The sequence below is a fragment of the Panthera uncia genome (assembly GCF_023721935.1).
Source record: "Panthera uncia isolate 11264 chromosome A1 unlocalized genomic scaffold, Puncia_PCG_1.0 HiC_scaffold_17, whole genome shotgun sequence".
NCBI lineage: Eukaryota > Metazoa > Chordata > Mammalia > Carnivora > Felidae > Panthera > Panthera uncia.
Window position 1 is genome coordinate 7,810,542 of NW_026057577.1, and position 114,739 is coordinate 7,925,280.

The 114,739-nt window shown below is 43.9% G+C and overlaps 6 protein-coding genes and 1 pseudogene across 6 annotated transcripts; 1 reads left to right on the top strand and 6 right to left on the bottom strand.

Moving 5' to 3' along the window:
- Nucleotides 1-798: 798 nt before the first annotated feature.
- ZNF879 (zinc finger protein 879) lies at nt 799-5,015 on the bottom strand. Its single transcript, XM_049649008.1, has one exon. The coding sequence runs from the start codon at nt 3,508-3,510 to the stop codon at nt 1,957-1,959; it is 1,554 nt and encodes a 517-aa protein (XP_049504965.1). The 5' UTR covers nt 3,511-5,015; the 3' UTR covers nt 799-1,956.
- A 51-nt stretch (nt 5,016-5,066) lies between these two features.
- Nucleotides 5,067-15,376, bottom strand: LOC125935370 (zinc finger protein 879-like). Its single transcript, XM_049649009.1, has 5 exons — nt 15,241-15,376; nt 14,022-14,089; nt 9,974-10,100; nt 9,462-9,557; nt 5,067-5,250 (listed from the first exon to the last, which is right to left on the bottom strand). The coding sequence occupies exons 2-5, from the start codon at nt 14,052-14,054 to the stop codon at nt 5,246-5,248; spliced, it is 261 nt and encodes an 86-aa protein (XP_049504966.1). The 5' UTR covers nt 14,055-14,089; nt 15,241-15,376; the 3' UTR covers nt 5,067-5,245.
- Nucleotides 15,196-17,299, bottom strand: LOC125935118 (transmembrane protein 243-like; annotated as a pseudogene).
- Nucleotides 17,300-31,304: 14,005 nt separating this feature from the next.
- On the top strand, nt 31,305-44,997 carry GRM6 (glutamate metabotropic receptor 6). Its single transcript, XM_049649010.1, has 10 exons — nt 31,305-31,811; nt 34,743-34,959; nt 35,155-35,290; nt 35,992-36,146; nt 37,273-37,413; nt 37,517-37,717; nt 40,306-40,451; nt 40,545-41,168; nt 43,675-43,986; nt 44,702-44,997. The coding sequence occupies exons 1-10, from the start codon at nt 31,305-31,307 to the stop codon at nt 44,897-44,899; spliced, it is 2,637 nt and encodes an 878-aa protein (XP_049504967.1). The 3' UTR covers nt 44,900-44,997.
- A 10,319-nt stretch (nt 44,998-55,316) lies between these two features.
- LOC125935373 (zinc finger protein 454-like) lies at nt 55,317-80,569 on the bottom strand. The gene is made up of 4 exons (XM_049649012.1): nt 79,538-80,569; nt 76,701-76,827; nt 76,194-76,283; nt 55,317-59,902 (listed from the first exon to the last, which is right to left on the bottom strand). Exons 1-4 carry the CDS (start codon nt 79,568-79,570, stop codon nt 58,587-58,589), a joined length of 1,566 nt encoding a protein of 521 aa, XP_049504969.1. The 5' UTR covers nt 79,571-80,569; the 3' UTR covers nt 55,317-58,586.
- Nucleotides 80,570-83,991: 3,422 nt separating this feature from the next.
- ZFP2 (ZFP2 zinc finger protein) lies at nt 83,992-88,429 on the bottom strand. Its single transcript, XM_049649013.1, has 2 exons — nt 85,475-88,429; nt 83,992-85,194 (listed from the first exon to the last, which is right to left on the bottom strand). The coding sequence occupies exons 1-2, from the start codon at nt 86,863-86,865 to the stop codon at nt 85,140-85,142; spliced, it is 1,446 nt and encodes a 481-aa protein (XP_049504970.1). The 5' UTR covers nt 86,866-88,429; the 3' UTR covers nt 83,992-85,139.
- A 5,384-nt stretch (nt 88,430-93,813) lies between these two features.
- LOC125935375 (KRAB domain-containing protein 4-like) lies at nt 93,814-108,454 on the bottom strand. The gene is made up of 5 exons (XM_049649015.1): nt 108,396-108,454; nt 105,847-105,943; nt 97,610-97,742; nt 97,262-97,357; nt 93,814-93,918 (listed from the first exon to the last, which is right to left on the bottom strand). Exons 2-5 carry the CDS (start codon nt 105,877-105,879, stop codon nt 93,875-93,877), a joined length of 306 nt encoding a protein of 101 aa, XP_049504972.1. The 5' UTR covers nt 105,880-105,943; nt 108,396-108,454; the 3' UTR covers nt 93,814-93,874.
- Nucleotides 108,455-114,739: the final 6,285 nt, after the last annotated feature.

Here is a 114,739-nt window from a genome sequence, read left to right on the forward strand (position 1 = left end):
CCAGGAGTATGAGGGGAAAATTAGAGAACTAAGTGATACACTAAAAAGAAATAATATATGCATAATTGCTATCCCACAGGAGGAAGAGAGAGGGAAAAGTGCTGAAGGGGTACTTGAAGAAACTATAGCTGAGAACTTCCCTCAACTGGGGAAGGAAAAAGGCATTGAAATCCAAGAGGCACAGAGAACTCCCTTCAGACGTAACTTGAATCGATCTTCTGCACGACATATCATAGTGAAACTGGCAAAATACAAGGATAAAGAGAAAATTGTGAAAGCAGCAAGGGATAAACGTGCCCTCACATATAAAGGGAGACCTATAAGACTCGTGACTGATCTCTCTTTTGAAACTTGGCAGGCCAGAAAGGATTGGCACGATATCTTCAGTGTGCTAAACAGAAAAAATATGCAGCCGAGAATCCTTTATCCAGCAAGTCTGTCATTTAGAATAGAAGGAGAGATAAAGGTCTTCCCAAACAAAAACTGAAGGAATTTGTCACCACGAAACCAGCCCTACAAGAGATCCTAAGGGGGATCCTGTGAGACAAAGTACCAGAGACATCACTACAAGCATAAAACATCCAGAAATTAGAGAATGTAAAAGAATAGTTGTAGGCAAAGGGGCACTGCAGTGAAGGATTAAATGACCCAGAAAAGTCTGCTCCTCCTAAGTCTGAAAAAATAAGACTGATTAGTCGGTCCCAGGAAGCACAAGTTGAATTCAAGGTTTGCTTTAGCTCAGTCTCCAGCCCCAATAGTACCTTTCCTGAGGTGTTATTTTTTTTTTTAAGTCTTTGACAAAGAGAAAGAAACTTATCCTTACTTGTCTCTTTTTTTTTCTTTCTTTCTTTTAAACAAAATAGGTGTTTCAGTCCTTAAGTGCTTGCCAACTCCTGATAACACCAGACAATGTTGCTAATTGGAATTATTAGTCACATTTTAGAAATGCTGAAACATGCTAACTTGTTGAAGGGCATTAATGGTCCATTTACTGAACTTAGAGCCTGAAATTTTGTCTAGTGGCCCTCGAAGTGTGGGAGGGAGTCAAAATTACCTGGTTCATTTTACCTCCAGGTGGGATGGACAGTGACAGGGCCTTCCTGGTGGGTGGTAACCAAGAGCTCTATGAAGCAGGCACAGCCTGGGAGCCCAGGGTCATGTTCCTATGGCTACATTTTCAGCTAACTGTTAACATTTATCAGTAGATTAACTTGCAAAAGCAGTAGTTGTTTGAATAACCTTTAATTCAGGTAATCACTTTCGGATAAAACCAAGTGAAATACCATGCATTTTGTGATTTAAAATAAAATGATTTTAGATCTGCTTCAGAGTTCGGAACAAATAGGGAGAAAACTCACAGGACTGTGTGCCCGCAGAGTTTACAGAGTGATTTTCTTTTCAGGTAAATGGCCTGGAAAGCAGAAAAGAAGCAACACAAAAGTTTCCACAACGACCAAGTACAGAATTTTCTTTGAAACTATTAAAAAACACATTTTAGCGACAATGAGGTAGTACAGGTCACCTGCTTACATTTCTTCTCCAAAACATTCTTCTGAGCATAACTGGCTTGCATAACACTTAAATGTTTCAAAAAAATAGATTCCTCCATAATCTAAAGTCTGGATTTTATGGCTGCACTTCAACATAAATCAACATGCTTCCCTGTGATGCTTGCGAAAGCTGGGGGGGCTCTCGTCACAATATCCCCAGGAAGAAGAGAAAAGAACCTTACAAACTCTCTACTTGAAAAGCTATGGGGGGGGGGGGATAACACTTTATAGAAGCTTTCCTAATATACCTAAGGTTACCTGCATCATGAAGTCTCATTTGAGGTGGTCTAAATTCTGAAGTTTAACTCACAATCAACTACCCTTCATCACTTTCTGCCCAGGATGAAGTTTTTGAAATTTAGTATGAAATGAACTTCAGTTGGAAGATTTTCCACATGCGTTTTATTTATAGTTTCTCTCCAGTGTGAGTCCTCTGGTGATTGGTAAGGGATGAGCTCTGACTAAAAGCCTTACCACATTCTTTACATTTATAAGGCTTCTCTCCTGTATGAATCCTCATGTGTGTCATGAGGGAGGAACTCTGTCTGAAGGCTTTCCCACATACTTTACAGTTAAATGGTTTCTCTCCAGTATGAATTCTCTGGTGCTGAATGAGAGCTGAGCTTTGGTTGAAGGCTTTTTCACAGTCATTACATTTATAAGGTTTCTCTCCAGTATGAATTTTTCGATGAGTGTTAACTGCTGAGTGGGAACTGAAGGCTTTTCCACATTCTTTACAATTGTACGGTTTCTCTCCGGTGTGGATTCTGTTGTGTATATTAAGCCTTGAAATCCAGGAGAAAGCCTTCCCACATTCGTTGCATTTGTAGGGTTTTTCTCCTGTATGAATTCTTTGATGCTGTATCAGAGCAGAGCTTTGGCTGAAGGCTTTCCCACATTCTTTACATGCATAAGGTTTCTCACCAGTGTGAATTCTCTGATGTATAATAAGAGCTGAGTGGTAACTGAATACTTTCCCACACTCGTTACAATTAAAGGGTTTCTCTCCAGTATGAATTCTATGGTGTCTACTTAGCCGCGATATTGAGGTAAAGGCTTTCCCACACTGACTACATTCATAAGGTTTCTCTCCAGTGTGAATCCTGTGATGTTGAATCAGAGAGGAGCACTGGCTAAAGGCTCTCCCACATTCATTACATTTATAGGGCTTTTCTCCAGTATGAATCCGTTGGTGATTATTCAGGGATGAACTTCCTTTAAATGTCTTGCCACACTCATTGCATTTATAGGGTCTCTCTCCAGTGTGCATTCTCTGATGTCCAATGAGAGAGGTGGTGAAACTGAAGGCTTTCCCACATTCACTGCATATGTAAGGTTTCTCTCCTGTGTGAACTCTAAGGTGCTGAGTGAGAGACGAGCTTTGGCTGAAAGCTTTACGACATTCCTTGCATTTATAGAGCTTCTCTCCAGTGTGGATTCTCTGGTGTTTACTCAGGGAAGAACTGTGGAGGAAGATTTTCCCACAGATGTTACATTTGTAACATTTGCGAACCGTGTTGACTCCCAGTTGTTTAAACAGAATGGAATACTGCTGTGAATGGGGTTTCCTTCCCCTGGAAACGAGTCTGGGTTTTCTAACAAGGGATGACTTTAGACTGAGATTTTTCCCTAGCTCAATACCCATAAAGCTCTTCTCCCTAAGGTACGTATTCTTGATGGTAACTAAAACTTTCCTGAAAGGTTTGTTCTTTTTGCCTTGCTGCTTCTCTAGCTTGTCCTCGTTTACGTAGGTTTTCCCCAACTTGAAGTCAAACGGACCATCACCTAGGAGTTTATTCATTACTTCCTGATTGTCTTCTTCAGAAACTGCAGTTTCAAACAAGCTCTCCCATCCTAAAATAAACAAAACGGGTAAGTCTCCCTTGCACGGAGGATAAAGAAAGGTGCTATCAAAATATACAAGGATAGGGGCACCTGGGTGGCTTGGTCGGTTGAGCATCCAACTTCAGCTCAGGTCATGATCTCATGGCTCATGGGTTCAAGCCCCGCGTTGGGCTCTGTGTTGACAGCTCGGAGCCTGGAGCCTGTTTTGGATCTGTGTCTCCTTCTCTCTCTCTGCTCCTCCCCCACCCACCCTCTGTCTCTCAAAAATAAACATTAAAAAAATTTTAAATACATATACAAGGATTGCTAACAAGTACGCCCTTGGATTCTTAGGAAAGGGTAGAGAGAAATAAAGGCAAGAGAAAGAAGCAGGGTGGGAGACATGCCTGAGTGCAGAGGGTCTGAGGACACCTGCATGTAGGTGAGCTGAAGAACTCAGAGAAGCCCCTCCAACAAAAGGAGCCAGGCTGCTTTAGTAACAAAGCTCAGGTTGGCAGGGCACAGGGCACTTGTGAGTGCAGCAGGTTGTGTTATTTATTCCTCAGCTTCCTCTCCCACAGCAGCCACCACCGCCCTTGAGGTAAGTCCACAAGAAAACTGCAGAGGGGCTAGAAGTAAAAACTAGAAGAGCCATTGGCCATAAAAAGCTCTTTGAAACACAGGGCCTCCATCAGTGCTGTTTTGGAACTCATCTGAGGGCTATTTATGGTGTTATGATGGACATGTACTCACTCAAGGAGTATTTACTTAGTGCCCACCATGCAAAGATCAAGATCGGGATTACGGGGTACATATCAGGCAAGAATTAAGTTTTCACAAGGTGTACATTCTAGCAGCGGGATATTGACAATGACCAACTGATCAAATAAACTAGGGATGATGAGAACTAAGAAAACAAACAAAAACAAGGTGATGTGCAGTAAGAGCAAACAAGCTGTATGACAAGAAGTAAAATTAAAGATGATATCTAGGGACGCCTGGGTGGCTCAGTCAGTTAAGAATCTGACTTGATTTCGGCTCAGGTTATGATCTCACAGTTCGTGAGATGAAGCCTCGTGTCAGGCTCTGTGCTGACAGCGTGGAGCCTGCTTGGGATTCTCTCTTTCCCTCTCTGTCCCTCCCCTGTTCACACTCTCTCTCAAAATAAATAAACATTGAAAAAAAGAGATCTAAATAATAAGAGCTGGCCATGTAAAAATGTGGGTATAAAGATGATTCTAGTCAGGAAGAACAGCTAGCCCAAAGCCCTAAGGCAAGAGTAAGCTCTGAATGTTGGAGGAGCCTAGACAAGTCCATTGTGGCCTAAGCAAAAGGGAACAAGAAGACAGTGTAACGAGGTGAGGAAAGAGGTAGGCAGGAGCCATACCACGTAGGTCTTGTAAGATATACGAACACATGTGAAATTTCTTCTGAGGATCACTGGGGGTTGGGGGATGTGGCAGTTTTGTTTAAAAAGGAATACAGGGTGCCTGAGTGGCTCAGTCGGTTAAGCGTCTGACTTTGGCTCAGGTCAGATCTCAAGGTTCCTGGGTTCGAGCCCCGAGTCAGGCTCTGTGCTGACAGCTCAGAGCCTGGAGCCCGCTTTGGATTCTGTACCTCCCTCTCTCTCTGCCACCATCCTGTTCATACTCTGTCTCTCTCAAAAATAAATAAACATTAAAATTTTTTTTTCTTTTTTTAAATGAAAAGGACCTCGATGGTTGTGTGACAAATGGATTGTAATTGGGGGTCAGGAGAAACAAGGGCAGATGAAGAGCAGTTCACTTAGGAGACTGGATGGATGTGCACTGGCACAGTGGGGGGAGGTGGGCACATTCGTGATGTTCTGAAGGCAGAGATGACAAGTGTCTTCAACCTATAAATAGGATGTACACAGTAAGTGAAAGAGAGGACTCAAGGATGACATCTTGCTCCTGGCATGGGCAGCTCAATGGAGACTGGTGCCATATAACGATATGGGGCATACTGGAAGAGGAGTACATGCTTGAGAATAATTTTCAGTCCACTTTTTGATCACTTAGGTATGATACAGTGGAATCATTGCTTCAAAAAGAATGAATTGTATTTTATGAAAGAGCTTTTATTTTCTTAACTAAAAAGAAGATACATAATCATTGTAAGAAAATTGAAGAAAACACAGAAAACTATAAATACAAAAATAGAGTTCACCCATAAACACAACATACAAATATAATCACTGCTAGATATGGAATTTTGCTCACCAGAATTTGGGGGGAAATGAGAAAACACTTTTACTTAAAAAATAAAAAATGGTTGAAACTACATTGCCTCCTACCCCCTCCTCACTTAAAAAAAAAATTTGTGGGGACACCTGGGTGGCTCAGTCAGTCAAGCAGCTGACTTCAGCCCAGGCCATGATCTCACAGTTCGTGGGTTCAAGCCCTGCATCGGCTCTGTGCTGACAGCTCAGAGCCTGGAGCCTGCTTCAGATTCTGTGTCTCCCTCTCTCTACCCCTCCCCCGCTCATGCTCTCTCAAAAATAAATAAACATTAAAAAAATTAAATAAAAAAAATGTGTGGGCTTCTCTCCATGTCAGCAAATGAAAGTTGATGCCATCATGTTTTCAAATTTTTTTAACTTAATTTTTTTTATTTTTTTTTAATTTTAATTTTAAATTTAAATCCCATTAAAGACTCCAGTGTCACTCAGAGCAGTAGGAAAACACTGGATATGTATTTCTTAATCTGGGGTAATATAATGAGGGGGGAAATGGTATCTCGTTGCTTTAGTTTGTATTTCATTGATTATAATAAAATTGAACAGTTTTTCAAAGAATCCTGGGTGAATTTTCAATTCACATTCCTTGCCCTTTTACCAGTAATACTCATGCCTTTGTGCTGTAATTATTTACCCTCTAGACAATTTCTCTGTTTCTCATATTAAACCTTGGAATTTTATAGCCATAAAAGCAATCTTCATAACAGAAAAAAAACCTAGAAACTAAAATTTCCAAAAGATTATTTAATAAAATATGGCTTACCAATACAACAGAGTTCTTTCAAACAGGTGGGCCCCTAATTAATGAGGGCTGAATAAGTGAAGGATATTCCCAATTTAAAACAGTTTGAGAATACACGTAATCTTTTTTTTTTTAATTTTTTTTTTAATGTTTATTTTTGAGAGAGAGACAGACAGAGACAGAGTGCAAGGCAGGGAGGGGCAGAGAGAGAGGGAGACACAGAATCTGAAGCAGGCTCCAGGCTCTGAGCTGTCAGCACAGAGCCAGACGCAGGACTCAAACCCACGAACTGTGAGATCATGACCCGAGCCAAAGTCATATGCTTAACTGACTGAGCCACCCAGGTGCCCCGAGAATATGTACAATCTGTTTCTTTCTTTTTCTCTGTGTCTCTCTCCCTCATGCACAAATACACTCAAACAAATATTCACAACCTGGAAGGATAAACAGTAAAACACCAACAAAAGTTTATCATGGTTGGCTGGCAAAATTTCAGGGCAAACACCTTTTTTTTTTTTCCTCCTCTTTTTTACATTACCATGTATACCTTGTATGAATTAAAAGTAGCTAATTTTTTTTTTAATTTTTTTTTCAACGTTTTTTACTTATTTTTGGGACAGAGAGAGGCAGAGCATGAACGGGGGAGGGGCAGAGAGAGAGGGAGACACAGAATCGGAAACAGGCTCCAGGCTCCGAGCCATCAGCCCAGAGCCTGACGCGGGGCTCGAACTCACAGACCGCGAGATGGTGACCTGGCTGAAGTCGGACGCTTAACCGACTGCGCCACCCAGGCGCCCCATAAGTAGCTAATTTTTTAATGTTTGCAAAAGACAAACACAGTCAATTTGATACTAGTGATTTCTTTACCAACCAGAAAGCTCAGAGACAAATTTGAAACTCACCCATGGCTACCATTCCCTGGCTACCATTCTTGTCCTGACCACAAACATATTTGTTTTCTAAGGTTCTGACTGAACTTCTATTTTATCATTATTCTTACAGTTAGCTTCCTTGAATTGTTGGTGAAAGGTGGCAGAATACATGTTAGTATGTAGTAGAAAAAAAAAAAAATCCCTGAAGTAGGGGGGTGGGGAGCGGGGTAGCCTTGGCTCTTCAAAGCTAAGGGCCCTGTGAAGCCAAATAACAATATTAAAACAAAACTCCTTCATACAACCTAATCAGTCTTATAAATTCCAAAAATAAGGAGACTATCCCATAATATTCTAGACAGAAGACCCCCAAAACAGGGAAAAAAACGGTTTTCTACACAGAATATTGGGGGAAAAGAATCAAACTAATGGAGGATTTTTATCAATAATACTCAATGCTCTACACTAGAGCAAAGTATGAAGGAAAAAACTGGTGCCAGAATTCCAGATCTATAATTCTCACAGGAGAGATAAGAGGATTTATTTTAGATATACACAAATATGGCACACACGAACCTTTCTAAAAACATTATTCAAGAAAATAGCCTAGTCAAACCAAAGGGGAAAATCTGAAGACCAGGCTCATGAATGCAAACATGAGACTGAGCTGACACAGGAGACCTGCATCCTGCCACTGAGAGAAATAAATCCTGAATAAATAGCAGAGCACAGGAGAGACCCACCCTCTGGTGCTAGAATCAAAGACAAAACAGAACAAAAGCAAACAAAGACCAAACAAAACAAAACAAAACAAAACAAAACAAAACACCATCTCATAACAACAACAATAACAAAAACAAAGACAAAGCAGAAAAGCAAGTAAGAGTTTACTGACCCAGCAGGAGTTTTAGAGACTGAGAGGCATATCCTAGCAACCAGGGCTGAAACATCGTATTTTGAATATTTTCCCACAAAAGATTTAGGAGAATGCCATAGTGAGTATCTGCAAACCTTCTGCCTATATTTGATTTATCGCCATTTTGCTACCCTGCTTTCTCTCTCTCATGTAGTATATAAATACACATACATCTGCTTTTCCTTTTTAGCTGAACCATATATAGTAAGTTGCAGACCAATAACATCAAACAAAAATGCAAGATAGAACAATGAGGGATGTATTGTAGCAATAGAAGGTTTGTTCAAACACAAAGAGAAGATAATATAAGAAAATAATCAGTCCAGGGGTGCCTGGGTGGCTCAGTCGGTTGAACGTCCAACTTCGGCTCACGTCATGATCTCACAGTTTGTGAGTTCAAGCCCCGCATCAGGCTCTGTGCTGACAGCTCAGAGCCTGGAGCCTGCTTCAGATTCTCTATCCCCCCTCTCTCTCTGCCCTTCCCCACTCACGCACACACGTTCTCTCTCTCAAAAAAAAAAAAAGAAAAGAAAAGAAAATCATCAGTCCAGGGGTGCCTGGGTGGTTCAGTCAGTTAAGAGTTCTACTTCAGTTCAGGTCATGATCTCCCAGTTTGTGGGTTCAAGCCCCGTGTCCAGCTCTGTGCTGACAGCTTGGAGCCTGCTTTGGATTGTGTCTCCCTCTCTCTCTGCCCCTTCCCTGCTTGTGTTCTTTCTCTCTCTCAAAAATAAGTAAATAAACATTAGAAAGAAAGAAAGAAAGAAAGAAAGAAAGAAAGAAAGACAGTAAGAGAAAGAAAGAAAGAAAGAAAGAAAGAAAGAAAGAAAGAAAGAAAGGAAAGAAAGAAAGAAAGGGAAAATAATCCAGTAAAAGCAAGAAAAACTGGGGAAGACATGACTCACAAACCTTTATGCAGGATATACTGTGTTGTCACATATTCTGCATTCAAATTACAAAGGACAGGGGTGCCTGGGTGGCTCAGCCCCTCCCCTGCTCGCACTCTGTTGGTCTCTCTCTCAAAAAAATGAATAAAATTAAAAAAAAATTTTTTTTAATTACAAATGACATCTGAGACAAGTGGGGCCCTCCTTGGGAGATTTCAGCTCTCCCTCCGAACCTCCAAATAAAGGACTCAACAAGGTAGAGAGACAGAGGACATGCCCTTCCCAGCATGTCCCACCTGGCCTGGCACACATAGGAGGGCCCTGGTCAGTGTCTCCTGAGCACAGGCTCCACCCTGATCAGCAGCACCCAGGCAGTGAGAAAGTGCTATGCCCATCTCCCAGTCACGGTCACTCACCTACACGTGGGTCTTGAGAAACTCCATTTTCCACCATCCAGGGGTCTTCCCCTTGCTGTAACTGGAAGATAACCTTTGGTTTGGAAAAGAGAATTCCTGTTCGTGAGCAAGGAGAAGAGAATGAGTCTGTAGTGCAGACATAAGCAGCCATCCTGGCACCCACATTCAGCTGCACGGGCTCCAGGGCAGAGAGACAGCTGTTCTGAGAGGGCCTTAAATTCCTGCCACAGAAGACGGCCGGGAGATGGTCTCAGGAAGAATAGCAGGGCGCCGGCCGTGCACTCTTCTACACTGGAACCTCCTGTGAGACCCAGGGGAACAGAGTCTGGGGCACAAGACTCGCAAAAGCATAAAAAGAATGCCCGAAACTTTACCAAACCAACACCTTTCTTGGCAGTGGGAGGGGACAGCAACTGCGGGCTGAACCTGGTCACACCCTCCAAGTGTCCTCCTTGGAGAGGGCACCAAGATGCTCCCCTGGAAGATTCTACATCACGAGGGCAAGTTCTTACCCAGCGAGACCAGGGTGCCGTAGTTCTCCAGCATCACCTCCCGGTACAGGGTTCTCTGTGCAGAGTCCAGGCGCAGCCACTCGTCCTGGCTGAAGAACACAGCAACGTCCCTGAACGTCACAGACTCCTGTAATGGCAAACCCACTCCTGCTCACCTGGGACCATCACCCCAATGGGATGACTGAGCAGCAAGATCACCATGCAGGGTTCTGAGCATCTTGAGCCGAATACTTCTCAACCACCTCTCAGTGACGAAGCACATGTCTATCACATACCTTCTGTGAAGGAAGCACTGTGCCCCCGGGAAGATGAGGCACAGTGGCCGAACAAGAGAAGCACTTGAAATCATTCTACAAAATCACAACAATAGAAACACAGAACTTGAGATGTGGAAATGCACAATCATAGATACATGAAAAGCCCATTTTACAGCTCAGACCTGAGAATCGGGCTTTAGAAGGAAGCTCCAGCAATTCACCCAGGGAGGAACAGGTGAGCCTGGATTCTGTCATCACCTCAGGCCTTCTCTGTGTCCTGGCACAGACATTCACAGGCACAGCTTTGCTAGGAGAGGACCCAGGATGGGGGACTACAGGACCTTGCAATAAGAGCCAGGTGAGAAGGTTGCGGGTGGGACACTCCCTCTCCGCCCCAGAAGCCTTTGTTCTACCTTTCTCTTGCTGACCTGTATCACAAGTCACCTCTCTTAAACCCCTTTCTTTTCCTATTAAAAAATCTTTTTGTGGGGGGTTCCTGGGTGGCTCAGTCGGTTAAGCTTCCGACTCTTGGTTCTGGCTCAGGTCATGATCTCACGGTTCAAGGGTTCGAGCTCCATGATGGGTTCTGGGCTGACAGCGTGGAGCCTACTTGGGATTGTCTCTCCCTCTCTCTCTGCCCCTCCCCCACTCACTCTCTCAAAATAAACTTTAAAAAAGTCTTTTCTTTTAAAAGTGAATTAGAAAACATCAATAAGTAAAAGGAAAAGAAATGTTCATCTAACTTTCTACTACCACACACAAGCTTTGCTAACTTCTCTCTGTATATATGTATATATGCCTCTCAGAACTTTCTACTTGCTAATATGGCTCTAGGTTTAAATAAAAATATTATAGATATAACTGTATCCCACTCAATATCTTTTTTTTTTTTATTTTTTAATGCTTTTATTTATTTTTGAGAGAGAGAGACAGAGTACTAGTGAGGGATGGAGAGAGGGAGACACAGAATCCGAAGAAGGCTCCAGGCTCCGAGCTGTCAGCACAGAGCCCGATGTGGGGCTCGAACTCACAAACTACGAGATCATGACCCGAGCTGAAGTCAGACGCTCAGCCAACTGAGCCACCCAGGCGCCCCGTACTCAATATCTTTTATTTGTATAGATGGACCGATTTACTTAACTAATCTCCTAGTGGTTACTTATGTTGTTTCCACTTTTGTAACTCTGAAAATGCTGGACTATGGATGGAGGCACTACTAAATGTCTTTTCAACAGCTCATGATCTCATGGTTCATGAGTTCAAGCCTGGTGTTGGGCACTCTCAGTCCAGAGCCTGCTTGGGACTCTCTCCCCCTCTCTGCCCCTCCCTCACTCACTCTCTCTCCTTCTCAAATAAATAAACTTTAATAAATAAGTCACTTGCCAGTCTCACAACTCAGGACTGCTTCCTCAAGGACCTGGTAGCTATCTCCTTGAATGTGCCGATCTCTCAGTCTCCTGGGAAGAGGCGGGTCTAACTTGTCACCTGATGAACTTCCAGACTGGGTTGTAGCCACTTAACTCTATGAATGAGCCTTCTGTCTTTGCAATCCCCTTGGTGGATTGTCTGTGATGAACATCACATTCTGGCTAAATGCTTATTCAATAATAAAAGTGTTTTCTTTCTCTTCTGCCTTTGTGAAGAGGTTGGGAGGTGATTATGTTTTTATAATTCTATTTCCCTAAGTGCCACAAAAGGGCAAAGAAGGGAAGAAAACACTGTGGAAGGAAGGCTCATTTCCCTGAATCTGTTCCCCAAGACCACTGTCTAGTTGTGCTTTCTTTTCCTTTTACTGTTTTTCTTTCCTTTTCCTCATCTATATGAGCCTAGTCCTGCTTGTAAGCCCCAAATCGCCCAATATAGTTGACCCTTGAACAACCTGGGTTTGAACTGTGCAGGTCCACGTATATATATATTTTTTTTTTTCAATACAGCATTGTAAATGTATTTTCTCTTCCTTATAAATGTGTTAATAACATTTATTAATGTTAACTAACTACTTTAGTAGTTCTCTAACTCACTTGATTATAAGACTACAGCATATAATATATACACCACACAAAATATGTGCTAATCAACCGTTATTGGTAAGGCTTCCAGCCAACAGTAGGCTATTAGTAGTTAAGGTTTGGGGAGGAGTCAAAAGTTGTATGTGGATTTCTCATTTGCAACAATGTGGATGGAACTAGAGTATATTATACTAAGGGAAATAAGTCAATCAGAGAAAGACAAATAACATGATTACACTCACATGTGGAATTTAAGAAACAAAACCGATGAACATAGGGGAAGGGAGAAAAAAGAGGGAGGAAAACCATAAGAGACTTTTAACTACAGAGAACAAACTGAGGGTTGATGGAGGAGGTGGGCAGAGGATGGGTTATATGGGTGATAGGCCATAGGTGATAGGAGGGAACTTGTGATGAACACTGGGTGTTATATGTAAGTGATGAATCACTAAATTCTACTCTATACTACACTATAGGTAGTACTACCAATATTACACTATAGGTTAACTAACTAGAATTTAAAGAAAAACTTAAATTAAAAGTTATATGTAGATTTTGGAGGGGGTGGGTAGTGGCAATGGGGGTGCAGGAAGGGTCAGAGACTGAGCCCTTATGTTAGAGTAGTCTGCTAGTTAGGTTCTAACAGATACCTGGAGGCCAGCAACAAGGAAGTCATTGCCAGCTATCAGGAAAGTCAGAGGCCTGTCCTGGCAGCACTCCACAAGAAGCCAGATCAAATCAGACAGGCCCAAGATGTGGATGGCCAAATTAGGAAGAAAATTAGGAAGAAAAAGCTTGAAACCCTGCATTCCTGGCCCAAGTAGAATATTCCTAGTTAACAACTATAAATAAAGATAGAAACCCAGGGGCGCCTGGGTAGCTCGGTAGGTTAAGTGACTGACTTCGCTCAGGTCATGATCTCACCGCTCATGGGTTCCAGCCCTGCGTCAGGCTCTGTGCTGACAGCTCAGAGCCTGGAGCCTGCTTCAGATTCTGTGTCTCCATCACTCTCTGCCCCTCCCCCACTCACGCTCTGTCTCTTAAAAATGAATAAATGATAAAAAAAAAAAAAAGATAGAAACCCAAACCCCAGGATGCAAAGCTCCCTCTTGAGCTCTCCTGCTCTTATCTTACGAATATACTTTTTGCTTTAATAAACTTTCCTGCTGTGTCACTCATGAACTGTGCTGTGTATCTGTCCTTGAATTCTTTCTTGAAACAAGACCAAGAAATTTCAGCGACCCTCCAGGACGGGCTGGGTCAAGGCAACACTTAAACCCCTGCATTGTTCAAGAGTCAACTGTACTAGAACATATCCCTGACCAACCTGCTGATTCAGAGGTCTTCTTCGTTGGCACTTCCTAGAAAATCACCTGGACCAAGGACTGCTGTAGTTGATTGGTCCTCAGTGCCTGGAGGGTAAAGCCCATGCATTTTCTCTTTGAATTCCTAATGTTATTGAAAAAATTATCTGACTTCCCCAAATTTCCACCCTTCATAGGGAAAACACATACCTAGATCCCTCACAAAGCTCTGTGTGGGTCATTGGCTTGGGACTGGGGGCACCATTCAATTCCTAATCAACAAGTACTTAATGATTAAGTGGGGAACTCACAATGAGACTGGTGCTGACACTAGAAAAACACCTTCCTTCCAAAGTTACCCTACCAGGCCCTCTGGTCCCTCCGTGGGCTTCACTGCCTTGTAAACCTCAACAATGGCGTAAGTGTGATCATGACCTCTGAACCAGGAAGGCAGTTCAAGAAAAAAGCCTCCACTCACCTGAACATGGGCTGGCAGCAACCTTGTGGCCATTTCTCCCTTCCTGCCGCCCCTCCTGGAGAAGGCACCTGAAATGGAGAAAGAAACAGTGAGGTCTCTCCATCCTGTCTATACTCCCACCCTCCTTACGCCTGACTAAATTAGAAATCTCCACACACCGAGCACCCTACAGAGAGAAGCCAGAGGGAACAAGTAAGCCCAAGCATTCCTGAGTTAGAGGGTCCGTGAGCCTGGCCACCAAAACCAGGAGAGGCAGCAAGCATACTTCCAGCACATGAACAGAGTAAAGGGCAGTCATGCCGGGCTCCCTGAGATGTTCATTTAATGAGAAATAACATAAATATTCCCCACATCTGCATTTAAATATTTTGGGGCTGTACTATAATAATGTAATCATAATAAATATATTGTATCTAATGTAACATACAACTATACATCATGCACAACAAAGTACAATAATATGATAATTATAATAATTCTTCACATAACATTTGAAGGAAATTGGAGTCCTTTTCAGGAAGAACCAAGCAAAAATTAGTCCTCTCTTCTCTTCCTTGGGAATTGTGCTTCCTTTATGAAGAGTTATCAAACCTCCTTAAATATAAATGAAAACATTACCCATCCACCTTCCTCTCCCGGCTCCAAAACACCACAAGGCTCAAAAGAAAGAGCATCACTAGCTACAAATGAATTTAAAATTTAGAGAAAAGGGAAGGAACTCAGCAAAAGGTCAAAATTAATCTAAACAACAACGAAAAACGGAACAGTCAAATCACCAGAGGATTCCCTCTGGGAAAAGTGCCAAACAAGCATAGATGGCAAAAACTGATAAACACAAAATAAAGTTTAAACTCGGGGTGAGATGGGGGCGGGGGAGACCGAGGCCAGCGCTACCAGCAAAACCAGCCCCAGGGTTCACGGACCCTGAAACAGAGCACAGCTTCCCGCAATCTCGGTTCTGGGGCCACTTCTCCAGGAGCCTTGCCCGAGGCTGCAGCTCAGGCAGTGACAGCTCCGATTTCCCGGGGTGGGAAGACACGCGAGTGGAGACCTCCCCGGGCAACGCCTCCTCTCCGGGCCGCGTTCACCTGCCGAGGCCGCCGCGGCTCAGACGCCCGGAGCCGGGACTCGTCTGGGACTCCCGCCACGGCCGGCCCTCAGCCCTGGCCCCGCCTCAAGAGCTGTACACCCCGGGCCAGCTCTCACCGGCAGCCACTACCTGAGCCCGCCGCGACGGGGACTCCAAGCGGCCGACCGCACTGGAGACAAGCAGAATACCTAGCCTGGGGACATTTTTCGCCGCCGCCGCCAGGCCGCCGGGCACAATCGCGCCTGCGCAGGAGAGAGCAAAGGGGTACCTCGCCTTAACCGCAGTGCTTTCCTTTCGAACTACATTTCCCAGACATCATCACAGCCTGCCGATCTACGGTGTCCGGAAAGGACCAATAGTCGTAAGGCTGAAGATAGTTTTTCTGGGAGCCTACGAAAGCTGAAGCCACATCTTTCTGCATCGCTAACCGCTTGTGTTCTCTGGCACCCTTTTGGGAAAAAGTGGGTATGTATTTTAAAAATGTGGAAAATTAGCCGCTCGCTGCTGCTTGTTCTTGGTTCCTGGAATGCAAAGATTTGGTTAGAGGCGAGGGTAGCTTTATTACCATACAGTTTGCAAACCCGGGAGTCTCAGTCTTGGTCTACAAACTGAAAGTACTCTCCAAGTTCTCTGCCCTTATCAAGGCTGGTCAGACCCAGGTCCCAAACTGCCACTTCAGGAGCAGAGTGACAAGCAGGATACAACTCGCTTTTCTGAGCAGCTTCAGGATGTGGCAGCCCGTTGAAGAACATGATAAGATGCGTGGCAGGGGTCTTTCCTGCGAATATTGCTGAATTTTGTACAGCCTTGTCACCTCAGGCTGTGCCCACTGGTTTTCTCTTCATCATTCGGCCTGATTAAAAGTCTAGTTTTTCCCCCAGAAAATGAGGGACCCCATCTTGTCTGTTAGCTGTCGCTGTGTAATTATTGGGGTCTGTTGTTCTTAACTGTGAAAATCCATTTTACAAACTTTTGAATTTTAAAAAAGTTATGTCTAAATTTCACAACCTAAAAAAGATTTTTTTTTCAGTTTTTTAAAATATTTATTTTTGAGAGAGAGAGACAGAATGTGAGCGGAGGAGGGGCAGGGAGAGAGAGACACAGAATTTAAAGCAGGCTCCAGGCTCTGAGCTGTCAGCACAGAGCCCGATGTGGGGCTCAAACCCACAAGCTGTGAAATCATTACCTGAGCCAAAGTCGGATGCTTAACCGACTGAGCCACCCAGGTGCCCTGGTTCTTGTCTTTTTCAAGGGAATGACACAGATACCAGGTAACTTCAGACATAAATGTTTTTAAATGTTTAAATATATGTGTTAAATATTTAATAGAGACTACCAGACAAATGGAAACATGATATATGACTTCCTAACTAGCCACAGAGTAATCTTAAACTATATTCGTTTAAGTCAATATTCTTTTTTAAATGTAAATTATTTGATTTATTTTTGTAATCAGATCCTCACAAAGTTGTCTTTTCACTGTCTTGTTAACATGAAATTGTACACAAAAGTTGATCACCTGGGGAACAATAATTGTATATTCAGTTTAACAGAAATATAGTTGGATAGTTGTCTTAAAATGCAAGATTTTGTCTGTTACATTGTCTTTCACCATGCAATCATATTATAAAATGCTTTAATTTCAAAATGAAAAATAACTTATGTTGTTGGAAAAAGCAAAGTGATCTACAGTATGTCTTCCCTGCAAGAGGGAATTTAGATTTACAATTAAGGGGAAAATATGTATCAGACTTCTGCAGGAGAGTCGTCAGCATACCTTATCCAGCCCTTACTCACAATCCTATTTTTAGCTTTGCAGAGACCTGGTAAGTATCTCTCCTGGGCAACCACACTTTCCACATCATGAAAGTACAGGTTCTCACATAATACATGATGATAGAAAATGAAATACAGTAAAGTAGATTTCTGAATTTCAGTTCTGAGTCTCCTTGTCAATACCAGTAGATAAGTGTGTGGGCAGTAACACTACTCCAAGAGATACAGCAAAAAATGTACTTGACGGTTTGGAAGTTAAGCAGCCAACAGCTAAAGTGGTGATTCTATCTTTGGCCAATGTCTCTCTGAACAGAGGTCTGTGGTCTGGGCCACTGGTGCCTTGGGTCCTGGCAGAAAAGCCCTCCTTTTGGTGGATGTTTTCACTCTCCCCAAGACACTCAACGCTGAGCCAGCATTATCTCCCAAGGTGTCAGGTCCCAGACTCCAAAAACCGAAAGTTCACTGGGCCCGAAGGTTTGGGCAGTGCTGGTGAGTGGGGCTCATACCCTGGGGAACAAAGTGGCTTCGTGCAAGCCCCGCTTTCCTCCCCACCTAGAGCATCCTGGCACCCTGGGTCTACATCTCCACTCAGAGAAGAGGCTGGTGCCGAGGCTTGGGACACAGGCTAGATGCGTGGGGAAGGAAGAAACTTCCTGAGCTGGCTGACAGAGAGCAGGGCTGTGGGTCCCATTCCGCTATCCTGACCGGGGCCTGCAGCCACACAACAATCTAATTAAGAATTTAAAAAACACCAGGGCGCCTGGGTGGCTCAGTAAGTTAAACGTCTGACTTCGGCTCAGGTCATGATCTTGCAGTTGGCGAGTTCGAGCCCCACATTGGGCTCTGTGCTGACAGTCAGAGCCTGGAGTCTTCTTCGGATTTTGTGCCTCCCTCTCTCTCTCTGCCCCTCCTCTGCTCACACTCTGTCTCTCTCCCTCAAAATAAATAAACATTTTTAAAAAAGAATTAAAAAACATTATTTCAAAAAAGTTAAGTGGAAAAACCTGTTGTCTAACATATGAATTGAAAATAACAAGAGTCACATTGTGGTTCTTCCCTGCCCTCCCCTCCCCCCAATTTTTTTTTCCTATCTCTATCTACTGCAAGGCCTAGAATAACAATCCAATGGCAATAAAATAAATTATGGACTCTAAATTAGCATTTAATGGGAAAGGGTTCCTTTAGAGAAACAGCTGATTACAAGGACAAGGCAGGGAATACCCAAGGGAAGTTTGGTGCCTGAAAGCAGGGAAGCTATCTGAGATGATTGGGTCATATCAGAAGGACACAAGAGCCAACCTTGCAGGGATTCTGCTGGACAAAGTGGAACAATTTGAAGATCAAAAAGGGTAAAAACTTCAGTGGATTGAAATGCATCCAGTGCTGTAAAAATCTGCACTTCTGCTTCTGGCTAAGACCCAGCAAAAAAGACTGGACTTACCCTTCTGCCTGAAAAAAAAAAAAAAAAAAACAGCAACAATAACAAACACAGGCAAAATATATGAAATAATATTTTCTAGACACAAGACAGGAGGCGACAAAGGACATTGGTACGATTGTCTAAGCTTACTGCTTTGACGGTTTTCAGGTCAAGGCACAAAAAAGGCATTTGCAAAATCCAATATCCATTCCTGATTTAAAACTCTTCGTCAAACTAAAAACACAATGGTGCTTTTTCATCTGTTGGCAGTAGGCTATTTAGTGGTAGGTTTTGCAGTTAATATCCTACTTGGTGGTAAAAGTGGAAATGTTTTTTCCTCTAAGTTCAGGAAAAATGCAGGGATGTTCGCTTCTATTCATTATTTTAGTGAAGATGCTAGTCTGTGCTATAAGGCAAGAAAAAGAAAGAAAAACACCTAGATTGGTAAGGAAGAAGTACAACTACCTTTATTTGCAACCAACACAATCTTCTATCTAGGGAAATCTTTTTCTTTAAGTGATTTTATTTTTAATCTCTACATCCAACATGGGGCTTAAATTTACAATTCCAAGATCGAGAGTCAGTAGCATGCTCTACTGGCTGAGCCACCCAGGCGCCCCTTGTGTGTTCCTTTAAACATAGTATACAAGAAAAGGCAAAACTGTAAGGGACAGAAGTCAAATCAGTTGCTCCCTCATGTAGGGAGTAGTAGGAGGAAAGGAATGACTGTAAAGAAGCACAAGAAAACTTTTTATGGTGATGTGAATGTTCTATAGCTTTTTTTTTAAGTTTATTTTGAGAGAGAGAGAGCATGAGTGGGGTGGGAGCAGAGAGAGAAAGAGAGTGAGAGAATTCCAAGCAGGCTCCACGCTATCAACACAGAGCTGATGCAGCACTCAAACTCATGAACCACGAGATCATCACCTGAGCTGAGACAGAGTTGGAGGCTTAACTGACTGAGCCACCCAGGCACCCCTATTTTTCTAATAGTGACGTGATTATGTATTTGCCAAAAAATCAACACACTGTATATCTAAAAAGGGTGTATTTTACTATAGGTAACTTGTGCTTCAAAAAACCTGAATTTCAGAAAAAGAACACCTGGGAAAAAACCAATTAATGTAATCGCCCATCTTAAAAGATCAAAGGGGAAAAAAAAATCACAAAGTCCTATACATAGATGCAAAAGTGTCATGGAATTCAACATTCATTCACAATAAAAATTTGCAGGGGCACCTCAGTCTGTTGAGTTTCCAACATTGGCTCAGGTCATGATCTCACAGTTCTTGAATTCAAGCCCCATGTTGGGCTCTGTGCTGACAGCTTGCTCAGAGCCTGGAGCCTGCTTCGGATTCTGTGTCTCCCTCTCTCTCTCTCTCTCTCTCTCTCTGCCCCTCCCCCACTTGCACTCTGTCTCTCTCTTTCTCAAAAATAAACATCAAAAAAATTAAAAAAAAAAAACATTAGACAAAGTCAGCCATTACCCCCACAACTATTTTTCTTGCTGAAAGATCTTATAAGAAATAAATTATTTGGTTAGTACACTCAGGTTCAATAAAAGTTTTGTATTTAATGTTGATAACCAAAAGACATACCTGTTTTGAATAAACCAACAAACTGAAACTAGCTTTAACACCAAATACTTTTCCCAGATCACATGAACCTGAAATTCCTGTGCATTAGTTTCTATTATATTTTTGAGAGTTTTTTATGACTAGTAAGTTTATGTCAGTGGTTATGTATTTAAATCATTAAAAGACAAGTCTAACACAAATTAACTTTAATAATATCATCTAGAGGTAGAAAATACCGCACATCTACAACACACATATAGAGACACACATAAACATGCAGACAGACGTAAACAGAGATTTTCAAGCTTCTGTTTTACTGGTTATAAAAGAAGTTGGATCTCAGTTGTTTTTCTGGCAGATGGAATAAGTCAAAGCCACCTGCTCAGATGGCTAAAGCTCTTTCAAATGAATTTCCCCCGTTTATTTTTCTTCCGATAAGAATTACCTTCCCAAAGTTTGTGCTTTGATCTTTACCTCTTAAGGGCACAGGGAAAGAATGCAAGTTACAAGCCTATTAAGATAAATAGGGGAGGCTTGGGGATGGGTACAAAAGGATAGGTGAGCTTTGAGCTGCCTCTGGAGCCACATCTCCAGATTTGCAAGGATCTGTGAGGTAAAAACAGTTGCTTTTGGGGCCCCTGGGTGGTTCAGTCGGTTAAGTGTCTGACAGCTCTCGGTTAGTGAGTTCAAGCCCCACGTTGGACTCTGTGCTGACAGTGCAGAGCCTGCTTGGGATTCTCTCTCTTCCTCTCTCTCCCTAAGCCTCCCCTATTCTCTCTCTCTCTCAAAATAATAAATAAACCTTTTTAAAAAACTAAAAGAAAAAACAGTTGCTCTCAACTCCCCCCAAGAATTACCTTGTAGCCTAAATGACGTCATAAGTTGACTCACCCACTCAATTGCATTATTTTCTATTTACTTAGGGGGAAAGTCCTAAAAAGATTTCTATCGGGCTTTGAGTGTCAGCTTCCAATGTGGCCAAATTTCTGATCATAGAGTTATTAAGCCCTTTTAAGTACCTTGTCAGGTTTCAGCTTGGACAAGCAGTAAATATTGCTGGCAGCCTTCAACAACCCCATGGACCCAGGAGGCATCCTCAAAGAGGGTGCAAAAGATATTATCTTCGCAAGATCCAGAGCCATTCACAAAGATCAATAACCAGTGCCCTGGATTTGGAAAGGTAAAGGACAATGTGAAATTTTATTTGTTTCTCCCTATTGGGTACTACAGACAGATCTAGGACAGCTGATTCTGGTACAAATCCTCACCCGTAGCTGGCTTCTGCCAGTTTTCTCAGGACCCCAACTGTTGGCTCTGAGTGGGGTTTTAAATAGAGGATGTGGGGCGTCTGGGTGGTTCAGTCGGTTAAGCCTCGGGCTCTTGATCTCAGCTCAGGTCATGATCTTGAAGGTCATGAGATCAAACCCAGTGACGGGCTCCATGATAACAGCATAGAACTGCTTGGGATTCTCTCTCTCCCTCTCTCTCTGCCCCTCCACACTTGCTTTCTGTCTTTCTCAAAACAAATAAAATTTAAAAAATAGTTTAAAAAAAAAGTAGAGGGGGCGCCTGGGTGGCGCAGTCGGTTAAGCGTCCGACTTCAGCCAGGTCACGATCTCACGGTCCGTGAGTTCGAGCCCCGCATCGGGCTCTGGGCTGATGGCTCGGAGCCTGGAGCCTGTTTCCGATTCTGTGTCTCCCTCTCTCTCTGTCCCTCCCCCGTTCATGCTCTGTCTCTCTCTGTCCCAAAAATAAAATAAACGTTGAAAAAAAAAAAAAAAAGTAGAGGATGTAACTCAGCAGAGTTTACCAGAATTGGGCAAAATATTTCATTGATTTTAATTTTATTTTTTCCTTGGATGTTTAAGGGAATAACATAGCAGTAGGCCAGAAAAATCCCTGAGTCCTATCAGCTCTGAGAGGGACCCATACAGGGGCCATCCTTTGGAGATGGATATGGGGATGTCCATAAGGCCACTAACTTGGTAGACTTTTGTTTATGGTCTTATAAAGACAATTCAGACTGAAGATTACTAGAATTGAGTACTCACATAAAGGAGGGTGAAGGTGAGCCGTAGGAGTCTTGTGGTTTAGGTCTTTTGTTTTAGGGATGTCTTATATCTTCAATGTTTCATTAGCCTTTGGCAAGAAATCTTTTAATGAAGCTACATAGGAATTTTGAAGCCCTTTGGAGCCTTCTGCTTGCCAATTAAAATAGCCATCCCATTCTGTTTGTTGATTCGGGAACCCTTGCTTTCAAGCACATTTCATTTATTTATTTATTTATTTATTTATTTATTTATTTATTTATTTTGAGAGAGAGAGAGAGAAGGCAGGGGAGGGGCAGAGGGACAGAGAGTTAGAGAATCCCAAGCAGGCTCTATGCCCAGTGCAGAGACTGACACAGGGCTTGATCTCACAACTGTGAGATCATGACCTGAGCCAAAATCCAACCTACTGAGCCACCCAGGCGCCCCTCAAGTGCATTTCTTAAAATGAACTTATCAGATTGAACATTCCTCATAAAGCCCATTGTCATTCTAGGTTGTAATTTTCCCTGAGGGCTGGCAGCAGTTTGGTGGGACCCTTAGCCACAAACTTAGTTCAACCCATGTTTCTGTCTAGTCATATTTTGGGATTCCCCACTTTGACAGCTACCAAGCCAGGTTCTTGGGACACAAAATTCTAGGTTTTCTTTAGTAAGATTTTTGGCCATTTTTATAGATATATAGAGCTTGTGGGACCTTAGTTCTTAAGCAGGTGTCCTGGAAGGTGGCATGCTTAACTCTTTAGAATTTTAAGGATCCCATTTCTTTGACTAAGCCTTTGGGTCTCTCAGAGCCAAACTGATACCTAAGAGGGAGGTGGCGTAGGGTAAAAGATTGTGTGGTAGTTATCAATGTACCTCATCACACGGAAATTTCTTGAGGTTGGTGGGTGACCTAGTCTTCCTCTAACCCATTCCAAGAAACAGTAATATTGCTACCATAGCCAGGATTTAAGCCCAGGAATCAAGGGGTAGAAACAGAGGCATCACTCACTAATACCCCTAGTGACCCACCAGCAAAATTTTTGCCTCCTGTTCCCACAACCACATGTTCTGCTGGCCCAGAGGTCTTAGTTCCAGAGAGTGGGAGGCTTCCACCTGGAGACATAGCAATAATTCCACTGAACTATGGCCACTTTGGAATCCTCATGCTCTGAATCAACAGAGAGTCACCATGCTGGCTGAGGTGATTGATCCTGAGTACCTCAGGGAAAATGGACAGCTGCTCCACAGTGGAGAAGAGGAGGACTACATTTGGAATACAGGTGACCCCTTAGGATGTCTTTAGTATTGCCATGCCCTGTGATTAAAGTCAATGGAAAACTACAACAACGCAGTTCAAACAGAACTGCTAATGGCTTTTAGTATTTATGTGACAGGATATTAAGGAGAAGCATAAACATCACTCAAAAACATTACCTCCTTGGGGCGCCTGGGTGGCTCAGCTGGTTGAGTCCCCAACATGGTCCCAGGGTCGTGGGATTGACTCCCAAGTTGGGCTCTGCACTGAGCATAGAGCCTGCTTGGAATTCTCTCTCTCCCTCTTACCCTCTGCTCCTTTCCTCTGCTCACACTTTTTCTCACTGTAAAACAACAAAATAAATAAACAAGTACACTGGGGCACCTGGATGGCTCAGTCAGTTAAGTGTCCAACTCTTCAATTTGGCTCAGGTCAGGATCTCACGGTTTGTGAAATGGAGCCCTGCGTCAGGCTCTGTACTGTCAACACAGAGCCTGCTTGGGATTCTCTGTCCCTGTCTCTCTCTCTCTCTCTCTGCCCCTCCTCCACTCATGCTCTCTCCCCCCTCTCTCAAAAATAAATAAATACGGGCACCTGGGTGGCTCAGCTGGTTAAGCATCTGACTTTGGCTCAGATCATGATCTTGTAGTTCATGAGTTCGAGCCCCGCATTGGGCTCTATGCTGACAGTGAAGAGCCTACTTGGGATTCTCTCTCTCTCTCTCTCTCTCTGCCCGTCCCCCACTTGTGCACTCTCTCAAAATAATAAATAAACCTTAAAAAAAATTACTACATCAACAAATAATATCACATGTGGCCCCTGTCATTGTCCCTAAAAAAAATTAAATAAATAAACAAACACTTTTTTTTTAAATAAAAAATAAAACTATTACCTCCTCTTCTGGGGAAGGAGTTAGGGAGTTTTTGCTTACATACAAGATAGTTGTATCATGTTAGGTGGAAGTATGACCTTGTTATTGCCTTTATATAGAGCTTAAGTATGGCTTAGGGTGATGCATATTGGTACCAAGTAGACAAGGGGTGATGTTGGTGATGTTTAATTTTGTATGTCAACTTAACTAGGCCACAGGATGCCCAGATATCTGCTCAAACATTATTCTGAGTATGTCTGTGAAAGTGTCTCCATATGAGATTCACATTTGAACTGGTAGACTGAGTAAAGCAGATTGCCCTCCATAATGTAGGTGGGCCTCATCCAATCAGTTGAAGGCCTGTAGAGAACAAAAAGTTTGACCCTCCCAGGAGGGAGCTTCTGACTTCCTTGAGCTGGGACGTTGGTCTTTTGCTGTTGGACTTGAATTGAAACATCAGCCCTTTTTGGATCTTAAGCCTCCTGGCCTTCTGTCTAGAACTCATGCCATGGGCGCTATAAGTTCTGAGACCTCAGACTACATATAATATATATATATATTTCTCTGCAGGACACCAAATAATACAGTAGTTAATCATATCTGCAAATGATGAGTGTATTTTTAATTCAGTCATGCTTGTTTTTTCTTGCACTGACTAATGCCCCTCAGAGGGAATGATAATTGGAATTACTGTCTTGTTCTGATTTTAAAAGAAATAAGTACCCAAAATGACTCATCACCAAGTACAATATTTTCTGTTGGCTTTTGGTAGCTAGCTTCTTCAGGCTAAAGAAAATCCCTAGATTACTAAGTTTTTAAAATCATGAATGAATATTGGATGTTATCAAATGCTCTCTCTGCATCCATTTAGATAATCCTGGTTTTTTTTTCTTTAATCTGTTAATGCAGTGAATTACATTAATAAATTTTAAGTCGTTAATCTGCTAACATGCCTTTTTGGGACAAACCAGACATGCTTATGATGTTTTTAAGTATTTCAGTTCACAAATGTTTTGACTAGGATTTTGGTGTCTATGCTCCTTAGTTTGGCTGAAAATTGTATTTCTTGTTTAGCTATGTTTTTTAGCCTCATAAAATGAAAAGCTTTTCTTTTTTCTGCTCTGACAATTTTTTGTGAAGAAATGCGTTCTGCTACAACACATGATTTTGTATTGCAGATCAACGCAGTGTTATTTTTTTTCCATGTTTACTTATTCATTTGGAGAGAGACAGCATGCACAAGAGCACAAGAGCACAAGAGCAGGGCAGGGGCAGAGAGAGAGGGAGAGAGAATCCCAAGAATTTGTCAGCACAGAGCCTGATATGGGGCTCGAACTCATGAACCATGAGATCATGACCTGAGCTGAAATCAAGAGTCAGACGCTTAACCGACTGAGCCACCCAGACTCCCTGTGGCCCACAGACTGGCTCACCCCCTATGGAAAGTTTCTTGGTTCATCTGAGATTTTCCCCCCAGAACATTAATATTTTATACTTCAGGTAAGAGGATCTGAATGCAGGTAAACCAACAGAGCTGAGAGCAGTCCACCTGGGAACAGGACTGATCCTGACACCACTGTCTCTCTCAGCTCAGTGTGACCACCTGCTCTCACTCTGAAATGCTTTTGTGTGGTCTTCATAACTCAGTGACATGAACCCTTCATCATATTCCCTTTATCCAAGTTTCTTGCCCCTTTTTATTTAATATTTATTTTTGGGAGAGCACAAGTGAGGGAGGGGCAGAGAGAGAGGGGACCGAGGATCTGAAGCAGGCTTCTCACTGACAGGCTGACAGCACAGAGCCTGATGTGGGACTTGAACCCATGAACCATGAGATCATGACCTTAGCCAAAGTTGAAACTTAACCGACTGAGCCACCCAGGCGCCCTGCACCTTTCTTTTTTTTTTTTTTTAATTTTTTCTGTATCTCCCTCTTTCTTCCCCTCCCCCACTCACACTCTGTCTCTCTCTCTCAAAAATGAATAAACATTAAAAATTTTTTTAATAAAAAAATAAAAGTGAAATATGAAATTATCATATGATCCAACAATTCTACTGTTAGGTATATGCCCAAGAAAACTGAAATATATTGTATTAGTCAGGGTTCTCCACAAAAACAGAACCAATTTGTGTGTGTGTGTGTGTGTGTGTGTGTGCGTGTGTGTGTTGTGTGGAGAGAGAGAGAGAGAGAGAGAGAGAGAGTTTAAGAAAGATTTACTTTAAGGAATGGCTCACACAGTTATGCAGACTGACAAGTCAAAAATCTATAGAATGGATCAGCATTCTGGAAACCCAGGAAGAGCCAATGTTGCATTTCAAGTGTGAAGGCCATCTGCTGGTCAGTCTTTTGTTCTGTTCAGGCTTTCAGTTGATTGCATGAGGGCCACCCACATTATGGAGGAGAATATGCTTTACTCAATGTCCACCAGTTTGAATCTCATCCAAAAAATACTCTCACAGAAACATCCAGAATAATGTTTGACCCACCCAAATTGACATATAAAATTACGCATCACAAATCCACCCCTTTGTCACCTTGGGACCCATTTGCATCTCTTTAAACCATACTTAATCTTCAAATAAAGATAATAACAAGATCATACTTCTATCCACCAAACGTGACACATCTATCCCTCAAACCAAAAATGTGCTAATCTCTCCCCCAGAAGAAGAGGTAACGTCCTTAAGTGATGAATATTCTTCTTCTTGGCATCTGTAACTAAAATACAATGATATAAAGGAAAAAATGCTTAAATACTATGGTATAAAGTCAACAAATCTTCTCTTACATTAAGGGAATAAGAAGGAAGAAAACAAAGCTTTATAAACAAACATGTTCATAACACAAAAAATGAACTCATGATAATTACAATCCTTGTTTGTATAACTGGTCACATGGTTGTAGCTGATATTTATAACTACCTTCTTCCACTATCCATTTTATATTCCCTTTTCCCTCAGCAAGCACATCAGCTGGTCATGGTTCTTAATCCAGTGACCCTGAAGGGTCTGGGTCATCCATTAGCAGTCTTATCTGGATTGAATTGTTTTCCTTTGGTGATAGTTACAGGTCATTCATAGCGCCGGGCAACCACCAGCTCTATATAGTTTCAAAACACCTGATTCATCTCCAAAGAAAACTCTTTTTTCAATTTTTTTTTTTTAGAGAGAGAGAGAGAGCACGCACAACGGGGGGAGAGGAGCAGAGGGAGAGAGAGGGAGAATCCTAAGCAGGCTTTATGCTCAGCATGGACCCTGATGTGGGGCTCAATCCCATGACCCTGGGATCATGACCTGAGCCAAAATCAAAAGTCAGATGCTCAACCGACTGAGCTACCCAGACGCCCCAAGAAAACTCTTTACCCATTAAGCAGTTACTCCCCCAATCCTTCCTCCCCCACCCAAACCCAGGGCTCAGCAACCACAAATGTGTGCTTTCTCTCTGCAAATTCACCTATTTTGGATATTTCACGTAAATGCAGTTATGTAGCCTGTCACCTTTTGTGGCTAGTTTCTTTCACTTAGAATAATGTCTTTGAAGTTTATCTACATGGTAGCATGTGTCAGTACGTCATTCCTTTTATGATGAATAATATTCCGTTGCCTGAATATATCATAATTTGTTTATTCAAGCACCCCTTGATGGACTTTTGGGTTGTTTCTAACAACAAAATGCTGCGATGAGCATTTGTGTATAAGGATTTGTGAGGGGGGCAGGTGGGGAGGCCAGGCCAGGTCTGGCTGCGGTGGAATGGGAGGCTTCTAAAGGCACACACACACCTCACATGTGTCCACACAGGACATTCAGGGAGGGCTCAGGGGGATATCCTTAGGTACAGATGACCATGCCTTTCAACATCCTTGAATCAGAGACCATGCCAGACATGTCGTTTCTCACACAAACCACGTCCCCCACTCTTTCAACAAAGGGGAAGGTGGAATATGTATAGCAACCCAAACCAGGGATCGGAAGCTTTGAAGCTAGCCATTAAATGAACCTGAGGACATATAGTTTTACATTTTTTAATGTTTATTTGTTAAAGATTTTTTAAATGTTTATTTATTTTTAAGGGGTGGGGGAGAGAGAGAGCAGGGAGGGGCAGAGAGAGAGGAAGGCACAGAATCTGAGCCAGGCTCCAGGGTCCAAGCTGTTGGCATAGAGCCCAAAGTGAGGCTCGAACTCATGGACTGTGAAATCATGACTGAAGCTGAAATCGGAAGCTTAACTGACTGAGCCACCCAGGCACCCCTAATGTTTATTTAATTTGAGATAGAGAGTGTGAGCGGGAGAGGGGAAGAGAAAGAGGGAGACACAGAATCTGAAGCAGGCTCCAGGCTCTCAGCTGTCAAGCACAGAGCCTGACTCAGGGCTCGAACTCACGAACCTTGAGATCGTGACCTGAACCTCAAGATTATGACCTGAGCCAAAGTTGGACACGTAACAGTCTGAGCCACCCAGGCACCCCAATAATTATAAATGAATTTTGCAATAAAAGTCATCTGGTTGTTAAATTGGAAGGTAGTCTAAATATAAGCAAAACATAAGTATATAACCTTCCAACAAACTGATATCAGCAGCCCTGGGCTTTAAATTCCATGTAATTTTGTCAGTTGAAATACTGGAGCTGAAATTATGGAATTTCATAATTTACTCCAAAGTAAAAGTTGTTGAGCTTTTACCAGGGTTGTCTGAGGAGTCCCTTGTCTCCCTGCTGTGTGGCCTTGGGGGAGTCACTGTACCTCTCTGGCTCCATTGTGTCATCTGTGCAAGGGGAACAATGACCCTTTGCCACTGCATGGGGCTAAATTAATTACAATGGATTTTCCTTTCTTCCTCAAGCCTGGTTTCTTGGCCACCCCCTCCTAAGCCTCCTGTCTTCTGTTTTCCCTCCTAATGTTGGGGGGCCTCGGGCTCCGTCCTCACCCTCTGTCCACATCCTCTGCCCAAGTGAGCACATCATTCCATGGCTTTGGATACCACACTCACTGATGGCATCTCAGCTCTATCTCCCACCCTGGCTTCTTCCCTCAATTCCAGACTCATGAAATCCAACCAACTGAATGAGATTCTTGGCTTTCCTGTGTCCCAAACTGAATTCTTGATTTCTACCCTCCACGGACCTGATCTGCCCCGGTCTGGGTCCTGACATTCTACTGCTACTCTGAATGCTAATGCCTCCTCCCAGGTGCTCCAGCCGTGACGCCTTCATCTTCCTCACCCTCAGAGCCAGTTCTTGCCCATGCCTGGAGCCCATCCACTCCCCTTCCCTTCCACCCCCAGCGGCCTGGCCACAGACCCTCTCACCTCCCTCTGCACCACCGTGAGGGCTCTGTCCCAATTACTGATGGTCTATCCTGCACTCTGGAGCCAGTGGGATGCTCTGACCCTGTAATTCCAGAACCTGCTTTGTGACACCTGCTGTGGCCTGGTCTGTCCCATTCTCAGCAGAGAAGGGCTGTGAGGGACTGTGTGAGCCTGGCCCAGCCACCACAAACACCCAGTTTGTATGGACCTTGCAGCGTCAAGTTTGGGGCCTGTCACCAGCGAAGCGCTCCATCCTTCCCAAGTTATAAAATGGGTAAAGGCAGAGCCAGATCCAGGCCTCCTGACTCCCAGCCTCCGCCAAGAAGAGGTGCCTGGACAGCTCCAGGCAGGGCCCTTGGATGTGGTGGGGGAAGGGAGAAGGGTGACAAGGCCTCTGCTCATTCCCTCTGTCAGCTTTGCCCAAATCCCTGTATCCCCAAAGCCTAATCCACCCTGACTAATGGAGCCCAAGCCGGCTCAAGCCCCATGGGATGAGCCTGCAAATCCCTGGGGCTAGGAGCTTACCACCTGTCCCCAGCCTGCCCTCTGCTCCCTCCCTCTCTCTCTCTCTCTCTCTCTCTCTGGATCAGAGAGCCAGATCCGGGGCCTCAGACAGGGATGATGGTAAAAGTATATTGAGGCTAAAACCCCCTCACCTTGGCCCTCAACCATGAGATGGGGAAATTCAGGTACAGAGAGCCTCACACCATGTGTACGTCACTGCTTCAGACCCCAGAGCCCAGGAAGGCTTTGGACATGACCAAAAGAACAGGTCTTTAGGGTTCCTCCATCAGATGCAAGAGGTTGGGACAGGAGCTGCCGGGCTAGCTGGTGCTGTCCCCGAACCCCATCCAAGGCAGAGGTAGTGTGGGCTTGTAGTTTCATACCAACCTGAGTGCAAATCCTGATGCTGACCCGCACCAAGTGTGTGACCTTGGATGAGTCACCTAATTCCTTGAGGTTTCTATTTTTCCATCTGCCTAATGGGGCTGATGGTAAAAGTCTTTTTCAGGTAGTTGTGTGTGTGTTAAGCAGAGGTCTTGCTAATGTTAAAGGTCTGCTTGCTGGTGGTCCCTTTGTGACCAGTCGTGTTCTTGCTCATTCAGCTCCTTTCTCCCTCCACTCCCAAGTGTACTGCAGGGTTTGGGGGAGTGCCTTAGGCAGCTGGAGCCAAGGCACTGGAGGCTAGGAAAGAGAGGAAGAGAGGGACAAAGAAAGAAAGAGAAATTGAGACAGGGAAGAGAGAAGGCGGGGGAAGGGGTTGGGGCAGCAGGGGGAGAAGAGAGCCTGAGACAGAGATAGAGAAACAACAAAAAAAAAAGAGACAGAGAAGGACAATGTGTGTGTGTCAGAGACAGCCAGAGAGAGGTTGGGGTGAGACACACATCCAAAGAGAGGAAAGAAGCAAACCCAGGGAGTAGGAGAGGAAGGGAAAGGAGATGTAGAGAGAGGCAATTCTGTGCACACCCCATACACAGGAGGGGTCTCCACCCTCAGGGCGGCCTCATCCCTTCCCCAGAATCCTTAAATCCTCTCTCACTCTGGGCCCTGTGCATCTGTCACAGCCCTGTCCTGACCAACAGCGGTTGGCACAGGTGAGTGTGGCTAGGGAGGGTGCCTAGTTGTGCGCTGGGGCTGGGTACCTGAGGAACAGAGGCCCAGGGCTGTCGGGGAAGGGCAGGCTGCCTCGGTGGAGACAGCGGTCGGGCGGGGGGACGCGTGTGATAAGATTCAGAGGGTGTGAGAGCGCGGTGGAGACCTGGGAGGGCTGGGCGAATTGATAGCCCATTTCTTCCCCAACCCGCTCAGCCAACATTTATTGCGCGCCTCCCCTCTCCCCAGCACCCGGAGCTCCTTCCCCTTCCCCGCGACCCGGGGTTCTCCCTCTGCCTAGCGCTCAGAGCGTTCCCCTGTTCTGTTCCCCTCCCCGCCCTGTCCTCCTCCCGCAGCTGGACAGCGGATGGCCAGGCCGGGGAGCGCCCGAGAGCCGCCGCTCCTGGCGCTGCTGCCGCCGCTGTTGGTGCTGGTGCAAGCGGGCGCGGCGGGCGCGGCGGGCTCGGTGCGCCTGGCGGGCGGCCTCACGCTGGGCGGCCTGTTCCCGGTGCACGCGCGGGGCGCTGCGGGCAGGGCGTGCGGGCAGCTGAAGAAGGAGCAGGGCGTGCACCGGCTGGAGGCCATGCTGTACGCGCTGGACCGCGTGAACGCCGACCCTGCGCTGCTGCCCGGCGTGCGCCTGGGCGCGCGGCTGCTCGACACCTGCTCTCGGGACACGTACGCGCTGGAGCAGGCGCTGACCTTCGTGCAGGCGCTGATCCAGGGCCGCGGCGACGGCGACGAGGGGGCAGTGCGCTGCCCCGGAGGCGTCCCTCCGCTGCGCGCCGCGCCCCCCGAGCGGGTCGTGGCTGTCGTCGGCGCGTCGGCCAGCTCCGTCTCCATCATGGTCGCCAATGTGCTTCGCCTGTTTGCGGTGAGGGCACTCTCTCGCGTCCTCGTCCTGTCCCCGCCCTCCGGGTGGCTGAAGTCTAGTCTCCGGGCAGAAATCACTCAAATTCACAAAGATCACCCGCTGCTTCAAAGAAACCCTGCCCTGGGAGCCAGAAGCAAGCCCGAGCCAGATCAACCCAACCCGTCGACACTTCCTTGTCTGCTCAGGTGCCCTGCCAGCGCTGCCACCTGCACACACAGCCCTTTGTGTGAATTAAGGAAACCTACCTTCTGGGCGGTCAAGGCTGCCTCTTCCCACAGCGGGATGCAGCCTTTGCCTGGAGACCCAATTGATTAGAGCAGGGCCCCCTGGAGTTTAGCCTCATCTTGGTCGCTTGCTTGGGTGTCCTTGTTTGGGGCACATATTGCACAACCTTGTGTGGTGGTCCTGCCCCTGGCCCTGGGGACAGGGCCCTCCTCTGGTGGGGTCACCAGGACATGACCCTGGCAACTCTGCGGGGTAGGGGAGGGTAGTGGTGAGTAGTTCCCTCATCTTGAGGGAACTGTCTTAAGTGCGGGGGCAGCCCCTTCCCTGCAGCCTGGGGGGCAGTGATTGAGGGGAAGGGCATAAGAATAAGGGATTAGGGGGGCTTTGGCATTAGAGTGTGGGGATTTTCAGTAGAAGTCATTCACTGGGGTTCTGTGGGGGAGGGGTGTCTCTGTCCCTCCATCTTTATGTGAAGAAAGGAAGGCTTTGCTTCCTTCTGGCTGGGGGAGGGGACTTCAGTGTCTTGAGAGTTTCTCTGAGGCAAGGCCTCTGTTTCTACCATGCTGGGTAGAGGTTTTATGTGGGTCCCCCTCCATCATCTGCATGCATGTAATCCCCCCACCCCTGTTCCCACCGGATGTCAGTGTTGTCATACAGACACAGCTTCTAGTAGGCACCAAGAGAAGTTCTGTGGCTCCCTGGGATGTGTGTGTGTGTGTGGGGGGGGGGTGTATGGGGGGCGGGGTAGTAGTGAGGAGAGTCTCTGTCTCACCCCACTGCCCATGTCTGTCTGTGTTTATAGCTCTGTCCCCTGCCTTGCTTGGAGCTCTGGTTTCTGTCCCTTTCCCTGTGTCTGCCCCTCTAGGCTGAGTGCAGAGATCTCAGACTCAAGGGCCTTCAAGGGCCAGGTTGGGGCGTAGATGGGTGAAGCAGGACCCCATAAGCCCAGGGCCCACTGCTGCCAGCTCAGCCCCAGACTAAGGTAGCACCCTGCACCCCCACACCATGTTAAACACTACTTACCAATTCAAAAATTAAACGCTTGAAGACACTGGTGCATGAATGGCAACCAGGGAACAGATTTGGTTCCCTGAGGGGCTGTTTTGCAATTCCTGGTCCAGGAGCAGAGACGGAGTTCAGGCCATATTTGTATTACTGTGCTGTCAGGCATTTTATTTTATTTTATTTTATTTTATTTTATTATTTTTTTTAACTTTTTATGCTTATTTATATTTGAGAGAGAGAGAGAGAGAGTGTGTGTGTGTATGTGTGTGTGTGTGTGAGCAGGGGAGGGGCAGAGAGAAAGACCGACACAGAATCTGAAGCAGGCTCCAGGCTCTGAGCTATCAGCACAGAGCCCGATGTGGGGGCTCAAACTCATGCACTGGGAGATCATGACCTGAGCTGAAGTCAGATGCTCAACCGACAGCCACTCAGATGCCCCTATTTTATTTTATTTTTAAATGTTTGTTTATTTTGAGAGAGAGAGAGAGAGAGAAAGCAAGTAGGGGAGGGGCAGAGAGAGAGACAGAGACAGAGAATCCCAAGAGTAGGCTCTGAGCTGTCAGCACGGAGCCAGATGAGAGGCTCGAATCCACGAACAGCAGGATCAAGACCTGAGCTGAAACAAAGAATTGGATGCTTAACCACTGAACCACCCAGGCGCCCCAGCAGTCAGGCATTTTAGATTAATTTCTCTCAGGAGGTTCAACCTGTACGAGGAGATTGTTCTCAAGATTAAACTTTAGTGTCTAGAGTGCCCAGAGTATCTACAGCATCCACGAACTGCCCTCGTCCTTCTCTGTCTCCTTTTTCTCTGACATTCCCTCTTTCTTTGTGGTTCTTCTTATTTTTCTTTTTCTGTCTCCCTGTCGCTCTCTTCCTTCTTCCTCCTTCCATCTTTCCTTCTCTCTCCCTCCTGCTCTTCGCACACTGTCTCCACACTCTACACTTTCTGTCCTGCTTCAGACATCCCTGTCTCCCCTAGACCAGTCTGGCCCACCCCTGCCAGAAACTTCCCTGTCTTCTGACCTTCACCAGCTCCCACTTCAGCCCTCTTCTCTAGTTAGCCTCCATTGTCCTGATTTCCTCAGCCTTCCCCTACCATTCTCCATTCTCCTCCCACCCTTGCTATTCACGCCCCCCTTCTCCTGGATCAGCTCAGCCCATAATCCCAGCTGTCTATCACTCTAATGCACAGAGATAAACCCAACTCCAAGCAGTCCCCTCCAGAAAACCAGACACAGCTTTGAATCAAATAATCCCTTCCTAGCCCCCCTGCCTGCTCTGACCCTGCTTGGGGGTGCCGCTCCCCTACACAGGTTGCCCCTTTGTGTGAATTAGGAAAATATGCTGTCCCCTAGGGATGACAGGAGCCCCATTCCCCTCTCAGATGCAGCCTTTGCCCAGCAGCTGGATCAGCTACAGGATGGACTTGAGTCCCCACTCCACCTTTGCCTGGACACATCCTGCACCAGTGTGTATGGTGCCCTGCCCTCCTCCTTAGACCCTCATACCTCCCATATTCCATCAGACCACTTCTCAAAATGCAGAGATTTTCCCACGCCTGAGGCGTCTCCATGTGGCTATTCCAACCCTAATCCTGAACTTCCATGCCCCCACCTGTGTCCTGGATCCCTGTTGCCCTCCCTCCCCATAGGGTCACTGACCCTCCCTCCATAACCCAGATGTCCTTCCCCATTCCAGATACCCCAGATCAGCTACGCGTCCACAGCCCCTGAGCTCAGCGACTCCACACGCTATGACTTCTTCTCCCGAGTCGTGCCACCTGACTCCTACCAGGCCCAGGCCATGGTGGACATCGTGAGGGCGCTGGGATGGAACTACGTGTCCACACTGGCCTCCGAGGGCAACTATGGCGAGAGTGGGGTTGAGGCCTTTGTGCAGATCTCCCGGGAGGCTGGTGAGCTGGGTGTGAGGGTCCCAGGGGTGAGCCAGGGCCATCAGACATGGTGGGGAGCGTGGATGGTGCCCCTGTGGGCAGGTGCCCCTTTCCTTTGGAGGACTCTGTCCCTGCCACAATCATGCACAGTGGCGGCCCCAGTGGGTTGGGTGAGTGGGTGGAACAAAAGGTGACTTTGGCATCCCCGACACCCAGGGGGGGTCTGTATTGCCCAGTCCATCAAGATTCCTAGGGAACCAAAGCCAGGAGAATTCAACAAGGTGATCAAGAGATTAATGGAGACGCCCAATGCCCGGGGCATCATCATCTTTGCCAACGAGGATGACATCAGGTGGGACAGTGGGCGCATTCCATCACCATGTTTATTAGAGGCTCTCCTCGAAGGCCCTACCCCCTCTTCCTACATATCCTCCAGCCTTGTACATCCTCCCTTCCTCCTCCTCCCTCTCTCCTTGACTGCCCCCCCACCTTCCTGCCCTTACACATTTTTCCTGCTGCCATTTCTCTGTCCGGTGCCCCCCAGAAACGAACCAGGCCTGTTCTGGGTGGAGATGCTCCAAGACTAGCCAAGGGAAACACACAAAAACGCCTGTCTGTTCTTATCATCCAAAATAGGGGAGAGACCCGTGGGCAGATCTAAGTGCAGAAAATGAGCTGTCTGGCAAGGAGCCCTGGGAGGCCGTTCAGGAGGTATCAGCAGGTGGCCATGGACTCTGCCCTGAGGCCTGTGTGGCTCAGAGCCAGCAGAGGCCTCCGCAAGAAAAGGGAGGCCCCTCTTCCAGGCAGTGTGAAGTGGGCTGTATGCACAGAACAAGAGGGCAGGCCTGGGGCCAGAGCCTGGCTGCAACCTTGACTACCTGAGAAGCCAAGGGCAGGTGTCCTAAACCCCAGAAACCCCATTTTTCCTGATAAATGAGCGTCTGCTGAGTGGTTTGGAAGGGGATAGAAGAAAAGAGAAGAACAGGAAGTGGCCAGAGGTAAGTTGGAGGAGGATCGCAGGCCCTCACTCACCACTCGCCCCATTCCTACCAGGAGGGTACTGGAGGCCGCACGCCAGGCCAACCTGACGGGTCACTTCCTATGGGTCGGCTCTGACAGCTGGGGAGCCAAGACCTCACCCATCCTGAACCTGGAGGATGTGGCCGTGGGGGCCATCACCATCCTGCCCAAAAGGGCTTCCATAGATGGTGAGTGCGGGGATGCTGTCCCCCACGGTATCCCCTGCCCCTGCTTGTCCTTCCCCACGGACCCCTCTTTGTGGTGGTGGTGACGGAGGGGGGGGGGGCTCATTTTCTCCACCTGTAAAATTGCATCCTGATTCATGTCCCTTCCGGGATTCCCAAACTCTAGGATTCTGAGATTCTGTGAATACCTCCCTCCAGGCAGTGTTTGAGTTGGCAAAGGAGGAAAAGCCCACCCCACTGCACAGGGTGAAGAATTAGTTTTGCTCTTTCTGTTTTTGTTTTAATTCAATGCCTGCATTCCTGGTGTTGCTGGTTCCTCAAAAGGCACACCAATTTGAGGGCTGGGGAAAAGGGAGCAAGGCCGAGGATGGCGACATATTGTCCTATTGGTCAGATGATGAAGCCTGCCTCCCCTCCCTTCTTCCACCATACCACCTGTCAATGTCTGGAACAATCCAGCAGAGATGTTCCCTTTATAACAGGATTGATCGTTTTCCCAAAGACTGACCTGAAGGCACCTTCATGAGGTGCTACAGGGCTATTTTATGAAGAAAAGAAACTTGTAAAGGCTGAGAGCCTTAACTTTTGGGGACTCAGAGCCTCTTGTGGGTGTACACCCACCCTCACACTTTTTCTTTCCCTTAGAGTGCATTTGGTTGCATTTGACAAATTAGGATGAGAGCAGTTTTAGCAATAAAGGCACTTCGTCACAAGACAAGACGTCTAAAAGTAGGCCACTTCAGGTTTGGGCCAGTGAGTTAATGACATTCTCAAAGTCCTGAGCTCTGTCCCCACTTCTGTTCCACCATCCTCCATGGTTGCTATGTGCCTTGGTGACTGAGGTGTCTTAATAATCACAAAGTGGCTGCTGAAGCTCCACCCATCACACCTTCACAGTAGCATCCTAACCGGGAAAGAAGGAGCAGCCTCAAAGTCTTTCATGCAGTGAGGCTCTGAGTTTACAACAGGACGCAAATTCTACCCTGGAGTCCCCAGATCCCTCTGAAGTCACTGGCCAGAAGTCAGTCATGTGGCCAGTCCTAGCTGCGAAGTGAGCAAGTGGTGAAGGGACACAGAAGAATCATGTCTGGTTCAGATGGTTGCCATCCTCCTCTCTCCCCACTCTCAGGATTTGACCAGTACTTCATGACCCGCTCCCTGGAGAACAACCGCCGGAACATCTGGTTTGCCGAGTTCTGGGAAGAGAATTTCAACTGCAAACTGATCAGCTCAGGTACCCAGTCCGACGACTCCGCCCGCAAATGCACAGGTGAGAGCTGCCCGGGGTGGCAAGGGGAGGTGAGGGAGAAAGTGGGAGGCCAGGTGGGATGCCGGGGGTCCAGGCACACTTCCTCTGGGCATCCCTAGGACAGGTGAGGAACGCATCGGCCGGGACTCTACCTACGAGCAGGAGGGGAAGGTGCAGTTTGTGATCGATGCTGTGTACGCCATTGCCCACGCCCTCCACAGCATGCACCAAGCACTCTGCCCGGGGCTCACGGGCCTGTGCCCCGCGATGGAGACCACCGATGGGCGGATGCTGCTGCAGTATATTCGAGCTGTCCGCTTCAATGGTGAGTGGGAGCCAGATCTCCTAACAACAGGGAAGGGAAGCCCCCGGGGTTGGATTTCTCTGCGGGACCTAGGTTGACTGGGGATCAAAGGGATGAGAGAGGCAGGATGGTATGGTGGGGGCACCCAGAACTGAGAGCTGGAAACTTAAGCCAAATTCTGGAACCAATTTTTAACACTCATCCCCAGGCTTCAGTACCCCTTGCCCCAAGTTGTGAAATTCAGGTGTTGGGGAACTTTTTCTGTGACCCCTTCCTGCCTGGAACCCTCAGCGGGCCACATGCAACTCTCCCCTCCATTGCACAGAGTTCGGGGGCATCTGGACTCTGGGCCTGTGTGGGGCACGGTGCAGACTGTGCAAAGGCACTGTGTACAGTGTGGACAGGCTGCCCATTCTGAGTCTTGGGCTTGCAAAGGCCACCCCAGCTAAGCTCTGTGCCACGGGAGCACAAGGTGCAAGTCTGATGTGTCCTCTGGTACCAGCAGAGGGCCTGGCACATAGGCAGGGCTCAGAATAAGGTCTTCTGAAAAGGCCCAAATGGACCCAAGCTGCCCTCATGGTTTGTGCAGAGAGATATACTTCTTAGTCAATTACTATTCTTTTTTTTTTTTTAATGTTTATTTTTGAGAGAGACAGAGTGTGAGCAGGGCAGGGGCAGAGAAAGAGAGAGACACAGAATCCAAAGCAGGCTCCAGGCTCTGAGCTATCAGCACAGAGGCCGACGTGTGGGCTTACAAACTGTGAGATCATGACCTGAGCCTAAGTCAGATGCTCAACTGACTGAGCCACCCAGGTGCCCCCAGTTACTATTCTTTATAAAATTAAAAAGTGTTCTTCCACCAACTACCGAATACCTTCTTTCTGCTAAGCTCTCTGATAAATGGCACAACTTACTATCATTGCAGACCAGCTCTACAAGCTGGTAGAATGGGCTTCCAAAAGAAATAAAGCCAGGGGGCACCTGGGTGGCTCAGTCAGTTAAGTGGCCGACTCTTGGTTTTGGCTCAGGTTGTGATCTCACAGTTTATGAGGTTGAGTCCCGCATTGGGCTCTGTACTGACAGCATGGAGCCTGCTTGGGATTCTCTCTCTCCCTCTCTGTCTCTCTGCCCTCCCCTCATGCTGTCTCTGTCTTTCTCAAAAATAAATAAGTAAACTTTTAAAAAATCATTAAAAGAAATAAAAGTTGATTGTTCAAATCAGTACAAATCTCATGCCAACACTCAGACCTTTGTACAAGTCTTGAACCCATCATTTTGCCTGGCTTGTTAAAGCTCTTTCTTTTTTCTTTTTCTTATTTGAAGTTTATTTATGCATTTCCAGAGAGACAGAGAGAGCAAGTGGGAGGGGGGCAGAGAGAGGGAGAGAGAGAATCCCAAGCAGGCTCCACATTGTCAGTGCAGAGCCCGATGTGGGGCTCAAACTCAAGAAATGCGAGATCATGACCTGAGCTGAAACCAAGAGTCAGCCGCTTAACTGACTGAGCCACCCAGGCATCCCTTTCATTTTTCTTTTTAAATTGTGGTTATCATATACATGGTGTAATACAGACCATCTTAACCATCTTTAAGGGTACAGCTTAGTCGTGTACACTGTGCAGCAATCGTTCTCCAGAACTTCTTTTTATCTTAAGACTGAAATTCCATCCCCATTAAAGAACAGCTCCTCCTCGCCCTCCCCCAGCCTCTGGCCACCTCCATTCAACATTCTGTCTCTATGATTTTGCCTCCTCTAGGTACATCCCGCAAGACGAATGATGCAGTATTTGGCCTTTCATGTGACTGGCTCACTGCACTTAGTATAATGTCCTTAAGGTTCATCTGTGTCATAGCTATGTGTCAGAACTCCCTTCCTTTCTAAGGCTGAATAATGTCCTTGCATGAATAGACACTTTGTTGATTCATTCAGCCCCCAGTGAACAACTTTTGTGTGTCCACCTTTTGGCTACTGTGAACAAAGCTGCCGTGAACACGGGTGGATAGATAGATCTTGGAGGCCCTGCATTCACTTCTTTGGGGCATATACCCAGAAGTGGAGTTGCTGGGGATGTGATAATTCTGTGTTTAGTTTTTCAAGGAACTGCCACACTTTTTTTCCACAGTGATGGCACCATTCTACATCTGCACCAGCAAAATACATCAGGGTTCCAATTTTTCCACATCTTCACTGAGTCTCGTTATTTTCTGCTGTGTGAAAAGTGGCCATGCTAATGGGTGTGAGGAGGTATCTTATTGTAGTTTTGTTTTAATGTTTGTTTCTTTTTGAGAGAGAGACAGAGAGTGAGTGAGCATGAGTGGGGAAGGGGCAGAGAGAGGGAGACACAGAATCCAAAGCAGGCTCTGGGCTCTGAGCTATCAGCACACAGCGTGAAGCAGGGCTTGAACTCACCAACTGTAAGATCATGACCTGAGCCAAAGTCCAGCGCTTAAACGACTGAGCTGTCCAGATGCTCCTGTTAATATAGATTTTGAGTTGCATTTCCCTGATGACACTGAGCATCTTTGCACGTGACTTCTTTATCCTGGCTGGGCCTTGGGCGTCTCCAGGATGAGATGGGGGACCAGCTGAGGATGATGGGCTCTCCCTCTAGGCAGCGCGGGGACCCCGGTGATGTTCAACGAGAACGGGGATGCGCCTGGGCGCTATGACATCTTCCAGTACCAGGCGGCCAACGGCAGTGCGGGCAGCGGTGGCTACCAGGCCGTGGGCCAGTGGGCAGAGACTCTCAGGCTGGACGTGAGTGGGCACAGACACGCCGACGGGAGGCGCAGGGGCCCGGGCCCACCGTCCCCAAATGGAGTCCCAGGCTCTCGTCTCTTGTGCCCGCAGGTGGAAGCTCTCCAGTGGTCGGGAGACACCCGCGAGGTGCCTGGGTCCCAGTGCAGCCTCCCCTGTGGGCCCGGTGAGCGGAAAAAGATGGTGAAGGGCGTCCCCTGCTGCTGGCACTGCGAGGCCTGTGACGGGTACCGCTTCCAGGTGGACGAGTTCACGTGCGAGGCCTGCCCCGGGGACATGCGGCCCACGCGCAACCACACGGGCTGCCGCCCCACGCCCATCGTGCGCCTGACCTGGTCCTCGCCCTGGGCCGCGCCGCCACTCCTGCTGGCTGTGCTGGGCAGCATGGCCACCACCACCGTGGTGGCCACCTTTGTGCGGCACAACGACACGCCGATCGTCCGCGCCTCGGGCCGCGAGCTCAGTTATGTGCTGCTCACCGGCATCTTCCTCATCTACGCCATCACCTTCCTCATGGTGGCCGAGCCCGGCGCGGCAGTGTGCGCCGGCCGCAGGCTCTTCCTCGGCCTTGGCACCACGCTCAGCTACTCGGCCTTGCTCACCAAGACCAACCGCATCTACCGCATCTTCGAGCAGGGGAAGCGCTCCGTCACGCCGCCGCCCTTCATCAGCCCCACCTCGCAGCTCGTCATCACCTTCAGCCTCACCTCCGTGCAGGTGGGTTGTGGGAATCCCAGGGCCACTCGGTGGGCGCATTGGGCCTGAGCTGGCGGGCTTGTCCAACACTCCAAAAAATCAGGTGATCACTCTTCTATTTTGGCTCCTATGTCAAAATTAAGGGGGGGGGGGAAGTCTACAAGAGACAGGGCCCTACTGTTTTACTTATATGCAGAACTCATTTCAGAGCAGCCAGTCCCCGGGGCTCTGTCCTTGAGGGAAAATGGTCCTTAAGCTGGGGAGTGCGAGCATCCAGCAACGTTTCTGTAAAAACAATGAGATTATTTTCTGTACACTGAACAAACTCTTCCACAATTTGGCTCCCATATAAAAATAAGGCAAAGAGCTATGTGACAGTTTTCTCAAGAAAAAAAAAAAATCTGTTTCCATAAAGGGAGTTCCTGTTTGTTGCCCAGTCACCAGGGTAACCTGGATGAGAGGCACAGGCTCCAGCAATGGCACTATGGAGCAGGACGTCCAGCTCCATAAATGGCAGGGATTTCATGCTGTATGTGCAGCAAAAGCACTCAGGGACCTTCAGGGTTTTCTCTAAGATAGTAACATTATAACAGCAGAAATTACTCTCATGAGCTGGAAGGCACTGGATATTTTCTGTGCAAAGGGTACTGAGAGACGGGTGTGTGTGACACTGTGATATTGTACAGCCAGCCCAGTTCTCAGGGCTAGGTGGAGGGCCTATGGTCAGCCTGCTTTTGACATGACACGCTCTCCACTCCAGGCAAGCCCTTCTCCCTACCTAGTTCTGCATATACCACCTTCATTCCCACCCACAGGCAATTCTCCATGACTGAAAAGTGTTGCCATCTTCCTAAAGGTAGCAGGGGCCGAACGTCCCCTGTCAGGGCCAGAATGGCAATGCCCAGCACATCCTGACTTCTTACCTTCCTGCTTCCCTCCTTGAAATCCCTGTGGTGCCCCTTTCCCCAGGATAGAGATACTTAGACTAAATTTAGTACCTCCTGGTTCATCTGCGGACCCACCTTTCCAGAGGTCCTGGACCCTTTCAAAGAGGCATACCTTCAATTTTACTAGGTTATTTACCAATCTGGTGGACATGAAGTGGTATCTCATTGTTTTAATTTGCATTTACTTAATTACTAGTGGAGCTGGCCTTTGGAGTTTCCTCTTCTGTGATGTGCCTGTTCCTACACTTTGCACATTTTCTATTATTTTGTAGGAGGTTTTTTTTTTGTTTTTGTTTGTTTGTTTTTTACATGTACCAGATGCTTGTTCCTTATCAATTACATGTGTTGCAAAATTGGTGGGATCCATTTTGGTTGCTGCTTCTGTGTATCACAGGCCTTGGGTATTAGTTTCTCACAGGCGACTTTTCCCCCCTACCTAGAGCCTTGTTATAAGAGGAGCCTTCATGCTGCTTTCCTGGACATTGGGTGGGGTGTTATTAGTCCCTTGTTTATGGAGCTACTGCCTTTGGGAGAATCACAAAAAAGTTCTCCTTCTGGATGTACAAATTAATAAAAAGCATCCCTTCTTGGGGCACCTGGGTGGCTCAGCAGTTGAGCTTCCGACTTTGGCTCAGGTCATGATCTCAGTTTGTGAGTTTGAGCCCCACATCAAGCTCTGTGCTGACAGCTCAGAGCCTGGGGCCTGCTTTGGATTCTGTTTCTCCTTCTCTATGCCCCTCCCCTGCTCTCTCTCTCTCTCTCTCTCAAAATAAATAAATAAACTTTTTAAAAAATAAAAAAAAAAAATCCCTTCTTCCAGGATCACAGAGCTCTGCTGTAGGGACATAGCATGGCACCGGAGTGTTGGCTGGATTTCAGCCCCACCTACCCCCCTCCTACACACATACATCAGGCAGTCTTGTGCAGTGAACAATCTGCATGCATGGACGGGGCAGCCCTTCCAGCGTCCTGCCTCTATGCAGGTGTCTTAGTTCCTGTTCCCCAGCTTCTCTTGGCTCAAGGTCATGTCTCCTGTCACTGTGAGGGAATTGCTATTCCATCTCCCCCCTGTTAGTGCTTGTGTTCGACTTTGATAACCTCCCAGGCCACCTGGCATCAGCTCACATTCTTACCAGTGTCTGTTTAAGTGCCTCGTTCTGAGCTTCACCATGCATCTGCACATGATTTCATCACATTATGTTCAACAGTTCTCTGGAGCTGGAGAAGGAAGGGGGTCCTCAAAAACTAGGTTTGCCATGTTGCTAGACAGGATCAAGCTCCTGTTTTCACATCTACAGAATGGAGATGGTTACTGCCTACCTGGAGGGCTGTGAGGAGACAAGATCTCTGCTGAGTCTGGGGGCATCCATGGGGCATGCACCGGCTTCTCCCCCAAGGTAGAATGGAGAAGATATGTGTAGGGTCACAATTCCAGGGCCTCTGCCTGCCTGCTGTCACTGTGGCTCTTGGACCTGAGCATCCCACTCAGTAGGCCAGGAGCCTGGAGGCAACCCTAACCTGCCAGACATGGGTGGGTGGCTAGGCTGGGTGTGTCTCTGATACGGTGTCGGCTCCTGCAGGTGGTGGGAGTAATGGCCTGGCTGGGGGCCCAGCCCCCACACAGTGTGATTGACTACGAAGAGCAACGGACCGTGGACCCGGAGCAGGCCAGAGGGGTGCTCAAGTGCGACATGTCAGATCTGTCCCTCATCGGCTGCCTGGGCTACAGCCTCCTACTCATGGTCACATGCACAGTGTATGCCATCAAGGCCCGCGGTGTGCCCGAGACCTTCAATGAGGCCAAGCCCATAGGCTTTACCATGTACACCACCTGCATCATCTGGCTAGCTTTTGTGCCTATCTTCTTTGGTACCGCCCAGTCAGCTGAGAAGGTAATCTGGGGTCTCCTGTTGCTTTCACTGCCTCCTCTGTTTCTTGCCTGTCCAAGGAGGGGCTCAATTGTCCCAAGAGCTGGACCACCCATCTGAATGATTGCTTGTTGGCTGATTCATTCATGTACATACTCATTCACTCATTTGTCAGTGTCGCTGCTGGCTCAGTGAATTCTGTCTCCCTTCATTTGTTCATCCATGCTTCTATCCATCCACTAACTTGTTTCTATTCAATTACTTCTTCACATACTTCAAACCTGTCAATCCATTAATCTGTCAGTCCATTTGCTTGATCATTATTCAGTCATTTATTTGTGCACAGAGTAGAACATTTGCTTATTCACCCGTCAATCATCTGTTTGCCCACTTGCTCTCTTATTCAATCTCTGTTCATTCGATTGTTCATTTGAAAACATATTCACTCATTCATTAACATGCTCTAACCCTTTTCAGGCATAGGGACCATTTCCCCAGGTGTCACTCGCTGTGAATGAACCCTTCACTTCCCTTGGTCACTTGTCCATTTGGTGCCGTGTCACTCATCCTCCATCCTGTCTCTATTGGAGCCATGTCATGACCACCACTTCTTCATGCCACAGGGCCTTTGCTTGTATGTTGTCTTTTCCATTCACCCGATGAACACGGACTCATGTGGGGGGGTGGGGTGGGAGAGAACAGGGCTGAGTCCCACCCGGTCCCTTCCTCCATGACTCAGATCTACATCCAAACCACCACACTGACTGTGTCCTTGAGCCTGAGTGCATCGGTGTCCCTCGGCATGCTCTATGTGCCCAAGACCTACGTCATCCTGTTCCACCCGGAGCAGAATGTGCAGAAGCGGAAGCGAAGTCTCAAGGCGACCTCCACAGTGGCAGCCCCACCCAAGGGCGAGGACACGGAGGCCCCCAAGTAGTGAGTGGGGGATGAGTGGGATGGTTGCTCCCTCTCTTCTGCTCTTTTCTTTCCCTTGCTTCACCATGGAAGCTGTGAAAAGTCCAGGTCTGCAGTGAGCAGTTGGAGGCAGGGAGTCCACAAAGCCCATGCCCACTGGGATGGGGCTGGACTCCAGAAAGATCTGGACCCACACACCACACGTCATCCCTGCTTTTCTGTGCCTGTGGGCACCATATATCCTTGCTGCAGACCAGACTTTCTACTCATGGAGGGAAACAGCCACCACGAAGATTCTACTCTAGGGAGTGACTGAACTTATGCTCCCTGGTCTGAGTTCAGAGAGCATGATGAAGCCCCAGGCTTGGCCCAGCGTGAGTGAGATTTCTACCCAATTAGCCAGCAGAACCCAGGGATTGGGCAGTGTGCAAGAATGTGTAGATCTCACTGTGGAAATACAGGGCTGGATGCAGGGAGGAGCAGTTTCCACAAGAGACCCTGGGGGTCTGGGTTCCGGACTGAGTATAACTCAGGCTTGGCAATGAGGGATGGAACCTTGGGTCAGAGCCCAGAGAGCGAGAATGCGATGTGAGAGTGAAAACTGAGACGTACCCCATGAGGTTACATGTGTTGAGGTCTTTTTCTCAGAACCTTTGCCCCTGGGATCTGGGGCATGTCACACTTAGGAGTATAGCTTTTTGCCTTTCCCATGCATATGCCCTCAAATGACCCCCAAACCCTCGTGTGGTGTTAGTGGTGTAAGAATAACAGGGTGGTGGTTGCCCTCTTCTGATGCCTGTGAGAGATTGTGGTCAGGAGCCTCAGGCTGGGGCCAGTGACAGAGAGCTGTGTCCATGGTGACGATTAATTCCAGGTAGACATCTTACGATGAATATTGAAACTTTTCTCTCCCAATATTTACTGGGAGGTCCCTTTTGAAAGGCAAACACAGGGCACAGGAGGGAAATGCTTGGACACCAAATGCATGGACATTCATTTTTCAGTTTTTTTTTTTTTTTTTTTTTTTTTTTTACCAAAAGGTTGGTTTCAGTTGTGGAATTGTATTTCCCTGTGGCACGATTTAAATTTGTTAAATTGACTCTTTTCATTTATCAGTTTGAATTCTCTAGTAGCTGATGTCTGGAACCGATTCTGAAGATCAACCCCACTTCATACAACAAAAAAGACTGTTTCCTACACTGAGTCTCTGTTGTGTACTAAATTGTGACCTTGGGACTAGGTCTGATTCCTTAAATTAAATTAATAGGCCTTCTCCACAAAGTAACATTTTTTGTGTACAGATTCTCCATCCTCACATTTTTGCATTCCTATGGTCTCTCCACCATGTGAATTAGGAAGTTTTATTTATCTCTCAGTGCTTTCCAAAATTCACTATCTCATCAGGCTTCCTTCCTGTGTGGGTTTTCTTTCGTATAACGTGATGAGGTGTGTTTTCTTGCTGAAGGCTTTTCCACACTAGTGGTTTTATGGGGTTTTCCTCCTATATGAACTCACAGAGAGTCAGTGAGCTCTGATATCCAAAGGCAGGTGTCCCTGTGTGTTTTTCCCAGTGTTTCTCCCTAATGTACAATTCCTGTTGACTTCTAGTTGAAAACGTTTCCATATATATATATATTTTTTACATAGTTGTGGTTTTCTCCACTTGGCGCTCTGTGACCTAGAGTTTGGATGATTTCTTAGTAGAAATTTTCTAAATTTAGAAGATTTTCCTCCAGTGTGAAGCTTCTGCCTTAGAGTCCTGGCTTCCTACTGAAGACTTTCACATAGTCCCCACACTCATTCATACCCATCTCTCTGGTATAAATGGTGTGAAAGCTTTGTTACACAGCAGGTTCTGGTAGCTTCTTACAGGAATCTCACATTCAGTCCACGTGTAGATGACTTCCAAGCATGCGCCATTTTGTGTGCGGTGTGGACCCCTCTATTACTAAAGGTGTTGTTACATGTGGCACGCTTGTGAGGTTCCTCTCCTTTATGAATTCTTTAATGTATTACAAAGTTTTGACTCCCAGAAGAAGGCTTTTCTTCAATCAGTGTGTACATATGATCTCTGTCTTTGATCATTCAAACATTTGATGTTCAGTGGGGGGCTGACAACTTCCTGAAGGTTTCCCCATGCTATGTACATGCATAGTTTTGCCTTCTCTGAGGTTCAATCAGTTGAAACCTTTTAAAAAGGTTTGCTGTTGTTGTTGTTGTTGTTGTTTTCAAATTTCTGGAATTTATAAGGCATTCTGTCTGTGTTGTTTCTTTTATGCTGAATAAAAACTGAACTATATTTGTAGGCTTTCTCATATTTATTGCCCTTGAATGATTTCTCCCCCATATGAATTATGTGTTCCAGTGAAAATGGGGCTCTGGATTGGAGGCTTTCCCACATTATAATCACAATATTTTTCTCCACTACAAGTTCTCTAAGGCAGAGGAAGATTACATTTTGATAAAAACTTTTTCTCACCTATTCATAAGGTTATCACCTGTGTCCAATGTATTGAGATTTGTATAAGCAGGCCCTCTCTTATATTAACTATATTCTTTTTAAAAATTTTTAAATGTTTATTTAGTTTAGAGAGAGAGAGAGAGAGAGAGAGCAAGTGGGGGAGGGGCAGAGAGAGAGAGAGAGAGAGAGAGACTGAGAGAGAGAGACAGAATCTGTAGCAGGTTCCAGGCTCTGAGTTGTCAGCACAGAGCCCAACGCAGGGCTTGAACCCACGAACCATGAGATCACAACCTGAGCTGGTCAGATGCCTAACCGACTGAGCCACCCAGATGCTCCTAATGTCTTTTCACTGGTGTGAAAGGGCCTTAAGGAGGGAAACAAGCTGCCCCTGACACTGTAGACTTCTTTCAGCTGGCTTTCACATCTAGAAATTGTACAGTGTCAAGCTTCAGACTTCTTTTGGATACATCTATTACATTTACTATATAGCTTTGTTGCATTTATTAACATCCTGTGCTCTTTGGAAAAGTCCCACCAATTCATTTACATTCATTGTCTCTCACTCAATGACTTCTTGTTGAATAACTTTCCCCAAAAGTCTGACTTGGGTTCTCTGCTGCTTTTTTATGTAGTTACTAATTTGCAAGACTCCCCTAAACTGGAATAAAATGCACAATTCCAGTGAATCTTTCCACCATCATTTTATAGAATGAAACCTCTTCAGAAATATTCTGTTATATTGACACCTTTTTTTTTTTCTAAATATGAAAAACTACCGAGTGTAAATATTTTCCATCCCTGGGCCTTGAGGAAGGAAACACGCTGCAGTGTGGACAGCTACAGAAGGCTCGGAGTTTCAGAGATGACCTTTCAGCCTGTGGAGCAAAAGGTGGGAACCAAGAAGGATACAGCTCTGAGAGGGGAAAGGCTGAGGGAAGACTTGGATGGGAAAGGCAGTTGAGGGTGTAGAGAGGCAGATTAGCGAAGGGACTGGGTTTAGACACTCTAAGCCTCATTGCTTCATTCATGGATTCCTGTGAAGGGATACTAACTAGTCTCTGCTTGCTGTATCTTTCTCCTCCATCCTACACACCAATATCAAAATCACCATTTTGGGACACCAGCTCCCTACATTTATAGGAACGTTGCTATGGGCCCTGCCCTCTCCCAGCACATATATTTGCCTGAGATTCATGCTCATATTCGCCTGAAGACTCAGAAATGGAAATAGCGGGAAGGGCACAGGAGTCTGCCCCCACCTGCTGTTCACTGATATAATCTGACAGACTAAGTATTATGAGGTTATTCTACCAGGGCTCTTGAATATTGAATTTACCCTTAGCATTAACTTCTGAGTTGTTGTTGTTGTTGTTGTTGTTGTTGTTTTCTATTCTGATTTGCCAGACAGGGACATTTTCCACAGTCCACAGACTTTGTCTTGCCCCTGACACTGTAGACTTCTTTCAGTCAGCTGTCACATCTAAAAATTGTACAGTGTCAAGGTTCAGACTTCTTTTTTAAAAAATTTTTTTAAATGTTTATTTTTGAGAGAGAGAGTGTGAGAGCAGAGGAGGGGCAGAGACAGAGGGAGACACAGAATTTGAAGCAGGCTCCAGGCTCTAAGCTGTCAGCAGTCAGCACAGAACCCGATGAGGGGCTCGAACCCACGAATGCAAGATCATGACCTGAGCTGAAGTCGGACACTCAACCGACTGAGCCACCCAGGTGCCCCAAGACTTCTTGAGATCAATCCCAGCTCTGCCACTTACTAGATGGGTGACCTTGCACAAGATGATTAGCCTCTCCCACAGTCACTGACAGCCAGTGTCCTTAATGACCCCTGTAGTGATGCCCAAATCATTGACCCCATTTACCTGTGCTGACCCTCCCTGCCCTACCAGTCACTGCCCATGCAGACTCCACTCATTAAACAAACCCCTCAGCTGATCAATCCCAAGACCCCATCTCAGATTCCCCCAAATAGCACACCTTCTTCAAGACAGCTCTCTAGAGAAATCTGCACTGTATTTCCCTCATAAAAATACGAACTCTTCAACCAGCGCCTGGTGACAGATTTAGGTTTCTTCTAAGTCTGAGGGGTTTTTTTTTTGGGGGGGGGGAGGCAGGGAGTCTTTTTTACATTAAACAATAACTTCCTTTGAACTGTCCATGTGAAAATAAAGAACCATAGTTTTGAAGAAATAATAATAAAGTAACTTGCTTACTATGGTTGAGAAACTGAAGATAAGCTTTGAAAATATCTTCTGTGAAGGGGATCACACTATAAAATGTGCTGATACATCTTGAATGGAATAAAAGATGTGCTTTAGTTTTGACATGCAGTATATGGTCTCAGCTTTCTGCCGGTGGCAATGCTGCATTTTGTACATATTTTTGTTCTACGAGGTCAAGTTTGTTAACCATGCTGTTCAATTCTTTTATATTATACTGACTTTTCATTCAATGACTTAAGAAAAAAAAAACCCAGAAAAATGGCTAAAAGCCCATCATCACAAGGACATATGGACACACCCTTAAACAGGACATAGCAATACCTCTTAAGCTCTACTCAGAGATGCTGGTTAGACTAGTTCAACAGTGAAGGAAAAGGATATGTACAAAGGACTGAAATACATCCTTAAAATTTTTGTCTAAAAGGTAAGATGTTGAGATGCCTGGGTGGCTCAGTCAGTTGAGCATCCGACTCTTGATTTCAGCTCAGGTCATGATCCCAGGGTCATGGGATTGAGCCCCGCATCAGGCTCTGCACTGAGCATTGAGCCTGCTTAGGATTCTCTCTCTCTCTCTCTCTCTCTCTCTCTCTCTCTCTCTCTTTCACACACACATACACACACACACACACACACACACACACTGCCCCTCTCCTTTGCTCTCTCTCTCTCTCTGTCTCAGAAAAAAAAAATAATAGCATTTAAAATAAATAAAAGGTTAGGTGTAAGGAAGGACTCTTTAAATCTTCATTAAAATAGAGAACTTTGAAAAGTTCATTGACATTCTTCCAAGCATTAAAATCAAGTTCTAATTTATCCTCTTGAGTGAAGTGAAAGAAAATAAGATTTTGAGATAAGAAATTACGTTAGAAAAATATAAATTTTATTGACTGGGTCAATCCATATTTTTAAAAGTCATATTAGTATCAAGCTATAATAATTTCAAGTACTGGTTCATAGATCATAGACCATCATTTCTTGACCTTTTGGCTAAGATCAAGTGTAAAGATCATAGATAGACCAATGGGACAGAGTGGCCAGAAAAAGACCAAACTATGTGTGAAATGTGGTAAAAGATAAAGCTAGCATCTTAAAGCAGCAGGGGGAAAGATGGCTTAGTTAATAAATGGTGTTGTGACACTTGGATAGCCATCTGGAAAAAACTAACTTGGCCCTGTGATCTCACATAGGGAGAAAACCTATATACATCCATTTCTAAAAACCAACAAACCTATAATTAGGGCTACAGTGGCTCTTAAGTGTATGAGAAGAGGCCCAATCTGCTTCATAGTAAGAAAACTGTGCTCTTAGCTATAAAGATGAGTAAATGCCAGGAGCACAGTGACCACAGTCAATACTGTTTTGTATAGTCGGAACTTCCTATGAGGGTAGAGCATTAATATTCTCACCATAACATCAGCAGCAAAATGGTGGTTTTGTGAGGTGAAAGTAACTGACCTTATTGTGGTAATCATGTTGCAATGCATACATGTATCAAATGGCACATCTGTATGGGGCGCCTGGGTGGCGCAGTCGGTTAAGCGTCCGACTTCAGCCAGGTCACGATCTCGCGGTCCGTGAGTTCGAGCCCCGCGTCAGGCTCTGGGCTGATGGCTCGGAGCCTGGAGCCTGTTTCCGATTCTGTGTCTCCCTCTCTCTCTGCCCCTCCCCCGTTCATGCTCTGTCTCTCTCTGTCCCAAAAATAAAAATAAAAAAACGTTGAAAAAAAAAAATGGCACATCTGTGCATGCAGCGCCTGGGTGGATTAGTTGGTTAAGCCTCTGACTTCAGCTCAGGTCATGATCTTGAGATTCATGAGTTTGAGCCTTGCATCAGGCTCTATGCTGACAGCTCAGACCTGGAGACTGCTTCTGTGTCTCCCTCTCTCTCACTGTCCCCTGCTCACACTGTCTCTCAAAATGAATAAACGTTAAACATTTTTTTTAAAACTTGTACACCCATGCAGTTATATGTCAGTGATATCTCAATAAAACTGGGCGGGGTGGGGGGGAACCACTCAGACACTTTTTTTTGAATGTTTATTTTTGAAAGAGGATCCAAAGCAGGCTCTGTGCTGACAGCAGTGAGCCCGATGTCCACAAACCACGAGATTGGTCTGAGCTGAAATGGGATGCTCATCCAACTGAGCCACTCAGATGCCCCTCAGACACTTTTTCAAAATCAGACTGAGCAAAGATCAAATAGCTAACATTCTGTGCTGGCCAGGTGTGGGGTACAGACCCAGCCGTGACAGCAGGTGCTGTGCACGCTAGTACAACCTCCACGGAGGGCAAGACGACACTGCTTTCCTAAAATAAAAACTGCATGCACCCTTTGAATCAAGTAACCCACTTCAGGGAGATTTTTCTACAGATATACTTGCCAAAGTTTGAAATGGCGTCCATCCAAGGACATTATTGGCAGCATTTTTGCTGTAACAAAACCACCTCTCTGCACCTCAGCTTGGGACCACTGACTTAAATGTATTATGGCGCAGCCATACAATGGAATATGTGGCAGCCGTTACAAAGTTCTATATGAACTACAGGAACTGCAGTGAAAAGATCTTTGAGATAGGTTGTTAAATAAAAGTAGCAAAATGCAGAACAAAATTATCTCCTTTGCTACCAACTGTGTTTAGAAAGCGGGGAGCGGGGAGCAATTTACCTGCAGTGTTTCTCTGGAAGGACACAGAGTTTGGTAACTGCTGTTGGCTCTGGGAGGAAACTGGGTGGGGGGATAGATAGGGTAGAAGGCAGTTACTTTTCACTGTGCAGGCTTTTGAGGTTTGTACCAATGGCTATCAAAACCAAAATAAAACCCCAAAAACCACACACATTTAATCACCAAAATAGTTTGGTATCTACTGGATATCACTCACAGGATAAAGCAACCACAACCACCTCACCTCCCTTCTTCTCTCCAACATTTACACACAGGGTAACTAGCTGAGTACATAGCTGACCATGTATCATTGGGAAGAGAATTGCCCTTTATAACCCAAACACTGACGGAAGTCATTTCACTTTATTTTTTTATTAAATTTTTTTTTTCAACGTTTTTTTTTATTTATTTTTGGGACAGAGAGAGACAGAGCATGAACGGGGGAGGGGCAGAGAGAGAGGGAGACACAGAATCGGAAACAGGCTCCAGGCTCCGAGCCATCAGCTCAGAGCCTGACGCGGGGCTCGAACTCACGGACCGCGAGATCGTGACCTGGCTGAAGTCGGACGCTCAACCGACTGCGCCACCCAGGCGCCCCTCATTTCACTTTAAAGTGGTGTCATATCTGCTATGGGTTTCAGCAAGTATTTGTTGGAAAGGGTGGGGATCACTTGTTTATTAATCTAACGTACATTTGTTGACACTGCTATGTGCTGAGGTGGGTGCTGGACCAAATCCTTGACACTGCGCTCACAGCCTAGTTAGGGAACTGCACACACAAACGAGTCTCGGGTGCCAGGAGCTATGGGGGGGCATGTTTCTGCAGAGTAAGGTGGGGGAGATAGATGAGGCTGGAGATTCCACCGGTTTGGCTGTGAAGGGTCCTGAAGGCCTTGCTTTCCATTGTTGGCCAAGGGGAGCCACTGAAGGGTTTTACTACACAGGTGAGTGCCATGGCTGGATCTGTGGGGTGGACAAAGTCACTGGTGGCTGGAGTGGGAGGTGGCCTGGAGGGGACCAGACAGATGGTGAAAGAGTCTGGAGCAATTCACCAGGGGAACCCTGACAAAGCCTCACCTATAAATATTTATAACCTATTATTTCCTATCACAATGGCTAGAAATGGTGACATCAGGCAACAGTGAGGCAATGCTGTACCTTGGTCAAAGTATATTGCTGAAATAAATTAGCAATTGAACCTTATGTGGTTAAACAGTTTTTTCCAACTTTGGAATTTCTTAGTCGCTGCAAGGAAAATTGGGAAAGAACAAACTAACTGGAAACTTTTCCAATATTTATGCTCTGGTAGAATTTATGTATCAATGACAACTATGTGTAGCTTCAAAGTTTGAAGTATGAAACCTGACACCTGTTAATAGCTGTTTGGAGTGTTTAGAAGCTCACTGCACTGGCTGATCAGGGCCTGGTCCCACCTCTTCCTAAGGAAGCCCATCTTGCTAACTCCTGATTCTGGGTTCTACCCACGCTTTTTTTTTTTTTTTTTTTTTTTTTTTTATTTATTTTGCGAGAGAGAGCACAAGCAGTGGGGGGGCAGAGAGAGAGGGAGACAGAATTCCAAGCAGGCTCTGCACTGTCAGCGTGAAGCCCAATGTAGGGCTCAGTCTCATGAACCATGAGATCAAGACCTGAGCAGAAATCAAGAGTCAGACACTTAACCCACTGAGCCCCCCAGGTGTACCTCCACCCACACCTTCTTAAAGGCTCTTAACCAGCCCCAGCTAGTTCCTACCTCTGAGCTACACAGTCCACTGCTGGAATGTCCAAACCTCTTTGCATGTCTCACTCAACTATGCTTTGTGTCTCTTGTCGATTAATTCTAGTGAGGCCTGATGCACCCACCCAATCTACAGCTGGGCCTCTCAGGCTCTTTCATAGTACCCCATCTGTTTATATACTCATCCCACATACGATTATTTTGCTAACTATTTGTTTTCATTTTGCAAAACATGTCTTCTGTATTAATTTTTTTCTTAACATTTATTTATTTTTGAGAGAGAGAGCGTAAGCAGGGAAGAGGCAGAAAGGGAGACAGGGAATCTGAAAGGGAGACAGGCTTCGGCTCCAAGCTGTCAGCACAGAGCCCGACATGGGGCTCAAACTCAGAAATGGTGAGATCATGATCTGAGCCAAAGTCGGGCGCTTAACTGACTGAGCCACCCGGGCGCCCATCTTCTGTATTTAAAGCGGTAACTAGAAGCATGTATAACCACCATGTACTATGCTTGGCAGAAACTATTAATGGCTATTGCTCTGTTTCTCTGGCTGCCAGCCTTGGCTTTCTGCTTTTGGAATACCTCCAGAAGGGCGTTCCTAGTAATCACTCATTTGGCCTGCATCCAGGACCTGCCATGGTTATCAGGCTGTGCCCATGAGATGTCCCAGGGCAGATGCTTGGTTGTGAAAACACGGTTCTTGCTCTTAGGTTGGAGGAGTGCCCTGAACCCCTTTCCACCTTCCAGTCCAGGGCGGAAGAAAGGTCTCCTCCTGGAAGTGGGCATGGAAGACCATGCTTGAGCCACTGTTGCAAGACTGGGGACTTGCTACACTTGCTCCCTAGCCTTCCACCGGTCAACAACCACATCAGCCCCACCGGAACTCTGGAGCCAAGAAGCCCTCTAGGGTGGGCTAGAATGCTTCCATGAAGAAGGGGGCCGAGTGCAGCAGGTAGGCGGGGTGTCCTAGAGCTACACTGCCTGACTCAAGTCCTTGAATCATGGTACCAGCTGTGCAAACTCGACACATTTTTAAACCTCTTTGTTCAACTTCAAGTGGGGATGAGGCAGTCTCACCTAATTGTGAGGATTAAGTGAGTTAATATACACAGAGTACTTACAATAGTACCTGGCATGAGGTACATTCTCAAATGTCAACTGTCATCCCCTGTGACTGGGAATCTTTATATTCCACAGCTTGAACACTACGGTTTCTGGGGCCAGAAAGGTTTGGATGGTCACTGTGGTAACTAGGACCAGACCGGCCATACGAATATAAAAACACTCAGAAGCACTACTTTCTGGCCACATCTTAGTAGATAACCACACAACACAAATGCAGTTTGTACCTCTTAGAACACTGTGTATTTTTCTCATTTATTTTCAGAAAGACATGTTCTATGACAACAGTTTTTAAGAATGGTGAGGGGCGGTAGACAGGGCAGCACACAGAATGGGGAAGCACACTCCCCAACGACCAAATCCTGGCACTTGCCAAGGATGACCATTATGAACACAATGGAGACGTCTGTGGGTGACAGGAAACAATCAAACCTTGTGTTTTCTCCTCCCTTCATGAACTGGTATAAAAATACTAAAAGCAAAAATATTACCAAAAATATATTTGGCAGGAGTTGAGGTGGGCCAGGAAGCTGGGACCCCTCCTACTGTGGGCTAGAGCAGGGTGGAGTGTTTTGTTTCTACATTCCCTTGCTGGCTAATCCAGTAGGACAGAGTACCAAGGAGATAAGGCAGGAAAGGAGAGGAATGAAGACAGCTGGAGGCTATGCACTCTTAGACTAAATTCGTGTTTAAAGGAATTAAGTTGCTTTCTCAACCAAAGACACATGCAGTTAGGGCTGTTTTGTTCCAACACTCCAAGGCTCAGGCACAGTAACCTGGAAGCCTGAATCTGCTGAGAAGCAAGGCCCCATTCCCTCTAGAAGCAGTTGCTGAGTAAGGAGGAAAGCAACGTCTTGGGCAGACACTGCTAACGGAACTAGGCCAACTCAGGTGGGGAGGGAGAACCCAGGTGCAAAATCTACGAGCTGGAGACAGGAAGACCTGATAAGAAATCATTCGGGGAGTTTCAAAGGGTAAATCAGAGCGATTATTTCCCAAGAGCTGGCAGTTTCAGGGGTTGTTCACAGGAGCCCAGGACAGTGAAGAATTTAACACCTAGGTGCTAATCCTCTTCTCAAAAACACTCCCTCTGGGCAGAGTGGAACTGGCACTTCCACAGTAGGCCAGGAGAGCTCTGACGTGGGAGGTCGGATCTAGGTCTGCTTCTCTGACTCCTCTCTTTCTATAGTCCAGGCGAAGGTGTGGGGAGACTGGCTCATTCATTACCTTGTGATGGCACAGTCATGGGTGTGCTGGGAAGTCTGAGCACTAAGTAGGGCAGGGAGTAATCTCAGATCAAGGGCCTTTAGGCTGCACAGGTTCCGGTGCAGGAACAGCAGTTGGAGCCGTCACTGGAAGGAATGAGGCGCTTAACAGGCAGCAGGTCTTGGCCCTGACTCAGCTGCAGGCACGTGACAAGTGGCAGAAGCTCTCATTAAGAACACACAAAATGAACAAAAGGCCCAGCTGGACAATGTTCCACCAGGATTAAGAGGATGATCATTAAGACCAGGCAGGCCATGTGCACAGTACTAAAGGCAGGGATCTGTGGCATTTGAGTACAGTTTTCCAAGTTTATTGTGGAATTTGGGATTGCTAGCCCTGTGAGGCTGTAGACGAACATGTGTGGCCCAGGGTACAAATAGCTCCAAGCAACCTCCTGAAATGCTGCTTCACCTGCAGCCTAATGGGGGAGAAAGTATGAGTTACTGATCACTTGCCCACACTAGTCGCCTTCATTCAACAGAAGCTGAATTTAGAGAACTTAGGCTTTAAAGCCGCTAGAAGCTTCCGGGTCTGTTTTCAACTTGGGAGACCACTGATTCCGCCAGGATATAGACTGTCCTCTTCTGTAACTTGGGAGTCGAGGTGCAGCCTTTGTGGGGCCAGTGGGCTGCCTGACTTGATGGAGAGCACCCCCATAGATCAAGAACCTGCCGCTCTGCTTCCCAGGACAAGGGCTGACTTGCCCTTCCATCTTCATGATGTAGTATGTTCCAGTCTGCAGTCACGTGGGCTCCACATTCTTCGTGGTGGGGAAGGGAACAGGGCTACCGGAAGCTGTGTGCCTGAAGGCACACATGTTACTTTATCTCTGATTTCTACTGATAGCACTAAAGGTAAAGGAACTGTACCTGCAGGACCAGAGTATCACTAAAACTTTTGGGTACGGACAATGCTCTGCCAGAAACTGCCATGATGCTGTTGACCACTTCTTGACCCATGGAATTACTCCACATGTAGCTCACCATTGTCAGGACAGGACAGTCTTTAAACAGTGGGACACCCAGATGGAGAGGAAATGCCCACTTTCAAATGCAAAAGCAGAAATTCAAAGATGTTTTTTTTGTGAACACAAGTCAATACCTTCAGAAAACTGGATAGAAGGGCAGGGGCCAGGATACTCTAACGCAGTAGACACAGAGGACTGCCAGCCAAGGGGGAACAGTGGGTCAACCTTTGAGAACTGGCTTTGGGGCTCTGACTTCTTGTGTCGGTTGCATGTCAGGAAATGGCAAGTCACAGAAGGGGAGGTGACCTAGACCACCACGAGGTAATTGGATTGTCACCTCAAGTGGAGCATTGTCCCTGACTGCTGTGTGTGGGGTAACTACAGTGTGGAACAAATTGAAGGTAATGTCTCCATACACTCAGTCCCTGCTTTAGATACCATCCCAGTGTCAGAGTCATGCTGAGGCCCAGAGGAACTGGGTAACTCAAGAAGTTTGATCAACCTCTGCATCCCAGGCGTCCCAAGTTCTGAAAGCTGGGCCTGGGTGCAATATCCAGAATTGTGGACTGCGTACGGGGCCAGATCACCATATTCCCCAAGGGCAAGTGGGGTGACAATAAATGACATGATGTCACCACTCAAGAGGTGCAAATCAAGAGGGACACACCATTCAGAGTTGTACTGGAAGGAGAATACAGTTAAGCGGCCAGTGGACACATAAGTCAGAGAGATCTGACAAAAGGTGGTTTGAAGCAGAAGGTGGGAAACAATTTGAGTAACTCCTGACCCAATGCATGGGTGACTGCACTTTTCTTACACTGGGTTTCATCAGGGTTGGTGAGAATAAAAGGGTTCCATTAAAAGTAGAAACCCTCTTACATAAGAGAACTGAGTAGTGTGAAATGCTTAGAGGCCATCTTCTTACTTTGGTTCCTTTGCTTCTCGACCTAAAATTTTTTTACCATTTTATAGTGTCTCTTAATAGTCAAAGTGTAAATTTGATAAACTAATTTCTGTGTTGCTAATGAAGCTTCATTTTGATTATATTTCACAATTCAGTAATTCAGTAAAACACTACTGCTATTTAACAGAGGCAGTTCTGAACTAGGAGTGCATGCCATTCTTAAATTCTCAAACCCACAATAATGTGAATAAAAAGACCATCTTCGGGCAAGCTTTCATGGCTATTTCCTGGAATGGATTCTCGTACATTCAATAATTAACATATTCAGTCTCAAAGCTCTGCTATATAAACTATAGTCATGTCACTTTTCTCCAATATGATGTCTCTGATGCTGAATGAGGTTTGCAGTCTGGTTGAAAGCTTTCCCACATTTATTACATTTATAGGGCTTCTCTCCCGTGTGAATCCTCTGATGTTGAGTAAGGTGTGTGCTTCGAATAAAGGCTTTCCCACAGATTTTACATTTGTAAGGTTTTTCTCTAGTGTGGATTCTCTTATGTTGAGTAAGGGCCGAATGGTCACTGAAGGCTTTCTCACATATATTACATGTGTATGGTTTTTCCCCAGTATGAATTCTCTGATGTTGGGCTAGGGCGGATTGGTCCCTGAAGGCTTTCTCGCACAAACCACACCTGTAAGGTTTCTCTCCGGTATGAATTTTCCGATGTCGAGCAAAGGATGAGTTATCCCTGAAAGCTTTCCCACATTCACTACACTTATAAGGTTTCTCTCCAGTATGAATTCTCTGATGCTCGGTAAGGGAAGAGTTCACCCTGAAGGCCTTTCCACATTCATTACATTCAAAGGGCTTCTCTCCAGTGTGAATTCTTTGATGCTGAAGAAAACTTGTACTCTGATTGAAGGCTTTCCCACACTCGTTACATTTATAGGGTTTCTCTCCACTGTGAATATTCTGGTGTTTGGTAAGATGTGCCCTGCATACAAAGGCTTTGTCACATACGTTACATTTAAAAGGTTTCTCTCCAGTGTGTATTCTGTGATGGTGTGCAAGGTGTATATTTCGGATAAAAGCTTTTCCGCATAAGTTGCATTCAAAAGGTTTCTCTCCGGTGTGAATTTTCTGATGATAAGTAAGCGAGGAGCTCACCGAGAAGGCCTTGCCACATTCCTTACATTCGTACGGTTTCTCGCCAGTGTGAATTCTTTGGTGATGGATGAGGTGTGTACTCTGGTGAAAGGCTTTCCCACATTCTCTACATTCATATCGTTTCTCTTTAATAACAGTTTTCCGATTTGCATTAAGTTTTTCAGTATGAACTTTCTGATGTTTATTAAGGGTCGAACTCTTAGTGAAGACTTTTCCACACTCTCTACACTCAAAGACTTTTTTGCTAGATTGCAATCCCTGACTCGGAACAAAAGATGAGCTCTCGGTGCAGTGCTTCCCAGGCTCATCACCTCCCTGGTCACTGAGCACAGAGGGGGTTTTCTGGTGAGTGACAGCCACCTGGCCTCCATGCTGCCATTCCAGCAGGCCATCATATTTCCAGTGACTGTCTCTAGTAAATCTTTCCTTTACCATCCACCGATCCAAGTCTTCTCCAGGAATATCTGCCTTGGGAGTAGATTTCTTACTCACAGGCATAGTCATCCAGTCTGAAAGACATCAAACATAAAAAAATCTGTTTTATCCTGGTAAAACACCTAGTTGGGGTAAGATGAGAAGATTTATAATGCTAACAAAGAGGTTGCAGTTTTGAAGGCTTCTTGAAGTGAAGATAAGAAAGGAAAGGGGAGGGGCACCTGACTGGTTTAGTCGGTTAAGGGTTTGACTCTCAGTTTCAGCTCAGGTCATGATTTCGTGGTCTGTGAGATTGAGCCTCATGTCAGGCTCTGTGCTGACAGCGTGGAGCCTGGTTGGGATTCTCTCTCTCTGCCCCTCCCCTGTTCACACAAGTTCACTCTCCTTCCCTTGCTCTCAAAATAAATATTAAAAAAAAAAAAAAAGGAAAAAAGAGGTAAACAGGATGTGGGTTGATTTAATGTGTAATGAATGTATGAAGCAGGATAGCTTGGAAGCTTAGATTGAGAAGTCACAGGCCTGGGTTGGGATCCTGAGTACAATACTCAGATTACAGAGAAGTTACTTGACTTTCTATGCCTCAAAAAAAACCTATACAGACCACACTCTGCTAACAGATAAGAAAAAATGTACCTTATCTATTTCAGTGGTATGGTCTTTAAAATAACCCAGATGTGACCTTAAGAAACCAGGGAAACTGGAGGTCAACACTTGGTAAAGTAATCTGACTCCCATAACTACTAAAAGCAACATTTTAATGTTTTATCTTAGCATTCAGATAGCTAATAAAACAGATGTGTAAAACACTCATCTACGAAGGACCTCCTCCTGCTAGTGAGGACACAAAGTTTCAAACCTATATGTAACACCTATATGAGGAAAATGTACCATGAAGTTGTATATGTGAGGGTAGGAAATTAGGAACAAAGCAGCAAATCTACCAGGAGAAACCAGGTATGTGCTGGAGGGTGAGGCCCTGACTCCTGGGAAATGAGAATACAGTCACTAGAAATGGACTCCACTACTGGGATATGAGCCATGGCCCCATGTGTGATCCTCTCCCCACAGACAAATTCTGCACGTTGGTTTCATGATACAGGCATACCTCAGAGATACTGCAGGCTCGCTTCCAGACTGCTGCAGTGAAGCAAATATTGCAATGAAGTGAGTCAAATGAATTTTTTGGCTTCCCAGTGCAAATAAAAGCTACGTTTACACTATACTGCAGTCTATGAAGTGGTGTAGCATTATGTCCAGAAAAACACTATATATGCCATAATTAGAAAGCACTTTCTTGCTTAAAAAATGCTAACCAGCATCTGAGCTTTCGGCGAAATCATTCTGCTGGTGGAGGGTCTTGCCTCAATGATAATGGCTGCTGGGGCGCCTGGGTGGCTCAGTCAGTTAAGCGTCTGACTCTTGACTTTGGCTCAGGTCATGATCTCACATTTTGTGAGATCAAGCCCTGTGTTGGGGTCCGCGCTGACAGCGCAGAGCCTGCTTGGGACTCTCTCTCCCTCCCTCTCTCTGCCCCTCCCCCATGCTTGCATGCGCACTCATGCTCTCTCAAAATAAATAAATAAACTTAGAAAAAAATGATGGCTGTGAATGATGATTGTCAAAGGCTGGGGTGGCTGTGGCAATTTCTGAAGATAAGATAACAATGAAGTCTGCTGCATCGAAGGACTCTTCCCTCTTAGGAACAAGTTCTCTGTAGCAGGAGATGCTGTTTGACAGGATTTTGCCCACAGAACTTCTTTCGAACTTGGGAGCCAATCCTCTCAAACTCTGCCACTGCTCTATTAACTAATTTTATGTCACATTCTAAATCCTGTGTTGTCATGTCAACAACCTTCACAGCATCCTCGTCAGGATGTAGATTCTATCTCGAGAAACCCCTTTCTGTGCTCATCCATAAGAAGCAGCTCCTCATCCGTACAAGTTTTATCATGAGATTGTAGCAATTCACTCACATCTTCAGGTTCCACTTCTAATGCCAATTCTCTGGCTATTTCTACCACATCTGTGGTTACTTCCTCTGCTGAAGTCTTGAATCTCTCAGAGTCATCCACCAGGGTTGGAATCAACTTCTTCCAAACTCCTTAGTTACTAATGTTGATATTTTGACCTCTGCCCATAAACCATGAATGTTCTTAATGGTATCTAGAATAGTGAATCCTTTCCAGAATTTTTCAAATTTTATTGCAAGAATCACCAAAACATGACACAGTGATATGAAGTGAGTATATGCTGTTGGAAAATGGCACTGATAGATTTGCTCGATGCAAGATTGCCACAAACCTTCAGTTTGTAAAAAATGCATATCTGCACAGCACAATAGAACGAGGTATACCTGTATTAACGAGCAGTGTTCTGGACTGCACACCAATTTTCCTATGTATTTGTAAATATCTGCCTGTTTTGTTAAGTCTATTTAAGACTCTGTGCTAAGAAATGAAATGATAAGAACTAGACACTATACATTAATGATGTAAATTCTTGGGAAATCTATCAAGAACAAGCCTCCCTCATCACTTTTTTCTTTCTAAACATTCCATAAAACCTACAAAGAGCTATAATCAATGAAACAAAACAAAACAAAACAAATTCCTTTACTTATCTGGAAAAGAAAGTTAAACAGGTGCATTTTAAAGGTATAGTCCTGGTGAGCTCAGAATAATACATCGTTGCTCAAAACAAAGAATGGTCAGTTAAACACCAGGACTGCCAAATCTTAAGGTTTTAAGGGGTGACTTTCACTTTTGGACCTGATAGAGTGGCCTGTGGGAGACATTCCTGCAGAAAACAACTGGAAAATCTTAACTGAAAAACAAAAACTCTGTCTAAAGGCATCAGATGTCACTGAAGGCCAACCTGATAGTCTAATATTTGGAAGAGAAAGGAAATAGAGAGGTAATCCCAATTATTACTGGTTTTTTTTTTCCTTATAGAGAAGTTCAAAATTTTCTAGTCTTAAGATACTATGGAGCCAATAGTCAGTGAAGTGTCTGACTTTGGCTCAGGTCATGATCTCACGGTTGGTGAGTTCAAGCCCCACACTGCGCTCTGCACTGGCAGTGTGGAGCCTGCTTTGGATTCTGTCTTTCCCTCTCTCTCTGCCCCTCCCCTGGCCACACTCTCTCTCAAAAATAAATAAATAAACATTAAAAAAATATATACTATGGAGCCAAAAACTGAGATCAGGATCTTCCAAGGAAGGGGTTGGTGGTCATACATGTGAAATTCTCAGTTGGCACTCCTGGAGGGCTGCAAGGGCAAACAAGAGATAAGCAGAGCTTTAGAAACACTGCAACCCAATCTCCAGGTAATGTGTTCCTGCTTGGATTAAGGTGGTTCCCTTGCACAGTAGCTATCCACCAGAGAAAAAGGCAAATCTTCTCTGGAGGAACAGAACATTACCCAGAGCCTCTTCAGTCCTTCAAATACAGTATCAGGGATTCAATCCAAATGTACCAGGAATACTAAGAAATTAAGTCAAGAGAAAAAACAGATAATAGACAAAGACCCATAGAACTCAGATACCAAAGTTACCAGACATGGATTTTAAGACATGTGTGATTAATATGTTCAACAAAACAGATAAGAATAAGAATTTCAATAGCAGATTGGAACCAATGAATCAAATGAAAGTTCTAGAACTGAAGAATATAAATAATTGAAATTAAGAACTGAACAGATAGATTTAACAGTATATATTGGACATAGCAGAAGGGAGCAATAGTGCCCTGGAAAAATACATAAGCAGAAAATATCTATGATAAAACTTGCAGAAAAAAATTAAAAAGAAGCATAGAAGGCATGATGAAGAGACTGAACATATGTGTAACAAGTTCTGGAATAGGGGAAGGAAAAGGGCAAAAATACTGTTTGAAAAAAAAAAAAGGGCTAAAAAATGAATGTGAGAAGCACTAGGGATTCCAAGCAGGATAAATACAAAGAAAATCTACCTAAGCACAGCACAGTAAAACTACTGAAAACCACTAAGTTTATCTTGATAGTTGCTTAAGAGAGAGAGAAAAAAATACATTACTTCTAAAGGAGAAAAAAACCAAGACAGGTGTCTTTTCAACAAAAACAATGAAGCCAGGAGACAATGAAATAACATCAGAAGTGTTAAAAGAACATAACTGCCAAACAGAATTCAAGAGAAAGAAAATATCCCTAAGAAGTGAATATGAGGGGTGCCTGGGTGGCTCAGTCAGTTAAGTGTCTGACTTCAGTTCAGGTTGTGGTCTCACGGTTTTTGAGTTCAAGCACTGCGTCCGGCTCTGTGCTGACAGCTCAGAGCCTGGAGCCTGCTTCAGATTCTGAGTCTCCCTTTCTCTCTGTCCCTCCCCTGCTCGTGCTCTGTCTGTCTCTCAATAATAAACGTTAAAAAAAATTTTTTTTAATAAAAAAAAGCACAGTGAATATGAAATGGATACTTCCATATAAATAAAAACAGAGATGTGTCACCAGCAGACCCATATTTAAAGAAAACAACAACAGTAACAAGAGTGTTCTAGGCATAAGAAAATCCCAGGTGGAAACCTGGAAATGTAAGCAGGAATGAAAAGCAATAGAAAAAGTAAATACATGGGGGCACCTAGGTGGCTCAGTTGGTTAAGCATAGGACTTCGGCTCAGATTGTGCTCTCACAGTTCATGGGTTTGAGCCCTGTGTTGGGCTCTGTGCTGACAGCTCTGAGCCTGAAGCCTCTGTCTCCTTCTCTGCCACTCCCCCACTTGCACTCTGTCTCTCTCTCAAAGATAAATAAACATTAAAAAATTAAAAAAAAAAAGAGAGAGGGGCGCCTGGGTGGCTCAGTCGGTTGAGCGGCCGACTTCGGCTCAGGTCACGATCTCACGGTCTGTGAGTTCGAGCCCCGCGTCGGGCTCTGTGCTGACAGCTCGGAGCCTGGAGCCTGTTTCAGATTCTGTGTCTCCCTCTCTTTGGCCCTCCCGCATTCGTGCTCTGTCTCTCTCTGTCTCAAAAATAAATAAACGTTAAAAAAAAAAAAAGAGAGAGAAAGAAAAAGTACGTGAATACATAGAAGTATTATCGCACACAATAATTATGTCTTGAGAGGTTGAAAATATATATGCAATGATATACATAGCAAAAATAACACAAAAGGTGAAAGAAAACAGAATTAATATTTTAAGGTACTAGCATGGTCTGGGAATTATTAAAAGTAAAAAGTTATTTTGTATAACAATAAGCTGGTTTTACTAATTAGACTTACCAATAAAGTCTAGTAGCTAAAAAAATATATATTAACAACCTAATACAGGATGAAAATCAAATAATAAAAAGTTAATTCAAGAGAAAGCAAAATGGAAAAGATAATTTAAAGCAGGTGAGTAAAATAGAAAACAGTAAGATAACAGACATCCAATCTCATACATATTAGTAACTGGTTTACATATTCTATTGAAAAACTAAGACTGTGAGACTAGATTGAAAAAAATACAGCTAAATGCCTATTAGAAGAGAAATACCAAAAATATAGACAGAAAAATATAGAAAAGAATGAAAAGGATTTATCATGTAAGCACTAACCACAAGAATGGTAATACATGTATACTCAGACAAACTTTGCAATATTAGAAAGAGACTTTCAGATATTTTATACTGACAAAAGGGACAGTTCTCCAGGAACATGTAAATAAATCTACATTTGCACATAACTTCAAAATGTATAAAGTAGAAATTGAGAAAATGAAAAGCAAAAACAGAAATCTTAACAATCCTAGTAAGAAATATTCACACACCACTTTCAAAAACTCAGAAATCAAACCTTTAAGAATAGGGATGATCTCAACAATCCAAAAAACAAATCTGATTTAATTAGTATACCTGATAACAGTATACCCAACAATGACAGAATATATATTATTAGTGAATACAGAACATTTACTCAAGCTGACTATATACTGGGCTGTAAAGCAGTATGGACACATTTCACAGGACTGAGGTCACTCAGAATATGTTCTCTGAACTCCATGGAATTAAGCTGGCAATGAATACCAAAACACCAAAAAGATACTTAAATAATCCACAGATATTTCTAAATTAAGCAATGCATTTCTTTTTTTTTTTTTTTTTTAATTTTTTTTTTTTCAACGTTTTTTATTATTTATTTTTGGGACAGAGAGAGACAGAGCATGAATGGGGGAGGGGCAGAGAGAGAGGGAGACACAGAATCGGAAACAGGCTCCAGGCTCCGAGCCATCAGCCCAGAGCCTGACGCGGGGCTCGAACTCACGGACCGCGAGATCGTGACCTGGCTGAAGTCGGACGCTTAACCGACTGCGCCACCCAGGCGCCCCAAGCAATGCATTTCTAAAGACTTCCATCAAGACTAATCAGAGCAGGGGCATCTGGGTGGCTCAGCTGGTTAAGTGTCCAATTCTTGATTTCAGCTTAGGTCATGATCTCATGGTTCTTGAGATTGAGCCCCCACATCAGGCTGACAGTGCAAGGCCTACTTAGGATTCTCTCTCCCTCTCTGTCCCTCCCCAGCTCATATGCATGTATGCTATCTCTCTCTCTCTCTCTCTAATAAATAAACTTAAAAAAAAAAAAGACTAATCAAGAACAGAGAGAAGGCACATATTAGTAATATCAATAATGATAAAGGTGACATCAGGACAGATTCCATGGAGACTTATATGACAATGACATAATGAGGAAAAAGTTTATGCTAATGAGTTTGGCCATTTAGATAAAAGGGTCAAATTCCTGGAAAGGTAAAATGTACCAGAACTGACCAAAAAAACCCCAAAAAACAAAAAAACAAAAAAACAACAACAAACAAACAAACAAAAAAAACCCCAAACAAAACCAAACCAAAAACCAGAAAATTTGAATGGTCCTATATCAAATAAATGGAATCTTCAACTTAAAACTTTCTCACAAAGAAACTGCCAGAGATAGCTTCACTAGTGAATTTGTCTAAACATTTAAGAAAGAAATAACACCAATCTTACACAAGCTCTTTCAGAGAAATGAAAAGAATGAACATATCTCATTGGTTTTATTAAGTTAGCACAACCTGATAAGAACAATTTAAAACTTTACTTATTTATTTACTTAATTTTGAGAGAGAGAGAGAGAGAGAGAGAGAGCAAGCACATGCACACAAGCAGCAGGGAGAGGCAGAGAGAGAAAGAAGGAGAGAGAGAATCCCAAGCAGGCTCTGGTGCTGTCAGAACAGAGTCCTGTGCAGGGCGGAGCTTGATCTCATGAACCGTGAGATCATTACCTGAGGCAAGATCTAGAGCCAGATGTTTGACCCACTGAGCCATCTAGGTACCCCAAGATGGGAACAACTTTTAAAAAATATAAAATCGCAGACCATTCTTTCTCATCAACACAGATGCAAAATTCCTAAACCTAGTATCAGCAAAAGGAATACAAAACCGTGATATAAAAAAGGATAATGGATCACGAGTAAGTTGAAATTTCAACGTTGTTTTCACATTTCAATCACGCAATGTTATTCACCATATTAACAAAATAAAGGAGAAAAAATCACATCATTATTTCACTAGAGGCTGAAATTGACCCAATTCAATACCTAGTCATGGTAAAATCTCAGTAAAGTAGAACATAACTTTCTTTTTTTTTTTAATTTTTTTTTTAACGTTTATTTATTTTTGAGACAGAGAGAGACAGAGCATGAACAGGGGAGGGGCAGAGAGAGAGGGAGACACAGAATCTGAAATAGGCTCCAGGCTCTGAGCTGTCAGCACAGAGCCCAACGCGGGGCTCGAACTCACGGACCGTGAGATCATGACCTGAGCCGAAGTCGGACGCTTAACCGACCAAGCCACCCAGGCGCCCCCATAACTTTCTTAATCTGATAAAGAGTATCTATAAAAATTCTACACCAAACATCACAATTATAAAATATTGAAAACATTCCTGAGACTGAAATGAAAAAAAAAATGCCTATTATCACAATTTCTATTTAACATTCTATTAAAAGTCTTAATCAGTGCAAGGTAAAGAAAGAGAAAAGAAAATCGGAAAAGAAAAAATTAAAATGTCATTATTCTCAGATAATATGATTATGTTCATATAAAAACACAAAATAATCTACAATCTATTAGAATTAATAAGGGAACTTAGTAAAGTTGCCAGGCGTAAGATCAGTATATAAAACCAATAGTCCATCTATATACCAGCAACAATTAATTGGAAAACTTTCAAAAGATATTCCTAATTGTATCAAAAACAAAAAAATACTTATAAATATAGTGAAAGATGTGCAAGAACTATACACATAAATCAACAAAAAATTTCAGAGAAATTATAAAGAAAATCTAAACAAATACAGGGATACAACATAGTCACAGAATGGCATACTACCAATTCTTCCCATTTAGTCTACAGAGTCAGGCCAATTCTTACTAAAATCCCAGCAGGAATTTTGTGGAAATTGGAAAGTCAATTCAAAAATTCTGAAAGCAAACAAAAGAACAAAGCTGGAGGACTTACATCATCAAGTGTGAGACTCATCATAATGTTAGAGTAATTAAGACATTATTGTATTGGCACAAGATATGACAAAAAAGAATGAAACAGAATAGTCTAGAAACAGACCTATGTACAAATAGACAAATGCAAGAGACTACAGAACCCAGAATCAGACTCATGCACAATGTAGTCGCCATATGTGTGACAAAGGAAATACTGCAATACAGCGGGAGAAAGATAGTCTTTTCAGTAAACCATCCTGGGTCAACTGGATACCATATGAGAAATGAACAATAAACCTTGCACGTTGACTTCAGAACTAAGTATGAAAGACAAAAGAATACAGCTGCTACAGGAAAACAAGGATGTTCATGGCCTTAAAGGTCTTATATAGAACACAAAAAGCATTAACCACAAGGGAGAAAAAGAAAAACAAAACCACAAAAACCCATATCCTGATTAACTGCACTATCTTAAAAATTTAGAACTTGTTTATCAAATGACACTATTATTCAAGGTGGGAAGTATATATATTTGCATACATGACATTTGACGACTCAAATCCCAAATATGCAACCCTATCGATCATTAAGAAAAGATCAGACAGCTATATAGAAAGGGAAAGACTTATTCTTTACAAAAGAGAATATTAAAGAGATTAAAAATAAAGAAGATCCCCGATCATCTGGGTGGCTCAGTTGGTTGAACATCTGACTTTGGCTCAGGTAATGATCTCACAGTTTGTGAGTTTGTGTGATCCCTGTGTCAGGCTCTGTGCTGACAGTTCAAAGCCTGGAGCCTGCTTTAGATTCTGGTGTCTCCCTCTCTCTCTCTGCCTCTCCCCTGCTCATGACCTGTCTCTCTCTCTTTCTCAAAAATAAATAAACATTAAAAAAATAGCAAAGATGATCAATTTCATCAGTCATAAGTTGAGATACAACCGGGTACTCCATATATCCTCTAGAGTGGCAGAAGAAATGTTTAAATGGCAATACTGGGAACCCTCAAATACTGCTGGTTGAGGAACAGATTAGGATAGCCACTTTGGAAAACTCCTTGGCAGTGTCTACTAAAGCCTTCATACTCATGAACATAGTACTCCTACCTATATACCCAAGAGAAATATATACATATATTCTCTAAAAGACCTATAGAAATGTTCAAAGCAGTACTATTCATAATAGCTCCAGGCTAGAAATCAAATGTTTAGCAACAGTAGAAAATAGAAATGGTAAGTTTACACAGTGAAATACTGTACATCAATGAGAATGAACCAACCACTGCTATACATGGATGAATGGCAAACATACTGCTGAAGGAAAGAAGCCAGATACAGAAGAGCACATACTGTATGATTCCACTTATATAAACTTTAAAAATAGCCCAAACAAAGCTATGGTCAGGGTAGTAGTTATCTTTAGAAAGAAAGAAATAGAGGGGATGGGAGATTTCTAACATGCTGGTAACATTCTATTTCTTTTAGAAGTGCTGGTTATACAATATTTACACTGCAAAAGTGTGCTGAATTTTACAATTAAAATTTGTGTATTTTTCTGGGTATTCAAAAAATGTTTGCTTAAAAAGATCTGGCAGATGGTTTTCAAAAAAGATACTGTGGGTCACCAAAAATAACCAATTGCCGGCTTTCTTTGAATTGTGATATCTATTAAAGCCTCTCCTCAACTGTGATAATAACACATCATCTATATATAAGAGAGTATTTGTCTTCTTAATGTTTAGTGTTATAGGAGAACACTCATCTAATCAAGAGAGGAGTCAAACGCACCCAAGTTTTACCACACTGAAGACGAACTGAGTGAGGAGAGACTGGACCCACTGAAGATATGAGCACACAGAATCTGCTCTCATCAAGGCCCAGGTCACTTCAGGGTGGGCTAAATTAACCTGGCTGCATTGTCCTATGTTAAAAAAGGACAAAGTATAGTTAAAAAAAATTTTTTTTTAATGTTTTATTTATTCTTGACAGAGAGACAGAGACAGAGCACTAGCAGGGGGCAGCGGGTGGGCGGTGGGGGGGGGGGGGGGGCGTTGGGGCAGAGAGAAAGGGAGACACAGAATCCAAAAGCAGGCTCCAGGCTATGAGCTGGCAGCACAGAGCCCAACACAGGGCTCAAACTCATGAACCATGAGACAATGACCTGAGCTGGAATAGGATGCTTAACTGACTGAGCCACCCAGGCGCCCCGGCAAAGTATGCTTTTAAACTCTATAAACCCAGGTTTCCTGCTTCTAGGCACGTCCCTTAGTGAAAACATATGTCCACCAAGAGCATATGAACTAAAAGACATCCACACAGTGGCATCTGGGTGGCTCAGTCAGTTAAGCGTCCAACTTCAGCTCAGGTCATGATCTCGCAGTTTTTGGTTTGGGCCCTGCATCCAGATCCTTACTGACAGTGTACAGCCTGCTTGGGATTCTCTCGGTCTCCCTCTCTCTCTGCCCCTCCCCTATTCTCTCTCTCTCAAAATAAATAAATAAACTTAAAAAAAAAAAAGACATCTACATAAACCTCTGTACCAGAATGTTCACAGCAGCCTTAGCCAAAGCCTGAAAACACCCAAATGTTCACCAGTGATGAATGATCAGTGCTATCTCCAGACGACAGAGTGCTAACTCAGTGATGGCAAAGAACTACTGACATCTGAAACAGCAAGGAGGAATCTCGAAGCTTCTTTGCTAAGTGACGGTCAGACACAGAGGAGAACATGCTGTAGAGTCCCATTTGCATAAAATCCTGGGAAGATAAACTCAGCATGGCAGAGGCAGATGACTGGTTGCCAGGGCCTAGGGATGGGGCAGGAGCAGGGGGCGGAGAGTTAACCACAAAGAGGTCAGAGGGAACTCTTAGGTTAGGGATAACAGAAATGTCATTATTTGGAAGCAATTACACCAAATAATTGGCTAAAAGAAGAGAAAAGTGGCTACCTCTCCAGTGGGGAGAATAGGGAAAAGGGGTCACTGTTTTTTGTAATAAAAACTGTAGTTTCATTAAATGTGTGCATTACTATGACAAAACTTACTACTAAAAATAAAGAACAGAATAAACTCCAATGAAGTCAAAAGACAGAAATACTGGGCAAAAAAAAAAAAAAAAAAAAAAATCAATGAATAGATCAATATAAAATAGAAAGGACCAGCAGAGTCAAACATTTATTCATTAAAAAGTCTATTAAAGGGTCACCTGAGTGGCCCAGTCAGTTAGCTGTCCTACTCTTTGTTTCGGCTCAGGTTATGATCTCACGGTTTGTGGGGTTCAAGCCCCACACTGGGCTCTGTGCTGACAGTGTGGAACCTGCTTGGGGTTATCTCTCCCCCTCTCTCTGCCCCTTCCCTGTTTGTTCTCTTTCTCTCTCTCTCTCAAAAATAAACATAAAAAAAAAGTCTGTTCAAAAGCAAACCTCTCACAAGACTTCAACAGAAAGAAAAAAAAAGATGAAAGTTGCTTCATGCAACTTCATGCTTCCATTCAACCAAGTCCTTCCCTAATGGATCTAAGGGTAGAAAGATCATTTAAACACAACACAAAAAGCATGAAGATAAAGACCATTAAGGCAAAAGACTGATATATTTTACTTTGTTAATTAAGAACTTCTGTTAACAAAGAAAAAGATAAGCTATAAAGTGACACACTTATTTGATTCCTGAATAAATAGGACTTTTTACAAATGACTAAGAAAAAGATGAACTATAATAGAAAAATGGGCAAAGAATATGAATATGTAAGTCTCAGAGCACAAATTATCAACACACGAAAAGACGTCCAATTTCACGAGTAAACAAGGAAATGGAAATCAAAACCACAGGGAGATACCAGTTTGCAGGAATGGGGCTAGGAGAATTTTTAAAAGTCTATCAGTTCCAAATTTTGGCAAGAAAGTACAGTCACAAGAATTTGCCTGAACTGTGAGTATAATCTGGAACAACTAACTTAACCAGGAATCTGGAACAGTCTCAAAGAGCTGAAGAAGCATGTACCCTTAAGCCCACTACTTCTACACCTGTGCATACACCTTAAAAAGACTCCCAGTGAAGGCTCGTGTATACAAGGAAACATGTATAAGAACATTCAGTCTGCATTATTCCAAACAGCAAAGTCTAGAAACAACCCACAGGTCTACCAGCAACAGAATGGATAAATTTAAGGTGTCATCATTGAAGGAATATCAAAGTGCAGAAGTACACATCTCAATAAGGGTTTAAAAAGACCAACTTGTGGAAACTGTACAATACACATATCAAACTTAAAAAATTTTTTTTGAATTAAAAAAAATTTTGAGAGAGAGCTACAAGTAGGGGAAGGGCAGAGAGAGACAGAGGATCTGAAGTGGGCTCCACGCTGTCAGCACAGAGCCCAACAAGGAGCTCGAACCCACGAACTGCGAGATCATGACCTGAGCCAAAGTCGGACACTCAACCAACTGAGCCACCCAGGTGTCCCCATATATCAGACTTTAAAGCACATAAAGCTAAATAACATTGCTCAGGGCTCCAGATAAATGTGGTAAAACCATGAAGAACAGCGCAGGAGCTGCTGGTGGAAAATTCAAGCTAGTGGCTCTCTCTGACATTGAAGGGAGAAGGGGCAATGACACGGGGCATATTGGACTTCCCATGTGCCCATACGTTTTATTTCTTAAGTTGGACAGTGGGATATGGGTGTCATTTCTTTTTTCTTTAAACTTTAAAAAACACCACATATTCTCTTTTGTGTATATAATGTACAGTAAGCAAAATATGCTTATTTTATTTTATTTTTAGTATATTTATTTATTTTGAGAAAGAGAAACAGAGAACGAGGCAGGGAGGGACAGAGAGAGAGAGAAGGAGAGTGAGAATCCCAAGCAGGCTCCATGCTGTCAGCACAGAGCCCTACTTGGGGCTCCATCTCATGAACTGCAAGATCATGACCTGAGCTGAAACCAAGAGTCAGATGCTTAACTGACTGAGCCACCCAGGTGCTCCAAAATATGTTTATTTTAAGTAAAACAAGGAAATAATAACAAGTGTAGAAATAAAATAACAACCTGTAAGAGTAATAAGTAAGGGCTGGTTCCCTGAAAAAAAAAAATTCCAGCAAATTTAATAGGGAAAAAAGAAGCAGATAAAATTGGAAACATGCAAGAGGACATCGTATAAAGTGTTAAAATTATAGATGAATCCTATGGCCAATTGTAAACAAATACGCTTCATGGCTAAAAAAAAGACAGTTTAAAACTAACTGGTAAAAATGTACAACTGATGTAACAGAAAGAAATCTAAACAGATTAACAAATACAAACTGTAGGAAGTTATTAACACACTACCCAAATTAAGGGATCAGGTAGTTTTATTTAGACTTACTGAGTAAACAATTTCTGGGTAACTGAAGCTATTTTGGAGAAGGGGAAAAAAGAAGTTTGAGAGCCAGATGGCTTCACCCCAATCCTGACTTGCCAGGAGACGGCAACATTAAATCTGTCCAAATGAACTAACCACACTGAGGCTTGGTTTTCTGTAAGTGCAGTGAATCATACTTCCCTCACAGGTTGTGAGGACTGAATGGGGCAGTTCATATAAATTCCCTCAGAAAACACCCAGCACAGTGATGGTCCCAGCTGCTCAAATGCCAGCTCTCTTCTCCCTCCACTAGCTCATGGCCCAGAGGGGATAAAATCTATCAGAAGCATTACAACTGAAAAGTGTCTGTTCTAAACCAATGGTAATTGGTGGAGAAATGGACAAGTTCTAGATCCAATTCCTACAAAATGAGAGATGAACCTAATACCACTGTTTCATATGGTTTCTGAAGTCATAGTCATTATCAAGAGAAACAGAAATAAGAAAAACCCAAATTAAAAATGATCTAATGAACACTTTAAGAATAATAATCAGAGAGTCAAAGGAGGGCAATAAATACTTGGAAAGGACTACCACCTCTTGGTAGCAGCAATTGCTGGTTAAAGAACAAAAGAGAAGATGGTTCTATTCAAAAGTAAAAATATGTCTTCAATAGATAATGAGAGGAACAGCTATAAAACTTTATTGCGAAACATAAAATAACACTTCTTTCCATGTCTGACTGGCTAGCCACTGGTCATCCCCCATGAATCGGCTCCAGGTTTGGGATGTCCAGGCAATTCAGAAACACAAGGTGCTAGACCCAGAGGGTTGGGAAAGGCACCTGGGAGGGCCTGAACCATGACCACCTGGTTTTTCATATCATTACCCACACCTGACTTCTAGGCATGAAACTCCTTCATATTCCTAATCCCCTCCCACCCCTAGCAAGTACAATAAAGAACTAGTTGTAACGATGAATAAAGAATGGATGATGTTGTTAGGCCAGAGTGGTGGGACAGTGGATGAATTTCTTTTAAATCCCCACCCCCTTTTATTTTGCTAGAACACTGCTTATACAATACAGAATGAAATATTAAAAATGCCTTAGCTTGGTTATAACATAACATACAAATTCAGAATGCTACTGGAGTAACTTAGAAGATGGTTTTTTTTTTTAGACAACTGAGTTTTAGAGCTAAGACATTTAAATTCTATAATAGACTGGGTCCTAGACATTTCAGGTGTAGTTATTTAGTGTAGGCTATAAATCCCTGCATTTTTTGCTGGGTGAAAAATCAGTGACAAAGGCTTAAAAAAAATATTTTCCAAGGGCACCTGGGTGGCTCAGTCAGTTAAGCATCTCAACTTCAGCTCAGGTCATGATCTCATGGTTGGTGGGATCGAGCCCTGTGTCAGGCTCTGCGCTGGCAGTATGGAGCCTGCTTGGGATTCTGTCTCCCTCTCTCTCTCTGCCCCTCCCCAACTTGCACTGTCTCTGTCTCTCTGAAAATAAACTTAAAAAAATTTATTTTTATTACTTAAGTTTATTTGAGAGAAAGACAGACCGCGAGTGGGGGAAGGACAGAGAGAGAGGGAGACACAGAATCCCAAGCAGGCTCCAGGATCTGAGCTGTCAGCACAGAGCCCGACGCAGGGCCTGAACTCACGAACCGCGAGATCATGACCTGAGCCGAAGTCGGACGCTTAACCGCCTGAGCCACCCAGGCACCCCCCAAAAAACAAAATAAAAATAAAAATAAAAATAAAAATAAAAATAAAAATAAAAAAAATAAAATAAGAACATTTTCCAGCCTATAAAATGCTAGCTAGAAGTGAAATGTCGTAACGTCTTGGATAAGGCAATATGCTCTCTAGAATATTCAGGAGCAAGGAGAGGCACCCCTGTTTCTGCTCTTAAGCTACCAGACCTAAAGGGCTCCTTAAGACAAGCAGAAACCACTTAATTGTCATGTTCTCTGTATCCAAAGGCTACAAGTCTATGCCACCTATTAAGTGCCAAGAGAGTGATATAAGCCTGGCTTCACTCTCATGGTGCTTACGACCCAGTGTGGTGCTGGCAAAAGGCAGAGAATAATTAAACACTGGCTGAATATATGTGCACATGGGTGCACAGATATGAAGGCGGTGGAAGAAGTGTGCAATGGTTAGCTAGAAGAGCTGCCTCAGAAGGCAGGTGGTTAACTGGCCCATATGACCAGAAGATGCCCTGCTGTGTGTAACCGTCACTGGAGAAACGTCGGTGAGCAGACTTCACCATTCGATGCTAAACGAGACAAAAGGACACGTGAGTGTGGCATGCGGGGAGCTGCCCAGATTACAATGGACACTTTTTCCAAACTGGAGGCTATTGTACTATGCCAAATAGGGAGAGAAGAAAACTCACAGATGGGAGGGTCCATGTGCCCACAGGGCAACAAGATGCTGAGGTGAACAAGAAGGGAAAAGATGTTGCTTCTCAGTCCACAGGCCTGGAATATTTGCTGAGTTCCTCCTGAAGCCCCCCACGTGCATGGTTCTTACCAAGACAGAAGCCTGCCGAGGTGTCCTCCAGCACCCACTCTTCTCCTTTTCCCAGCTGGGACAATACATCTGGTTGGGGTCCTAAGAGTCCTGTTTTTGAGGGGAAAAAGAGACCACATCTGTTCATACCAGCGATAATATCATTGCAAGGAGATCTGGTCCTGGGGACTTCCTGGAAAAGGTGACCCAATAGGAAGGCCAGGGGACAGATGAATTCCCAGGAGGAAGAAAAGATGGCTGGGGCCCAACACAATCTGGTCCCACATCCTTCTCCCTGTTGAAAGGGAGAGAGGATTCAACCTAGTCACCTTTGAAGCATCTGCACTTAGACTCCAACAAAAGTCAGGTACCTGGGACACCAGGGGTAGGCATGCAGTGCCCTGAAGACAACATCCTCAATCAGCCCACTCCCAGTCCAGTGTTCTGGATGGAACCAGTTTAAGAGTTTATAAGGGTCCGCAAGAGATCCCTAAATGTGAAGATAAGCCTTCGGAGGCCCCTGCTTACCCAGCGAGACCAGGTTGCTGTAGTTCTCCAGCATCACATCCCTGTACAGGGCCCTCTGAGTGGGGCTCAGCTGTGCCCACTCGTCCTGGGTGAAGAGCACGACCACATCCTTGAAGGTCACTGATTCCTGTAACAGCAAACCCATCCCTGGTGACCTGCGGCTACCCCTCCCATGGCTCTCTGAGAAATGCTGAGCCTGGCAGGCCCCAGGAGCTGGCTGAGGTCTGCAGGACCGTTAGCATAGAGCAGGCTGGGGTTCTGTGACATGAGCATTTCCTCAGGGGCTCCTAGGGGCCGGGCTTTTACCAGACTTTGTTTCCTGCTTTGCAGAAACGTGTACTGTGAAGAAGATATACTTCTATGCTTCCTCAGCACTGAGACTTCAGACCTGCTGTTCCCTTTTTTTTTTAAATAAAGTTCTAAAGTTTATTTTTGTGAGAGTGAGAGTACACGCACAAGCAGGGGGAGGGGCAGAGAGAGAGAGAAAGAGCACAAGCAGGGCAGGGGAGGAGGGATGGGGGGAGAGGGAAAGAGAGGGGGAGAAGAGAGAGAGAGAGAGAGAGAGAGAGAGAGAGAGAGAACCGAAGCAGGCTCCAGGCTCCAAGCTGTAGGTGCAGAGCCCAATGTGGGGCTCAAGCTCACAAATCGTGAGATCATGACCTGAGCTGAAGTCAGGACACTCAGCTGACTGAACCACCCAGGCACCCTCTTGCTGTCCTTTTTGACATGAACATTTTCTCCCATCTCCCTCAATTTGCCCAGCCCTGCCTCCACCCCTACCCCACGACCAAATCCTATTCAGGCTCAGCCTTCACATTACTTCCTGGGCATGGCCTTCTTCAACCCCTTTATCACTGGTGCAGGCACAGCAAAGCACTGTCCTGCTTTATTGTGAGTTTTCATTTACTTTCGGCTTCCCCCACTGGACTGTTCGCTCCGAGCAGCTATGGACAATTTCCACATCTCTCTTGTCTTCCTGGCATGTCTTCTAGAACACAGCCCATGTACCCAGCCCCTATTATACATTGCTTAGCCAACACCTGCTTGTCTTCAGCTGCTCACCCCCAGGCACATACACGGTTCCCATAGAAACATGCATTCTGGACAAGGTGACCCTGTCCCCTCTGATCACAAAGAGCGCCTTCCTTAGAAACTGTTGGCTGAGAAGCCAAGAGAGCTGGTGTGCACTGAGAAAGAGTTACACAGAAGCCCTGAGAAGAAAGCCAAGGGTCCCAGAGAAAGGACTTTTTGATTATTGTAGACCCTACCTCCATAGCCTAATAAGTCCAGTCGTTTCCTTGCATGTGGAGAAATACTTGGGAGAAATCCCAGTATCCTTCCAGTACAGGCCTGCTTTTGCTTAAGGTAGTCTGACTTCGGTTTTCATTACCTGTACCCAGAGCTTTGCACACCTGTTGGATTGAACCCATGAACCAACTTGTCAGGGACCACTGTGTACTTTTTCATCACTGTCATAATAACATAATACCCAGCACATTTTACATTCCTAATACAGGTCTACTGAATGACAACCAAAGTAAGGCAGCCTATAAATACGAAATAAATTGTGTGACACCAACAATGCATTTGAGGAAAGGGTCAGGGAAGGGAATTATCACAGTGGATTGGCACCACAGAGATAGGCTTCAAGAAAAAAGTGGTACCAGAGATGGGTGCTAAGGGACAGGTCAAACCGGAAGGAGCAGGGTGAACAGCCAGTGAGCCATGACGGGACTGAACACAGCACCTTCAACCAGCTGCTCACCTCTTCCAGTGTTTTCTGCCAAGGATTCCAGCTCCGGACAGGCTTAAACACGTGAGGGAATTAGAATGATTTCACCATAGTCAACAGATTTTATAAATTCAAATGAAGGTTATCTCCTTCAAAGTGGTAGAGTCCATATCCTTGTTCTAAGAAGGCTGGCCCTGCTCTAAGTGTTTTCGTAACTTACTGAAATTGAAAATGTATCTTTTGAATGACTTCATAAAAAATGTATGTCATTAAAAAAGAAAAGAGTAAGTCCCTTCCCCGAGAAAGTGTTCTAATTTCTCTCTTCACTCAACTCCTGTGTTAGGTACTACCTTTAAAACCACTTTGGACCCCGGGGAGCCTGGGTGGCTCAGTGGGTTAAGTGTCTGACTCTTGGTTTTGGCTCACGTGATGATTTCACAGTTTGTGGGTTCGAGCCCCACATCTGGCTCTGCACTGACAGTGTGGAGCCTATTTGGGATTTCTCTCCCTCTCTCTCTGCCCCTCCCTGGCTTGCTCTCTCTCAAAAAATAAACATAAAAAAAAAATCCATTTGGACCCCTACTCTTCCTTGCTAGTGGAAAGAGTACAGATTACAGGGTGTGTCATTAATGTGAACTTGAACAAGTGACTTAGCTCCCTCACCCATTTGGATGAGCCCAACATGGGGGCCAGGGAAAAAAGGGCAACAGGGTCAGGCCTCCATCTGAGACTGGATTAAGAGAAAAGGTCCTGGTCAGGGTAAAAAAAAACAAACAAACCAACAACAAAAAACAAGCCCATACTCTTCAAACCTCTACATTAAAAACTTTTAAGGGGTGCCTGGGTGGCTCAGTCGGTTGAGCGTCTGACTTCAGCTTAGGTCATGATCTCAGAGTTCGTGAGTTCGAGCCCCACGGCGGGCTCTGTGCTGACAGCTCAGAGCCTGGAGCCTGCTTCACATTCTGTGTCTCCCTCTCTCTCTGCCCCTTCCCTGCTCATGCTCTGTCTCTCTCTGTCTCAAAAATAAATAAACATTTAAAAAAAATTAAAAAAAAAACTTTTAAGGCAATTCAGGGGGGGAACCCCAGAGCAACTCCCCACTCACCTGGACCATGGTTGGCAGGCGCCTGACAGCCATTCCTTCTCTGATAAGCCCTTTTAGGGACTGGCAGAGTGGGACTTAAGCGAGAAATTTCTACACACCTGTTATGAGGAAAACTGGGTTAAAAGAGATCACACCGCAGTCCTGAGTGAGGCTGGGAGCATTCACATACTAGGAATTCTGTTACCCTGAAGCAGTAGATTCTTAGTCTCTATTAGCTCCCAATTCTCTCCTTCTGAGGATACTTCTGCTGGCCTCTGCTGCAAAGGGAATCCCTTCCCATGCAGCCATTACCCGCCCCGACGCCTTCCGTCAGCATCTGGATCAAATCCTCCACATTTTCCCTCCCGTATCTTAAATACATTGGCTGTTCCCTGCAGAAAGCACCCGTCACCCTCCAGATTTCAATCTTTCTACCCACCCTCTGGCCTTCGCCCTGAGAGGTCTCAACAGAAGTTTCTCTCCTGTCCGGAAGGTTGCCTAATCCTGGGAGGGGAGTGAAGGATTGCCGCAAAAGGCAAGGTAAGAAGGCTGGATCTTCATTGTCAAGGCCTCTCAGGCCAAGTCCTTCTCTCTGACCTCAGGCCTCTCCCCTTCAGGGACCCAGTCTGGGTGACAAAGAGCCAAAGGTGGGCGAGAAGCAGTGTATTTGTGTGGCTGGGTGGGGGGATGGGGGGTGGGGGGTGGGTAGGCGGCTAGGAATCTCTTTCATACAACCCACCCTCCGGCTCCCAAGGAGCCGCTGCTGCGGCTGCCCCGGTCTCGGAGAGTTCGCAGACAGGGCTCCGAAACACCCTGGGAACATCCACCCCTGCAGGTAGAATGGGCTTCCTGGAGTCGGCTCCGAGACCCACGCAGAGGCCCTAACTGCATCCTCCTGTACATGCACTTGCAGACTCGGACTCTAAAACCAAGAGCCCACACCTGGCCATCCTCCCTTTTCCTCTTAGGATCAAACCTCAGCCTTACGTCCCGGTAAGTTTAGGGCATCAGATCGGCGTCCTCCAGAAGGGACTACGACCCGTACCTACTCGGCCTTCCCTCCGCCCTTTCCCCCCGGCCCCGAACACCGCCATCTCCCTCCCCCCACCCGCCCCCAGCCGCGCCCGCTCTCCGACGCGGCTTTGGCCACCGTGCCTGGTCACCACCGGATTGCCCTTTGAAGAGCCACTGCCCGTGGCGAGAAACCGCAACCGCCACATCGCAGGCGGAACACAATGAGCTGGAGTTGGCAGCCCGGGTCGGAACTGCGCTTGCGCGTTGCCCGGGTTGCTGCGGAGCCGAACACCCGCAAGTCAGAGGGCTGCTACCTTCTGGCTTCCCAGACTCCACTTCCCAGAGGGCGAAGCGGCGGCCAGCGCAGAAACTGATATTGCGCGCTTGCGCAGACACGGCCTCGCCCTTCAACACCACGACTGGCAGCTTTCAGTGCTGAAACTACATTTCCCGGGGGCCACGGCGGAGGGCGTCACGGTTCCTTAGCGCAGCTATTCCCTGTGCGCTACCCTGCCCGTGCGACTTTGGTTCTGTTCTAGTCAGCGTCCGCTTCAGCTCTGAAATAACGCTCTGGAACGTAAAGACAGCGAGAAGTTGACGACGGGCTAAAGTAGGTCGGTCGCGGGGAGCGGGTCGGGGACGGTCCCCAAGGATGGAGTAGGAGGTGAGGAGACGCAAAGTCGCCCTCCTGGAGGAGGACCGCGCGGAGACGACTTGAGGAGGCGGCGGGACTGCGCCCCGGGGACCGGGCCGGGGCGCGGTAGGGGCGGCAGGCGGGATGCGGGGCCAGCTGTCTTGGACGGTGGTTGGGACCCGGGCGGTAGCGCGGGAGAAACGCCGAGGAGGTAGAGCCGACCTGGGTGTCAGCGACTCGTCGGGGAAGGAAGGAGCCAGAGGCTGAGGAGACGGTGTCGGACGCCGGGGTGGGGGTTATGTCTGTGGGGGCGGGCGGGGATGAGGTGATGGATAGAAAATCCCATTGCAGATATTTCGTTGCCTTTGAATACGCTTTTCCACTGAGCTCGGGATGGAAAGAGGAGGTTTTAACGTTGTCGGTGGTGAATTAAACGGCGCCAAAAATGTGACCTGGGGTTTGTCATTTGGGAAACTGTCGGCCACCTCTTAGGAAGCAGTGTCAGTGACTGTGTGACACCACAGGATCTTGTTTGGGGCTTTATGGAAGGTTCCATCCTCTTGACACTTCTGGAGCACTTGTGCGTCAGGCACTGTTCTAGGGGCTGGGGAAAGAGCAGCGAAAACCTGCACTTAACGCAGGTTGGAGTCGAGAGGAAGTAGTCAATAAAACATAGATAAATACTTACCAGGTAGTGACGACGCAGTGAACCTGTGACAGTGGGGTGGGGACTGGGATTATTTTAAGTAGTGTCTTGGGAAATTCTCTTTGAGGAAGTAACATTTGAGCAGAGATGTGAATACCGCGAGAGAGGAAACCATGTGACTATCTGGGGAAGAGCCGTCCAAGGGGGAGGGGACAGCGATGTCCAGAGACAGGAGTGTGCTTGGTGGGCCTGAGGCTTTGCAAGGCTAACGGGACTGGAGAGGGCGTAGAGTGAACAAGGGAGAGTTGGAGAGGTAGTTTGAAGGGTACTAGAGACCTTGAAGTCCATCCAAGACCTTTGGATTTGTTCTATGTGTGATGGGAAGCCATTGAAGGAGTCTGTGCAAGAGTGATGTGGCTGAGCACATTTTGAAAGAATCTCTGGTCAGCTGTAGGGAGAAGAGACTGTGGTGAGGCTAGAACGCAAATACAGGGAAACTAGTTAGGAGGCTGTTACAACTGACCCAGGGAGGGACAGCCTCCCACAGCTATATAACCTTTCTACAAGGCATTTGTTTTGAGTCTAGTGATTCTAAGATAATTTTCTCGATGCCATGCTAAGGAGTCTGAATGTTATTTTGTTTTCAGGTATATGAGGATGATAATAATAGATTTATTGAGAACTATGTTCTCAATATGTTGGGCACTTTACATCAGTATCTAATGTAATCCAAAGCTATGGAGTTTGCACTGCTAGCAAATAAGTGAAGCATGGAGATGTTAAGTGTCTTGCCCAAGCTCTCATGCCCAGTAAGTGGAACCGGGAGTCCTGCCCCTGATGATAGAGGAGAGGTCCAAAGGCTGTCCTCCTTACTGGCTGCCCAGCATGACTGAGGGCCTAAGACTTCCAAAACTCCTGAAAAAGTAGCGAGACCTCCATTTGGCTGACCCATTTCTCCAGCTGCTTCCTCTAAAAGTTAATATTTTACCACGTTTTGAACTAGTGCATCCATCTTAGACTTCAATACACTTCATTCTTCCTCTCCCCCTTGTCCCGTGCCTCCTTCTGACCCTTTGTTTTGCTGCTGTCTTTATCATTTTCATCTATTTTCTACTCATCTCTTCTCTGCCTCCTTTAGAAAAAGAAATAAGTGAAGGGAAAAGGAGGAAACTAAGTGTAAGGGACAAATATTAAAGATCTGAGTTTCAGAGGATACAGGTTAGTGTTTCAGTCCCCCTTTGTCTTTGTTCTAAGAGTGAGACTGTAGAGGTCACATAGCCCAAAGAGACTGAACTGCCCAAGGATTCAGCATCCATAGCGAACCTCCTCCATTGTCACCCACAAACATCTTCTGCACCCATCATTTCTTGATTCCCACCTCTCCCAGTGAAAAGTTTCCTTCCTTTTGAAAAAGGTTGAAAAACATTTCTATAGCTTCTACCTCTGCCCCAATCTTGTTTTCCCACTTTGAGCTGTCCATCCCCTCCTTTCTGCACCTTTGACTCTCCCATACCTCTTCTTTTCAGTGATCATGTAAACCCACTCTTGGCAGACTATTCATTGGCTAAATCAATACTTTTCTCCAACCTCCTTTTCTTTGCCTACCTCCACTTTGGAGGCTGGAAGAGTATTTTCTCAGCCTCCTTTGCGACTGGCCTCCATATAACACAGCTGTGGTTAATGAAATGTAAGCCGAAGTCTGCTGAGGGGCTTCTGGGAAAACCTGACAAAAGGCACAGATGTTGCTAGTGCTTCCCATACCCTTTCTTCCTGCCTTGAATGCAGATGTTTTACTTGAAGCAGAACAGCCATCATATAACCCTGATGGAAAAGCCATGAAACTCAAGGCATTGAATTAATTTTGTCTTTGAAACAATGCCAGCCTACTTCCAGATTTGTTATGTGAGGAAAAAAAATCCCTGTTTGCTTGTAAGGATTGTTAACTGGGCTTTCTAGTATTTGTAGCCAAAAAGCTCTTCTGATAGATATACTCTCTCAACCCACTCTCCCTCTAGTTATCTTTCTAAATGTCTTTCTCAGTCAAGATACTAAGTCCTTTTCACTCTCCAGCCTACTAATATTTAACAGGTTATCAATAACCAAAGCCAAAGGTCGTTTTCTATTTTTATCTTACTTTAACCCCCCAAAGCATTTGAAAATATTAACTATTCTTACCCTACACAAAATTCTTTTACTTCTGTGCCACCATCTTCTAATTTTTCCTTCTGTTTTTCATTTTTCTTTTGGCTGTTGTTTCCTCTTAGCTCCTACTGGTTCTACTTCCTCCACTTACCCTGTTTGATGACAGTATGCTCAGAGTATCCTTCATCACCACCCTGCTAGTTATTTTAGTCTGTCAGGATCTTCACTTGGATACCTACAGATTGTTTAAAATCCTCCAGACTGAACTTATCACTGACCCACAGAATCAGTCAACTTTATGTGTTCTTAATTATGGCACTACATCCACCCAAATAAATTCAAGTTCCTACATTCCATCAATTACCACATTATCCAGATTCTGCCTCCTTATTGCTTGAATTCTTCCTTTCCTCTCCTCCACTGCCAATTTCTTAGTTTAGCCCTTGAAAAGCAAAGAACATACCTTCCCCAGTCTGATTTTCTGATCATGTCTATCACATATCTAGCACTTATTGTGTATGAAATAAATGAAATTGTCCTACCTGCTGTCATCACTGTAGATCTATAAAACCTATGACTGTTCTGAATATGTTTTGAGTTGTAAAGATTTCATTACTATGTCAAATTTTCATGTCTATTAGTGTTTAGCATCATTTCCTTTCCAATTTGATAGACTATGATACAAAGATATGTATTTGAATCCTATGTACTTAGAGACTATATTTAAGTTACACTGTTTTGTAATTAGCTTATTTAACAGTAGTTTAGTGACTTAATTGAGAACTCAAAACAGCATGCTATGGCATTAAGATCTGTACAGTTATTTCATCACCCAATAGCAATCAACCTATGTTTTAGGGAGAAAATAACAGTGGGGGCTGGGGGTGGGGAAATGGAGGGATAATAATAGCATTTGGTAGAGGTAGAGACTTTTGACTCAAAACATCCAGGGAAACCAGACTGCAGATTAGGAGCATCTTGATAACATATATAACATGGTAAAAGGTCAAGGATTTCCCAATATTGGTTATATTTATAGCATTTTAGAACTAATCAGGATTCTGGAGACCTTCTAAATTCAAAATCCCTCATTTACCAAATAAGGACACCATGACCTGGTGAAAGTAGGTGACTTGTCCAAGTTAGTGGCAGATGAGGACTACATACCAGGTCTTTGAGCTGTCCAGTTAAGCACTCTCACATTTTCTCTCCAGTGTGAAGTCTATGATGTCCAAAGGAGATCTGCAGTATGACACAATAGAACTTATCTTCAACACAAATCCTCGTTTAGAACATGAGCTATTTAAACCTTCTGATGTAAAGGAGGAAGTTTTACTTTCTGAATTAAGATTTTTCTATTTTATATGGTTTTTCCTGCAGTGGTCTGTATTATCTGATATAGTAATTTATACTTCAACTGAAAGATTCCTACAGTCATTACATCTATGAGGTTTCTATGTTACATGACTATTATCACTGGACAGTTAATCCTAGTGAAGGGTCCAGTGAAAATTTAACTCACGTATGAGTTCTCTGATGTCGTGTAAGGTTCGTACTCCGACTGAAGGCTTTTCCACATTCATTACACTGATAGGGTTTCTCTCCTGTATGAGTTCTCTGATGCACTATTAGGGATGAATTCTTAATGAAGGCTTTTCCACACTGATCACATTCATAGGGTTTCTCACCAGTATGGATTCTTTGATGTTCAATAAGGTATGCACTCTGGCTGAAGGCCTTTCCACATTCATTGCATTCATAAGGTTTCTCTCCAGTATGAATAACCTGATGTACAGTAAGGGAAGATCTCCCAGTGAAATGTTTTCCACATACCATACATTCATAAGGCTTCTCTCCAGTATGAATTCTCCGATGTTGAGTAAGAGATGAATTCTTACTGAAAGCTTTCCCACACTGATTACATTCAAAAGGTTTTACTCCAGAATGAAGTCTCTGGTGTTCTATAAGGTATGTGCTTTGGCTAAAGGATTTCCCACATTTGTTACATTTGTAGGGTTTTTCTCCAGTGTGATTTCGCTGATGCAGGGTAAGAGTTGAGCTTTTACTAAAGGCTTTCCCACATTCACTACACTCATAGGGTTTTTCTCCAGTATGACTTCTCTGATGTACAATAAGATGCATGCTCTGACTGAAGGCTTTTCCACATTCATTGCATTCATAGGGTTTTTCTCCTGTATGAGTTCTTTGATGCACTGTAAGATTCATGCTTTGGGTAAAAGCTTTCCCACATTCACTACATTTGTAGGGTTTCTCTCCAGTATGAATCCTTTCATGTTGAATAAGGGATGAATTTTTACGGAAAGCTTTTCCACACTCTTTACACTGATAGGGTTTCTCTCCAGTATGAGTTCGTTGATGAACAGTAAGGTTCATGCTCTGACTGAAGGTTTTCCCACATTCATTACATTTATAGGGTTTCTCTCCAGTATGAATTCTTTGATGTACAGTAAGGGAGGAGCGTTCAATGAAGTGCTTCCCACATACATTACACTTATAGGGTTTTTCCCCAGTATGAATCCTCTGGTGCTTAAGAAGAGATGAGCTCTGGCTGAAGGTTTTCCTACATTCATTACATTCATAGATTTTCTTTCCAACAAACATACTTTGAGTTTTAATTAATTCAGAATTCTGTTTAGTGTCTTCTTTATGTGGATTCTGATTATGGGGCCTTTTTCCCACAGGAATACTTTGTTTTATATCAAGGATTGACCCCTGACTAGAACATCTTGCAAATTCATTACCTCCACATGTCCTCCTCTCAGTGAGGGTTTCTTCATGAGTAACTGACACTTGGCCCAGAGGTCTATCCTGGTTTTTCTGTTGCCCATCTAACCAATTATCAGGTTCCCAGGTTTCCCCTAAAGAAGAATGCCAGAGACCTTCCCTTTCCATTATTACCCCATAAGCTATATCTTCAGTAATATTGGGCTTTATAGTTGACTCTTTGGTTTCAAGTCTTGTCTTCCAATCTGAAAAAAATAAAAAATTCAAATGCACATTGGTTTCTGTGCTGGGAAACTAAAAACTGTATAATAAGGTGGGAATAAGAGAATGAAACTGTGAATAACTATAGGGCACATGTGAGAGCTTTCAAAGATGTCCCTACAACTGGGAAGAAAAACATAGGGAAGGAACAGTGAACCAGTCCATAAATAACAGGAGAACGAGAGGAGGTGGTAAGCACAGAAAAGAGTGAGCCTATGTACACAGCAGGGATGGACACTGAAATCACTGACCACTGGACAAGGCTGAATAATGAAGATGCAATGAAGGGAAGTATACAGACAAGGTGGGATTGGGGTGGGGGGGGGGGGGGGGGGGGAGCAGATAAGAAAGCCCTGCCACATTGTACCTGGTATTTCCACCAGCAGTTTCTTCTCTCCTGAAATGCTGTTTCTAGTTCTGACGCTAAATCTTTGTACAACATCACAGTGTGACACAGCAAAAGATTATTGGCTCTGGAGTCAGACATACTTGGGTTTAAAGCCTAGCTATTAACTTACCATTTTAACTAGTTATTTGATTCTCTGGGTTTGAGTTTTCACAGATAAAAAAAATAATATGATGAGGATTAAGTAAGATAATGCACATAAACTACCCTTAGGGAATATGCTTGTTTGGAACATAAAATACCACAACCTACTTGAAATTAAAGGGAGAATGACACAATCTAAGGGTTACCCCCACTCCCACCAACTTTCAACAGGCTATAAGTTTCTCATTCTCTTTAGGTAAGAGGGGCTGAAAGGGCTCTACCCTTTCCTAAATATCCATTCCTTAAAGATGTGAACTGGTGTCAGGGAAAGGCAAAGTAGGATCTGTTGAGCTGCTTGAGAGCAGGCTAAAAGGAAGGACCTTGTGGCCACTAAGACTTTATTTTCTCAGAACCCACTTCTTATCCTAGACAAAATGGCCTGGGGCAATGAGAGCAGAGGACAGGAAACTACAAACTGAGAATCAGTTGTCAGCTTGACCAAAATTACCAGAACCAAGATCAATATTGAATCAACAAACCGAAGGCCTGTGGGCAGGAGAATTTACTATGAAGCCTGAGGTATGCACTAACTGGACCTCCTCCTTATAACCTCACCTGCTTACACACACAAAAAAGAAAAAAAGTGGAAAGCCACACAGGCTCTACTTCTAAAACACACATACCACCAAGTAACCCCAGAAAGGACTTATCTGAGTGTGAAATACCAACAGGCAACACATGAACTGCCTCCTACCCCACCTCACTATCCTATCCAGCTGTCCAACTAAAGCTCTTTGAGAACAAAGTGCTACCCAGTAAACAACATAAAGGGCAAAGGAGGATCCATTCACACTTTTAGACAAATACAAACTCCAGACAGAACTGCCCTCATTCAAAGATAAATGATACACAAAACATACCAAATTTGGAAACTATGTAGAGGTTCAAAGGCATCAAAAGAAAGAAAACAGGAAAAACAGTGACATACTGGGAGGAGATCTTTGCAACACCTGGCCCATACAGTACTAGAACCTAGATTTATAAAACATAACACTAAGCCTGCCACAAAAATGGGGAAGAGACTTGAATAGGCACTTAAGAAAAGGAAACCATAATGGTGAGTAAACTAGCAAAGATACCCAATCTCAACAGTAACCAGGGGAAGGCTGATTAAATGCCAGTGAGATATGATTACCACATACACCTGAGTAACAAAATGAAAAAATACAGACTGATATCTTCAGATTTTAGCAATGTGCTGTAATGGGAACTTTCACATACCACTGGTGGGAATGCAGTTTGGTTCAGATGTTTGAAAAAGTTTAGCACTACCTAGTAACTTAGAACAGGTACAAAGACTATGATTTAGCAAACCCACTACTAGGTACATACACTTAATCTACCTTGCAAAGGTATATCACAATTCGTAAGTTTTAAGGTAACATTGTACACAACAGCAAAAATGGAAACAACCCAAATGCCCACCAACAACAGAATGACTAAATTGTCAAACATATATAACAGTAGAAATCAGGGAATGTTAAGGATTTCATGTTTGTGTCTCCTCAGAATTCATGTGTTGAAGCCTAATCCCCAGTGAGATAATACTAAGAGGGCCTTTGGAAGTCATTAAGTCATGAGGGGAAAGCCCTTATAAGAAGTGACACACACGGGGCGCCTGGGTGGCTCAGTCGGCTAAGCGTCCAACTTCGGCTCAGGTCATGATCTCACAGTTTGTGAGTTCAGACCCCACATCGGGCTCAGTGCTGACAGCTCAGAGCCTGGAACCTGTTTCAGATTCTGTGTTTCCCTCTCTCTCTGCCCCTCCCCTGCTCATACTCTGTGTCTCACTCTGTCTCTCAAAAAATGAATAAATGTTAAAAAGAAAATTAAAAAAAAAAAAAAAAAAAAAAAAAAAGAAGTGACACACACAACAGAGCCTGCCTCCTCTATCTCTGCTGTCTATCACAGGAGGATGCAGTGAGAAGGCAGCTGTCCATGGGCCAGGAGGAGGGCCCTCACTGGAAACCCAATCACACTGGCCCCTTGATCTCAGACTCCCAGCCTCTAGGAACTATGAGAAACACGTGGTGTTTAAGACACCAAGTCTATGGTATTCTGTTATAGCAGCCCCAACTACGACAGTGAACATTAACAATAAGATATGTACATATAACAAAAAGAATGAATGAATAATTTATCTATACACAAATATATATAGTAAGAGTCCAATTAAGTAAATGTGAAAAACAGACTAAACTATCATTTAGAGATTCCTTTATTGATGGCAGTACTGTAAAGAAAAGCAAGGAAAGGGAATTATCACCAAAGTGAGAACAGTGGTTATGTCCTGGGTGGAGGTAGGAGGATATAAATGGAGAGGTTCACACAAAGCATTCCTAAGATAGTAGCAATGTTACAAATCTGGGTTCTAGTGTCTGGGTGTTTGCTTTCCTTATTATTCATTCATCTTTATTGTTATGAACTATAGAGAGAAGCAACGTGGCATAATGGTTAAGACAACAACTTTGGAGCCAGACTACCTGGCTCCACTTAGCTGTGTGACCATGTGCAGGTTATTTTTAACCTATCTGTGCTCCTGTTTCCTCATCAGTTAAATAGCACCTATTGCATAGTGTGGATGTAAGAACAAAAATTAGTTAACATTTACAAAGGGATTAGAAGCATTTGTAGGTTTTTGCTAAATAGTACATGCATTTTACATGTTCTGTATGACATTTCTAAAAACAAATGAGAACAACAAAATATTTGCTGTTTTGGAAAATAATAATTTTAAGTTGAAACACCATTATGTACTGCAGAAAACTTAACAGTAAGATTCAGTATTTTTTCATGGGTTTTGGAGATCTAAAGTTAATTCTGGAGATCTGCTGTAGAAAAAAAAATGGACTACCAACAATTTTTTAAAAACTGGCTTAAGAGGGGAGCTTGGGTGGCTCAGTTGGTTAAGTGTCAAGCTTCCGCTCAGGTCATGATCTAACAGTTCATGAGTTCGAGCCCTGTATCAGGCTCTGCACTGAGAGCTCAGAGCCTAGAGCCTGCTTCGTTCGGATTCTGTGTCTCCCCCTCTCTTTGCCCTTTCCCCACTTGTGCTCTCTCTCAAAAATAAATAAATATTTTAAAATAATAAATAGATAAATAACTAGCCTAAGAGTTCTCTCCAAGAACATAGGATGCCAGAAGACAGTGAAGCCATGTCTACAAGGGACTGAGGAAAGACTGATGTGACTCAAGAATTCCACATGGCTAGTACTCTATACATGTGTAGAGAAAACCAAAACATTCTTAAATATGAAAGATGTAGTAATTACAGTACTCCTAAACCATTTCTGAAATACTACTTAAATATTCAGTTTGAACAAAGGATTTATCCAAGGAGTTCCAGAATGTTCACTATTAGGAATCTGTTAATATATTAATAGGTCATGGGAAAAAGGACATGTTACCAACCTGATGGATGCTTCAAAAGTAATTGATAATGTCCAACATCCAATCCCGATTCAAAAACAAAATTATAAGTAACGTACCCAAGCATACACATAAAACACTACAATTCAGGGGCGCCTGGGTGGTTCAGTCGGTTAGGCATCCAACTTCAGGTCAGGTCATGATCTCACGGCTCTTGAGTTCAAGCCCCACATCGGGCTCTATGCTGACAGCTCAGAGCCTGGAGCCTGCTTCGGATTCTGTGTCTCCCTCTCTCTCTGCTCCTCCTCTGCTCATGCTGTGTCTCTGCCTCTCAAAAATAAACATTAAAAAAAAAACAAAAAAAACCTACTACAATTCATACTAACAACACCATCAAGGAAAGGATGATTACTATTTAATATTGTTCCCAAAGTGTGACCAATACATTAGGCAACTTAGAGGGGAGGAAATTTTTATTTTTCCCAGATCTCACAACTGTCTCCCTGGAAACAAAACTGTTAGGGTAGCTTTACTCAGAATTAGTGAAACGTTGAGGGGTTGGGACTGGAGCACTAAGGATCAAAAACTGTCGCTTTTCCAGGGCACCTGGGTGTCTCAGTCGGTTGAGTGAGCGACTCTTGACTTCAGCTCTGGTCATGATCTCAGTTTGTGAGTTCAAGCCACACATCGGGCCCTGTGTGAACAGTGTGGATTCTGTTTGGAATTCTCTCTCTCTCTAAAATTAAATGAATAAACTAAAAAAGAAAAAAACAAACCCATCGCAGCTCTTCCAAGATTGGATGAGGTTTCAGATGCTTGCTATTTTGCTACCTCATTAAATAAGGGTCCTGTAATGTGCACAGCGATATGCCTGGCCAGGATAAGCGTTCTTTGATTGTTAGCTGTTATCATTACCATTATTATTTCATGTGAAACAATATACAGCTCTCTCTTCCTTTCCTTTTTTTCCTAAACAGGGCTTTCAAGTGATAGCTCATACTCTCTTATGATCTTAAAATGTCTAGTTATAGGATTTATATAATTTTGGTACTCATCAGGACATGAACAAGAGTCCCTAGGACCAAAGGGTTTGGGAGAATATAGATCCTTCAGTCTTTATGGCTGACAGTGGCCACAGCAGAGGCCAAGAGCCTGCAGAGAATTGGGGTGGGTATAGCACTTGGGCAGCAGGTCTCGCTCTTCCTAGGGCAAGTCGATTTCTTTTTATCTTCTATCCCCTACGTAGTAGTTAAGCTACTCCTTCCACTCAACCAGACTATTTGGCTTTTCACCTGACTGGACTTCCTACTCTGCAGTGCATTCGCATATAGCAACCAGATTGATCCTCTGAACATGATTAATCAGTCCTACAAGAAATATTTATTGAGCCAAGTGCTGATTAGGGTGCTAAGGATATAATAATGAACAAAACATATTTGTACCCTTAGGAAACTTATGTTTTCGTGAGAGGAAGAAGGACAGTCAATATAGTAAATAAGTAAAATACTTAGGAGTTTATTGGCATACCTTATGGAAAAAAGAAAAGCAATAAAATGGAAACAGGGAACTTGATGAGTGAGGGGAAAGGTTTACAATTTTGTATAGAGTTTTCAGGAAAGGCCACAATGAAAAGGGGACACTGAAGCCAAGACTTTAGGGGCTAAGGAGGGAGCCACAGGACTACTGAAGGAAGAGCATCCCACACAGAAGGAACCACCAGTGCAGAGGTCCTGAGGCAGGGGTGGGCCTGCCCCGTATGAGGATCAATGAACTATAGATATTCCTACACTTATTTTGGTCTTTTAGATTAGTTTTCCTACTAACGGAGGCAAAGATAATGCATTTGTACTAAACATTAGGGAGATCAGATTAGCATTAAGGTAAATACGGATTCTGTAACAGTATATAAATTCTGTGTGTATGTGTACATGTGTTTACACACACAGACGTACGCGCGCACACGGCACATTTCTGAGAATGATACAAAGTCGTGTATAAAACACAAATAATAAGTTTCTATGTTTAGGGGTAGTAAAGGGTAGCTTCCTGGAGATCTTAAAATATTACAGAATCCCAGTTTCTTATTTTATAGACATAATCTTTGATGATAGATTTCTAATACTTCACACATGTTCTTATTTTTTTCCTTCAAAACTGATCACCAATGGAGTTAAATCTAATGACCACTGATTAAAGGCTAAAAATTCACTGCTTTCCATATTACTAATAATTCCCATCTATTTCAACATTAACAAGTTTACTAGTAATAATGCTGTCTTTAGGAACAGCATTTCTGTCTTTACATTTTCTACTCAGCTTTTCTAAGAGGCAAAATCTAATGATGAAGTACCAACTGTATAGATGAAAACCTTAGTACAAAAAAGTAAAACGATCATCTAGAAGGAAAGTTGGGGGGTGCCTGGGTGGCTCAGTCGGTTAAGCATCTGACTTCAGCTCAGGTCATGATCTCATGGTTCATGGGTTCGAGCCCCATGTTGGGCCCTGCGCTGACAGCTCAGAGCCTGGAGCCTGCTTCGGATTCTGTGTCTCCCTCTCTCCCTCTCTCTGCCTCTCCCCAACTTGTGTTCTGTCTCTCTCTCAAAAATAAATAAAATGTAAAAAAAAAAAAAAAAAATTTTAAAAGGAAAGTTGGGCCAGGATGTAGAAGTTCATTTTTTGCTAGATACTTGGAAATAAGAAGTGACAGCAAGGCAAGGAAAGAAAGTTATGATTTTTTTTTTTTTTTTTTTTTTTTTAGAATTAGCATTAAACCCGAAGGCGAAAACAAACAAAACAAAATAAGAATCCTGTGTTCAACTTCTGGCATGTCATTCCCCCTCTGAGCCCATCTCTTGCACTTGGAGAGGGGCTGACAGTACTTACCCCATAGGGTTATGAGGAGTGAGTCATGGTGGCTGGGCAAGAGCCGAATACAGCACCCCGTCCTTGACGCTTTCTTGTCTTGTTTTGGACAGGATAAGAAGACTAAATGATCACTTAATCTGGCAGTAACATCGAAGAAAACCTGGAAAAAAGCAGACCTGGCGTTTGCACACCAGTTTTCTGGTTATCATTCTCTTGCTCCACTTTTCTGGGTCTTCAGTTTCTCCCCTCTGCTCCTGTAAATACACAGTAGTCTCTTCGCTGGTGAACAAACCAGAGGCACTTGACCTCTGACTTCTTTCAGCTCTTGCCCTTTCTTCCTTTTCCTCTAAAGTTAACTCTGTTGAAATGACAGTCTGAAATATCTTTACTTATCTACCCACAGCATAGTTCCCTCTGCACTACAAGTGCTCTTCCCCAAGGCCACGTCCTCAGCGTCCTTATGGCGAAGGCCCACAGCACCCTCCAGTTCTTAGAGCGCACCTGCACACTCCCGCTGCTTCTCTCTTCCCGTGGCTCTCCCTAAGTTCTCTCCTCCTCCTCTGACTACTCTTTTCTGTCCCCTTCGCTGGAGCATCTCTGGCCCCAAGCCAATCTACTTGTCCTTTAAGGCCCCATCCTTACTGCTTTGCTACTTTGCCTTTCTCACTCTCTTTTCCTGTTAATTAGTGATACTCATCGATACAAATGTCACAAACAGGATTATAACTTTTAAATCTATATTTTCACCTACTTTCCCAAAAGTCTACATGATATCATTCCATATTCATTTAAACATATATTAAGTGCCTGTTCTGGCAGGCAATGTGCCAGGCAGGGGATATAAAGAAAAGTAAGCTCAATCCTGACAATTCAGTAAGCCCTGCACTAGTGGCTAGACAGACATTCAGAGAGACAAGGCAAATACAGTGTGAAATGCAATCATAAACAAATGAAGACTCTTTAGGATTTAGCCCAATGGAGAAATCTGAAGATTGGTAAAGGAGAGGAAAACCCAGGATCAAAAATACATGTGTTTACCTCTGCTGCCTTCAGAAAACCCACCAAAATGACAGTGAGATCATGAAAAAAGCATATATAAACCCACTAAAGTAATCTACAGAACAAGGTGGGGGAAATGATGCACACATGTACCAAAAAAACAAAAAACATATTCTCCTACAGACAAGAGAAATTAATGCATGCATTAGAAATGATTGCTGAGCCTGGGTGGCTCAGTGGTTAAGCATCCGACTTTGGCTCAAGTCATGATCTCACAGTTTGTGGGTCTGGGCCCTGCGTCGGGCTCTGTGCTGACAGCTCAGAGCCTGGAGCCTGCTTCAGATTCTCTGTTTTCTCTGTCTGAACCTCCCCCATTCACTCTCTGTCTCTCAAAAATAAATAAATGTGAAAAAAACATTTTTTAAAAAGATTGCTATAAGAAGGAAGGAAAACTCAGAATGAGAAGGCTCACAGAAATTTAAAAATAGAAATACATTTTTCAGAGAAGGACTGACACAGTAAGTTTAAGGAAATCGTCATATCTCATGGCACTCTTCCCTTCAGCCAAGGCCATGCAGCCAAACACAGAGTCTTTGCACCTACTACTGTTCCCTATGCCCAGAATGTTCTCCCACACAGCCCATCACTTTGTGAGCTACTTGTTCAATATCCACCCTCTCTGATCACTCCCTCTAAAACAGAGCCTCTGTGGGGTGCCAGGTGGCTCAGTCGGTTAAGTGTCCGAATTAGGCTCAGGTTATGATCTTAAGGCTCATAAGTTTGAGCCCCGAGTCAGGCTCTGTGCTGACAGCTCAGAGCCTGGAGCCTGCTTCAGATCCTGTGTCTCCCCTCTCTCTCTGCCCCTCCCTGCTCACGCTCTGTCTCTCTCTCAAAAAAAAAAATAAACATTAAATAAATACTGGGGAGCCTGGGTGGCTCAGTCGGTTGAGCGTCCGACTTCGGCTCAGGTCCTGCTCTCGCGGTCTGTGAGTTCGAGCCCCGTGTTGGGCTCTGTGCTGACAGCTCAGAGCCTGGAGCCTGCTTCGGATTCTGTGTCTCCCTCTCTCTCTGCCCCTCCCCCACTCATGCTTGCTCTCTCTCTCTCTCTCTGTCAAAAATAAACATTAAAAAAAAACTAAAAAAAACCCACCGATAAATAAATAAATAAATAAATAAATAAATAAAACACAGCTTCTGTTACCTGATCTAGTTCCCCTATGCTGCTTGCTTTTTCCACATGGCCCTGGGACTCTAAGTCATTCATTCCCTTCTTTCCTCCTTCCTTTCCTGTCCCTTCTCCCTCCCTGCTTTATTTCCTTACTAATTTTTCGTCTTCCCACTAGACTAATAAGCTCCATGGGGAAACCACCTGTCTTGTTTATTGCTATAACCACAGTGGTAGGGCCAGGGCCTAGTGCTCACAAAATATTTGTTGAATAAATAGGTCATTTACATAAGAATAAATAAAAATAGCAATAGTAATCAAATCCACAGAAATCTATATAGTAAAGGCACTTAAAGCTACCTTAAGGGATCATAAAATATCCAAAATTGTGCAGTATGTAGCATGAGCCCTACAAAATACATCTTTTGAACCAGTGATTCTTTAAAATCCTGTTCTAAAGAACAGAAAGCTAACTGGAAACCAGCAGCAATGTTCAGAAGATTCTATTTTTCCTATCAATATGTTATTTTACTGATTTCTTTTATTGCTTTATACTTGATAGCCATACACTATCCAGAGATCAAAAAATATGTGTCTATCTCTTTAATTTAAAAAATATATTAAGAAGAAGTGGTAAATGCTTTCATATTGAGTAGAGAATAAAAGGGTGTAAAATGTGTTTTTTTTTTTTTTCAGAAAAAGTGATAACATCTAACAGAGAAATTTCAGTTGTAATGGGGATTAGAAACCAGATAACAAAGACTAAATGCATTAAATGCTTAGAGGAGAAAGATCCGGATGCAGATTAAAAATATAGGAACAAGAAAGGGAATATGTAAGATGTGAGGTTACTAGTGAAAATAACAAGGCTAAAGTCACCTTCATTTGTTTTTAAATGAAGACTATAAACACGTGTACAAGTACGCAAATCAACGTTAGTTTCCTTTAGAAAGGCTGACAAAGCTTTAAATGAATGAGGGAAAAGAAAGCTATGGATACAGGGTATGGCTGAAAGACTCAGGAAACAGAGGAAAGAGAATATAGAGACAGCCAGAAAGGGACTCGGAGTACAGATGAAGACAGAAGAGGAAATAATAATTGCTAACATTTGCTGATGTTCAAGGCAATTAATAAGTGTTACGAATATAATAACTCATTTAAATCCTCATCCAGGATTCCCTCCCTTCCTGGTAAGGACTTTTGCAAGAGGATGAGCGACATGAGTAAGGTGGAGGCATTTGAGAGAATACACATTGGTGGTGGTGCAGCCTCTCCTAGAGACCCAGGGAGCTCCACTGTGATTTCTTCTGGGGGGGACACACTCAGGTAGCCAGTTCCCGCCACCCAGTACTCACCTGGAGAGAGGCACGCTGGAAGTTCTTTTGTCACCTGGCTCAGTTCCTCCAGTTCCAGCTGAGAACTCACATTTGGTTTGGAAAGCCGATGCCCTGCTCGGGAGGAGACACTAAATTTGGGTTCTGAATGGAGTAAACCATTCCCAGCACCTGTCCTTGTCCCTTCCCCCTCAGGCCTTCTGACGGCTCCATTTTCCAGCCCACATCCAAAGAGAACACCCTAAAACAGTGACCTATAACAGCAGGACTACAAGTGCAGATTCCTGAATTTCATTGGCTGTACAAGGTGTCAGGAGGTGGGGAAGGCTGTCAGCAGGGAGGTTTTGAGTTACGAGAAGAGGTCCTTACCCAGTGAAACCAAGTCCCTGTAGTTCTCCAGCATCACTTTCCCATACAGATTCCCCTGAGCAGAATCTAGACGAAGCCACTCCTCCCAAGTGAAATCTGCAGACACATCCTTGAATGTCACTGACTCCTGAAACTATAAATTCATGCTCAAAGGATTATGCCAATAAAATCCCCCTGAGGGAAGTGCAAAAACAAGCAGCATTAGAAGGGACAGGATAAAGAGATCTGTGTGAGAAAAATGTATTATCTGCCAAAAGAAACTAAATAAAAATGTGTATTATCATGAAATAATCAGAGATAAGTATAATATAGAAAATGCTTTGGCATTTAAGAACAGGAAGAGGAGGTATTAGGGAATAACCAGGAAACATACAGAAGGCTGCTCTAGATTACCACTGGAGAAAAGTAGGTGGTGTTCTGATCACCTCCCATTTACCCCACTAATGAAGGAGGGATCCTGCTCCTTAAACAGCACAAGATGAGTGAACACATGACACCCAGCACTGGATGGAAAAGACTGACAGCAATTTATCAGTAACTCATAGCCTGGGGAAGGAGGAAATACCCACCATACAGGGCCACGCAGGGGCTGCACTTGTGAACCAGCAGGGGCTGTGGGAGACAGGCTGTGTAGTGACAAGAGGGTGAGGTGACCCTTGGTTACCGTGGGAAGATGCAGTTGGCTTGTTTGAACAGTTGCATGGGCTGGTAGGAGGTGAAACCCATTTAGGTTTCACTGGGAGGGAGGAGTGCACCTGGTCAGGCCGAGGGGAGAGCTAGCTGAGTAGGGTGCTTTTCCTGCTGGGTTGGGGCAAGGAGACCAAGGGAACTCACAGCTAGGTCTCTGGAGCCCCCATGAGGCTCAAAGTTGTCAAGGCAGCACATGGAATTTCAGGCTTTACAATATAGGCGGGAATCCCAGTTAATGGAGGGAAAACGTGTACAAATAGGGTACATCTAGAACATGGTTGAGAGGACCAATAAAACACCCAGCTTGACTTGGAAATGGCATTTCAAATTTATAAGCCCATTTCAGCCTAGTTCCCTAGCCCTTAGACTAGGAAGCAAAACGGGATAGGCATTCAGTATCTGTTGAATGAGTTCACATGATGGTTACTTTTATGTATCAACTTGACTGGGCTAAGGTATGCCCAGATAGCTAGTAAAGCATTATTTCCAGGTGTTTCTGTGAGGGCGCTCCCAGTGAATCAGTAGACTGAGTAAAGATCAGCCCTCAGCAATGTGGAAGGGCATCATCCAATTCACTGAGGGCCCAAATAGAACAAAAAGGCTAAGAGAGGACAAATTTGCTGGCTCTGCTCAAGCTGACACAGCCTCCTTCTCTGGCCTTCATACCTCTTGAGCCCTCAGACTTGGACCCGGACTTAGAGCATCAGTCCCCTGGACCTCAGGCCTCTGGGTTTGTAGTAGGACTACATACACCTTGACTCTCCTAGGCCTCCAGATTGCAGAGGGCAGACTGTGGGGACTCTAGCCACCCTAAGCGCCTGGGCCAATTCCTTATAACTTCTTTCTATATCTATGTATATCCTCTGGGTTCTGTTTCTTTGAAGAACCCTGACTAACACAGCAGCACTAACATCCTGAGTTTTGCACTAACAGGTGTGTCTGACACCTCACCTCATTTAATCCATATGACAGCCTGTTAGACTGATAGCACTAAAGCCACCATTTTATGATGAGAAATCTGAGGATGAAAATAGTTAAATCACATCTCCAAGATCACACAGCTGGGGACTCAAACCAAAGGCCATCTACATCTAACTCCTTGTGTTGTGAGAAGAGAAGGCAGCCAAGAAAAGAACCCTTGCAACCAACCCCCATCAGAGAGAGTGGGGGAAGGGGGTGTGGGAGGAGGGATTGAGAGGGAAGGAGACTCAGGTAGGAGGAAAGAGAGTTTCAGGGAGGAAGGAGTGGGTCAAACAGAATGATGACTGAAAAGAGAGCTGCTGGTTGGAAAATTAGCTAATTTCCACAGAGTGGTGAAGGCAGAAGTCAGCTTACAGTGGATGAAGCGCTAAATGGAAGATCAGGAATAAGAAGCAGCTACATGAAATTATTTCAAACTTCTCTGAAAAAGATGAAAGAAGATGGTATGGAAAGAAGTAGGGACTAGATAATGGGAATAAAGCAGTGGACAAGGTGCTGTGCTGTGTAAGTGGGCAGAGGGCATAAAAGGCCCAGAGACCACAGATGGGACGGAACCGACGTCCAAAAAATTTGTGTGTTTTATATCCTGCTGGCTGTGAATCTCCAGAAAAAGTGTCAAAACAGAGGCAGAGTTCATTTGCTTTCTACCTCCTCATTTTCTCCTAATTAATGAATATATCAACATTAAAAAAAATATTAAAAACCACTCACAAATATTGTCAAGAAATGTAAAGATAGCTACTAGTAGGATCTAATTACACGACAGAACTTCCATTTTATGAAAGGAAAAAAACCAACCAAGAAAAATCATCAGTTTAACAAATGTCCTTAAGAAAGGACACAAAAGAGGTGCCTGGGTGGCTCAGTCGGTTAAGCGTCCGACTTCAGGTCATGACCTCATAGTTCATGAGTTCAAGCCCCGCATGAGGCTCTGTACTGGCAGCTCAGAGCCTGGAGCCTGCTTCAGCTTCTGTGTATGTCTCTCTCTGCCCCTCCCCCACTCACGCTTTTTTCTCTCTCTCTCTCAAAGATAAACAAATGTTAAAAAAAAAAAGGACACAAGAAAGCATAATACACCTAGATAATTAAATAATCAGAAAAAGACCTGATACTGTATAACAACATACGTAAATGAATTGACTTTCTCTATTAAAAAGACAAAAACTCTTGGGGTACCTGGGTGGCTCAGCTGGCTAAGTATCTGATTCTTGGTTTTGGCTCAGGTCATGATCTCATGATTCATGGGTTCGAGCCTTACATCAGGCTCTGTAATGTGTCAGCACAGAGCCTGCTTGGAATTCTCTCTCTCTGCCCCTGTCCAGCTCATGCTCTCTTGTCCTTCTGCCTCTCAAAATAAATAAATAAATTTAAAAAAATTTTTTTAAAAAGAAAAACTCTCAAGTTGGTTTCAAATCTAGCACATACAAGAGATAGACCTAAAATACAAAGTTAAAAAATAATTATGTAGGGGGATAGAGACAAGATACAGCAAATGCAAATAAAAAGAAAGCAAGGAGAAAAGAAAAAAGAAGAAACAGGGAGGAGAACATATAAATAGCAGATAAGATAGAATATATGTGGAAACAAAACATAAGCCCCTTCTTTGTAAAAGAAGGTAACATCAGAAATAGGACATTCTCTTTCCAAAAATTAATCCACTTTTTTTTCAATAAATTGTCTTGTTAGCTGAATATATTGGACAAAATTAGAAGCTCAGATTCAGACACCTATGGGCTATGGGTCTTCCCCACTTCCCTGTATTCTTGTCACCCGAAGAGCAGAGCTCCCAAGTTGCCACAGAGCTTGTCTTTACTACAAAACACTCTGGATCCCTGAACTATAAAAGGACTCATGAAGACTGATTTAGATAAGTACAAAAGAGCATTTTAAAAGGCCAAAGTGAAACTTAATTATATTATTCATAAAATATATTTGTTGTTAATCTCTGTCGTCCATAAAATATATTTGCTGCTAATCCCTTCAGATGTTTTTCCCTTTCTCCTTTCCACTCCATATAGGTCTTTTTCTTCCCCAGCATGTTAAAAGCACAGGGTATCTCATGGTGTTTGAAATAAGCAGATTCATGGGTTTATCTCATTCATGAAAAAGCTTTCTTAAACCTAAAAACACAGGCTTTTTGATCTTGTTATTCTTTGAAAACGTTAAGAATCAAATGGAATGAATAGGGATATTTTAAATGATAAAAGTATAATTTATAAAGAAAGTATGATAGTGAAGTTTGAGTCACAACAGCTACGAAATGTTTTCAGATATAATTCTTAGCAATCCAACTTAAAAAAAACCACAATCATGGTTAAATCTCAATCACAATAGCAACAACAACAAAAAATGAACCTTAGAATATACTTAATAGGAGTATGTAAGATCCTTGTGATCAACCTTAACAAAAGCCATAATGAAGGGTCTGAATAAAACGAAGGGTAGTATTTTTATTCAATAGGAAGAATAAACATTGTAAAAGATGGTAGTCTTCCTCAAATTGATATAGATTTAGTGGAATTCGAATCAGAATTGCATATTTTTTAAGTTACTGTTGGAACTTGGTGATAATAAATTTCAACTATAAAGGTAAATGCAAATGAATAGTCCAATAACCAGAATTTTTAAAAGAAAATCAAGGGGGGGGATTTGCTTCAACAAAATAAATTATAAACAAATAAAATACTGTGGTACTATAACCGAGAGCGATAGAACAGAGTCCAGAAAAACCTGTATGTGTATACAGACACATACATATACTTTTTATAACATATGTATAAATAGAATATACATTAAAGGTAGGATTTCAAATCTATGGAGAATAAGTACATTATTGAGTAGATTACATCAGTCTGAATACCAGCTCCTCAGAGGTGCCACTCCGGCTCTGCCTAGCTAAAACTGACATCACACTCCACCATGCCGCCCTGCTGGGTGGCCACCACAGCACCTAACAGTGTCCTCAGTGATTATTTCTTCTTCATTGCTGTGCCCAGACAGGATCTAGGAGAAAGGGACCCATCCTGACTCATTCACTGCTCTCTTCGGAGCGTAACCACATAACATGTGGTAGGCGGGTGCTCAATCCCTGTTTAGCAAATGGATGATGAAATGCTTCACCACATCTTTAAATGAAGTTGGACTAGGAGCACCTGGGTGGCTCGGTCGGTTAAGTGTCTGACTTTAGCTCAGGTCATGACCTCACAGCTCTTGAGTTCAAGCTCCATCTCAGGCTCTGCGCTGACAGCTCAGAGCCTGGAGCCTACTTCGGATTCTGTGTCTCCCTCTCTCTCCGCCCCTTCCCTGCTTGTGCTCTCTCTCTCTCTCTCTCAAAAATAAATAAAACATTAAAAAAAAATTTAAATGAAGTTGGACTACAATCTCTCATTATATACAATAAATTCCATATAGCCCAAGGATGTAAATTTAACATGATAAAACTAATCGAAAATGTAGAAGAATATTTATATAATCTTAGGATACAGAAAGCCTATCAGAGCCGGATTCCAAAGCCAAAAAAAGGAAAAGGAAAGTTAACTGCATAAAACTTCCAAAACTGATTTCTGGCAGAAGATGTTATAAACAGATATAAAAGAAAAATGACAGGGAATAAATAATATTGGTGATTTATGGCAAAGGATTAGTATCCACATTACATAAGAGGCTTCTTTTATACATAAACCACCCAGTATAAAACTGGACAAAGGATGTAAATAGGTATTTAAAAGGCCAGAAGAATGCTTAGTTTTGAGGGCTTGAGACCTGTAATTATATATTATAGCCTTAAGAATTTTTTTTACAACTACATGCCTAGTATTTATGTTCAGAAAAAGAAGATTAAATTTATTTTTAAGTTTATTTTGAGAGAGAGAGAGGGCATGCATGCACAAGCAGGGGAGGGGCAGAGAGAGAGGGAGAGAGAGAATTGCAAGCAGGCTGTGTACTGTCAGCACAGAGCCCAATGCAGGGCTTGAACCACCAACCGTGAGGTCATGGCCTGGGCCAAAACCAAGAGTCGGACGCTTAACCGACTGAGCCACCCAGGTGCCCCAATAAGATAAAATTTAAGGGCAAATATGAATCATATCTGTGCGATTCACAGTCACATCTCTGGACAATAGGGGAAAGACGCACTGATGTGTCCCAACTCCAAGTGTCATGGTCATCCAAGACAAAGACTGAGGAGCTGTTCCAGGATAAGGGAGGCTAAGGAGATGTTGCAGCTGAATCCCATTTGTAATATAGATTGGTTCTGGACCAGACAAAGGACATTTGTGGCAAAATATGTGTAAGGTTAGCAGATTAGCTAATAGCACTGTATCCATGTAAATCTCCTCATTCAGTACTTGTATTTTGGTTACATAAAACGAGCTTGTTTCTAGGAAACACCTACTGAAATATTCAGAAATCAAACCAGTGATTGCCTGGCATAGGGGATGTAGACTGGATGGTGGTGACAACACTTTCTGAGGTGATGAAAATGTTGTCTAGCTTGTTTGGGGCAGTGATTATGTTGGTGCACAAGTTTGTCAAAACTCAATGAATTTATATGCTTAAAATGGGTTGTTTTATATAAATTATACCTGGGAAAAAAGCTGATTTTAAAACACTGTTTTAACTAAATAGAATCAAGGCTACTGACAAACAAATCACAACCTTCATCAACCAAAATCTTCTGAACACTCCCCCTTTAAACCTTCTTTTCCAGAAATTCTGTCTTTCTCCTGCCTATATTTTGGTGTGTTATGAAGCCTTTTATAATGGAGCTTGACAATACAAAGGAGAGAAAGTAGTACAGAAACAGAAATCACAACAGCTAATAATTGTCTTTATGAAGCCTTCTTTGAAGTGGTTCCTTTGATAAATAAGTGACATATCTGATCTTATGAACAGACAAAACACAAGTCCTGTAGGATTGGAGGAGACAAGGTTACACAAGCCTAACCTTAAAAAGAAAAAAAAACAAAAACAAAAACAAAACTTAGGGTCTCCTGGACCAAGTCCCCCTAATATCTTATTCCTTTTCCAGAGGACCAACACCTCCAGGTTCTAGTAAAAACTAGCAGGTTCCATTTGCAAGCAATCTCGCAGGGCAAAAAAAAAACACAAAAAAACACAAAAAAACAAAAACCCTGGGCTTCTCACTACTCTTTCATGCATGATTTTTCTTTCTTTCTTTCTTTCTTTCTTTCTTTTTCTTTCTTTCTTTCTTTCTACGTTTGTTTATTTTTGAGAGAGAGAGAGAGAGAGAGACAGAGCACGAGCAGGGGAGGGGCAGAGAGAGAGGGAGACACAGAATCTGAAGCAGGCTCCAGGCTCTGCACTGTCAGCACAGAGCCCAAAGCAGGGCTTGAACTCATGAACTGTGAGATCATGACCTGAGCTGAAGTCAGACACTCAATCAACTGAGTCACCCAGGTGCCCCTGCATGATTTCTTTTAGCTGCTGGGACACTGCTTCTTCCTAAGAAAGCTAGGAACATGCCAACTCTCTTATCAAAATTCCTCCTCTTCGAGCCAAAGCATAAGAGACTCTTAAAAACTGAGAATAAACTGAGGGTTGATGGGGGGTGGGAGGGAGGGGAGGGTGGGTGATGGGTATTGAGGAGGGCACCTTTGGGGATGAGCACTGGGTGTTGTATGGAAACCAATTTGACAATAAACTTCATATATTGAAAAAAAAAAATTCCTCCTCTTCTACCCCCATGCCTAGCATACATACAAACTCCTTCCTCCTTCCTGGCATTTGACCCCAAACTTTGTATCTGATTCCTTCTCACCACCAGTCACTGCCACATTTGCTCCACCAAGCTGGAATAATGCTAGGAATGCCTTACGGAGAGTACCTTTAACATTCCAGTAACTACGCTGGGCACTTTTTACTTACATTCTTTCATGTTTCAACAGACGCAGGAAGTACATATTATTAAACGAAATGAACCAGGTGAAATGCTTAAGAATGTCAAGTATGTGGCAAAGGATCAGTTAGTGTGGTTATTTCCATCATCCTCATTAGGAACTTCAGGGAAGTCAGGTTACTTATCCAAGACAATGCAACTATTAATGGTAGAGTCAGGATTTAATCTTGGGACACTTTAAGTCCATCACAGCAAATCTTCTCCAGTTATTCCTATCCAACCTTACTTCTCCTGGTTGCCACACTGATGTCCTCCTCCAGGTCTTGGGACACTGACAGTCTGGGTACCTAGCCATACTTGTTCTTATTATCCTATTCACGTACGGTCATCATGACTGTATCTTGTAGAGAAGTGACTTCTTTTACGTTCCCTGAGAGTCTGTAAACCCTGTAAGTACCCAGACCAATTTTCATATGATTTTCGTTCCTTTTGTGACCCTTGAGCACCACCAAAAGCCCAGCGGTCCAGGGCTTCCAGCTGAATGAGGGCTTCCAGCTGAGGACAGAGCTGAGGGACACTAATGGGGGATATGTGGGAAATTTTCAGATTTAGAGATTTCTGTAGCCCTGTCCTCTGCAGTGAAGCCCAAGTACAGTATGGGAATAAGTAGTAGGGAGTAAGGGAGAGGTTTCAGAGAGAAGGAGCTTACCTGAGTTCCCAGTGGCAGAGGCCGAGAAGCCATTGCCTTCTCTTTCCTTCCTGTGGGACCCTTCCTAGGGGATGGGCAGGATCCAGAGGAGACGGAGCTGAGGGAAGGAAAAGAAACCATGAGAAATGAGGCTCCTGCAACAACAAAAAATAAAATACCTACAGAGAAACCAAATAAGATACGTGTGGTATTGACTTAAGAAAAACTGGAGTTTTTATTTATGAAATTTATTTTTCTAAGCTATTTAGATTCATAAAGGATGAATAGAGAGACATACCACATTCCTGGATAGGATGTCACAGTATCCTTAAGTTGTCACTTCTTTGAAATTAATTTATAAACTTCACATATTTCCAACCAAGTTATATCAAGTAATAGTATTTTAAAGATCATTATGGAAAAGACGGTTTTTTTTTTTTTTAATTAATTGTGTTGTTTAACAACAGCCAGGAAACACTTGGAAGAATGATGAGGGAGGACCTGTCCACCAGATATCTATAAAGCTACAGTAATTAGCACAGTGTTATGGAACAGGCTGAGTCATTTACCAGATATATTGTTGACCACCAACTGTGTACCAGGTACCATCCCTAGGGGAGAGATACCATTACAAATACAGTTGTAAACCAAACAGATAAATTTTCTCTCTCACAGATTATAGTCTAGCCGAGAAAAGGGTCAGTAGAACAAATTAAAACCCTTCCAACACAAACGGTTCAGAAAAAATTTTACACATAAGAATTCAGGATATGAAAAAGTGATATTTCATATCAGTGAGAAAAGGATGAACTAGGACTTAGAACAAGGGCTTACCATTTGGAAAATAAAAGTTTGCACATAAAATGAAGCTACAGTACTAGAAGTACAGATGAGCTTTTTGTGATCATAATGGGATAGATGATGTCCAAACACAGACTTGACACAGACTTGAAGGGATGGTTTTCATGTCTAACCATATGAAAATGTAACATTTCTGCCTAGTTAGAAAACACTGTATCATACAAAATTTAAAAACAAATCTCATATTGCATAAAAATATTCATTAGTGTTCATAATGTAAATTTAAACAACCTTCTCAGAAAGTTAGAGTATAGGAACACCCAGACTTGATGTGGGTCCATCAGGCACACACTGCAAATGTTTACAAACTGCTATGTTTCTGGAGAGAATAAGATGGGGGAGGTATCAAAAGCCTTACAGTATGACCCAGAAATTTCATGTGAAGAGATTTAAAGAATGAGACAGGGATGGCCTATATTGTTTATAACAGATGAGGAAGACAAAAAAAAAAAAAAAAGCTGAGAAAGACTACAGAGGCTTAAAGGAAGGAGTAAATAGGGCACAAACATACTTTTTCTCACACCCTTTAAAATGAGAATTGTTTTTAAACATTAGTATAACTAGATGTTTTCAAAAAATGTTTTGTAAAAAGTTTTTTATCCACTTGGCTCAAGTGGTACTTACACAGATAAAAACATTTGTAAAAAATCGCGAAGCTTAACATTTGTGCACTTCAAACCCTTTCCAAATGTATTTCAAAACTCCTTTTTAATGTTTATTTTTGAGAGAAAGAGACAGACAGACAGACAGACAGGCAGAGTGTGAACAGCGGAGGAGCAGAGAGAGGGGGAGACACAGAATCTGAAGCACGCTCCAGGCTCTGAGCTGTCAGCACAGAGCCTGACATAGGGATCGAACTCAAGAACCGGGAGATCATGACCTGAGCCACCCAAGGCCCCACAAAACTAACAGTTTTGTGTTAAAAAATTAACAGTAAATGGAGAAAAGGATACTAAAGTCTACATCTTTGTGTAAAAACAAAGCATTTCAATGCTCATTCATATATATACACGCCAAAATGCAGTTTTCAGGTAATTTTTTCCTTTATGCTCCTCTGAATTTTCTAGTTTTCCTATAGTGAACTTTTTCTTTTTGGGGGATGGGGGAGGAGGAGAAAAAATTGCTTTAAAAAAGGAAAGAAAAGGACTTCCTGAAATAGAAAATCTGCACGGGGTTGCCCACCCCCCCCCTCCCCATTCCTAGAGGAGATGGGTCAAGGGGAGCCCACGCCAGCACCGCTCGGAATCGGGAAACATAGAGGGCGCGTCCGAGAGACGAGGTCTACACAAAGGGCAGGTGCCGGAGCCCCCAGACCGCGCACCGGGTGCAGCATCCCCCCGAGACTTCTAAAGCGGGGCCCGGAGAAAGCCGGCAGGGAGGAACCCAGCGTGCGAACGACTCCCAGAGCCTTCGGCCCCTCACTGGCCCCTCGGGGGGGCCGCACCAGGTCCCCCGCCCTCGCCGCTCCTGACAGGTGGCGGCCCTCAGCTCTAGGTATTCCCACCCGGCCGGGCTCCCGGGACGAGAGAGGGCGCACCTGGAGCAAGCGGCCCGGCGCCGCGCAGGGACGGAGAGCGCGCTGCCCCGGGCCCATCCACCTCCGGCCCCGCCCCTCAGGGGCCTCGCCTGGCCGTCCCGGCCGCCTGCTGCTTGGGTCTCCGCCTGCCGCCAGCCCGGTCCGGCGGGTCCCGCCGCAGCCCCGCACTCACCCTCTCCCTCTCCGAGCAGGGCAGGAGCAGCTAGTGCTCACGCAGTCCTGCCCGGCGCCTACGCCCGGGGCGCCGGACTACATTTCCCACAAGGCCGCAGGGATGCGGCGCCGGAGTGAGTGCGCAGGCGCGAGCCCGGGAGGGTGGGGCGCCTTCGACTGTAGGACCGTGGTGGCTTCGAGCAGCGCTGTCTCACGTTAGGGAGATTTTGTCTTGAGAAGCTAGGTGGGGACTGCGTGGCAACCTTACCCCCGCTACCCCAAGGAAGCCCCTCCTCGTTAGAGCCTGTGGGTGCCTAACTCAGGCGTAGGGGAGAAAGGGGAAGAGAACCTTAAATAAGTCTCACTTTTCTGGTGTGAAATAACCAGTCTCTTCCAAAGTTTGTCAGAAGGTAGTAACTTGCCGCATTCTTAGTGGGCACTACGTGAATGGTGATTAAGGTGCCCCCAACCCTAGCTCAGTGTCAGGCGCTATGCTAAGTGCTTCAAGATTAGTACAGTGTAGATTGCAGCAAAAATCTCCAGTTAAATATATGGCCAGAGTTGTTTCAGCTGGAACACTGGAGAAATAGATGACATTTTTTTTTTAATTTTTTTTCAACGTTTTTTATTTATTTTTGGGACAGAGAGAGACAGAGCATGAACGGGGGAGGGTCAGAGAGAGAGGGAGACACAGAACCGGAAACAGGCTCCAGGCTCTGAGCCATCAGCCCAGAGCCTGACGCGGGGCTCGAACTCACGGACCGCGAGATCGTGACCTGGCTGAAGTCGGACGCTTAACCGACTGCGCCACCCAGGCGCCCCAGAGTGGCGCCCCAGAAATAGATGACATTTGGTAGCTCAAGAGATCAATATGGTAGTGTAGATTGTAATATTTCGTTTTATAAAGATAACTGTTAGTCTCTTCTGTCTCTTTCTACTGCTGTGACAAAGACTTGACCAAACTTCAGACATTTCCCTCTGAGTACTCTAGGCCACATCTTTGGACCCAATCCCTGTCCTGCAGAGCCCTAGTTTTAGCAAGAATCCTGCTAAGTCAGTTTAGGTAGAAGCCCCATTCTTGATATATGATCAAGTTCCTTATCCTCTACTCTTGATGTTTACATTCTTGTCCTGCCTTTAGCAAGAATCCTATTGAGACAGGTTTGCAAGAATCCCCCAACTTTGCTGTCTCCTTTTGGTAATTCTCCATCCATGATCCCCTTACTCTACTTGTTGCTGTAAATCTTCAGCTGTCTTTGCTGTATTGGGAGTGGGGTTCAATTTTACTGAAGCCTCTCTCCCCTATTGCAGTAGTACTGAATAAAATATTTCTTTACTACCTTTAACTAGTGTCTTTATTTAACTAACTTTATTTCCTTTGAGAGCAGCCCCAACTATTGCAAAATGCTGAAAAATATGAAAGTCTTCACGATTCATTTATCCAAGCTAAGTAAGGTAATGCAGATAGTACCAAACTAAGTAAAAAATATGTCATTACAGTATGGCAAATACCTTGAACCAACAGTTTATCCACCACTACAGGGCATTCTTACATTAGCAACTACATGAACATATTCATCATAGTTGCTCTGGTATAGAAATGGTCCCTGATAAAACTCAAAACATAAAGCGTGCATTTTCCAAACAAGTAGGCAGAGGGTATGGAACAGGGAAGAGGGAAGACAAAATAAATAACATGACATGACATGACATGACATGACATGAACTACATCCACAAAAAAAACTAACAACCCAGAAACAAAAATTTAGACCAAATGTACATAAGGGGATGGTAGCAATAAACCTAGGTCTATCAGTAACTACTAGATATGCACATGGAATGAACTTTCGAATTAAAAATACTGTAAGACTAGATTGTTAAAAATATAGATATCTGCTAAAACAAGGATACACACATCTTCTAAATAGAAAGATGGAAAAAGATACACCTGGCAAATAATTAGACAAAGAAAATTCATGTGGCTACATTTGGTTAAATGCAAAATAACACGTTAAGAAAAAACACTACTAGAAGTAGGAAAAGTAATTACATAACAATAAAAAGTTAATTCACCAAGAAAATATTAATAAACTCATGTATTTAACGATGTAGCTTCAAAATATAGAAAGCACAAATTGACAAGAGAATTGACAAATCCATTACAGAGATATTTTTAACTTATTATTATCAGTAACTGATAGAAAAGCTGATCCCCAATTCCCCCCAAAAAAGTCACCAAGTATATAGAATTTCTGAACAGCAAAATTAATGTTTGATTTAATGTAGAGACATATAGAAATTCCAAAATTAATGAAAACACATTTTTAACACTTTTATTTTAAAAAATTACCTCATGCTAGGCTATAAAGTAGTCTCGAACATTTCAAAGAACTGGTATCAGAAAAACCACATAATTTCATAACAATGCCAATTAGACATTTTTTTAAAAGATCAGAAACTTCTTTAAAAATTTAGGTAAAGGGACTATTTAAAGACTGGGCCAGTCACGCTAACAGATTCTTTCCTTTAACACACTCTCATCAGACTCTTCTGAGCTTTTTTAAAAACTGTCCCCTTGTTGCAGCAAGTACACACATACCTCCTTAATACTTGGACCTGAGGCTGCCTTTCCCTTCTCAAATTGTCATCCCTATTTCCTTAACTCAGGGGGACCCCTGCTTTCTGCCTGGATCCCTTCCTCACTGCATCCTGGAAGCTCCAGAAGTTCTGAGCTGGGACAGCCAGGATGGTTCCTGCCTCCAGACAGTGCCCTGCACTCCTGTCGTTATGCTTCATTGTAGTTCATCGGGCTTTTTACTCATTTGATGCTGGAAGGAAGTATGGATCTTGTGACTTCATTACAGACAGAAGGGGAAGCTCAAGATTCTTTATTACCTTAAAATGACATATTACTAGCTTAGTTCTTAAAACATTAGATTATTATTTTCAATACCGTGATCTCCCATATTTTAACAAATTCACAGGTAAGACATTAATGGATTACCTAATGTTAAAATATCTTTTAATTTTTTTTGATTAGGTGACTCAACTGAATTATTAAGAATCTTTCTTTTTAACCTGTGTATAGTTGACAAATGTTACATTAGTCTCAGGTGTACAACATAGTGATTAAGTTTATACATTATGCTATGTTCACCACACGTGTAGCTACCATCTGTCACAATACCATGCTATTGCCTTATCATTGAGTATATTCCATATGCTGTACTTTAAAATTTTTAATGTTTATTTGAGAGAGAGAGAGACAGTGCATGAGCAGGGGAGGGGCAGAGAGAGACAGATAGAATCTAAAGCAGACTCCAGGCTCTGAGCTGTCAGCACAGAGCCGGACGTGGGGCTTGAACCCATGAACTTTGAGATCATGACCTGAGCCGAAGTTGGATGCTCAACTGACTGAGCCACCCACATGCCCCCTATGCTGTACCTTTTATTCTTGTGACTTATTCATTCCATAAATGGAAGCCTGTACCTCCCACTCTCCCTCACCCATTTTACCTGTGCCCCCCCCCATAGTTTGTCCTCTATATTTATAGGTATGATTCTGCTTTTTGTGTGCTTATTCATTTGTTTTTGGTTTTGTTTCTTTAGATTCCACATATAAATGAAATCATATGGTATTTGTATTTCTCAGTCTGACTTAAGGAACCCTTATACACTGTTGGTGGGAATGTTGGCATAGCCACTGTGGAAAACAATATGGATTTTCCTCAAAAGTTAGAAATACTATATGGTCCAATATTTCCACTACTGCATATTGACCCTAAGAACACAAAAACACTAATTTGAAAGATATATGCACCCCTATGTTGTTTTTTTTTTTTTTTAAGTTTATTCTGCGAGAGAGCGAGAGAAAGCACAAGTGGGGGTAGGGATAGAGAGACAATCCCAAGCAGGCTCCAAGCTGTCAGCTTAGAGCAAGATGTGGGGCTCAGGACCACAAACCACGAGATCATGACCTGAGCTGAATGAGTTTAACTGACTGAGCCACCTGGGTGCCCCTGCACCCCTATGTTTATTGCAGCATTATTTACAATAGCCAAGATATGGAAACCACCTAAGTGTCCACCATTGATAGATGAATAGATAAGAAAGATGTGGTATATATACACAATGGATTATACTCATTCATAAAGAGGATGATAACTGCTGCCATTTGTGACAACATGGATGGGTATTGTGCTAATGAAGTATTAAAAATTTTAAGGCAACAAAGGAAGACAAAGAAACTGAGGGACAAGAGCAGCCTTTTGATCACAACAATCTAACATCCATTTTCTTTTTTTCTATATTTCTCACCCCAGGCTTAGGACCTTTCCTAGCCCTAAGTTCCTGTCCTGGCCCACAGGGCAGCTCCATGGATAACAGGCCTGTGACTCTGTGTACCTGGAGCTCTGACTTTGCCCACAGAATCCTGGTCAGTAGCCTGGTAAATGAGGCTCCTTACAAGGACAGATATCACATTTCCTGAAGCAAAGGAAGAGCCCTTCCAGGCCAGGAATTCTTTAGTTAAAATCCTTTCGTTCTGTCAGTTTTCAGATTTTTTCATTCATTACTGAACCTGAATAATATCCAGACACACAGATACTTCCTGACAGATTTTTGAGTACAGGGATCAGATGTTACTTCTACCAGTGATGCTGGTTCCTGACCTTTCCATTTAAAGATTTGTCATCTCCCACCGGCAAACATAAAGGCGCCCTGAGTGAGATCAGTACCTCAAAGAGAGGGAGCCACATATGCAAATGTACAGGTGGGTGATAGCATGGCGCATTTGTAGAACATCTATTAAATAATGAGAATGACAGAGGTTGATGCTTGAGAAGAAGGCAGAGGCCAATTAAGACCAAAGGTCTTAATTGCTATTCTAAAGGAATTTGAATTTGATTCTGAAATTTTAGAACCAATTAAAAATTATATGTAAGGGAAATTGCTCTGATGATAATGTGTGGAGAATGAGTTTAGGAGGTCGAAGATAACTGAACAGACTGAAGCTTAGAAGTTAAGCACCTGACTCTTGATTTTGGCTCAGGTCATAATCTCACCGTGTGTGAGATCAAGCCCCATATCAGGCTCTGCACTGACAGCACAGAGCCTGCTTGGGATTCTCTCTCTCCCTCTCTGTCTGTCCCTGCCCTGCTCTCAAGCATGTGCTCTCTCAAATAATTTTTTTTTTTAAGGGAGTACTTATTTCACTCTCTGGAGAATTGCTATTCTTTCAAAACTGGGCTCAGGCATCACTGTCATATAGGTCACTGTATATGGTCAAGGTCCCTTGGTTAGGCTCTCTTCCTTCTTTCTGAATCCTGTTTAAATCTTTATAAGATGTTCTGTAACACAGTATCATTGTAACCTCTATTTCTCTGTGAAAAATACTTCAATACATTATGATATTTTGATTATTTATTCACTATTCCCTTCAACCCCATCCTCTCAATTCATGACTTCTTGAAGATAGGGACTGTTTCTCTTTTCTGTATAATTACCAGCGCCCGGGATAGTGCTTGGCTCAAACCTGGGATTAAGCAAACCATTTCTAAGGCTTAGAATTATTTCCTTTATTTGCCTTTGCAGTCTTCTTTTTTTTTTTTTAATTTGAAAAGATCAAGTAGGGAAAACATGCTTTTATTTCATGAGATTGATTCATTTTCAAGATGTTGCCACAGTGACATGTTCTTTAAATTACTTCTTAGGATTTCTTTTGCAGCCAACTAAAAAAAAAATATTAATAGCTTTAACTCTGAAGCTATTAACCTGGAAGTTAAAAAACTACATTTTTCTACTTAAATTAACATGCTGTTCAGAACACAGCAAGTACAGTTAAATAATAAATGACTTCAAGGCGACTAAGAAGTAATTCTGAGAGCAAAATTAGAAATTGTTTTAGGGGCACCTGGTTGGCTCAGTCTCACAATTTGTGGGTTTGAGCCCCGCGTTGGGCTCTGTGCTGACAGCTCAAAGCCTGGAGCCTGCTTCAGATTCTGTCTTCCTCTCTCTCTGCCCATCTCCTGCTCATGACCTGTCTCTCCATGGACAGGTCTCTCCAAAATAAATAGAGACCATGTCTCTCCAAAATAAATAAATGTTAAAAAAATTTTTTAAAAAGAAATTGTTTTAAAAATTTGGGGAGACTCTTAGATGTAGTTTGGAAATAACTAGAAGAATAAAGGAGTAAGAGAACAGGGTTTTTTTTTTTTTTCCTTTCTCTTTTTTAATGAAAACCATGCAGAACGTTTGACAACAGTTTTGCAAAAGGCAAATTCCAGAGACTGAGGTAGTTTGCAGTTTGTTTTTCATCTATTATTTGGTCTACATGTGCATATATTTTAAGACCAATTATCTTT

Bases quoted from the DNA above. Each gene is read 5' to 3' on its own strand.
- ZNF879 (XM_049649008.1), bottom strand. From the start codon at position 3,510: ATGCTCAACCGACCAAGCCACCCAGGTGCCCCTATCCTTGTATATTTT.
- LOC125935370 (XM_049649009.1), bottom strand. From the start codon at position 14,054: ATGGCCACAAGGTTGCTGCCAGCCCATGTTCAG. The intron at 10,101-14,021 runs GTGAGTGGAGGC...TTGCCATTACAG, and splicing joins TGCTGCCAGCCCATGTTCAG to GAGTCTGTGACGTTCAGGGA. The intron at 9,558-9,973 runs GTAAGAACTTGC...GCTCACGAACAG, and splicing joins CGGCACCCTGGTCTCGCTGG to GAATTCTCTTTTCCAAACCA.
- GRM6 (XM_049649010.1), top strand. From the start codon at position 31,305: ATGGCCAGGCCGGGGAGCGCCCGAGAGCCGCCGCTCCTGGCGCTGCTG. The intron at 40,452-40,544 runs GTGAGTGGGCAC...TTGTGCCCGCAG, and splicing joins CAGAGACTCTCAGGCTGGAC to GTGGAAGCTCTCCAGTGGTC. The intron at 43,987-44,701 runs GTAATCTGGGGT...TCCATGACTCAG, and splicing joins CCGCCCAGTCAGCTGAGAAG to ATCTACATCCAAACCACCAC.
- LOC125935373 (XM_049649012.1), bottom strand. From the start codon at position 79,570: ATGGCTGTCAGGCGCCTGCCAACCATGGTCCAG. The intron at 76,828-79,537 runs GTGAGTGGGGAG...TTGCTGTTACAG, and splicing joins GCCTGCCAACCATGGTCCAG to GAATCAGTGACCTTCAAGGA. The intron at 59,903-76,193 runs GTAAGAACCATG...GATGTCTTTCAG, and splicing joins CTCGGCAGGCTTCTGTCTTG to ACTGGATGACTATGCCTGTG.
- ZFP2 (XM_049649013.1), bottom strand. From the start codon at position 86,865: ATGGAAAGGGAAGGTCTCTGGCATTCTTCTTTAGGGGAAACCTGGGAA. The intron at 85,195-85,474 runs GTGAGTTAAATT...GTCATACTGCAG, and splicing joins CGACATCAGAGAACTCATAC to ATCTCCTTTGGACATCATAG.
- LOC125935375 (XM_049649015.1), bottom strand. From the start codon at position 105,879: ATGGCTTCTCGGCCTCTGCCACTGGGAACTCAG. The intron at 97,358-97,609 runs GTAAGGACCTCT...TCTCCTCCCGAG, and splicing joins CAGGGACTTGGTTTCACTGG to CAGGGCATCGGCTTTCCAAA. The intron at 93,919-97,261 runs GTGAGTACTGGG...TGCAAACGCCAG, and splicing joins TCCAGCGTGCCTCTCTCCAG to GTCTGCTTTTTTCCAGGTTT.